At 42.5% G+C, this 142,324-nt stretch overlaps 7 protein-coding genes, 2 long non-coding RNA genes and 1 other non-coding gene across 24 annotated transcripts in view; 6 read left to right on the top strand and 4 right to left on the bottom strand.

Moving 5' to 3' along the window:
* Nucleotides 1–589: 589 nt before the first annotated feature.
* Nucleotides 590–16,057, top strand: LOC133507260 (prolactin receptor-like). 4 transcript variants are annotated; one of them, XM_061832152.1, is made up of 10 exons: nt 590–722; nt 6,976–7,088; nt 10,779–10,917; nt 11,065–11,234; nt 13,059–13,237; nt 13,337–13,490; nt 13,777–13,867; nt 13,957–14,026; nt 14,485–14,574; nt 14,644–16,054. In XM_061832152.1, exons 2-10 carry the CDS (start codon nt 6,995–6,997, stop codon nt 15,067–15,069), a joined length of 1,413 nt encoding a protein of 470 aa, XP_061688136.1. In that variant the 5' UTR covers nt 590–722; nt 6,976–6,994; the 3' UTR covers nt 15,070–16,054. The 4 variants fall into 4 exon arrangements, with proteins under 4 accessions (XP_061688136.1, XP_061688125.1, XP_061688107.1 ...); XM_061832141.1 differs by having other exon boundaries at nt 13,780–13,867; nt 14,485–16,057; XM_061832123.1 differs by having other exon boundaries at nt 14,485–16,055.
* Nucleotides 16,058–17,451: 1,394 nt separating this feature from the next.
* On the top strand, nt 17,452–26,293 carry dusp27 (dual specificity phosphatase 27). The gene is made up of 5 exons (XM_061832176.1): nt 17,452–17,600; nt 17,679–17,797; nt 18,415–18,646; nt 18,915–19,132; nt 21,789–26,293. The coding sequence occupies exons 1-5, from the start codon at nt 17,494–17,496 to the stop codon at nt 24,428–24,430; spliced, it is 3,318 nt and encodes a 1,105-aa protein (XP_061688160.1). The 5' UTR covers nt 17,452–17,493; the 3' UTR covers nt 24,431–26,293.
* LOC133507288 (uncharacterized) lies at nt 17,594–26,476 on the bottom strand. Of its 5 annotated transcripts, XR_009796790.1 has the most exons (5): nt 26,292–26,399; nt 19,036–19,191; nt 18,378–18,606; nt 18,206–18,279; nt 17,594–18,131 (listed from the first exon to the last, which is right to left on the bottom strand). It is a non-coding gene; the product is annotated as an uncharacterized LOC133507288 (long non-coding RNA). The 5 variants fall into 5 exon arrangements; XR_009796789.1 differs by having other exon boundaries at nt 17,594–18,279; nt 19,036–19,146; nt 26,363–26,476; XR_009796786.1 differs by having other exon boundaries at nt 17,594–18,279; nt 19,036–19,143; nt 26,363–26,462.
* Nucleotides 26,477–33,655: 7,179 nt separating this feature from the next.
* plaat1l (phospholipase A and acyltransferase 1-like) lies at nt 33,656–39,565 on the top strand. Its single transcript, XM_061832163.1, has 6 exons — nt 33,656–36,828; nt 37,308–37,527; nt 37,594–37,732; nt 38,892–38,980; nt 39,053–39,217; nt 39,327–39,565. Exons 2-6 carry the CDS (start codon nt 37,519–37,521, stop codon nt 39,390–39,392), a joined length of 468 nt encoding a protein of 155 aa, XP_061688147.1. The 5' UTR covers nt 33,656–36,828; nt 37,308–37,518; the 3' UTR covers nt 39,393–39,565.
* Nucleotides 39,566–39,718: 153 nt separating this feature from the next.
* clcn4 (chloride channel, voltage-sensitive 4) lies at nt 39,719–51,021 on the top strand. The gene is made up of 12 exons (XM_061832096.1): nt 39,719–39,908; nt 42,097–42,251; nt 42,335–42,434; nt 43,798–43,985; nt 44,993–45,115; nt 45,186–45,392; nt 45,457–45,537; nt 46,159–46,704; nt 47,038–47,224; nt 48,106–48,504; nt 49,706–49,922; nt 49,999–51,021. Exons 1-12 carry the CDS (start codon nt 39,893–39,895, stop codon nt 50,087–50,089), a joined length of 2,310 nt encoding a protein of 769 aa, XP_061688080.1. The 5' UTR covers nt 39,719–39,892; the 3' UTR covers nt 50,090–51,021.
* Nucleotides 51,022–52,439: 1,418 nt separating this feature from the next.
* Nucleotides 52,440–62,352, bottom strand: LOC133507254 (high affinity cGMP-specific 3',5'-cyclic phosphodiesterase 9A-like). Its single transcript, XM_061832110.1, has 14 exons — nt 61,086–62,352; nt 60,532–60,681; nt 60,110–60,149; nt 59,919–60,021; nt 59,712–59,854; nt 57,844–57,903; nt 57,599–57,776; nt 56,969–57,091; nt 56,798–56,890; nt 56,657–56,724; nt 56,495–56,597; nt 55,443–55,547; nt 52,945–53,091; nt 52,440–52,863 (listed from the first exon to the last, which is right to left on the bottom strand). Exons 1-14 carry the CDS (start codon nt 61,234–61,236, stop codon nt 52,771–52,773), a joined length of 1,557 nt encoding a protein of 518 aa, XP_061688094.1. The 5' UTR covers nt 61,237–62,352; the 3' UTR covers nt 52,440–52,770.
* A 3,231-nt stretch (nt 62,353–65,583) lies between these two features.
* On the top strand, nt 65,584–94,145 carry LOC133507302 (CLIP-associating protein 1-B-like). Of its 6 annotated transcripts, none has more exons than XM_061832209.1 (38): nt 65,584–65,862; nt 66,521–66,935; nt 69,357–69,625; nt 69,716–69,807; nt 70,065–70,140; nt 70,379–70,476; nt 70,554–70,624; nt 73,164–73,313; nt 73,403–73,479; nt 73,559–73,651; nt 73,774–73,919; nt 74,124–74,259; nt 74,344–74,414; nt 75,590–75,649; nt 77,876–77,953; nt 78,033–78,200; nt 78,288–78,334; nt 79,753–79,947; nt 80,492–80,587; nt 80,654–80,833; nt 81,187–81,291; nt 83,072–83,169; nt 83,268–83,291; nt 84,130–84,362; nt 85,813–85,876; nt 86,100–86,263; nt 86,343–86,565; nt 86,709–86,825; nt 88,134–88,277; nt 88,360–88,466; nt 89,864–90,011; nt 90,085–90,268; nt 90,650–90,703; nt 90,773–90,951; nt 91,522–91,650; nt 91,730–91,936; nt 92,015–92,131; nt 92,610–94,145. In XM_061832209.1, the coding sequence occupies exons 3-38, from the start codon at nt 69,602–69,604 to the stop codon at nt 92,691–92,693; spliced, it is 4,239 nt and encodes a 1,412-aa protein (XP_061688193.1). In that variant the 5' UTR covers nt 65,584–65,862; nt 66,521–66,935; nt 69,357–69,601; the 3' UTR covers nt 92,694–94,145. The 6 variants fall into 6 exon arrangements, with proteins under 6 accessions (XP_061688193.1, XP_061688230.1, XP_061688199.1 ...); XM_061832246.1 differs by lacking the exon at nt 81,187–81,291 and having other exon boundaries at nt 69,357–69,441; nt 69,528–69,625; nt 73,182–73,313; XM_061832215.1 differs by lacking the exon at nt 81,187–81,291 and having other exon boundaries at nt 65,585–65,862.
* On the bottom strand, nt 67,946–68,073 carry LOC133497356 (U4atac minor spliceosomal RNA). Its single transcript, XR_009794038.1, has one exon. It is a non-coding gene; the product is annotated as a U4atac minor spliceosomal RNA (small nuclear RNA).
* Nucleotides 94,146–96,779: 2,634 nt separating the features above from the next.
* On the top strand, nt 96,780–115,227 carry LOC133507337 (uncharacterized). The gene is made up of 4 exons (XR_009796806.1): nt 96,780–96,919; nt 98,966–99,053; nt 113,131–113,181; nt 115,089–115,227. It is a non-coding gene; the product is annotated as an uncharacterized LOC133507337 (long non-coding RNA).
* The window catches only part of LOC133507328 (zinc finger protein GLI2-like), a 38,341-nt gene continuing 3,767 nt past the window's right edge, over nt 107,751–142,324 (bottom strand). The window contains exons 2-13 of one of the 3 annotated variants that reach the window (XM_061832274.1): nt 127,289–127,400; nt 122,449–122,651; nt 121,849–122,037; nt 119,753–119,939; nt 117,069–117,246; nt 115,033–115,128; nt 114,279–114,419; nt 112,807–112,956; nt 112,505–112,669; nt 111,307–111,576; nt 109,716–110,031; nt 107,751–109,629 (exon numbers count right to left, since the gene is read on the bottom strand). In XM_061832274.1, coding sequence (XP_061688258.1) covers nt 109,777–110,031; nt 111,307–111,576; nt 112,505–112,669; nt 112,807–112,956; nt 114,279–114,419; nt 115,033–115,128; nt 117,069–117,246; nt 119,753–119,939; nt 121,849–122,037; nt 122,449–122,651; nt 127,289–127,359 — 1,905 coding nt within the window. In that variant the 5' untranslated portion in view covers nt 127,360–127,400 and the 3' untranslated portion in view covers nt 107,751–109,629; nt 109,716–109,776. Of the gene's footprint in view, nt 109,630–109,715; nt 110,032–111,306; nt 111,577–112,504; nt 112,670–112,806; nt 112,957–114,278; nt 114,426–115,032; nt 115,129–117,068; nt 117,247–119,752; nt 119,940–121,848; nt 122,038–122,448; nt 122,652–127,288; nt 127,401–142,324 lie in introns of all 3 variants that reach the window. The other 2 variants (XM_061832264.1, XM_061832258.1) reach the window with 2 other exon arrangements.

Here is a 142,324-nt window from a genome sequence, read left to right on the forward strand (position 1 = left end):
GTCTAATTAAGGTTGCATTTTCTTGGGACGTGGGAGAAAACCAGAGTGCCTGGAAACCCACGCAGGCACGTGGAGAACATGCAAACTCCACACAACCGGGTCGGGATTGAACCCGGAACCTCAGACCTGTAAGGCCAACGTCTTTATAACTCCAAAACCCAGCACGTGAGCAAGGATGTGTTCAGTTTTTACAATGGATGTATGGACTGTGTCACCTTGGAGTCACCCATGCACACTCCTGGGTGGTAATAGTCCAATCATTCCCCCACGGAAGCAATATTTATATTTTTATATTATTATCAATATTATCATTATTATTTTAGGGAACGTAAGAGCACACACACAAACACACCCCACACTACTCACGCACACGCGCCTATCGTTGACAAACAAGCATTCACACTCTAATTCAAAGACTATAAGCAATTTGGATTATTCCATGAATCTACACGTTTTTTTAAGAACTCTGGGATGGAGCCCGCATGGTGGTAAAAACGCAAACTCAACACAAAACCTGGAGCCATGTCAAGCCTGGCACGCCCAGACGCGGCCGCCGTGCGCAGCTCAGTGGACGTGCACCCGCTCGCGCGCGCGCCCCGCCCCTGTGGGGGCTGAGTTGAGCCGAGCGGCCGCTTTTGCTACTGTGTGCACGGGGGGAGCGACTGGAGGAATTTGTACCTGCACAGAGCCAACAGGCGAGTCCCCAATAGTTCTACGAGAAGGTGGGTCCACACGATTTGCTTCATTCAACTTCATCTCTAGTTGAGAAAGTCAACCTGACTATCAAAACAAAAGGTTGTTGAAAAGACGTAGGATTTGTTTTTCTGTTTCAGCCGCCGCAAATATCCTCATTGACTCAATAACAATAAATCAGTGTGTTTCAGCCCCTAAATGATGTAACTGGAATATTTTGTGGGTGTGTGTGCTTCTATTAGACTGGTGATCATTTGTAACTGTCGCTGCCATCGTCCAATTACTGACTCGTTTTGCCTAAAGTGCGCTTTATCTCAAGGGCTCACATCCGTTCATTTGACCAAATAATAAACAATAATACCTCATGATGTGCTTTTGGTCTTCAAAATGATTTTTTTTTTTTAGCAGTGATGATGTGTTTTCTCTGCAAATTTTCCTCTCACGGGTTCTTGGTGCCCTCTCAATGGCCCCCAGTTTACTGGGATTGGTGCAGAGGGGCTTCTTTCTCCCATTTGTCACATGTTGTTAACGCTTTTTGGCGTCTTCTTGGAGTCTTCTCCTTGATTCCTTGCGTCCCTGCTGTGGAGGTTGCAAAGGCAATGCAATTATTGCATCCAACTTTGCTGTTCAATGTTTTTTGAATATTGAAGGGCATGAGCCACTTGATGCTTTTCCACACACGATTATTGCGAGGTCTCTCATCACAAATTTAATGTGTGTGCCAAAGGGTTTTTTTTTGTTTTTGTTTTTTAACCTTAATGCCCCCTGCGAAGGTTCAATCTCAATCACACAGTGAGACATTGTGTCTCTAAGGACAATTTTAACTCATATTTGGGACACTTGGCTTATGAAAGCTGTTTATTAAAGACAGAAGCTCCGTTGTCAATTCGACGCACCCATTAAATCAACATGTTTCACTTCAGTTTCGGCCTGGAAGAAACAATGACGCGCCTTTGTCATGTTATCGCCATCGTGGTCCGATTCAGATTAAGCTGTTTGCAGGAAGCAAGTGGTGGATTCTGAAAGCTAAACATCATTTAGCAGCACTTTTGGGGATTAATACGAAAACTTCCCAAAATTCCGTCCTTTCTCAGGATCCTTATATAAGTTTGCAACTCCTGATTCCTAATTAAACTAGTCTATGAGAGGCTGCTTTGCATTTCATTCACAGGAAAAACACCCACATGATTATGATTCCAAGTTGAGGCGGGCACAGACACACAGACACACACACACACACACACATGCATACTGTTTGACAGTTTAAATAAAGAAATCTTGTGATGTCCAACTCAAATTTAGTTAGTGAGCCACAGGCCCATTGCTCCGAAGACTTTTTGTCTCCATACCATATTAGTGCTCTTTGACAGGAATCCATTCGCGATAGATTAAAGACCACATTCAAGGATTGATGTGCTAGAATTTCCTGTCCCATACCAAGTCCAGGCAGTCTATTGCTCGTCTCATTTGGAATCTTTTGATGACCATTAGCTTGTTTGGTGTCGGCATTTTCCTGTCTCAGGCAGGATGTTTGACTCTTTAATTTGGGGCTGCCGCTGGGCTTTTTTAAACAGGCACGATGAACTTTTAAGTGTTAGAGAGAGTGGGAGAGTGCGTGACAAATTGTTAGCGGAAAGAACCGCACGTCGCCAACACTCAAAGCATTTCCAAATGCAATGCCGTGGGAGCATCAGTTTTCGAGCAAATTGAGCATGGAAATTCTGATTTGGATGGTTGGGGACACAGAAGAGTAATAATAACGCGCTACACTTCCTTAGCGCTTTTATAGACACTCAAAGACGCTTTACAATTTCATGCATGAGTCCACAGTCACACCCTGGTGGTGGTAAGCTTCTTGTGTAGCTACGGTTGCCCTGGAGAAATCTAACAGAACCACGACTGTCATTCTGCACATATGGCGCTTACAACCACGACCAAACATCCAACTACATTCATTCGCAGGGAAAGTGGGTTTAGGGTCCTGCGCAGAGACACAACGATGACATGCGCTTGAGTGGGGATGTGAGCCTCGGGTTGCAGGGCCTACTCATAGCCTCAGTGTCACATCATCACAAAGGGTGGAATGGGTGTTTACCTCCTTTAAGGAGCAGATTGAATACTGGTAAGATAAAGGTGATCCACAACAAATGTGTGGATACTTTGACCCCAGCAGGTCAGTTTATGGGCTGTGATGCTTTACAGTACCACTACCATCACTTGCATAACTTGTTAATTAGTAACAAGCCAATACTGAATGTGCAGATTGACCCTCTAAACACCTTAAAGACCAAGTGTCATTCCTACAAATATTCTAAAATAGAGATTGTAATGAAAAATGCAGATAACATTATTCACTTCAATGTCTATACCAAAAAATAAATATGAGCGGAGAGCGCGTCATCCATGCGCAAAGTTGCGGAAGTCTCATTCGACTTTCAAGTGGTCACCATAATGGCTGCATCTTCTGTCCATGATGTCACACTGGGACATTGCCACCTACTCTGGGAGACGAACACAACCCTTCTGTCACGGAAGCTCTTTTCGAAGAAGAGAACATCTCACAACTGAGAAGTGACCGGGGCAATGTTACCCTATCGTTTCCAGCCATATTTAGATGAAATGCGGATCACGGTCAAACCGCATGCGGGCAAACCACCTCCCCGCCTGATCCACCTACGCGCGACGGTGATAAAAAAACAACGCCGCCCGCGAGCAAGGGCAACGCCGCGGCCAAACCGCCTTCCTGTCCAATCCACCTCCGCGTCCTAGATGAGCCACTCCACTGCAGAGGCGTGTCAACCAGGAAAGCCCCACAACATTCAGAGCCTTTAAGGAACTCCGGGAGAATCTCATCCACCCCCGGGGCCCTGCCACCAAGGAGCTTTTTAACCACCTCGGTGACCTCAACCCCAGAGCACCCAGACTCAGCTTCCTCGTGGAAAGGCATGTTGGTGGAATTGAGGAGATCTTCGAAGTATTCTCCCCACCGACACAAAACATCCCAAGTTGAGGTCAGCAGCGCCCCGTCCCCACCATACACAGTGTTGACGGTGCACTGCTTCCCCCTCCCGAGATGCTGGACGGTGAACCAGAATTTCCTCGAAGGCGTCCTGAAGTCGTTCTACATGGCCTCACCGAACTACTCTCACGCCCGAGAGAAAAAAAAATGCAGTTTGTCATCCTCCAGCTGAGTAAGTGTGAGTGGAGGGAGAAGAAAAAAGTGAACAAATCAGTTATTCTAATTTTTACCGAGGGTGGTCCTTATACGGGGTAGAAAAAAGTTCAACTCTGCCCCCCTAAACATGTTAGGATATCAATAAAAACGAACATCAACATTGGCACATTGACTGCATGACCCAACAAGTCCGCTTCTGCCATGAGCACACGTTGTTTTATGATATATGTTAATGGTCCAGAATGTATCACATAATATGGATGAAATCTTGACTCATATGCAAAGTGTACATGTACATTCAAAAATCAGGACCACCTGTCAGGGTCGTGCTCATGTCACTGCCTCGAGCACGGCTGTCCCCTGTCAGCAACCTCCTGACCTGTTCCTCGTTGATCCTAATTATGTCGTGCATTTCAGCCTCGTTGCCACGTTCCAGCAATCTTGCGCCCCATAGTCTTGTCTTGTTTTTTTCCCCAGGTTCAATGTTTTTTTTTGCCTTGATGTTTTCTGACATTGATTCATGTTATGGGAACCTTGCCTTTTGCCAAGTGTTTTTGGATGGGACCCACACTTGTAATGACCTCAGCCTGATATTAACCCTCCTCTTAAACCATGTCCTCGCCTTGGAGTCTACATTTGGGCCCTAGCCCCATGTCCCTTGCTCGAGACACCACCCTAATGTTGACCAATGTCAATTTATTGGTGGCATCAATAATGTATGCCAATGTAGGGTTTGGCCAGAAGTTTGGAGCATGACATCGACAAGTTTTTCATCATGTGTTTATGGCATGAGGAAGAAGGCACCTTGATTGATTGAAATTGTTTTCCATGTCTAAATACAACGCTTTGGTCAGTGAGGGAGAACCCGGGAAAGGAAACAAAACAAAGCTTGAGCATGATTTTGAACAGGTTTTCAGGCGGCAATTATGTGTGCTGCATATGTGAGGATAAGTGGCTCAGTCAATGGATGAAGTGGACCATGATTATTTGCAAGTTCTGCAAATGCCCACCCAGCGTGTTCATTAACAGGTTTCTCCTTTTTGCTGTGGTTGTTGTGCTAGCCATGCTTGGCTCTCCCAGTGACAATTTTCTCTGACTGGCTGGATGTACAATCACTCCACAGGGGACAAGCCTCCATTTTGTAGTTATGCAAAACTTTGGTGTATTAGTCATCAAATATTGAAAGTGATTCACCCTGCCTCTTTTTTTTTTTTTTTAAATTATCCTATACTGAAAAAATAATTGCCCACAGGGTGTTGTCTGCCTTTCGCCCTAAATCAGCCGGGATAGGTTCCAGTGCCACTCCTAGAAGACATCAAGAAAGTATTCTGCGTCTTTTAGATGAACCTCCAGCGACATCTGACTGACTATACATGTTTACGATAGGATGACATGATTTGACACCCTGCTAACATACAGGCTGCCATGGCTGTATACAACTTTTTTGTTGCATGAAGATTCTGCTGGCCAATTGACCAGCGGAAGCCTGGTGACTGTCCCAGAGCCATGAAGTGGACCCTGCCAAACCTGATTCAAGTACGAAGCTTTTAAGCAAGGGGAAAAAAGGACTTCAATTCACCATAAGGGATGAACCAGACCCCGAGCCGCTGATATTGAAATGGTGTGTCTCACACTCGATGTCCTTTAAAACTATTCAATGACTGATGGAGTAAGTTTGTTACTGGGGGAGTATTTATTGTTTAATTTAACAAAAGAAAAAGCCATCTTCCTGGGGAAAAGCATAAAGTAGATCACATAAAGCCCAGTCCATGTTTACAAAAGATAACAGAACGTGACTCACAAATGAAGAAGAGCAGTATTGTTTGAACAACCACAGTGTATGATGCTTTTGCTGTCTTCCCCTTCCTACAAGAGTATTATCTTTTAAAGACCCTTGAAAGCAAAAAAAAAAAAACATTAAATATAAATTTGGCACATTATAGAAAAGTATATTTTTAGCAAGGCTGGCAAATGTGATTGCATTAAAAATGGCATATCAAATAAGGCTCCTAAAATTATGAAAAATAGAGCCCACCGCCAAGAAGAGGGATAGTGTGGGCATGTTTGCTGGATGTGCTGCTCGACCGTCACTTATCAGTCAAATATCTTTGTTTGTATAGTATGAGCTCAAGTGTCTGTAGTCAGCTGCAGGCTGAATAATGTGTGACTTGAGAATGGCGCGTATGTGGATGGACTTGGCTGCAAGGAGCGAGGCCGTGCAGTATTGGACAGATGCAACGCTAGCCGCTAGTGGATGAACAATTGGCAGTGTAGCCAACCAGTTCGCCCCCCACGTAGCATAACACTTGATGGGTTTTTTTCTGGTTGTAAACACAGCCTGAAGGCTAAGTGCATGCTATAGTGCTAGAAACGGGTCAAGTTACTAGTACTCATTAACTCGCAATTGTGACAGATACCCGACCCACCGATTAAAAGACGGTCATCAATATTTCTATATCGTGGAGGGTCGACTCATGGCCCACAAAATTGTCTTTACACATTTTCAAATATATTTAATGGACTCTATTCAGAAACAAATCACCAACATGACTTTACCATTTTCAGTTGCACTTTTTTTTTTAACAGCTCGGCACAGTGGATCAGCTGGAAAGCGTTGGCCTCACAGTTCAGAGGATCCAAGTTCAATCCCGGCCCCACCTGTGTTTAGTTTGCATGTTCTCCCCGTGCCTGCGTGGGTTTCCTCCCACATCCCAGAAACATGCCCTCTAAATTGCTCCTAGGCGGTATTGTGAGTGCGGCGATTTGTCTCTGTGCCCTGCGATTGATTGGCAATCAGTTCAGGGTAAACCCTGCCTCCTGGCCGTTGACAGCTGGGATAGGTTCCAGCACTCCCCGCAACTCTGGTGAGGATAAGCTGCAAAGAAGATGGATGGTTGGATGGATTATTTAAATTATCTGGAAGAGTGTTGCTTTCCTTGGGTCTGTTACAGTGAAACGAAAAGGAGAGGGGGAGGAGTGGGGGCCATGGGTTGAACACGGGGATGTTCATTCTTGTGATGTGTCTCATGACTGGAGGACGCTCCCATTGCCATTGGCCAACTTTTTCCAGAGTTCTGAGCAGTCCGTGTGGTTGTTTGTGTTGACAGATTGTAAAAACATAGCAGGATGCAGGAGCTGCTGCTCTGCCTGCTTTTCGCTTCAGTGGGCTGCAACACAATCCGGCAACTGGACAGACAATCCGGGGCCAGACAAGCAGCAGGTGAGTCGCGGAACGGGAGAAAGTGTGTGTTGTGGGGATGCCGGACGATTGCATCTGTCTCTTTGTACAGTAAGTTAGGAGGCTACTTCCTTACTCACAGAGCAAGAAAACAACAGATAGGTGGTGCCCTGATAGTTCTGGAGGGTGGATGCTTCCATTTAGTCGTCCGTTGGATCTACCATGTCCCACGCAAGTTAAAATTACTGTAAAGTGACAAATGTGCCCACAGAGAATTGTGTTAACTATCCAGCCATGTTTGAATGATTAAAAATACATTTCAAATATACGGTGAAGAAAATGAGTATTTGAACACCCTGCTGATTCAGGATAATACATGGAGTGGAGGTGGACTTTTAAAGGTGGACTAACAGGTCTTTGAGGGTCAGAATTCTAGCTGATAGACAGGTGTTCAAATACTTATTCACAGCAGTATCACACAGATAAATCGTTTAAAAAAAAATCATACATTGAGATTTCTGGATTTTTCTTTTTAGATTATGTCTCTCACAGTGGACATACACCTATGATGAAAATTTCAGATCCCTCCATGATTTCTAAGTGGGAGAACTTGCAATATAGCAGGGTGTTCAAATATATGTTTTATTCACTGTATGAAATGAATCTTTAAAATTGTGAAGTATCGAGTAATTTTTCTCTGCTTTCTGGCGCTCTGGCTGGTTTACGTTGAGTGTGGCAAACATCGCTCCACTGAAAAATGTATGATACTTTTGCGTAGGAACTTTCTTATGCTGACACATCCATGAAAAAATCCATCCATAGGGGAAAAAAATTACAAATGTTCAATGTTTTGGCTTCATAATTCAGTATGACAATTCTCAGTTCTATCATGATAGTTTAAAAAAATTATAATGTATTTACAAACAAATCTTTGGTTTGTTTCACTTTTCAGGTTCTTTAAAGTTTGAAAGTAGTTTTGTATTCTCTGCATATGTGTTTAAGTGTATTAAATTCTGCTCACTATAATCATTGAATTTACCCTATGACAAAACTACAACAATAAAGGCTTACCTATAAAAAAATAACACAATTCTCTAAATGTACACAATATGTAATGCTGATTATTTGTTCAAATATTAATTTATGATCAATCATTTGGATAAATGAATAAAGATAAACCAATTTTCATTGAACAACATGAGGGACAAAAAATCTAAATTAATCAATTTTCTTAGCCGCTTATCCTCACAAGGGTTACAGGGAGTGCTGGAGCCTATCCCAGCTGTCAACGGGCAGGAGGCAGGGCACACCCTAAACTGGTTGCCAGCCAATCGCAGGGCACATCGAGACAAACAGCTGCATTCACAATCACGTCTAGGGGCAATTTAGAATGTCCAATAAATGTTCCATCTTTGTGGGATGCGGTAGGAAAACTGAGTGCCTGGAGAAAACCCACGCAGGCACGGGGAGAACATGCAAACTCCATACAGAGAAGGCTGGGATTGAACCCGGGTTCTCAGAACTGTGAGGCCAACACTTTACAGCTGATCCACTGTGCCGCTGGTTTAATTCATTAATTTTTTATTTAATTATATTATAAGCCACTGTGATAACATGCGCAGTCTGAACACTAACACATCACTGCACCTAAATATAGGAAAATATATTTAAAAAAAACGTTAAATAACATCTATTTGCACACAAAATTTAGATAAAAATAACTTAACTTGGATGATACCTATATGTATCCCAAAACAATTTTTACTAAAATATGACAAAGTAATCTCAGAAAATAAAAGAAAGAATTGTTGAGTGTGAGTAAACTTGGAATTTGTTTGGGTAAATTACACCAGTATAGCAAGAGAGGAGGCCTTATCATTACCGAACATAAATTATAACAGTATTTCCTTTGAAATGTTGAAATTGACAGAACACTGAGGCAAAACAGATGTCAGACAAGAATGGGTCGTCATTGAGGAGGTGATCACGTCTCCTTTTGAACACACTGAAGCTCTTACACATACACACCCACACACAAAAAGACGAGAGAAGTAGCGCGACCAACCGGGTTTTAGAAGATTTGAAAGTGATTTTGCAGAAGTGATGTTAAAAAAAAAAAAAAAAATGTAAAACATCTCAGTACACTAAAAAATATGCACCCATAAGGCATCATCCAAAAGTGAAGATAAGAAGAAGGACAAACGGTTGCCTGGATTCAATGGCAAAGAGATTTTATTAGGTTAGGGATTTAGGGATTTCTTTCTTTTTGTCAGAGTGAAAGAAAAATATTCCATCTGGAAGGTCAGAGCCACTTTTTTGAATTATTTACAAATTGGCCACTTTAATAACTACTTTGCCCCATTCAGCCATGACAGAAGTACATTGTACTTGTTATACCTATTGAGGCCATTAAAGTGGTTTGAGATGCATCCCTGGACAAATAAAAAAAAAGGATGTTGTAATCTTGAATTAATCTGGGAGAAGGATTTATTTTGTAGACTGGATGGAAAAAACGAAGACGTGGAAGGAGATTCTCTCTTATACTGAAAACTGCATAGAAGCCAGAGGCAAATTGATTTTCTACAAAGTAATCCATTATCATTTTACCCAATTGTGACTTTTAAGAATGGATGATTTGTGCGGGAAATGTGGAGAATGGTACACTTATCCTTACATCATGGGAGTGTTCTAATCTAAGGACCCCCGCCTTTTGCAGGAGAATGTTCCGGCTCATCTGGGAAATTGGCTGAATTGTGTTCTTCCTTAAATCACCAAGACAGAACCATGGCACCTTATTTAACAAAACAGAAACGACAAAACACTCATTGAACAATTTGATAGTTTCGGTAAACGTGCGGACGCAGCCGGAACACATAAGACGAGAGCATTATTTTAAACATTCCATGTGTGTTGTGTCACACTTTATTCTGGGCTCCACCTGGATCAATGGACTACTTTTTTTATTTTGTAACTGCTGAATCACATTTCTGCCTGTCTTTGTTCTTTAACCATCTGATTGTTGTAGAATCTTTTTTTTTACTTTGTCTTTGATCTAATAATCAAAAAGCAAGAAAAAACTGTGAAAAAAGCCAATGAAATGATGACACTCTTGTCGTGAGGCAGTCATTCTTTCATCTACCAGTACCACACTTTGTGAATCACAAATCTAAATTAATGCAACAAATACTGCAGAACTCTGGATAAGTAGAATTCTCGGAATCCCTGATGATTTATTCCAATACGGCCTTTGTCTTTCTAATGATGACTTCTTACACGCGATGTGCTTCCCTCACCAAGCTATTAAACACAAACTTCTATAGACTTCTTCAGCACAGTTTACTCTTCTCCGCAACATGCAGATGTTTTTATGAGATGGAAAAGAGGCCAGTTGATACTCTTTCCTCGAACGGAAAGTCTCAATTCCGCCTGCTCGACCCTCTGACGGTTATTTGTTTGTATCGGTCGCCGTGTTCCGATGTCCTGCAGATGGCGATCAATTTTCCTTCATGGCCCATCTGTCAACAATGCATGCGTGTTTGATGACATGTGACAGCCGTGTGAGTGTCTGTGGGTTATTCAACAACTGCAACGTCGGATCTAAATATTCGATGGTTAACCTCGGTCAAGTGTACGTTTGAACGGCTGCAAGAATCCAAATGTTAATGAATGTTAACGGGTGCATTCATACGTACACACTCGCACTTATCTAACCTGAGGACTCCCCGCTTGCAGGTGAGGTTGCCGTGACGACCAGGCCGCTCATCTACTACTGTCGCTCGCCCAACATGGAGGTCTTCTCCTGCTGGTGGCATCCGCTCACCAACCTGACGGAGGGGGAGGACGTCACATACGTGCTCACTTATTCCATCGAGTACAAAATTGTTTATTATCTTTGTAAATGGATAAATGCCACACACATTTGATGACTGCCCGCAGGGCTGTGTGCTGGAATTAAAGGGCTGTCATGAAATGAGTGGATTGAAGTGATTGCTCTGATGAATTATTTGTTACATTGCAGAAAGGGACCCAAGCTTGAGTGTCCAGACTACCTCAGTGCTGGCGCCAACAGCTGCCATTTTGACAAGATCCACACAATCGTATGGAACATCTACTGCATGAACGTCACAGCTGTAACGGCTCGCCAAAATTTCACTTCACCGGAACACTGCCTTGATGTGGTCGACAACGGTAAGGACGTGGCAAAAAATAAAAGTTGAAAAAGTTGCCTGTAGAGTGGTGCCTTGAGATACAAGTATAATTAGTTCTGTGACCTTGTTTGTAACTCAGAGCACTCAGATCTTATATCATCTTTCCCCACTGAAATAAATGGAAATGTCGTTAATCCATTACAGTATTTCCGCCCCCACCTCCCCCAAATAAAATACTTGGAATGACAAGAAAATATCACTATAATCTTGTATAGTAATGACATAATCAAACAGGATGTGAAGAACTAAATAGCACATCAGGATGAATTCAGTGCAGCTCTCTTTGGCGTGTGCGACTTGACCACAGTAGCGAGTGAAACGGTCGTGCAGACACAATCGAGAAGTTTCACAAATATTGTAAATGACTCAGAAAGCTGCAGCAGCAAAACTTTAGTCATTAGTCATTTGTGGAAGTTGTGCCACTTGCGTCTCAAGGTAACACTCTATTTCTCTTCACAGCACAATAAACTGTTTACATGTTAAATGAAGGCCCATGATGTAAACAAGCCAGCACAAACTGTAGGCCAGTCCTAAGCACAGATAAAGGGCATTCGGTTTAAAATTTGCCAAACAAATAAGAGCATTCATCCAAAGAATTCCAAATCATGAGGATTAGGAGAAAGGTAGATATATTGTACATCCAGGAGAGCAGGTGGAAATGCAGTACGGCTAGATTTTAGGGGCAGGGTTTGAATTATTGTACAATGCTGTTGCTGGGAAGAGAAATGGAGTAGGGGAAGTAGTTCTGAGCATCCCAGACAGTCATGATTGGTGCAGATTGTAAGGAAAAAGAGAAGGAGACTTGGATACAGGAAATCTTGTAAGGAAAGAGGTTATCTAAGAAGAAGTGGGACGCTGAGAGGACCGAGCAAAAGAGACAGGAATACTTTCAGTTGCGACATATGGTGAAGGTAGAGGATGCAAAGGCCAAACAAAAGGCTTGTGATGACATGTATGCCAGGTTGGACACTAAAGAAGGAGAAAAGGATCTTTACAGGCTGGCCCGAGCGAGTGATAGAGATACGAAGGAGGTGTGGCAGGTAAGGTGATTAAGGATGGAGATGGAAATGTGCGGACTGAGGCCAAGAATCTGCTGGATAGATAAAAAGAACACATTTGAGGAGTTAATGAATGAGGAAAATCAGAGAGAAGGAAGAGTAGAAGAGGGCAAGTGTGAAGGACCAGGAAGTGACAATGATTAGTAAGGGGGAAGTTAGAAAGGCACTAAAGAGGATGACATATGGAAAGACAGTTTTTCCTGTCATTCCTGTGGAGGTGTGGAAGCATCTAGGAGAGGTGGTTGTGGAGTTTTTCACCAGCTTGTTCAACAGAATTTCAGCAGACTCGGGACAGAATTATCTGCGAGCAACAGTACGGTTTCGTGCCTAGAAAGAGTACCACAGATGCATTATTTCTCCCGAGGATGCTGGTGGGAAAAGTACGAAGAAGGTCAGAAGGAGCTACGTTGTGTCATCTTGGATCTTGAGAAAGCCTTTGACAGAGTATTCCGAAAGGAACCGTGAAACTACGCGTGGAAGTCTGATGTGGGGAAAAAAGGTATGTTAGAGTAGTGAAGTACATGTCTGACGGCAGCAGAACAGGAGAGAGGTGTGCGGTAGGTATGATAGAGGAGTTTAAGTTGGAGGCGGGATTCCCCGCCTTACTCTCCCTTGTTTCGGTGTGCTCGCCTGTCATTGATCATGGCTAGCGCTTGACAACAGAGGCATTCATTTACCTCAGGTGCCTCATATGATTAGAGTCCAATGCAAAAGACATCATGTTTGCTTCACTGCCACTCTTACAGTTCAAACCTATGCGCCGGTCAATCTAACGTACAAATTGATGGATACCGGAGGGGATGAGATGGGGCATGACGTTCTGTTCACCTGGTCGTACCCGAGGCCTTCAGACCTCCAGTACGGCTGGATCACACTGGTCTACGAGTTGCAATACAGACGAGTTAGCGAACCTGACAAGTGGAAGGTAAAAGAGAGATGTAATACAAAAGAGGATATAAGCACACAGAAAAGTGCTCCCTGGGATTCCTATTTCTTTTGATTCATTTGGTCCCGCTACCTGCAGGTCAAGCAGTTGCTGCGAGAGCCTCAAGTCAAGCTGCTCGGCCTTCCCATCAACGACTATGTGCTTCGTGTACGCTCCCGTTCGCAGAATCACGGCCGGTGGAGCGAATGGAGTCAGCCATTGCTGATGAGCATTCCCGCCCGGGCTCCAGCAGGTACACTGAGCGAGCTTGTGTATGCGTGCTGGGGCAGTCGAGGATGGACATACACTATTTGCATTTCGTACATCCGACTTAACCCGCCTCTTAGCACCAACACTGTCACTTCACAATTAGAATACCATGTAAAATGGCAATATAACAGCATGCAACTGTGCCACAGTCACCAACGTAACATAACTTCATGAAGCAAATATTACAGTTTACGTTGCAAACGTAGGTCAGTGCTTCTGGCAATGTTTAGCCCTTACAGGCCCTGACCGCTACATCCTTTTCCCTGTAGCAGATAAACTGCTGGTGCTGATTCTGGTGACGAGCATCAGCATCTTGGTGCTGCTGGCCATCGCTGTACGTGTTATTCCACAGTGCGTGAGGTGGGAATTCATGTTCCTTTTACTCATGCAAGAGAAAAACTGCAGGTACCTTTCCCTTGAATCTCGTATCCTGATGTTTTACCATTCAGAATGAAAGACTTCTTCTTGCCACCTATTCCGAAACCGCGCATCATCGGCATTGACCCGCTGCTTTTGAAGGTAATACAGGTTCCATTCTCTCTAAATGTGTCCCGTGTTCTGCTCACCAACGGTGGCAAAAGTGCTCACACTAAAGTACATTTTGTGTATTTTAAAGTGGAACTAATGATTCATTATGGTCACTTAACAGGGAGTCTGGAGTGTTAAAACTGCTACCAAGATTTGAATGTATTCTCACTAAACTAATCCCTAAACCCCTGAAGTTTAATCGAAGCATGTCCCCCTCACGTGCATGAGGGCAATTTTCAAACGTGCCTATTCATAATAATGTGATTATAAAAGCAGACAATGTTGATATTTAAAAGAAATCTGAAGTCATGCAGCCTATTGTAAGGAGTATAAAGTACAGTGTGTTTCAAATGAAGGGAGTAAAAGTAATTTACTAAGGTCTAGTAATGTTTTTGTACTTACATACTCTCCACCATTACTACTTTCTGACCACCACACTCTGTCCTCAGAAGGGGAATTTGGATGAAATCAACCGCCACCTGACTAATTTCCATGGCTACTTGCCTCCCAGCTTAATGGACACCGAGGTTTGGGAGCAGGTGAGTCCTGACAAGATCTATCTCAGCACGCCCAAAGAGTGCACCATTCCCACCGAGTCGCTCAACCAGGTGATGGATGCCGTCACCCCCCCACACGGCATGACGGCCACCAGACCTCACGATCAGCTGTGGAGCCAGCAACCGACAGCATACACACAAAGCCCATACTGCTTGTCTCCTCCTCAAGCCTTCTCACAATCCCCATGGGCTGAGATTGTTAGCGTGCCAGAGAACAGCTACAGCATTATGGAACAGCCAGGTACATCCCCACCCGCCCTCTCCACGACCTGCCCCCCGCAGGATCTCTACAGCTGTGTTAAGCTCATCAATGACAGGGACGGGTTGCAATTGGTGCCATGCCTGCCGCCTGCGTATTGCGAGCTCCCGGAACTCCCCAACTTTGATTTACAACCTAGTGTAAAGGAGGAAGAAGATGTGAAGCTGGCTGAGTACCAAGCCAGAAAAAAAGATGCTGCTAGAGCCAAAGAAAGCTGAGTGGACTGCAAGATGAACCACAACGCAAACACAACTGGATTTGGTGGAGTAAAGGAACATGTTGTCTTTATTATACTCTTGTGCCATCAAAAACTCCACATCAGTGGATTTAAAAAAAAAAAAAAAAGACAATCTTAAATGTTTTTGTAAACCATGCAACTTGTGGAGTTTGCCTGATTCTAAGAAGAATCATATAGCATTCATTTTAAGCTCAAAATGTCAAAATGGTGGGTAAATGGAGTCCAGCACTTGTGTGATGCATGGAGCCTTCTTCGTCATCTATTTTTGGATCAACCTGGATAGTAATATCTAATTGGGAAGCTTCCAAATCTAGTAAAAAAGTGGTTCAGCTACACAAGTCTTTGGTTTCTTTATAAGCTGTCACGGATTATTTAGAATGTCTGAAATGCTGAATGACAAGGTTGTGCTTTATTTTACTCTTATATAATGAATTCTATTTCAAAAACATGTTTGTGAAGAGGGGTAGGAAGCTGTTGATATTATCTTATCTGTAATGGTTGGTGATTTCACCACATCGCATTTCAGAGAATCAAGGTGTGTCAGACCAGTTCCAGGAATAGTGTCACGAACTCAACCTATTAAAGATGATGTCAAGATGGCTGTGAGGACAGACCTACATGGGATCCTCCGACAATCCTTCTAGGAGTCAATGAAGGCAAGGCGGTGAAGGCTGTGAAAGTCCATTCAACTCTAGGAAGATTTCTTCCCAAGAGTAGCCTCAGAGTTTGGATTTGTAAACAGATTTGAAATTTAATTTTCATGACACCAGTCCTGGAATCTCTCTGACACACCTGCTTTCTACTGCCTATACATTCCTCTGACAGTTCCGCCTCTCTCCTTCTATGGTTGTCCAGTTGATGTTGCCATTGTCTGTCTGTGGGCTTACTTCTCAGGAGGTTTTCAGCCATTCTTCAGTATTTAAACATTTCTTCACAAAGTCTCTTCAAGGGCCTTATTGTAAATGGAAAATAAAGATGTGCCAACGTCATTGAGCAGAAGTGATTAACTACAATACTGTTCACCTCAAGCGTTTGCGTTATAAATAGCAGACAATGTTGTCAGCTGACTGACAAAGACCATGTTGTTCTTTTGACAGATTAGAAACTTTGCCTCAAGAAGCCAGATAAGAGCAGACTGAATTAGGAATCTTGGTGAGCTTCTGTGTAACCTTTTTGTGGAAATTAATTTGATGTTCCAAGTATCTTAAAAGGGTCAGTTCTCCAAATGGCACTCTGAAAGCTCGATTGTTTAACAGAGAAAAGGGTAAAAGAGATTCCAAATTTGAAAATCAGAAATGGTGGAAGAAAAAGGGGATTCAAATACTATCAATGGACTTTATGGGAAAATTTGAGCAAACTGTGACCCTTGTGAGGATAAGTGGGTTGGAAAACAGAAAAAAGGAAATGGAAAACAATGGTTATATAACTAAAATGAGCCAAGGACAGAACAAAGAAATAAAAAATAGTGGTAGGAAAGAAAAACAACAGCAAAAGAAGTGAGAAAAGACGGTCTGGAGAAGGTCTCAGGGAGTGGGTGTCAGGTGTCTGGGCCCCCTGCTTGGCTGGGCGGTAGGGGTGTCACAGGGGGTGGAGGGGCACTCTAACTTTAGTGTGACCACTGCCGGCTTCACAAAGTGGACCACCTCAGATGGACACGGTTACTGGCTGCCAAGGTAAGACTAACACTCAGGTTTTTGTTCCACACTAGTACACAACGGATTGTAATGCTTGTTTGTGTTTTACTTTTGCGTTGTGTATTTGGTAGAATGATCCTCACACAACGCCGCTATCAGGCCTGTGACTCAGCTGTCACTTAAAAATAGATCTGCTGTCAGACCTGAAACCACTCAGACCGACTCTTGTACATAGGACATCATCATCAATGGGAAATGTACTCTCACAAGCTCTTACTGTAAAGTAAAGCACATGTTAAAATATGAAGTATGACAAGATGAAGTTAGTCTTGACATCCACATTGGCCTAAGGTCTAGAGCGCTATGGCACATATTTTACATTAGAAAAAAAAATCTCATGTCACGCTATCAAATATACTGTAAATATCCCATAAAGTGGATTACACAGGATAATTGTCATGGGCTGGGAAAACATTTACATGAACAAAGATCTATCATTTATAATAAAACCTTTTGGAGACCGATGAATTGAAATTAGATTACTTCCTTGATACATATTTGCTGGGAATAACTGAATTAGAGTGATTTTGTTGTGTTTTGGGTTGTGTTATATTGCTGTTGAAGCAAGTATCAATTGAACTTTTTATTTTCTGCTTTTATTACTTTATTAGTATTTTCACAAACGAAAAAGCTTTTTCATCTTTTTGGGGCTAGGGGTAGTTCAGCAGGACTCAGGCTTGACTGAACAGCAGGCGATCGGCAGGGTTGATATGGCATCTGCCAGAGATCACGAGGATCAAACCGTGCCGGATGGTGACGACGTGGAGAGTCGCATCCAGGGGATTCAGTCTCGTTACATGCGGTGTTCGTCACCCAGGTAATGTTTTTTTTTTTTTTTAACACTTCAAGCCAAGGTATGCTTGATCCTGGATAACTTGGTCTGTACCATTTCCAGCCTCTCTATGATGTCAGGGTCCAGATTTTCTGCCATCTCGGGCTCAGATGCCACCAGTATTTTCATGGAGCCCATCCATTTGTCATCTGCCATCGCCGCCAAGAAGATCATCAATGAGGGTGAGACATGGTTTGATACTCACATCAGGCAACAAGTGTAAGATTTTTTTTTCTTATTTGATCAGCACAGCGGTCTCCAAGTTGTCCACCAAAGGATACCACCTGAACTATTTAAAGATTTTTTTTTGAACCAGATCCTCTGAAGTTGAAAGAATCAAGAAAGCTTTACAAGTTCTGTCAGTGTTCACATTGATTATTCGCGACTAGAGCTCCCACGGTGACCATTTCAGCTCCCAGCAGGACGTCAACGCACAGCACAAGCAGCAGGAAGATAATTAAAAGGCCATCAGATAAAACATGGATTTCCTATTAAACTGCTGCGATCCCAGTAAATCTGAAGAGGAATATGATTTGTGTCAAATGAGCCAATTAACTCGATGCAGGCGACTGTCTGGATTCCTCCATCACCTAATGAGTTGAGCGGATGACTTGAGTGAGATGATCTGGCAGTCAACCATTGCATACGGATAAGCTTGTCTGTCCTGAATCGAATTGAACATTGGAGGGATGAATATAAAAATGGCTTTGTGACACTTAAGAATCATCTCTAACTGAGCTTTTAAATGTTATTCAGTCAAACCCGTTCAAAAGAAACTCCGCTTTTCTGTCATTCCCAGAATTGCCGCCTCGAGGTGTCCGCGCTGAGTCGATCCCTGAGTCCATGCTTGAAACCGCAGAGCAGCTGATGGTGGAGGACCTCTACAACAGAGTGCGGGACATGATTGATGACCGCAGCCCCTACAACACACCCTGCGTGCTGGACATCCAGAGAGCGATGGTTCAGGACCGCCTGGAGGCCCCCAGCAGACCTGTGGATGAAGTGTGGCCAAACATATTCATCGCTGAAAAGTCAGTGTCACACATCTCTTTTCACTCCATGTCTTTCCCATCACAGGAAATCACGCTCAATGATCCGAAAAGGATGCTGGGCTTTGAAAATGCACAGAATTTTCAATGATAGAAGCTTACCATAGAAATTGGAATTTATTTAATTGACACGTGGCTCTTACTTGACCATTTCATAATTCTAAACAATATGCCGTCAGTGTGGGAGTTGCAAATCGAGTGTGTTTAATGCTCCAGCAATCTGCATGTTGTGCGTGTTTTTTGTCACCAGATCTGTTGCCGTCAACAAGGCCCGGCTGAAGCGAATGGGCATCACACACATCCTGAACACTGCGCACGGCACAGGTGTCTACACCGGGGAGGCTTTCTATAGCGGGATGGGTGTCCATTACATGGGCGTTGAAGTAGATGACTTCCCTGACGTCGACATCTCTCCACACTTTCGGCCCACCGCTGAGTTCTTGGACGAGGCTTTACTGACCCACAAAGGTGAGCGCAAACTCCTCACCGATGAAGCAAAAAAAAAAAAAAGAACGTGATGAGTTTTCCTGGAAAAATATCCATTTCAGTCACAGAGTTGGTTTTGACCACTGCTCACTTAAACATTTACAATCACTTCATCAGCAGAGCCAATGGAACACAGAAAACTCACACAGATCTCTAAGGCTCAAAGAGCTTCACATTGCATAAAATTGCACTGAAATATCAATGTTGTCAAAGCATAGATAATCTAATGAATAATAGATAATGTTGAAATTATCTATGCTACACATTCTTATTAAAGATGTGGTTGGTTGACTTTGGGCGAGAAATGGCACTCGCTCATGAGGCAGTGAGGAACAATCACAATTTTACATATGAAAACAATACAAACGTATATTTCCCTACACACTGACAGTACAGGCAAGTCATTAGTCAACATGTTGTTCACACTCACGGTGCCAACTAAAATCATCTCAACACAGCAAACAAAATAGCATAACTAGCAAATAGTAAAACTAATAAAACAATGACTGAAGAAATGATTGAGACTTCTGGTGACGTATGTAAAATTACAATTGTTTCTCACTGTCCCGTGAGCCCTACCATGTGGTAACATACATACGTGCATGCTAACATACATGTTAGTTTACATGCTATCTATGGAACTATCATGTTTGGTTGTACTTCATTTAAGCAATCACACAAAAAGTATTTACAGATTTTGAAACTCGGTGCACACATAAGGCACGCTGGCCATTTTGGACTAAATTTAAGACTTTTAAGTACGCCTTATGGTTGCAAAAATATGTTACAATTATCTGTGGATTTTCAGGATTCGTGCAGGGAATAATGAGGGAACCCTGCAGTTGTTTTAATGTATATTTGGGGAATGTGGGAGGAAGCTGGAGTACTTTGCAAAAACTCAGATCACAGGGAGACTATGTAATACCTATACATATAGAAAGGTCGGGGATTAGATCGGCATTCCGGCCACATCCCCACAACATGCATGGTTGGTTAACTGAATTGAATTGCCCCGAGGTGTTAATGGTAATGGTTTCTATGTGCCCTGCGATTGGCTGGTGACAAATTCAGCGTGTACACTGCCCTGTACCCAAACTCAGCTAGGATAGGCTACAGCACAACCATGAACCCAGTGAGGATAAGCGATACAAAAAGAAAAAATGAAGGTGGATCTCACTGTTCATTACGGTTTGTGACTGGTTGGACCTCATAGCAGCAATAGAGCATTGGAGGCAGTGGCGTCGTTAGGCGTATTTTAGGGGGGCTTCATAACCCTCAAAAATTTCTAAAGCCTCCCTAAATGTATTGGTAGTTTTTAATTTTATTACATACATGTATATATATATATATACACCACACACACACACACACACACACACACACACACACAACACATTTTATATCATGGAAAAGCTTATTTCCACAATTGCTAAACTTTCATAGGTTAGACAGTATATTCAGGGCCCACAATTTAAACAGTTTCAAGTATTTGTTTATTTTTATATAATTTGGGCTTCCAGGTCATAAAACGCAGAAAATCGAGAATTAAAAAAAATTTAATTCTGTGAAGAAACGTTTTACTGTTGCATGGCTATCATCTACTAACCTCAAAGCACCTGCACAGGTTTCCCAAGGTGTTATTAAATTACTACAGTTTGGTTGAATGGTTTCATTGGGTCCAATACATGGAAGACTCCAGACTTGACAACTGTTCAGAAAACCATCACTGATACCCTCCACAGTATGGGTAAGCCACGAAGGTTCACAGGTGGTTTTACATTGGGCTTTGGTCCAACGGGGTAGGGAGGATTGTGGGAGATTGAAAGTCCTGCCTCATCTTATTTTGTCCCTCCAATTAGAGGAACACTTCACTGACCATTCAGACTTTTCTCAACTTTTACTGGTCATGAATAACCAGGCCTGCTTCAGTTGGGCTATTTAGAGGTTGCTATGGCTTCAGTTGTCCACCAGATGACACCAGCACTGAAACCTTGAAGCTTTGAAGCTTTTTTTGGCTGGGGGGAGAAATTGAAAGGAAAGCCTCAGTGCTTCCACCCCCTTATTTTTAAAACCTAGTGACTACTGAACCTAGTGATTACTTAAGATTTTGATTGCAGAAAAGGTTCCAAGGGTGCCTCTGTAAAACATAAGAATTCTGGTAACAAATAGTACAACTAACTAGAAGGGAAAAGTAAAAAAAACTAAAACAACAAACTAAGATGGGGGAAAAAATGTACTTAAACCACCAAAAGAACAGGCTTACACATAACGTGTTATGACTTCATAGGAAGAAAAGTCACAAATTACAAACAAATGGGTACTAAAGTGGAAGGAACAAAGCAGGGAATATTGTCTGAAAAAAACAGTGGCGCAAAAAAAAAAAAAACACATCCAGCAAAGAAGAATCAAATACAGAAGCAAGACAGAAACACACACACTAACAACTACCAGAAAGGAATGACCCAGCTTGGTGTGGCTTGGGAGTTGATTCCGATTGCTTTATGTTGTGGACCCCCTCCCTCAACTACTCCCTGCACCCCCTATAGGGAAACTAAGTGAAGCACAGGGGGAAATGACAGAAGAAGAAAAAAACCTCAGACAGAACATGACTATGTTGGCCTTTTTTTTTTTTTTGCAGGCAAAGTTGTGGTGGTTTCCATGATGGGCGTCAGTCGCTCAGCTGTCCTGGTGGCATCCTACCTGATGATCTTCCAGCACATGACCATCATGGAAGCACTGACAGCCATGAGGAAAAAGCGGCCGATCAATCCCAATGAAGGTTTCCTTAAACAACTGCGACAGCTCAACGAGGATCTGCTGGAGGAGCGTGATGAGGACGACACACTCAGCCAGTGTTCTGTTATCGATGCACGCACGCGTGCTCGTATCTTTGGCACGGGGAGTGAAGATAATGAGACTGATCCGGAGGAAGCGCAAAGCATGATGGAAGTAAAAGCAAATTCCATCATGATGGAAGAGGAGGAGGATGGCACAAGTGTGATGAGCAGCGTGGCCACTTCTGCAGCTGCTGAGGAGCTCCGGAGTGGATCCATCAGACCGCATGAAACGCAACCTTCATTTGGTGTTGAAGAGAAATCTTTCCTCCCTGAGCAGGTGGGAATCGGGGAAGGTGGCGAGGATGAAGACTGTCTGGATAAAATGATCCACGAGTGGCAGCGCAGGAATGAGCAATACCAAAGTGATGAGTGGTGGGAGGCACAGCTGAACAGTGATGAGGAGGATGGGGCATCCAACAAATGGGCAGATGCTGATGTGGAGAGCGTCACCAGTGAAGATGTGCGTGCCCTAAAGGAACGTTTGAAGCGTCGCAACACACGACCTCCGATGGATGCTGCGTCCACCTCGAGCTGCACAAGTTACGCTGACCTATGGAAGCAGCGACTGCGAGAGATTGAGGAAGAGGCCTCTGCACGGTATCGAAAAAAGGACAATGGGGAAGGCGATGAGAGTGATGAAACACAAGAACAAGAGAGAAAAAATAAGATTGATGACGAGATGGAGAGCATCCTGTCAGACACTACGTCCATGTACAATTTCTGTCAGAAGAACAAGGAGAAGATGACACCCTTGGAGCGCTGGCGGGTCAAGAGAATTCATTTTGGATGGAACAAGAAAGATCGTGAGGATGGAGAGAAAAGTTCTGCTGGTGATGATGAGAAAAGTAATGGCGTCGAAGCAACGACGCCCTCCTTCGAAGATGTCAACCTGACAGCATATCAGGCTTGGAAACGGAGGCAGCAGAGGCGACTCGGGGAGGAAAATATGGAAGAGATTCTAGAGCTGAGTCGGGGAGAGGACTCTACAGCCATCAAACGGAGACAGAAGCGAGAGGAGATTCTGGAGCGTTCCAAAAAAACTTTAGAAGAGAGTCAGTCCATGTGTGGCTGGGAGAACGACAGCTGTGTAAGCGGTGCAACGATACCCCTCTCCGCCTTCTGGGCTGGAGCTGGAATCACCGGACCTCCCACCGTCATTAATGATGACAACACATCTATGATCAGCGGACAATCATCTGTGCGATCATCTGCGTCACAGGCCTGTGGTACAAGATCAACACACTCTAACCTACAACCAGCTCCAATCTCATCTGTTCCGACCGTCCAGGGTGCCTCGGGAGAACCAATGGTAAACCTGGCCAGTATCCAGAATTGGATCGCCAATGTAGTCACTGAAACCATTAAACAGAAGCAGAGCGAAATGAGCCTGCCTCCTCCGTCACTTGCAGGATCGGAGCTGAGCTTTGGTGCACCAACAAGTGTGATTTCAGGCCGTGGTGGCGATGACGATAAAACATCCGTGTTGAGTCGGCAGGCCTACTCCAGTAGCACGTCGCAAGCTCGTGACCGGACATCGTCTGTCCTGTCGGGCAGTGGCTACAGTGGTGTCAGTGCACAAGGCTCTGTCCTGGAAGGCAAGAAAAACAAAATCACCACCACCAGTGTCCCTCTGTTCAGCCTCTTCCAAGACCAGGTCAACCTGGGAAAATTGGATGCCATTGACAAGGAGATCAAGTCTGAAATGAGAGGCAAGATGGCGACCTATGAGAAGAAGAAAATCATGGAGGACAACAAGCGCAGCACTTTGTACAAGAAAAAGAAACCAAAGGAGGATGAAGATGAAGCAGAGGAGAAAAGGAAGGATGAATTCTTTGAAGAAACAAAGAAGAAAAAGCAGAAACCTGTGAAGACATTTGGCCTCTCTGGATGTTTGAACCTAAACCCGGCTCTTGAGAGTGATAAGAACACCAGCGTTGACGAGTGGCTCAAAAGTGTCAGGCCTCCTCCAAGAAAATCAGCCTCCAGTGCAGAAGAGGATCCCTATGATGACATTGATGGCTCTGCCTCCCAGTTTGACTTCTGTAGCCGCAGGGCCTCATGTGCCAGCGAGGACTATGACAAAACATACGGTGGTACCTCCGCATACCTAACCCAGAGGCACATGAATCCATCTGCTGATGAAGTGGAATATTCCAGCATCGACAACGACCACAGTCAAGGCAGGAGGTCATACGGCAAGGATGATGAGAGAAATGACCACAGCTCCAGGAGAAACTTCACAAACCATTCACAATACAAATGCAACAATACAGTAAGAGGAGGACAGGAAACGGATGGTGATGATGAGGAAGAGGACGTTGCGACCTTTATCGCCCAAACTCGGCAGAGGATCAGAGCTCGAGCGGCTGCCGAGGGGCCCGACGACGAGGTGCTCGCCGCCTGGAGGGCACAGCAGGAAGCCAAGTGGCATAGTCAATCATAGACAAATTGCGCAGAAAACAGATGTGTGGTGCCATTGACTGCCGGGGGGTTAAGAGCCAATTACCCTAATGAGGACAAGTGGTATAGAAAATGGATAGATGGACAAGTGGACATCGTTGAGTCAAGACAAATAGACATTTTTTGGTCTCTAAATGTGCAAATTCCAGAAATTAAACAGGTTTGGAGTATTTATTTGTATTAAAAGAAAAATATTGCTGTGCATTAAATAAATGGTTTTAAAAAATTACCTGAATTTATTGTTTTTCAAATGTAATCTTCTACAAAAGTGAGTAGAATAGCCAAATATCGTACTCAAATTAAGAGTGCTGTTACTTGATAACAATGTCACTCACGTTAAAGTAAAAAGCAGTCCTCCCCCAAAAAATTGAATAACCATAAAAAGTACTCAGTGAAAAAAAACATTGAGCAATTATTGAGCAAATGCTGAGTGACAGTGATTGTTATTATTTTTAATTGGAGCATGACAAATGTTAAATTATGTGAATGCAATCTCTGATATTGGTGGCACGGTGGAGCATCTGCCTCACAGTTTTGCGGACCGGTGTTCAAATCCCAGCCCCGCCTGTGTGGAGTTTGCATCTTCTCCCCGTGCGTGCGTGGGTTTTCTCCGGGCAGTCCAGTTTCCTCCCACGTCCCAAAAACATGCACTCTTTGGAGGCTCTAAAATTGCACGTGGGTGTGAAAAGTTGTTTCTATGAGGCCTGTGATTGGCTGGACCAGTTCACCGTGGACTTCGCCTCCTGACCGGAGGTAGCTGGGATAGGCTCCAGCAGTCACGCGACTTTTGTGAGGATAAGCGGCTCAGAAAATCTATCTCTTACATTAGCGTATGTGTGTACTGTGTGAGATTAGCACGTAGCCCAACGGATTCATGTTTTACAGTTACTTGTGACAAATAGGGGTAATGTGGGCTAATAGGCACAGCCAAAACAACAGCAAAACAATTACAATTTACTGCAGGATATTTTCTCAATTTAGAAGTGGGCTTAAGTATCCACATTTGGGCAGACATTGGCAAACAAATACTACAATGCATAAAAGCTGTGTTTTTTTTCTTTATTTCAATGGAAACATGAGTCACGCGCTATTTCCTTTAATGGTGACAATCAATTTCCTAACATGTCGCTACGTATGCATATCGATTAGCCAGGCTGGTTTACCTAGTGGTATTAAAAAAAAAAAAAATAAATAAAATTCGATTTTCTTCTTGCTTGTGGACAAAATGTTGGGTCTCTTGAGTGCAAGAGCACCCATAAAATGTAAACATCAAACAACCAGGTATGAGCTACCTAATTTTTAATATATGTCAATGGGCATGCTGTTTTTGTTCAGATTTGTCAAATTGTGATGCCACAATTTGGCTAATTTGCATAATACCACCACAACACTCAGATTGTCCTCTTATGACTCAGAATCTAGGCTGAATGAAGATCTGCCATTTTCAGGCAACGGCCAGACAGAAACTATCACACATGATTTTATGTGGCCCGCGGAGCCAAATTGAGAGTGTCAATTCTTGCAAAATCTGTACCAAAATTTCAAAATGTCATTATCATAAATGATGAAGTTGAGATATTACAAGCATTTTTGTTACCAATTGAAAAACAAATTGCCCTTGATTTTTGATTCCAAAACTAATTCATAAATTGATGACGTGATTATGATGAGATGATTAAATATTTTTATTGTTTCACAGTCACAACGGCCCTCTGAGGGAACCCGGAACTACAATGCGGCCTGCGAGAAAAATGATTTTGACACCCCTGCTGTATCATGTCAAATGTGCTAGCACAAATCACTGAGCCAGCAATGATAATCTACATTAGCATCAAATACCTGACCTGAAATTTCCCACTCAGCTCCTTGTTAGACAATGAAAGAATATGGTGCCTTTAAGGGTCCCACTCGTCACCTTTAGAAGAGTCTTGCGGCCGATGTGTGTGGCGATTCGTTTGCAGTGACGACGGGGAGACAACAAGAGCCACAATCCGCTAAACCAGTCTTCAGTGACGTCACCGCAAGTCATTCAACTGTGTGGTGGGTGACACTTTTTGTGACAGGGACTGTTTCTCCGTGACAACATTGCGGGGACACATGGCTCTCTGCCACAAAAGTCCATTTATTTAAATGCTTGCATGTTGTATGGAACTTGTGGTGCTTGTTTAGTGAGCAATATGGCTCCGTTCGAGCAGTGTCTAGAGAAGAGCTATTTGAAAGGGTTGTACTCTTTGAAATTTGGCCCTTGGCACCTTGTGCAAAGAGTCAAGAAGATAACATTTGTGAGGCCGGCGCTGTTGTGTTTCGCTCAACAATGACTTGTTAGTCGCTCACTTGGAGGAAAGGGAAGGAGATGACGACGACGATGACGATGTCGATGTTGGCGATGGGACGCAGTTAGCTCGCGGCCAGATAGGAGAAGTGACCGACTGAACCCTTAGCTCGCGGCCAGATAGGAGAAGTGACCGACCGAACCCTTGGCTGTATGTACCCGTGTAACTTTGGAGCTGTCCAACCGAAGCCCGCACAGGAACCAGGCGAGGAGGAGGCGAAAATGCCGCGGAGGAAGCAGTCCAACCCTCAGCCTGTCAAAAGTGAGTTTTTGTCCTGCTTTTTGCCTTCTTTGTGTGTGCGTTTTTCAACTAAGTAAGGCAATTGAAATGATATTTTGGGGTAACTTGTGTTATTCTAGGATTTTTTTTTTCGTTTTGTTTTACCTTTGGTAAATAGAGCGGTAACATGTGTGTTAGACTGGCCCAACTTAATTCTTGACTTTGTTTGCTCTTCCTCCTGTTTGTGTGTCTTATCGCATCCTGACTTCAACGTCCGTCCTTGACACTTCCTGTTTCCACTTCCGTACCTGACCCCCACGTCTCCTCCACCATCGTTTTTCTTCATCTCGTCCTCCTTGCATGTTACCTTTTAATGTTTCGACTTTTTTTTGTACAAGCAGGTTGGAATGTTGGCGTAATGTTTTTCTTTGCCTGAAAAGCAACAGTGAATTGAAGCTGTTTATTATTACACAAAATTGTTTCCAACTTTAACTCTCTCTCAGAAGTGTGTAGAGTGGCCCAGTAGTGTATTAAAGTGGGACTGTCATCCCTATAAACCTTCTAAAATAGATATTGTAATGAAAAATAATGTAACAGTATTCACTTCAATGTCTATAGGAAAAAATAAATGTGAGCGGATTGTGCGTCAGCAAATGAGTGTCGCTCGACATACAAGTGGTTGCCATATTGGTTGCGTCTTCTGTCCTTTACGTCATTGTCACTTCCGCCGTTGAAAACGCGCAGTGCCTACTACTATGGAAGCCGAACAACAGAGATATTCGGATTTTTCCGACGCCCCTTCTGACACCGAAGCTCTTCGAAAAGGATAATACCACACAACCGAGTGAAGTTACCGGGGCAATATAACACTATTGTTTTCGAGCCCTCAGGGCAATATTACACTATTGTTTCGAGCCATATTCAAATGATCACAGCCGAACCGCATCCCCGTCCGATCCACTTCCGCGGCGGAGATGAGGCATCGCAGCTCATCACAGCCGGCCGGTGTGGTTTATGACAGAGCCGAATCGTGCTGCTTTAGGGGGGGTGTTCACAGACGCCGCAGTACGGAGCAACACAGTCGAGCCAGGGCGCTTTGTGCGCACATGCGACTGAGTATAACGCATTCTCAGCTGGGTTCTTCAGAGCCGCCCCCGTCGCAAAGCCCGACTCGCAGCCTTCGCAGAAGCTGTGACCGCCAAACGCGGAGCCTCAGCCGGTGTGGCTGATTTTCGCCGCCGTGGTGGCATATAATGGAGCCGAGGCGTGCTGCTTTTAGAGGGTTGTTCACAACCACCGCAGTACGCGATGAACACTATCGAGACGAGGCTAAGTGAGACATTGTTGGCTGGGTGACGCGCACATCGACACATTTCATACGCGGATCTTTTGTTACGTTATGAGAGAGACCGATTACGTGGTCCGCCCCAAACTATTTTTTTTTTAGTAGCTGTATACACACCTACCTGTTATTTGGAAACCACGAAGCTCTCGTCCTCTGCACCCGTGCAATCCCATTTTTCACAACGAACAGGGTCTCTTTCAAACTTATGAAGGGGAATTCCATTCTCCCGAGTGTTCAAGCAATGTCCAGCAATGCAATGAGCCGGCATTTTGGCTAACATGAAGGAACAACAAGCTACCTTCCCGGAGGTAAAACAAACGAGTCCACTAGGGGGCGCCGCTGTCCTTTACGTCACTTCCTGCTTCTTCTCGAAAACAAATCCCTCGAGCGGATTTTCATGGCGGGAGTTACAAAAAGCTCTATACGTCAAAATCATGTTTTGTGGTGAAAAAACACATGGGACCAAATTGGCTGTGGGTTTTTCATTAATATACCAAAAATCATCCATTTCATGACAGTCGCACTTTAAAGCTCAAGTGTCGTCAAACCCATCGATCTTCAGGCAGGAAGCGAGATACAGTACACCCTGAATTGGTTGCCAGCCAGGCACATAGAAGCAAACAAGCATTTGAACTCGCAATCACACCTACGGCTAACAGGTTTCATGTTGAGCAATGTAAAGCAGTAAAAGTACTTTCTTCTTGACATAAATACTATAATAATAAGTATCTTACATTAAAACTACTCTAAGTACAATTCATCCAAAATGCTACTTGAGTTCATTTAACTGAGAAAATGTAGTGTGTTCCTCCCCAACTCTGCTCTTCCTCTTCTTTATTAAACACACCTTCATTGATTTCCTCTACCTCCTCTCAGACTTCCTGTGTCACGTCATTAAACTATTTATACAGCGGCAATTTGCAGCAAAAGTGCTCTCAAAGCGTTTACACATTGAGCAGGTCGGGCTTGCTTGGCTGTGCGTCTACACAGTGTATAAACCTCACTGCCGACGCCTTTAGAGCTGCCCACAAGGTCGATGTGCTTCTTCCTGAGTCTTGAAATGGGCCCAGTGCTAGGTTGTAACAGGATTTGCATGTTTTGTTGCCAGTGGAGTTAGGGGATGGCAGTGTATCGTACAACCAGGGATGTCTGGTCCTGGATGGTGGCATTCTATTGAGTGGAGAGTTGGAATTTGACAACTCTCCAATCATGTGTCTGGATGGAGATTCTGGTCAGTTACAAGCACACACGCACACATTCCCACTCTTAAGGCCTTTCTTGAAAGTGTTCTTTGTGGCGCGGTCAGGTATGACAGTGTTTTCTCTCCGTGTGCAAGACGAACCTTCAGGGCTAACAGGCACAGCAGTCCCACCATTCCTCTCGTGTAAAGGCTGTGGTCAGCTTCTCTGTGACACAGGCTTGGATCTTGGTAAGATCACTTCATCTCAGGTTGTATTTTATCGCCTTCGAGGGCATTTCACCATGACGTCCCACATATGTCCAGGTGTTAAAAGCCACTAGACACTAATAGACACACATTTCTGTTATGTGACAAATCCATTAAGAAAACGTGAGAATTAGCTTCAATGAAGATTCTAGCCTTAGTTTCAATGTGTGAAATGTTAGTTGAAACAAATATGTTACATGAGGTCAGTTGCCTGGAAGGGAGATGTAACACTGCTACCAACCCCTAATCCAATGATGTTTATGTTGCGCTCTTCCATATTTACGCCATGCTTAAACGATGACATTGCTGCGCTTTTATGCCAAGACGGAGCATCCGCAGACATCTTTTCCGAACTCTTGGAAACATTCCAACCGTGTGACACCAAACCAAATGAAATTCCATTGAGATTTGGCCCGTTTATTCCAATTGAGTCATTTATATGGAGCATTTTCATTCGGTTTAGGCTTCTAAACTGATTATAATCGGAATAGAAGGTTGCATGTAAATCGAATGATAGAGGTCTGGTTCCCACTCTGTCCATTAGCATTGGCTACTGTCTCGATCTTCTCTGTACAACTATTTACAAGATCCATTCCATTTGCCCCCTTTCTCCACAGGTTCGTCAGCAGTGGGTCATGATCCTCGGGAAGGCATTTACTGTCTCAACTGTGAAGGGGGTGTCCCGGGTTCTGTCTCAATCCCGTCCATACCCGTGGCAGATGACCAAATGGCCGACATTTCTCTCTGTGGTGCATCTGACAGGAAGAAAAGGAGCGAAACTAAAATGGGCTCAACTGGCGACCTTCCTCTTAAAATATACTCCTGCTCACTGTGTGCCTTCACTTCACGTTACTCGAATCACCTCAAACGGCACATGCACATCCACGACGGGCAGAAACCATACCGCTGTCCCGTATGCCCCTATGCCTCGACCCAGCTGGTCAACTTGCAGCGCCATGCACGCACACACACGGGGGAAAAGCCATACCGCTGCCATCAGTGCAGCTATGCCTGCAGTTCCCTGGGAAATCTGCGGCGGCACCAGCGCATGCATACATTGAACCACCGGCCAAGGAAGGACAAGGAGAGTAGAAGACCCGTTATGAGAAAATTGAAGAGCAAAAGCGGAAAAGGTATAAAACTGTCAAATAAACTTATTTACACACGTACTTCAAATTTCTGCTGTCAAATTGTTGGTCAGATTTGGAAAGCAGCATGAAGATGACTGTCAACATAATCTAGGCAGGTAAATATATTCAAAGATAAGAGTAAATCTCTTCTCTTGTTATTGGTCGTATTAGTCTGATATTGTTTTTTTCAATTTCAAAAATTGATATATTTTTTTTATTTCTTAGATGTAAAAAAAAATTATTCTTGGAACATACAACGTCTGTTTTTGTTCGTTTGTTTTAACTTAAATCAAGTATGTACCATCTTGAAACACTTGAACTTTTTTGTAACCTCGATCTAGGCTGGGTTTAATTATATCAATTAGAATACGAAGAGGTTTAATTAAAAAAAAAAAAAAAAAAAACATGCACTGGACCGGAGTCGGTTTCCCAGCCAGATCAAGGACTTGCAGCTGTTGGTCTTGGACACCTGGTGTAGAGAAAAAGGCAAAGAACTGTCAAGTGATCGCCACTGAGTGATAGGTTCGCCCTGATGGTGGAAGGATGCCACACACACATATTTCAAGGGCCTGCTGGAAAACTTTACCAGGTCAGAAAGAGTTCATCTCCCATTGCCACACTTTCAAAAGAACATGGTGGGGGACATTGACTCTGAGTAAGCCATATCTCATGACTCCATTGATGACGTGACAGACTGTGTTTATATTACAATAATATATGGTAGCAAACCGGCAGTTGTCTTAAATGGATTGTTGCAAGAGTTTTAAAACATCCGACTGTTACGTATACACTGTAATGTAGATAGAGACTGGATGAGTAAGTGCGATGAGTGAGTTGGGGGTTGGGCCAGTGGAACAGAGAGGAAGAGGAATATTTTTTTTCCTGGAGACATTGTTGGGACAGTATGCAGATTTCAACCAGGTGACAATATTTGAACGTATCCGGTACGTTACGTGTGCGCGTCAACGGCTCACTGGAATTGGCCTGGAGGAAGGGACCGCTGCATCCTGCTCACCTGCAGCCGCCTCTGAGTCCATCTCTGAGTCGACCACGAACAAACAGTGCTTCACGAAATAGCGACTCAGTGAGAATGATGACATGATTTATGGAATGGTTTTGCTCCAAGCTCTTCCATCTGTCTGTAGGACATTCCACTAATGTGTCTTTACCGTTGATTTGAAGTAGAGAGCCAATTCCTTTTGCTTTTCTTCCTGTCCTTGTTCAATAATCAGCCCAAGAAACTATAGTGGTCTATATTTGGGTGCCACTGTATGTGTCCCTTCAAGTCTCCTTGTGTGTGGTGGCTGTTTGCAAATTATTGACAGACTATTCAGTCACTACACACTCAGACTAGCTCATCTGTCCTTCCATAGCACATTTTTGCACGACCCATTACACAGACATTGCTCCTTGGGTTCCTGCATGTAAGTGATGTGCAAAAGTCTAAATGTAATTGAAGAGCGTTGATTGAATCTCCCTTCAGGGGTCAAAAGTTTTTTTTTTTTTTTAAAAAGCTATTGATTTCCCCATTTCTTGTTTCTCCTGCCGTTCTAGCTGTCTCGGATCTGACCCTACGAGTTACCCAGGAATCTGCTTACGTGCAGGCGCAGGGCAAGCTGAGCTCTTCCTCAGGCCCACTGCCCGTCCTGCTCTTTCCGCTGCGCTGCCGGCTTTGTGGCCTCACCCTGGAGGGGGTTAACGTGGAGGACATCGAGGATAGTTGTAGGCAGGTGCGTTAAGATTAGTCTTTGCTTCAGTTGAAAAAAATCTTGAGTAAAAAGCATGTCGTCTCTGCAGCGACTGATGTGGAAATAGTAGAAGTAAATTGAAAATATAAATAATAAAGGCCTACAGGAATTTTTTGGGACATATGCATGGCAAACTACAAAGCGGTGCAGCCTGGGGCAATGTATAAGTAACTCGATGCAATGTGGGCTTTGTCCACCAATTTTCTCATAGCTTTGCTTAGGTAGAGAATAAACATAAAAATGCCCAAAAGTTACCTGAAAAATAATTACTCTATTAAAGTTACTTCAGGGGGAAAAATATCCCAAGTATTGAAGTTTGTTCCTTCACGGAGCTGAATAGCAACGACAATCTTTTCTTAAGCTCGTTTTGTTTTTAGGTTTGCCATCGCTGCTCATTGGATGCGCTGGTCAAAGATGGCGTTGATTGTCCCAGTAGTCCATTTAGGCCGCCGGAGTCACGCCAGAGCGGCAGCCAGCTATACCGCTGCCCTCTGTGCCCCTTTCTGTCCCATTACTCCAAGCTTCTGGCACGCCACATCCATATCCACTCTGAGGAGAAACCTCACCACTGTCCACATTGCCCCTACACCTCCTCCCACCTGGACAACCTCAAACGGCACCTGCGCGTCCACACGGGCGAGAAGCCATACCAGTGCCCGTCGTGCAGCTACGCATGCGGCAACCTCGCCAACCTGCGCCGACACGAGCGCATCCACTCGGGCGCCAAGCCGTTCCACTGTGACATTTGTGGTTACTCGTGCAACCAGAGCATGAACTTGAAGAGACACATGCTGCGACACAGTGGCGAAAAGCCGTATGCCTGCAGTGAGTGTGACTATACCACGGGACACTTGGACAACTACAAACGCCATCAGAGGAAACACGGACATGGCACGGGTAACTGGGATCAGGCTGGGCCCCGACGTGACCTCAGATGGGCCAAACAACCTCCAGAGAACCAGGGACACAGTTAGTCTGCTTGGCCTTTGTTTATGTACTTTGCCTGTTTGGACCTTTTGTGACTTGACAAAATACTAAAAGACTCGAGACTCACTTTGGATTGAGAGTTAGACATGTGACTTGACTCGAGACATGAGATCTTATACATGGTTGTTAAAAAACAATGGCGGTCTAAAATAAATCACTACATAAATCTGTTTTAGGGAGAAATTATTTTACAATGTGACTTTGACAGTAGCTGTCGTAGAATCAGAGAAAACCAACAGAGCCATCATTAATGAAATGAATGTTACTGAGTCCAATTTATTTAGTCATTTAACCTTTATTTATCTGGGGAAAAGTAGTTGAGAACAGATTCTCAATTGCCATGAGTAAAAGAAAAGAAAACAAAAACAAATACCTATACAACAGACTATACAATGTTATGTAGTTACATAATCACATAACAGTTCACATCACATTACATCATAAAGTGTTCTGAACATGCTAAAAACAGGTGCCGCCATCATACATCATCGTAGAGCATCTTCAATTAACCTAAAAAGTGGTATAAGGATGAATGAAGACTTTTATTATTTGTTGCAGTGAAGAAAATCCTCCAAAAGTAATCAAGCACTTTGGGAACAAAGAGTTTAACGATGAGCAAAGAGAGGTTAGGTAGATCTTGCCAATGTGTGTTATACTGTATAATTAAAAATTGGCCCGTGAATTTGTGTCGAGAGGACTAATTAACCAAGCAGTACAGTTTTAATTGAATAATGATATAAAAGGGCTGCGTTCCAACTCATTCTGGGCTCGAATCACTTCTCTGAAACAATATGAAGAGGATAAAACAAAAGATTTAAGCCGCTGAGATGCTGCTTCTGCGTTAATTGATGCATTGTTTGCTTCCGGAACACGAACATTCTTTACGTACATCTGTCGTCGATCATGAAATAATAGGTTTCCAATAACTTGTTTCCTGCATCCCGATGTAACATCCGCCGAGGCAAAGGAAACGTACTTAAAATTTTACTATGATTAATATACTGTGTATTCAGCTCCAACACAGTGTTTTTACAAATGAGTTATTTACAGCAATGCTAAATCCAAAAGTTGTTTATATCTATCCAGTAAATGTGTGAGGTATAGGAAATGCAGACTGCTATTTTTTTTAAACAGCCCACTACATTATTCTTCTTTTCTGTGAAGTAATATAGTGATTCATTTTTCTTTGTTTTTATCTTTAATATCATGTGCAGTCTTCTCAATGCATTGAAAGGAAGTATAAGGATTGTGAGTCTATGGCGCATCTGCTTAGAACGTTGGCCTCACAGTTCTGCCCGCCTGTGTGGAGTTTGCATGTTCTCCCCGTGCCTGCGTGGGTTTTCTCCGGGCACTCCAGTTTCCTCCCACATCCCAAAAACATACATTCATTGGAGACTCTAACCTGCGCCTAAGTGTGATTGTAAGTGCGACTGTTGTCTGTCTCTGTGTGCCCAGCGATTGGCTGGCAACCATTTCAGGGTGTCCCCCCGCCTACTCGAACATACCTGGAATAGGTTCCACCACTCACGCGACCGTTTTGAGGATACACGTCTCAGGAAATGGATCGATTGAGAGTTCATGTTGTTCAACACAGTTATTGTTTAAAACAACTGTACATACAGGTTAGATACATTGGCCAGTAATATTTTGTAACCTTATCATTATCTGGCCCTACTGGTGTTCTGTATTTATGAAAACCAAACACTGCATTACTTGACTTATCACAGTGACAGGCCATTGACTACTTGTGAAGTGAAACTTGATCTAATCTCTTGTACCATCTCACCATTTCGGGTCACAGCTAAATTCAGGCGCTAACTACTTACAGACAGGACTATGCAGCAACCTTATCTAGTGACACTGGGTTGCAGAAAAAAAAAATAAATAAATTGTGACTTGTTTTTTCAACTGATTCAGGAGAATTTTGCACCAGTAAATCTTAAAATGACAGTTTCTCTTTAACATGCTCCTACCTTCTGCCCAGGCCGGAGTGGCCAGCCAATTGACCCCTCCGTGGATACTGCGCAATCCGCGTCACTGACCAATCAGAGGCCAGAGATCTGCATAAACCAAAGCCCGTTTTTGCTCCCGCCATTTTCTCAGACAACATTGCATGGTCCAGTATAGGTTTAGTTAGCGTTTTATCGCGTATTTGGGTTATTTAACAAAAAATATGGTTAAGAGGTGTAGTCACGGACTTTGTAATAGTGACGACAGGTATCCTGAAAGGCTAGTTGGTGGAGTTCAATTCGTACCCTTTCCAAAACCGAAGACCCAGTACGAAAAATGCCTTCGATGGATCAAACTTTGTGGAAGACCGCATCATCAACTAAATCCATCTAATATCAACCGGGACACATATGTTTGCACGAAGGTATGCCCTATATTTGATTTTCAATACATGTCTCGTATAAATGAATTCGAAGTTCTTCGCTAGCATAACACTGCTGCGTGTGAACGATTGCCACACTTATTCTTTGTTGAGTGATATTTAGCGATGATCGGACTGCACAAACGTATGTATTTCTTGCTGGCTCGCGACCGAAGCTTAACCAGACTGTGTTTGCACGAAGATATGCCATAAATTTGATTTTTAATACACGTCTCGTATAAATGAATGAGACGTTCTCCGCTAGCATAACATTGCTACGTGTGAACGATTGACACACTTATTCTTTGTAGAGCGATATTTAGCGATGATCAGACTGCACAAACGTATTGATTTCTTGCTGGCTTGCGCCCAGAAGCTTAACCAGACTGTGTTTGCACGAAGATATGCCCTAAATTTGATTTTTAATCCACGTCTCATATAAATGAATGAGACGTTCTCCGCTAGCATAACATTGCTACGTGTGAATGATTGAATGAAATCAGAAGCATGGCGTCTCTCTCAGTTCAGAATGTATTGTATTGTATTTGCCATTTTTACTGTTTGTCTTACGTCAGCGCACGTGGCGTGACGTCACTTCAGGAGGTGTGGTTAAGTGCCCTGTACAGAGGGGTCAATTAGTCGGCGCACACCTGCACCTTGTCCCAGCTGATTACACTCAGTATATATAGAACCCGGGGGACGACTAGTCCTCCGCCAGATTGTGGCCTTTGATGCCTCGTTCCCGCTTGCCTGACTTCTGGCTTCTGTGTACCGACCTACGCCTGTCCCCTGACCACCCTCGTAAGCCTGCCGTTACTATTACCTCTGCTTGTTTGGCCTGTCTGCCTGATCCCTGACTTTGGACCGAATAAAGGTTTCCTCTGTACTGCCTCCTTGTCTCTGGAGTCGTGCATTTGGGTCCGCCCTCGAGCCCCGTTCGTGACACTCTTGTTCAAGTCAGATTTTTACGCAGTTGTCACTGTAGCAATCAAATGTTACAAACTTAATAAATTTGTTGTTGACCAGTGTTACCAATGCCTACCAATTTTGTCGTGTGTGTTATGTGTCATCTTGATTGTTTTTTTTATTTGAATTTTGTTGCCTTTACGTCTGAATCATTGCTCGCCTATGATACGTGTTAATGTCATTTTCGAAACTAAAAAAGTTTTTTGTGAACAGAATAATACAAACATGCTATGTTGTACTTTGCGTTATGCTTTGATGAACACAAGGTATCTATCTTTTGAATTAAAACGTGACTTCCTCTTTCACGCCATTAGCAGGAAGCATCTGCGTCTCTGCCTGTATGGTGAGACGAGCACTCAGCCCTGGACGTCCCCTTCAAACACCCACAACATCAGCTGAGACGCAGCGAATGTGACCATAAACAAATCCTGTTGGGTGGAGTTACCATGCTCTAACTTACAGTTACACATTGCCACTTAACCCTGGACCAGAACAAATTAGCAGTCGTACTGACAGCTTGAACTCATGGGCCAGGTAAGCAATAAACCTGTTGGTTTTTCTTCTGCAGAGGACAATTTTGAGGGTCTTTTTTGGGTGCAGTCTTTGCAGAAACATTACTCACCCAAGCTGTTCCCTGGAGACATTGTGGAGTATCCGAGGAACAAATACTTCTCCCACTTTGCTGTCTACTATGGGGAGAGGGATGGCGTTCGCTATGTGGCTCACCTGACGTCCCGAGGTACAGTGTGTCGGGATTTTCCGAGTTTGGACCCTACGCGTGTTCACGAGTCGAGGAAGATATGACCAATGATTAGAAAAACTTAACAGCAAATGGTTTTATTACAAAGGAAAGTGCAGTACAGACGTCCGGGTCTTATCTAGGTATCTGGCACACACGAGACGCGTGTCTTCTGGCAGGATAGCCAAAGAAGACAAAAGCTGCCTGGTAACACGAGGTTTTTATATGTATGGGTCCATGGTAAAACTGGTTCCCCCCTGCAGTCTGGTCCTGGGCCGGGATGGTAACTTTCCGCTCCTTATCTGGTGTCGTTTTGGCAACGCCTGGGAGAGGAGGATGGTGCCAGCCGCTTTTCTGCGTACAAAGATCAAGGACAACCACCGGCTCCAGAACACATCCTTGTCTGATTAGCAAATGGACAACACTTTATATGTTGATTAAATGTATAAGGTCATATTTAAGCAAATAATGAAAGTGTAGTAAAAGTCTTCAAGTGGATATGAAAGATCTACACACCTGTCTTCAAATCCCTACAGACACAAACAGTGAAGCATTGCAGTGGCATCATGTTTTGAGGCTGTTTTGCTTCACCTGAGGAAGGCCAGATAAGGTGGCGGGAATTATTAACAGTTCAAAAATAAGAGTCTGTGTTGGCACAAAGCTGCCTACCCGTGTCCCCACACACCTGGCAAATGCAAGCTTATGCTCGGTAGCCACAAATCAATTCCAAGAATTCTTTGTGTGATTATTGACACAGCTGAATTTTTAATAACTTAAAACTCCAAGTCTGCCTGTTACCACCTTTTAAGAACATCTGAAGTCTCGAAGATAATCTGTTTGAACAAGACAAATCAAATATGGTTTGCGCCTTCATTTTGAGTAGGTTGGACTAAAACAGAAATGCACAAGATGAAAGGAACGAGGAACCGTTTGGAAATAGCGCTCATTGTTCACACAAAACCTTTAAGCTTCTGATAAAGTTCCTCAAAATGCCAGGAAAAGCCTTCTAGACCATCTTAACTGTAATTTAACATGAGTTGAATGTCATTTGTTAATTCTGAATACACCCACATTGATAAATTGGTGGGTGCACTTTTATATCCGCTGGAGTTTTTTTATTTTTTATTTTTTTTTATTTTCAAGTAACTCTCCTTCCCAGATTCAGACTCCAAGATCCCACTCTTTGGCCGGGCCCTGAAATCGGAAGTCAAGTTGGATCCGCTTGAGCTGCTGGGAAAAAAGTACAAGGTGATTAAAAAATGATGTTTATGATGTATGCAGGTTAACCACACAAATGAGAAAAATGTTCTTGCTGTGTAGGTGAACAACATGCTGGACGACTGCTTCCCGGCCAGAGATTTCTACAGTGTTGTGAAACAGTCCATTGACGGCATGTTGGGACAGGAAGTGACCTTTGACATTTTGTTTCACAACAGTGAGCACCAGGCGACACTCTTTAGATACGGAGTCAAGAAGTCACAGCAGGTAAACTGTCTCAACACTTTAATTTTTTCCCATCTAATGCCTTTTAGCTCCGCTGTGACAGATACCGCCTGTTTAACATAACATGAAATAACAGTTACTTGTGTTGCAGATTGAGAAAATCTATGGCTACATCATGCCTGCATGGGAGAAGCTCCTCGAGGAGAAGAAGCTGTGAAGGTGCTTCAAATATATTTCTCAACTACATTGACAAAATTAATATTTGCATAAACTCATGACAATATTACACTATGAAGTAATTGTCTTTTTAAGTGAATCATCTTGAATGCTCCCTTTTTTTAAAAAAAATTGTTAAAGATTGTATAAAAACTGTTTTCTGTCAAATAAAAGTTTTTCGTGTGAACATTGAAAGATTTGTACACTGAGTGGTTGACTTTTTTTTTTATGGCAGCGTGATTCAATCTTGTATAGAGGATCTTTTCTTCGTTCTGGTTTTAAATGTCAACGTGATTCATCTATACTTAATGGATCTTTGAATACAGATCTCGCGATAATACAGCAAGTACTTGCTGGCTGCAGGAGACTACTGTAACGCGTAGAGGCTTTGCGATGTTTATCTGTACACACAGACCGAAAATGGCAGCTGTGATTCCTGTTCATTAAAATACAACTGCATTATAATATTATATCTCACCCAACGTACGTACGGACTGTGAAATGGAGGCTGGTGAAGGTAATTTGATTCAACATGCTAAAGAGCTAGCTTGTTACAAATGTACAGATGTAATTGTAGGTGAATTTGATCAATCATAATGTAAGGCATTCATGGTTGGAACATATTTTAAGTCTTGTTTAGCGCTGTTCAAGTAACTAGTTTAGAAATATGCACAAAAGCAAAAACTGTTGTGAAATGCAATCGGTGTTCATCCATATGCTGTGAGTCACGGGACTCTTTAATCTTTTACAGTCCTCCGTCCCACTATACTGACGTAAAATGCAAAATATGTGAAACACACTGTTTTAATTAAATCCAAATTGCATTGTCACAGTAATATGACCCAAACACGTATTCATTGTATTCAACGAACAACATAAAACAGCAGTCAAGGGATTAAAAGGCAATTTACAGTTGAATCCAGACGTTTATATAACTGCAAATACATTTTTTTTGTCTCGCTGTTTGATGTCAAATCATACAAAAACTTTCCTGTTTCAGGTAAGTCAGGATAAGAAAAATATAAAATTTTGTTAAATGCCTCGAGAATTAGAGAGAGAGAATTTTATATTATTTTCTTTGAGGTCAAAAGTTTACATACACAAAAAGTACTCAGGCTTTAGAGAACATGGGCAAGCATGGTTTTGGAAGCTCCTGATAGGTTAACTGAGAACATAGGAGTTAATTGACGGCAAACCTGGGGATGTATTTAAGGCCACATCTCAATCACTCTCCTTCCCTGTTTGTCATCATGGGATAATCAAATGAAATCAGCCAGAAAATCAGAGAAGCACTTGTGGAGCTACACAAGATTGTCTCATCTTTGGGTCCAATTTCCAGATGCTTGCTTCTGTTTAACCAATGTATGCAGGTATAAATAGGCGAGGCGCCACATTGGACATGGCAACTTACAATGTGATGCATCTTATGTGTACACTGAGTTCCAACATTTGCAGATGTTGTTGTGTTACTTGTACAGCAAAGTACACCTAAACAGACTGGTTACATTGTTAGCATGCACGCTAGCAAGTGTTTTGACGTATATGTACACTATCATATGATGCCCCTCACAAGCCAATGAGGAACAGTTGCATTTCATATCAGCAAGCAGAAGAAGCTTTCATTGCCCCACACACAGCCTGTGTCGGCAGGCCATTATTGATGATGTTGTACACACTCACAGTGTCACATCGAGACTAAAATGATCATACCACAGCCAACAGATTAGCTTAACTAACAAGTAGTAAAAAAACAAAATCAAAGAATGACTCGAGAAATAATTGACACAAAACATGCACTTTAAATGCTATTTGCATACTTTGAGCGTATATATACATATATATAAATGCATTTTGTAGCCCCTTATCCTCACAAGGGACGTGGGGAGTGCTGGACCTATCCCAGCTGTCAACGGGCAGGAGGCAGGGTACACCCTGAACTGATTGCCTGCCAATTGCAGGGCACATAGAGACAGAAAACAGTCACACACACACAATCACACTTAGGGCAATTTAGAGTGTCCAATTAATGTCGCATATTTTTGCGATGTGGGAGGAAACCGGAGTGCTCGGAGAAAACCCACACAAGCACGGGGAGAACATGCAAACTCCACACAGGCGGGGCCGGGATTTTAATGTCGGTCCTCAGAACTGTGAGGCCAACGCTTTCCAGCTGAGCCACACATTTTAATATACTTAACATTACACTGTGTGTACATTTTTGGCCATTTGTAAAAAGACCAGTTTCATTATTCTGCAACATTTTCATGATGACTGAGTGATTCTGATAAGGAAACAAAAGGGACTTAATAGTTAAATTGACCCTAACAATTTTCCACTCAAGGGTGATGTCAGGGATGTGGGGCTGTGAGGGGAAAAAAGTCACTTGTTCTCTCCATCAGCTATATTAATAACAATAATAATACATTCAATTTATAGGTGCCTTTCTGACCACTCAGGGTCACCTAACAAAGTAGATAAGTAACAGACCAAATGCAGAAGATAAATCCATAAACGATAAAAATATCATGTGAAAAGCAAGTGTGAAAAGTCTGTAGAATCAAATGATGAACAGGGGATTAGATCATGTAAACCAGTTTTAACAGATTATGCCTGTGGGAGAAGGGGAGGTTTTCTCTCTCTCTCTCATACGGCAACCCTGGTCCTTCTAACCCACCAAAAGTGACATCCTGTGCTTCTGTCTTCAGGTCTGAGTAGTGCCACGCCCACAGATGAGATGAATGGCGCTGGCACCTTGATGGACTTCCTGGAGGAGCCATTCCCTGATGTAGCTACCTATGAAGATTTCCACACCATTGACTGGCTGAGGGAAAAGTCAAGAGATACTGACCGTCACCGCAAGGTTGTTGAAGATATTTTCTTGTTGTGCCACTGCATCTCTCCCACTAAAATGGTCCACGAATACATCGGTGTTTTTCCACTCAGATCACCAGCAAGAGTAAAGAGTCCATATGGGAGCTGATCAAGAGCCTGCTGGACGCCTGGTCAGGATGGGTAGTGATGCTCCTGATTGGACTCCTCTCAGGTTGGCCAGGAGCATGTGAAAGGCCTCCAATCTTGCATTCCCAGTCAATTGGGTTAGTTAAAGGTCAAGTGTCATGAAATGGATGATTTATAGTACGTTAATAATGAAAAAACGGCAGCCGGTATGGACCCATCCATTTTTTCACCACAAAACATGATTTTGACATATAGCTTTTTATAACTCCTGCCATGAAAATCCTCTCAAGGAATTTTTTTCGAGAAGAAGCATGAAGTGAAGTACGGGGTGGTTACTTGTTTGTTTCTATCAGTTTTACCTGCGGGAAGCTAGCTCATTGTTCCTTCGTGTTAGCCAAAATGCCTTCTTGTTCCATTGCTGGATATTGCTCGAACACTTGGGAGGATGGACTTACCCTTGATAAGTTTCCAAGAGACTTGGTTCATCGTGAAAAATGGATTGTATGGGTGTAAAGGACGAGAGCTTCGTGGGTTCCAAATGACAGGTATATACAGCTACTAAAAAAAATAATAGTTTGGGGCGGACCACATAACTTGTCTCTCATAACGTAACAAAAGATTCATGTACGTCTGACAGGCATGTTAAATGTGCCGATGTGCGCGTCAGACTGCTTCCAAGTCGGGCTCGCCGGCGAAGGCTGCTGCGTCAGCTCCCAGCGAAGGCTGGCGCGTTGAGCTCGCGGACGGCAGCAGCTATGAACAACATTGCCTGCAATGGCGCACTTAGCCGCGTGCAACGACAACGCCATAAAGTGGCCCGGCTCGGCGCTGTGATAAGCCATCTCGGCTCCGAAAATGAGCCACCCCGGCCGAGGCGCCGCGTCCGCCGGTCACGACTTCAGCGAAGGCTGCCATGTCGGGCTCGCGGATGGCGGCTATGAACAACGCTGCTGGCAATGGCGCACTCAGCCGCGTGCGACGCCAACGCCGTAAAATGTTGCTGACAAGGCCGGCGGCGTGAATAATGTTATATGTATTTTTCATTACAATATGTATTTTAGAATGATTACAGGGATGACACTTGACCTTTAAGCATGTAACTGGTATACATTAAGGGCCTAAAATATTGGGAAAGCCAGAGAGCTCATAAGAGCTGTGCTTTGTTTGATTTAACTTGTCCTGAGTGTGTATAAATTGGATGCATCTGCATATCCTCAATTACATGACAGTAGTACCTCTACTTATGAAATTAATTCGTTCCGGAAGTCGTTTGGTAATGCGATTTTTTTTTGTAAGTAGAGGTGGTTTGTACATGTAAATATCCTTATCCTTTCCCAGCCCCCCTCTGTTTGCATGAACAGTCAAACCCTAAAGTAAATCAGGACTTTAGTGTCGAATAGAAATGAATAATTTCATGCTTGGAACAATCATTTTGGCATCTCCTCAAGGTACATTGGCTGGAGTCATTGACCTAGCGGTGGACTGGATGACAGACCTGAAAGAGGGTGTGTGTCTGTCCGCCTTCTGGTACAGCCACGAGCAGTGCTGCTGGACGTCCAACGAGACGACCTTTGATGACCGTGACAAGTGTCCGCAGTGGCAGAAGTGGGCCGAGTTGATGACAGGCCATTCCGAGGTTCAAATAACACGACATCTAACTATGGCGTGATAAGTACTTCCAGATGGCGAAAGCACCATGAGGGAGCAAACTTTTACATGCCATTTGACCTAGGCCATGCAATTTAGAAAAAAGGTGAAATAGCTTGAATGCTGATTTTAGCCTTCTTAATTACAGCTGTAGTTTGAATGTGAAAAGCTTTATTCCAAGGTATCAGATACTCATGGTATTGAACATCCCTATTGATATAAGATGATTGAGTCTGGCTACTTAATGGCTTTTCCTGTTGCTTGGATTAATGGCAGTCCTGCGATTGTCTGTAGAATTTAGCACGAAGTAGGTCTAAAAAAATAGCATGTAAATTTGACACACCACAGACAAGATGTTAATAAACCTAGCAAATTTGAATGACTAAAAAAAAAGTCCCAGTTTTGAAAACTTGACAAATAAGGGCCACTGTTCCAAGTCTCACATACTATGGGCATGTCAAGTGGATGCACCAAAAGAAATCTTAACATAATCAGTTGTCAGGGGGGATATCTTTTACAGTAAGATTGAAAATCACGTTAGAAGGCTCTACTTCAAAATTGAATGGTTACTGTGGACTAATCATAAAAATAAGCACACAAGTCAACCTCGTTGTTAGTGACATAATGTCACAGCAGAACACAGGACCTGACAACAGCGGCGGGGTAGGAGGAAGTCCAGGTAGGTAGACAGTTGGTACTGTCCCATTCACTTATCTTGACTTACCTGCTTAAACTGTATCTTAACAATTCAGCAGTATATTTTATTTTAACATGTTTTCAGGACTTGAAGCATTTTTAATTTGGAAAGAAAACACATATCTGCTTAGTTCCCCTTTAAGATATCAACTAAAGTTCAATTCAACAATGACTTGTGTTCTGCCACACTTGAGTACCTTTGTCATCCATAATTTACTAATGAGCTAAAATTATAAGGTTAACACAATGTGGCTTTGTTTTACTATGAAATCATAAAACCATTGTGCATCACCTTTTTAGGGAGCGGGAGCATATGTGCTAAACTACTTGCTGTACATCCTTTGGGCTCTTTCCTTCTCATTCCTGGCTGTGTCACTGGTGCGAGTTTTTGCACCATATGCATGCGGCTCTGGAATCCCGGAGGTGAGCTCGTGATGTGGATTTGGGCTTTCGTGAACACTGAGGGGAAAAACTGACACTGGCTCCTTTTCAGATTAAGACCATCCTTAGTGGCTTCATTATCCGTGGTTACCTGGGAAAATGGACGCTACTCATCAAGACCGTCACCCTGGTTCTGGCCGTGTCATCGGGTCTCAGCCTTGGCAAGGAGGGTCCTCTGGTGCATGTTGCATGTTGCTGTGGGAACCTCTTTTGCAGCCTCTTTTCCAAGTACAGCAAGAATGAGGGCAAACGCCGAGAGGTATCGGTTTGCGCCTTGTCCCCTATTATGTGACATATCATCACATGAACTGTTGCGTTTGCAGGTGCTATCAGCCGCAGCGGCGGCTGGTGTGTCGGTGGCTTTTGGTGCACCCATTGGTGGGGTTCTCTTCAGCCTGGAAGAGGTGGGGTCTTTGTTCACTATGCATGTTTCAATTAATCAAGTCAGAAATGCATGTGCCAGTTGTAGAGGTGAAGACAGGCAACCTGGGCAAAAGTTTGGCAATTTGGAAGTATATAATTTAAGTTAAAAAGTTCCAACTAAGGGATAAATAGGCAATATATTTTTGGAAATGTTCAGTGCCATTGATGCTGTGATTGCATTCCAACCCGCTTCTTTTTATACACAACATTGTGTGTGTGTGTGTGTGTGTGTGTGTGTGTGTGTGTGTGTGTGTGTGTGTGTGTGTGTGAATTAGAAATAATAGTGGCACCATAAAATTCATAAATATAGAACATCCATGTTATTTTCGGAAACAGTAATTCTGAGCTTGGAGAATGGATACATATTGAATTTATTTAAATTGTGGTTGAAAATGGATGGATGGATGGGTGCATTTGATTGTGTTTCTAGTAATCAAGTTGTGAATTCTTAGATTGAAACATGGGGGAAAAAAAGTTATCAAGTTCCACGATTTTTAGACTTCCATAACCGTAGTTGTGTTTAATTGGATGAGGGGATCCCTCAACTTCAAATGTTTGAGAAGCCCTTCTTTAGGCCAATCATCTCCGTCCCTCTCCTGCAGGTCAGCTACTACTTCCCTCTCAAGACTTTATGGCGTTCCTTCTTTGCTGCCTTGGTTGCTGCTTTTACGCTGCGCTCCATCAACCCATTTGGCAACAGCCGGCTGGTCCTGTTTTACGTGGAGTACCACACGCCGTGGTACATGGCCGAGCTGGTGCCCTTCATCCTGTTAGGCGTCTTTGGTGGGCTCTGGGGGACCCTCTTCATCCGAGCCAACATCGCCTGGTGTCGACGGAGGAAGATGACCCAGCTGGGGAAGTATCCGGTCCTGGAAGTCATCGCGGTGACAGCAATCACTGCCGTGTTGGCGTATCCCAACCCGTACACCCGGCGTAGCACCAGCGAGCTCATCTCTGAGCTCTTCAACGACTGTGGAGCATTAGAGTCATCGCAGCTCTGCGACTACATCAACAACCCCAACATGAGCCGACCTGTGGACGATATCCCCGACCGCCCAGCTGGCCCCGGCGTTTACAACGCTCTGTGGCAGCTGGCACTCGCTCTCATCTTCAAAATTGTCATCACGATCTTCACCTTCGGCATGAAGGTCAGTCCAAATCAGTTTGTGTTAATCTTTTGCTGCTGTCAGGGGACGTTTACAGATGTTGATACGGCTGTTGTTGTGCACGTTGTTCTCTTGTCCGTATCCTGTTTTCTCTCTCAAGCACCCTCTGTCCCTCCTTACTTCTCAACCCAGCTGGTCTTACCAACAATTGGAGTTTTTGCTTGCTAATGTGTGGTTCAGTTGGTTTGAGAAGTGTTCTTCTTCACCTGCTCAATGTCTAAATGGTCTCCTGACAACCTATGTGGTGAATTGGTGCTGCAGAAATAATAGACTTGACAAATCAAAACTCTGGTGTGACTACTGTGATGTCATTAGATCCCCTCAGGCCTCTTCATTCCCAGCATGGCAGTGGGCGCCATAGCAGGGCGGATTGTGGGCATTGCGGTGGAACAGATGGCATATCACCATCATGACTGGATCATCTTCAAAAACTGGTGCCGGCCCGGCGCTGACTGCGTCACACCTGGACTCTATGCCATGGTGGGCGCTGCTGCCTGTCTGGGTAAGAGAAGATCTTGTTACCGAATTCGTGCTGCGGCCTCCCTGTGTAGAATTTGCATGTTTACAATGGAAGACTGCTTGAGTTGGTTTTCGTCAGGTACTGCAGCTGCTTCCTCTGAAATGATATAAGCATATACTTGTTGTCTTCATCTAAGAATCTAAATTATGAGCGCCATCAGGGATGTAACATACATGTGAAAGCATTTCAGTAGCGTGTACGTGTATTTCAGTATTCTTCATTGCGAAAGAATTTCACTGTGTTTTAGTTGTGTGTGAAAGCGTCTCAGGAGTGAATGTGAGCGACAAAACTGTGTGTGTGTGCGTGTGTGTGTGTGTGTGTGTGTGTGTGTGTGTGTGTGTGTGTGTGTGTGTGTGTGTGTGTGTGTGTGAGAGAGAGAGAGAGACTTTGTCTCGTGTAATTGGGATTGTTTCAGTAGTGTATATGAGCAAAAAAATGGAGAGTCAAGAGTTCTAGTATGCCTGAAAAGTGTCATTACTGTGAGTGAGTCTGTGAATGCTTTTGAGGGTACATAAGCAAAATAAATATCAGTTGTATGTGCAGAAGCTGTTTAGTAGTGTAGTGAGAGTGTTCAGGACTTGAGACTATGATCATAAATGGAACCTCTTTTTCTTTCAGCTAGTGGAATTATCAATTTCATCCCGTCAGGTTTGTGCAAGTGGAGGTTTTAATGGTTGAAAGTCTCTTTTTTTCTCACTGTAATCTGTGAGTGAGAGAGCTGCGACACAGTCATGAATGAGAGAGCATTTTAGTAGTTTGTGTGTTTCAGTGGTGTACATGAGTGGAAAAAAATCAGTCAGTGTGTTTGTGTGTTTTTCAGTAGTGTGAGGAGCTTTGTTGTTCATTGTGTTATCTTGTTTAAGGTGGCGTGACCAGGATGACTGTGTCATTGGTGGTCATCATGTTCGAGCTGACCGGTGGTCTCGAATACATCGTCCCGCTAATGGCAGCTGCCGTCACCAGCAAGTGGGTGGCCGACGCCTTCGGGAAAGAGGGGATCTACGAGTCGCACATCCAGCTCAATGGGTACCCGTACCTAGATGTCAGGGATGAGTTCACGCATCGCACCCTGGCCGCCGACGTTATGAGACCCCGTAGGAACGACCCACCGCTGGCTGTCCTCACGCAGGATGCAACCACTGTGGAGGACGTGGAGATGTTGATCAAAGACACGGATTATAACGGCTTCCCGGTGGTTGTGTCCCAAGATTCAGAGAGGCTCATCGGGTTTGTGCAGCGCAGGGACCTCACACTTGCCATCAGTGAGTGAATTTGGTTCTCCTTTGATACGCCATATACAGAAATGTTAGACATTGCTCCACTGTTAATAACACTCGGGCCTTGTCCATTTGACAACCCTTTGTATCTCATTCGTAAAATGTGATTTTTGCATTTTGTACTTACTGGATAAAGTAAGACCAATTTGTGGACTCGCTGATACCAACTACCCTGCGTACCAATACTTGATTATGCTATTATATCTTGCAATTATGCCGTTGTTTCCTGGAGTCATGTCAGTAAAGTATTACTCAGATTTCTTTCTTGAAAATGGCTCAGTTTCATTCAAATACAATACTATAACACTTTTTAGAGTACCAACTTGTCATTAACTATACTTTTAACATCCATCTGCATATTTTCCCCATGTTTTACAGATATTTCACTTGAATGTAGCTTGTTGTAACAGAAGGGGTTTCAGGTATGGGGTGTCTCAGTCTGAACACTGGGGTGGGCATTGAGGTTAGAGAAACTTGGTGTTTGGTATAGGGCGCGGTGGCCTCAGACGAGTTCATCGTGCATTTTGCTATGCATAATTTTTAGTCATCTTACAACGTGTTATCTATTTTCACCTTAGAAAATATGTCTGACTTGGCTTCCAGTCCATCCTACCAGAAGTCATGTCTGCTTGGTAAAGTGATCTTAGTATCGTAGTATTGGAGCATTATTTATTTATTTATTTCATTTTAGTCTTGAGTCCAAGTACAAATGTATAATATCCATATTTTTTTATTTGACCCTTCAAATTACAATTTGATTTTACAATGTGCAGGTTGTAAATAATCTGTCCTTGGTACCCCCCCCCCATATATTTTTAATAGTGGGCTCTTTCTAAAATCAGCACATGCAGCTTCAACTTCTTAAATTCAAATGTAATTGTTCTCTATCATCAAGAGAGTAACTCCACCACTTTACATAAAATATCTTGACAATATTTTGTTCATTAAGCCATTAACACCACTTTGAGAGCAAAAAAAAAACAGGATGTTGTGTCTAGAATGAAATCCATTTTGAACAAATTGTATAATTAAAGCTGGTAAATAGCAAGGGATTAAAAAAAAACCCAAAAAACAAAAGATTGGAAATGACAAAATTCGACAGAAATCACGACCATTTGGAAGTTTCATTACACTCTCAATTACACAGCTAAATTTGTTAAAAATGACCCTTTGTGTCTGTACACAGAAAATGCTCGTCAGAAACAAGATGGCGTGGTGAGCAGCTCAGTTGTGTACTTCACCGAAGACGCACCGCAGCTGCCAATGAGCACGCCACAGCCTTTGAAGCTTCGCCGCATCCTCAACTTGAGCCCCTTCACCGTCACTGACCACACGCCCATGGAGACGGTCGTCGACATATTCCGCAAGTTGGGGCTCCGCCAGTGTTTGGTGACACGGAGCGGGTAAGAAATGAGGACTCGTTTTCACAAAGTTATTGTTATCCGTTGCTTGTTTATTTGATTGTCATCGTCTTGCCAGGCGTCTGCTCGGGATCATCACCAAGAAAGACGTTCTGCGTCACATGGCGCAAATGATGAACCAGGATCCTGAGTCCATCATGTTCAATTAGCCTTGTGACCTTCTGTGAAAACCCCCTCACACATGTGGACAGGCCAACCTCAACTCTTGTGCTAATCCATGTGTGTGCTGTGACTGTCCACCCGCATCGTTCAAGATGCTCCACATGACGTGAGTCTCGGAGTTATTGGTGGTGTCGTACCTTGACTTACGAGTGCGCCAACTTCGGAGTTCAAGTTAGGAGCTGTCCCTCTGTTGTTGGTTTTTTTTTTTTTGTTCGTTTGTTTGTTTTTGGGGTTGGGGCGCTTTGTGTTGTAAGCTAAAACTTGAGGTACTAATGGGGTCACTGAATGCCACAACATCCACCCAGCATCCCATTCATGGTGGTGCCTTGAGATACGTGTGACCCAATTTAAGATTTTTTTTTCAAGCTGTCCAGCAGTTAATTTTTTGGTTAGGGTTTTTTTTCCCTTTGCTTTGAGTTACGAGCATTTTTTTAGAAACGACCACTGAGCAGTTAACTCAGCTCACTTTGCAACAAGCAGCAGAGCTGGTTTCATAAAATGCTTAATGCTGTTTAATGCCAATCTGTTGACATTTGCTGTCAATTTAAACAAAGGGAATTACACATTTTGCATTTAAAACTATTAGTTTGTCTTCAAGTCTGCTAGCTTAAAGCGAGCGCGTAATGGGGGAAACTCCATGGACAGTCTAACAAATAGCATTTTTGTCACATTGCAATTGATATTTGAAAACACACGCTGCAGCTACAAATGTATATGAGACAATATAATATTCACAGACATAAAACAACTATATTCCTGCAGCTTACCTAGTCACTTCGAATATTTCTTAAACTATTGCCGCTCACTGGCCAAGTCACACCATCAGTCCACTAACGACCCAGAAACTTTTTGATTCTTACACTCTATTTATGTTATTACTCTTTTTATAAAATGCAACACGATAACAGTTTTGGTTTTTTTCTTTATTAAAACACATTACATTTATTTTGTTACATTTTGTGGGGAGGCTGGAGTGGATTGATGGCATTTCCATTTATGTCATTGGGGGGAAGATAATTTGAGGTATGTTTTGAGTTGTGAGCATGGTTAAGGAATGGAAAAAAAAAAACTGAGTAATGTAACAAAGTATCTCAAGGCCCCACTGTATGAGTATGTTGCATAGTGGTCACAATTCAAATTAAACTCATAAGTCAAGGTCCCACTTTTTCGGTTCATGTTTTTTTAAGGGTTTCAAGGAATTGTTAGTTACACTATTACAATTTTAATCAATATTTTCAGTGTATTTAATCACTGCAGTGCAACTGAGGATGTTGGACACTCAAGAACTGCACGCTTACCACTTTCCAAACCTGTCGACTGTAGATGCCGGGTTTCATTTGTGCTGTGAATAAAAACAAAGGTGACTGAATTGTGTTCCAGAAGTAAACAAAAGGCATTTTCATGTCCAATGTCATGCTTCTGCTGTCGTAAAAAAGAATCTAACTCAAGTCCGCTGCTCCCATCTGTCACACTGGATTCCTCATTTCTAAATGTTGATCTAAACATCCCATTTTGAAATGCCAAGAGAATGTATGTAATGTAAGTGTATTTATGATTTATTTGTATTTAGTTGGGACCACATGAATTGATTTCAACTATTTATATTAAGACATTTGCACTTTAGTTGTTATGTAAATGCAGTCATTGAAAATAAAATGATTAGCTGACCTTTAATATGGTTTTATGACACCTTTTTGTAAAATGTGAAATGCGACCTACTCTCACACATTTGCTAAATATGTTTGCTGTGAAGTTAAAATCAATATAACAATTTGTGAAAGACATTTTTAAAAAAACAAGTTGAAACATTTACATTTGAGAAAACAAATTAACAAAAGCCAAAACAAATTACAAGTGACAAAAACTGGAAAGCGAATGTACGATTGACGTGTTATTAGGAATTCCACCCCCTTTCTTGACAAGACCTGCCCCACTTTAATATGATTGGCTCCTGTATTGCGGGAAAAGTATGCTATGCAGTTGACATGAGAGATCCATTCCAAGTATGTAATACATTTGGAAGAAAATGTTTTTTATAGACTAGTTCTGGGGTTAAAGGGAGTCTAGGATGGGTTAGAGTTATGGTTATGGTGGGTTAATTTGGATGTTAAAGGTTGGAGGACAAGTATTTAACCCCACCACAACCACACACACACACGCACAATTTTGAGTGCATTCATTCAGTGAACTGGAGGGTCTCATACAGTCTCTCTAACAGTTGTCGAGAAGAGCCTCTAGCAGTGGTTCTCAAAGTGTGGTATCAGGATTCATCCTGAAAGCATCAGAGCGTCTTATACTGAGATACAGAAGCCAGTCAGTGCAGTGGTGTGTGTCTTGGAGCAGGTATGTAGTATTGGAGAAGAGCATGTCCTGACGGTTTTTGTCACTTGTAATGTGTTTTTGGATTTTGTCTTTTTTTTTTGGGGGGGTTGTTCTTTTTGTTAATTTGTTCCCGGAAATGTAAAGTTGCGTTGTTAATTTTCCATTCACTCATTCATTGTCCATATCACTTATCCTCCTGAGGGTTGTGGGCATTTTGTAAGTTTGTCAAATGTAAAAGTGGTTCAGTTTTTGCTTGCGTATTTTCTGAAATGTGTTTCACAATTCCTTATATTGTTTTGTACTTCCCATCTAACGCAGCTCAAACATTTTTGTTTTTGACGTCTCATCAGGGTTTGCTGGCGGTCTCCCCCTGCTGCGTGGCTCTCTCCAGGTCCGAGTAGTACTCTAGGGCTCGCTTCACTGGCTCCAGAATATGTTGCTGTAGGGCAATGTAGAAAAACGCTTCACATAGCCACAGGTTGTCATTGGAACATGTGACGTCACAAAAGAAATAGATTACCTCCAGACAAGGAAAGAGCTTTGTTAGTTCTGTGAAGAGTGGCACCAGGACAAAGCGAATGAAACTGGTCTGGGAGGACGGCTTGGATACTTTGTCGCGGTCCATGAATGGTGTCACTGGAAGCCCTTTGAGTTTTTCTGTGTCACTCTGCAGTGCAGACATGACCATTGAGGTCCTCATACCATTTACTTTCACTACCAACTTATTCTCAACACATAATCAAATGCTGAGGTAATGTGTTCCCTTGCAGCATCGCAGATTCAGATTTTGTGGATTTTTTTGGGGCTGGGGTATTCATCAAGGAACTATTGTGAAGTGAGTTGATGAGCTTCATTTCGGTGTTTTGCCACAATCAATCGGCAGTGATAAACCTGTTTAAAGGGGTGTTATTACATTGGCTTCTGCTCTCGTACAAGGAAGCTACGTTTGTTGCTGGCTCTGCTTGCTTTGCCTTTGTTTACATTTGTCTCTCTGATGAACTTTTTTTTCTTCCAAAGAAATTAGAAGCAGGGACTCCTGGATATTTTTAAACCTTCCAGACTTTCATTTTTGTTTATACAGTCAGTTGTTGCCATATTGCAATGTTTTTTGATACCCCTCACCATTATGTGAGCGTGGCTTGGTAATTTGCACAATACTGCTATTAGCAACAAGATCAACAACACGCATCCCTTTTCCCCTGAACACTATCACAAACTGCTCTAGAAGATGGCAGTCCTGGAAAACGAAATTCACCTCCTTGAAGTGGATGTAAATGGGTAGTCAGGGAATGACACCAATCTACCGATGTCTCAAAATGGTGAGCTGGGATATGCCAACAGACAGTGAGTGACACTAAAAGGACTGATGTGGATTGTGGAAACTCTAATGAATCATCCAGCAAGTTCTCCCAGGAATTTACTGGAAGCAAAGCCTAAAGCAATGAAAATGGGAGGACTGAACACCAGTAGAATACTGAGTATTCCCGCTGACCTCTGTTGTGTGCTTCTTCAACCCCAAGAGAGCGACGAGAGACAGTTGCTACAGTAAAGAGGGAGAAACACGAGTATGCAAGTCAATGCTAAGCATTGGCATCGCACTAAAAAACAGGTTAGAGACACTTTTACAGGGACACTGGCAAAGATTCCTCATTTCCCATCTACACCGTAAGGTCTGAAACTGAAGTAAAGAATGTCACCCCAAACGTTAATAGCGGGTGATGGAGCCGTCAAGGATGCAAAACGTTTTTGCAGCGAGAACACCAAGCTACAGTGTTTTACCAAAAATGGTTTGCTATCTCTAAAAAGATAAAACTCACTAATGAGCACACAACTGTCAAGTCATAATACCCACAGGAGCCCTTTCCTGGGTGTTGTTTAGCAGCAATTAGAGGTACTGAGACAAGATTTCATTGATCTGGAAACAAAAGTGCAATGTTTGGAAGCTGAGGTTTTCAAAATTTGACCTCTCACAGTTGTATGATCTGGAGATGAATGTTTCGGAAGGTTCAGGCCTTTAAATAAATGGCACACTATCTCTAAGAGTCACTCATTCATTCAATTTCAGCATTTTTTGGGGAGTGCAGACATCTTTGTGAGGCAGACGGTTTCTGTCTCAATAAACAAGAGGTGAAGTTATTTGCTGACATTTTTTACTGTGTAAGTCATTCAGCGGCACAAAATGAAAACATTTGCCTTGTTGATGCGGCTGAAGAACATGAGGCGCAGAAGGAGTCTCCAGTTGTTCTTAAACAATCGAGGGAACAAGAGATAAGAGGATATAGGCTGAGATAGAGAAACGAGCATCAGCCAAATGCTCGGAGGAACGAATGATGACGCAACACTTGGAATCACCCACACCCTTCCCGACTTCACTGAAGCAGAGCCCATTGCAACATTCAATACCATCTATCTTAAATGTGACGGGATGAAAGCCCATGTCAATGTTGGAATCCAACACACACCACGGCAAGATCTTCCTCACAACGGGGGCACTGGAGCCTATCCAAGCCAACCAGGCGAAAAGCGGACTACACCCTGAACTGATCGCCAGTCAGTCGCAGGGCACATACAGACCAGGACAACCATTCACTCTCACATTCACACAGTCACTGAGTGAGAACTGAACCACAGTCAGGCAAATGTACCACTACACCATCAGTGACGAATGTTTTTAAGCCCAGGTTCAAAATTGTTCTTGGTTTTTAGAGTATTTTGAGTGTTAAACATTTCTTCTTTCTTGTATGCTGTCTTAAATGCATTTTGATTAGATTTTCTTTCCCTTTGTTTGAAATATTTATAAGCTGTTTTTTTTTCTTTTTAAATGCTTTTAATCGTGTAAAGCACCTTGTGTATGAAATGCGCGACATAAATACATTGTATTTGCTTTGCTTTATCCCTGGCAGGTCTCAGCCCCTCCCTACCGCCAATAGCAGGGAGAAACTATCAATACACCCCTGATTTCCTTAATTTTAAAACTATCATCACGTCATAGTGCCACTTCTTGTATGCACGTCAAACCTGGTTAAAGAATTCCTGCAGGAGACAGTCAAGCCAGGGCTCGGCCACCGCCATCGGCCTGGCCTCGTTGGAGATGTCGCTCACCTTCACCATTATTTTCATAAGCTGCACAAGTGGTAAAAGTAAAATCACAAGTTTAGTGTGTAAGTGAGAATGTGATTGAAAATTTTTATCAGACACGGTTTAATCTTACTTATTTCACTGCGTTACTGTATGATAGCAGTAGAAATATATGGGGAGAGATTCATTCATTCATCTTTTGTTCTGATTGTCCTCACTAGGGTTGTGAGCAAGCTGGAGACTATCCTACATAACTAGGCGAGAGGTGGGTACACCATGAACTGGTTGCCAGCCAATAGCAGAGCGCATGTAAACAACAATTCACATATTTACACCTTTGGACAATTTAGAGTTTTCACTCAACCTACGATACGTGTTTTGCGGATCTGGTAGGGAAACAGTACACATAGAAAACCCACACTGGCACAGAAAGAGCATTGCAAGTTTCATACAGGTGTGGCAGGGATTTGAACCCAAGTCCACAGATCTGTGATGCATACGTGTTAACCATTCTAACGTTCCATCTGTTACCATAATACCAAGTATAAACAATCATTGGGCCAGCTGGCTCAACTTTATCTTTCCGTCTTGGGGCAATTGGGCTGTCTTAACCTCAATGGATTATTGGGGATTTCAGCAGGGTTGGACCATAGCCGGTTGAATTCCCGTGAAAATGATTTGCAGGCGTCATCAACAGAAACACCAACACTGCCACCTTCCGGGTGGAGGTACATGTCTTTTCACAGTGGAAGCATTCTCAAGTTGTGTGTGTCTGAATATCTTTACAAGATGCATTACATTTGTATCAAACACAATATTAAATAACAGTGTTCATTGTGAATTTATCTGTGAATCTCAATCTGAAAAACTTGTAAATCACATTTGTGGCTCTGAAAAAATATCTATATTTATAATTATATATATACACACACACACACAACTTGAGAATGTTTCCACACACATGATGATTGTGTCAAGGCTCAGTGCTTTACCACTTCCTTGTGATCCTTGTTACTGAAGTCAAAGACAGGCTGGATGGTCTTGAACTTGTTGAGGATTTCATTGTGTCTCGCCATGTCAGTGGCCAGAATGCACCTTGAAACACAATACGGCGTCAATGACAGAATGAAACAGGTGGAATTAAAACGTATTACTTGATCATTCCTGCTCGCATGTGTTTGTACTGCTCTGTGGACAGATGTTTGAGGATGTTGGACTCGTCCTGCACAGATTTGGCAAACGAGCGTTGAGGAACTTGTCAAAAGTTGTACTGATTGAGAAGGGGCTGCAAACACCTTGGCCAGGATGCCAAACGCTACTGCACAGTGGTGGTTCTCCAATGGAGAGATGTCGTTGTAACGTAGAGCCAAGTCAGTTTGCGCGTTGATCTGTCACATTGAGACACAAATGTCAGTGAACAATCATCTCACTGATAGAGGAAAGCAAGCTGATAGCGGCAAGGCAACCTGGTAGACATTGTTGTAGCCGGGGTGGTCGAGGTCATGACATAGAGCGGAGGTCAGCATGATCAGAAGATCCATCATACCCAATTTGCTCCTGAGGTCTGTCAGCCATATAAGCCCGTACATCTGAACAACAACACAGAATGCTTTCTTTTATATTAAAGTGTAATTTTTTTTTTCATCGCCCTCAATATTTATTGTCAGGGATAATTTAGGCAAATCTCATTTATGCTGCCATTGGCTTGATTGCTGGGGAGGGCTTTCTGTTCTTTTGTATTCTCTCTCTTCTATCAATCTTCCTCTCTCCTCCATACCCCGTGGCAGTTTCTGATGTGGGCGATATAGGCAGCCACCTCTGCTCTTACCTGCCTCAACTTGCTGATAATGGATACAGCTATATATTGTTAGATGTGCTGTTGTCTCGTAAGCATTGCTGTGGCATTTTAGAAACCTGCTTGCCTTTTCCTCTCTTGCCCTGACTGTGCCCATTGTTCTCTCTCCCCTCCCCTTAAAGTGCCACAAAATATATATCATAAATGAGAAGGGTCTCTTTACCCGGTCAATGCGCACAGTGCCTTGAGATAACTTCGACTGTGAATTAGTAGTGTAATTAACTTGATTTTGTGGTCGTACCATTTGGGTGACACAGAAGCAGTGCTGGAAGTTATGGAAGGGGATGTTGTTGTAGTGGCAGTAGACCTCAAACAGGAAGTTCTGGAGGACTTCCACCTCGACATGGAGCACTGTCAGGAAGTCCAGGTCGGTGAACATCACCTGGAGGAGAACCAGCATCTCCGGCTCCTCCCACTGCCTGGCAACAGAGCATCACAAGAGCATGGGCGAAGGTCGTGTGCGCTCTGGGTGTGTGTTGGACTCACCAGTTGTCAAAAATGGGAGTTTTCAGATACTCTCTCACTTCTTCTGTTACCTGCAGCGAGCTACAGAAATGTGTTGCATCAAGTCATATGCGCATGGACAAAATTGTTGGTCCAAGAAAGTAAAGCCAGCACTTATCGCTGAAATAATTTGAAACTGTACTTTTAAGTAAATCATGAAAATCGGGCATTTTTTTTTTTTTTTTTGCTTTTGTGCTCCAACAGGATTATTTAAAAAGAAAAATTCCAAATAAAACTTGCCAGAAAAAAATTGTGTTATCCCTGACTTAATATTTTGATGCACCACCTGAAGAGGCAATCACCATAATCAAACGATTTCTGGAGCTCTCAAATATTTTGTGGTTTTAGCTGCGTGTTTTGGGTCATTATTCTACACGCACGCACATGCACACACAAATGGTAGAAAAGGCGGTGAGACTGGTGAGAGTGTCAGCCTCACAGTTCTGAGGACCTGGGTTCACATACTGGCCCATATCAATGGTTTTCAAGGAAGGTTAGAGTTTCAAAGTAGGTGTAGTTAAGAACCCTAACCCTGCTTTATTAAAACCCTCCTTTGAAAACCAAACCCTGGTTGAAAACCCTATTTTAAAAACTTAACCCTGTTTATAAACCCTACTTTGAAACCCAAACTGTTTAAAAACCCTACTTCAAAGCCAAAATGGTGTGTTTAAAACCCTAATTTGAAACCCTAACCCTGTTTTCAAAACTCTTTTTTTAATAACTTTAGCTGTGTTTGAAAACCTTACTTTGAAACACTAACCCTGTTTTAAACCTCTACTTTGAAAACCCATGTGTTTTAAAACCCTAGCCCTGGTTTAAAACCATATTTTGAAACCCCAAATGTGTTTTAAACTCCTATTTTGAAAGTCTAAACCAACTTTGAAACCCTGCTTTAAACCCCTACATTGAAACCTGAACTCTGTTTTAAAACTCTATTAATTGGAGACTCTAAATTGCCCCGAGGTGTGATTGTGAGTGCAACTGCTGTTTGTCTCTATGTGCCCTGCGATTGGATGCCAACCAGTTTAGGGTGTACCCTGCCTCCTGGCCAATTTTTTTTTGTCTGTTGACACAACTGATGTGATTAGCCAAATACTTCCAATTTTGTCTCATCTGTCCAAGTTCCCAGAAGCTTTGTGACTGGCTCCTTAATATACATTTTGACTAATTCCTGTCTATTCAGTCAATTCAACGACAATTGTGCTGCTCATTTGTTTTCTGTTATGTTCTGGGGTTGCTTTGCTACAACCGGCACAGTCAAATGTGCCTCCCAGTTTCAGAAAGATTGTTCTAGATGCGGGTCATGAATCCTTCAAGAGGATAACGGTCCAAAATACAGCTAAAAACATCATAGAATAGCTGAGCTCAAAATATGGAACTATTGTATTTTGAAATTTCAATATCATTGGAATGAGCTGACTCCGATTGACTGGCAACCAGTTCAGGGTGTTCCGCGCCTCCTGCCCGTTGACAGCTCGGATAGGCTCCAGCACTCCCTGCGACCCTCGTGAGGATAAACAGCAAAGAAAATGGATGGATGGGTGGATGGATGGAAAGAGCTGAAACACAAAGTCTGGGGAAGGCACTTTTCAAACCCGAGACAACTGGAGTAGTTATTGAAATTGTTTGACTTCCAGTGATTGCCTCAAAACATGAAGTCATGGGAAGCATCCTTTATGTTTAGGCCACTTTGTTCTGTTGGCCACAAAAATGAACAGATTCTCATTATTCTTTTTCTGAGTTTGAAGTTGTTTTAGTGTTTGTTTGTTTTTTTCCATGGCAGAAGCAACAATGATGCAACAACAACTTTGTCCACATGAAACTGCAAGAGAAGTGATCCGCTCGGTCACCTCATGTTGAGGAACTTTGTGCGGACCTGCTGGTGCTCATCTTCCAAGATCGAGTGAGATCCTTTGGCTTTTGTTGGGAACTTGGGAAGCTGGTGGGTGCTCTCATCCTTGAACAGGCCCATCCAGCTCAGATGCTTGGCGCTCTGACAAGTAACGAACATTTCAACTCTTTTTGCGCCGTTGCTGATGTCGAGCAGGATTACAAACCTCAAGTTTGCGCTTGAAAGACTCCACTTGACTCTTTAGGTCTCTGATGATTTCTGGAGTGTTTCCTGCCTCTTCTAGGAATTTGGTCTCCAGGTGACATAGCCTGAGGCCACATATACAAAAGAAATCGACACTCTCTTCCTGTCTTTCACGCGTATGTGTATCAGTTATAACCCAAGAAACACACTTACCTGTCCTCCATGTTGTCCACATCAGTTGGCATGGTAACACCTGCATTTGGATACAAAGTTTTCTGGATAGTTAGAAAACACATACAAATACACTGTAACATACACTACTCACAGAAAAATTTGAGCTATTTGGCTTTCGGGTGAAATTTTAAGATGAACCCGTAATGCACAATAACCTTTTCAGGTAAACGTCATTTGATGTTCTATAAACATGTACAACTGTTCAAATTTTCAGTTCCTCTTGCACAACCCGCTGTTTCATAACAGCATAACGTAGAGTAACGTAACTTTTTGTGAGTAGTGTATATGAAGGATGTATAGCCATATTCTCGAGATGATTAAAACCGCATGGAACGATGGTTTCAAGCGAAGGTTCCGGAAGATAGAATAATGTCTGGCCCATTGCAGATGAGGCCACTCACTCCTTAAGTCAGATGCCACCACCTCCAGTCGGTAATAGGAGTCCTGGGTGTTGGGCTCCAGCATAGGCGAGATTTTCACCATGGTGCCGTTCGCTTTGTACAGCTTTAGGATGTGATGAGGAGACGCCTCTGCTGCTGCTCGAAACAGGTCTGGCATAGCCCAGAGAGGCGGTAAGTATGAACAGTTTCATATCTGTCACGATGCTGAGTCCTTAGTTAATTGCTTGCAAAGTTCAGTATAAAACACATTTTCTCGTTGTTTTATTAACAAATGTGCCAATTCTCAGGTTTACTAAAGTTAGTTACTTGAAACAGGGTTTATGTTTCTCCGTCACTGGGGGTGAAGTTCTTTATTCTAAGGACCTGCCACCAACACATGGTGGTGAAGTCCTTACAGACGACATAATTAATTTCACCACACCCCTGATACATGCGTTAAATGACATTTTAGTCTTTCGCGACACTTTCATGTTGAACAAATGCATTTGTTAAAAAAAAAAAAGGAGACATTGCGGTATGAAATTTGGAGAATAGAATGCATTCCTCCCTCTCACCTTTGACATCTTCAGCCGTGCAATCTGCTCCAAATTCTGCCCGTTCCACTCTCCCATTAACCATGAAATGAATTATTTTGGTGGCCATTTTTAGGCTAGCTGGTCTATAACCGGCTCCAGGAATGAAAATGAGACCTATTAACACTGTCATGTAAAAGCCCAGCTTTTGTAAGAGCACCTGCAGCTGACAGAAAACCCACCCACCATCCAAGTCAGACTTCTAGCCGGCTACCCATCCCACCACTGATTTGTCCAGCCAACAATTCATCAATCGATCTCCTCCCTTCATCTTCAGTACCCCCCCACGATGTTGTCAATGCATCCAGCCGACCAGATCTTTCTGTAGTTCAGTGGCTCATCCAGTTCACTTGGTGTGGAATCACTTGCCACTCAATGGCCCATTCACAAATGCCCCGGAACGGACTGGCAACCACTCCGGGAACTAGTCCACTTTTCCCGACTAAATCAGATGGGATTAGCACATGGCTGTGCCATGACATTGAGCACGATAAAACCATCCGGGTCATGGTGAGCTGGATCCTTTCATAGCTGTCTTTGGGAGAGAGGCCGGGTACATTCAGGGTGGATTGCAAGTCCCTCACAGGATTCATTTCGACATACAACCACTCACGTTCACATCTTTGTACAGTTTAGTTTTCAGCGAACCTAACCCATATGTTTTGGAATGAGTGAGGCAGCCAGAGTACCTGGATAAAACCCATGTGAGCATGGGGAGAACAGGCAAGCTTCACACAGGAATGTCAGACCCCTATTGCTACTACAGGAGAAATATAATCTATTCTCGTGGTTAGTTCTCATGCTGCAGTGTCACAGCTGGGGGGTCTTGACAGACTTGCTTCGCCAACCCTTGAGGAAGAGTTCCAGTCATCCAGCCTCATGGTCACAAAAGCATGAACACATTTTTCTCCTTTCAAAGCACGATCCATTTCAGCCTAAAGGCCACATCTATCATAACCAAAGGTGTTCCATTTCTTGCTTATCTCCTGATTTAAGACACTTCCTCAATGATCGTGTTCAATACGTCCTAATTTCCACTTCATCTGTTTTTGAATCAACAAACCTGTTGAAAAGTAAATTAGAGAAATCATTTGTCCCATGTACAATGCAGCCCTATGGGGGCACAAACCAGTGCAATCTGTAGGCCGGTCCCAAGCCCGGATAAATGCGGAGGGTTGCGTCAGGAAGGGCATCCGGCGTAAAAACTGTGCCAAACAAATATGAGCGTTCATCTAAAGAATCCCATACCGGATCGGTCGTGGCCCGGGTTAACAACGCCCGCCCCCGGCATTGCTAACCTGCAGGGCGTCGGTGGAAATTCAGCTACTGTGGGTCGAAGACAAAGAAGAGGAGGAAACCGGATCCAGCGTCAGAAGAAAAAGAGGAATGCACAGAGCCTACAACTGAGTGTAGGGACTTTGAATGTTGGGACTATGACAGGAAAAGCACAGGAGTTGGTTGACATGATGATTAAGAGAAAGGTTGATATTCTGTGCATCCAAGAGAACAGGTGGAAAGGTAGTAAGGTAGAAGTTTGGGAGCAGGGTTTAAATTATTCTACCACGGAGTAGATGGGAAGAGAAATGGAGTAGGGGTTATTTTAAAGGAAGAGCTGGCTAAGAATGTCTTGGAGGTGAAAAGAGTATCAGATCGAGTGATGAGACTAAAATTTGAAATTGAGGGTGTTATGTATAATGTGGTTAGCGGCTATGCACCACAGGCAGGATGTGACCTAGAGTTGAAAGAGAAATTCTGGAAGGAACTAGATGAAGTAGTTCTGAGCATCCCAGACAGCGAGAGAGTTGTGATTGGTGCCGATTGTAATGGACATATTGGTAAAGGAAACAGGGGCGATGAAGAAGTGATGGGTAAGTACGGCATCCAGGAAAGGAACTTTGAAGGGCAGATGGTGGTGGACTTTGCAAAAAGGATGGAGATGGCTGTAGTGAATACTTATTTCCAGAAGAGGGAGGAACACATAGTGACCTACAAGAGCGGAGGTAGAACCACGCAGGTAGATTATATTTTGTGCAGACGATGTAATCTGAAGGAGGTTACTGACTGTAAAGTCGTGGTAGGGGAGAGTGTAGCTCGACAGCATAGGATGGTAGTATGTAGGATGATTCTGGTGGTGGGTAGGAAGATTAAGAAGACAAAGGTAGAGGAGAGAACCATGTGGTGGAAGCTGAGAAAGGAAGAATGTTGTGCGGCCTTCCGGAAAGAGGTGAGACAGGCTCTCGATGGACAACCGAAGCTCCCGGAAGACTGGACGACGACAGCCAAGGTGATCAGAGAGACAGGCAGGAGAGTACTTGGTGTGTCATCTGGTAGGAAAGGGGAGAAGGAGACTTGGTGGTGGAACCCCAAAATAGAGGGAGTCATACAAGGAAAGAGATTAGCGAAGAAGAAGTGGGATACTGAGAGGACTGAGGAGAGGCGAAAGGAGTACATCGAGATGCGACGTAGGGCAAAGGTAGAGGTGGCAAAGGCTAAACAAGAGGCATATGAAGACATGTACACCAGGTTGGACATGAAAGAAGGAGAAAAGGATCTCTACAGGTTGGCCAGACAGAGGGATAGAGATGGGAAGGATGTGCAGCAGGTCAGGGTGATTAAGGATAGAGATGGAAATGTGTTGACTGGTGCCGGTAGTGTGCTAAATAGATGGAAAGAATACTTTGAGAAGTTGATGAATGAAGAAAATGAGAGAGAAGGAAGAGTTGAAGAGGCAAGAGTGAAGGACCAGGAAGTGGAAATGATTACAAAGGGGGAAGTCAGAAAGGCACTACAAAGGATGAAAAATGGAAAGGCAGTTGGTCCTGATGACATACCGGTGGGGGTATGGAAGAAACTTGGAGAGGTGGCTGTGTAGTTTTTGACCAACTTATTCAACAGAATACTAGCGGGTGAAAAGATGCCTGAAGAATGGAGGAAAAGTGTTCTAATTCCCATTTTTAAGAACAAAGTGGATGTTCACAGCTGTGGGAACTATAAAGGAATAAAGTTGATGAGACACACAATGAAGTTATGGGAAAGAGTAGTGGAGGCTAGACTCAGGACAGAAGTAAGTATCTGCGAGCAACAGTATGGTTTCATGCCTAGAAAGAGTACCACAGATGCATTATTTGCCTCGAGGATGCTCGTGGAAAAGTACAGAGAAGGTCAGAAGGAGCTACATTGTGTCTTTGTGGCTCAAGAGAAAGCCTATGACAGAGTACCAAGAGAGGAACTGTGGTACTGCATGCGTAAGTCTGGTGTGGCAGAGAAGTATGTTAAAATAGTACAGGACATGTATGATGGCAGCAGAACAATGGTGAGGTGTGCCTTAGGTGTGACAGAGGAATTTAAGGTGGAGGTGGGACTGCATCAGGGATCAGCTCTGAGCCCCTTCCTGTTTGCAGTGGTAATGGATAGGCTGACAGATGAGGTTGGACTGGAATCCCCTTGGACCATGATGTTCGCAGATGATATTGTGATATGCAGTGAAAGCAGGGAGCATGCAGAGGAACAATTAGAAAGATGGAGACATGCACCGGAAAGGAGAGGAATGAAGATTAGCCGAAGTAAAACAGAATATATGTGCGTGAATGAGAAAAGTGGAGGGGGAAGAGTGAGGCTACAGGGAGAAGAGATAGCGAGGGTGGACGACTTAAAATATTTAGGGTCAACAATCCAGAGCAATGGTCAGTGTGGTAAGGAAGTGAAGAAACGGGTCCAAGCAGGTTGGAACAGCTGGCGAAAGGTGTCTGGTGTGTTATGTGACAGAAGAGTCTCTGCTAGGATGAAGGGCAAAGTTTACAAAACAGTGATGAGGCCGGCCATGATGTACGGATTAGAGACGGTGGCACTGAAGAAACAACAGGAAGCAGAAATGGAGGTGGGAGAAATGAAGATGTTGAGGTTTTCGCTCGGAGTGACCAGGTTGGATAGGATTAGAAATGAGCTCATTAGAGGGACAGCCAAAGTTGGATGTTTTGGAGACAAGATTCGAGAGAGAAGACTTCGATGGTTTGGACATGTTCAGAGGCGAGAGAGTGAGTATATTGGTGGAAGGGTGCTGAGGATGGAGCTCCCAGGCAAAAGAGCGAGAGGAAGACCAGAGAGAAGGTTTATGGATGTGGTGAGGGAAGACATGAGGGCAGTTGGGGTTAGAGAGGAAGATGCAGGAGATAGGCTAAGATGGCAAAAGATGACACGCTGTGGCGACCCCTAACGGGACAAGCCGAAAGGAAAAGAAGAAGAAGATTTGTCCCATGTACAAGCTTCCTTTCGGCTGATATGTCACACATTCCAACAATGGCAGTAGAGAAGGCTAAAATCATAATTCAAGGCTTTTTTTCAGTGCCAAGCACGGGTTTGTATACTTGTGGTGCCAACTTCGACCGCTTGGGCCTGTGCCACCCGGATTTATTAGCGACGTCGCCCGAATACCCCCCAATTCCAAAAAAGGTGACACGGATGGAACTACAGAACAAAGCCTGCCAGCAGGTGTCGCCCTCCTGCAGCATTCCCGGCTGTGTTCCCTATGGCACACGATGCGGGGAAACTTTGATTTTGGCCTGGTAAATGGGCATTTTCATGTATGTTAGACTTTAATTACAAAAAAAAAAATGACGGACTAGAATACATACAAAAAGTCCGATTCTTTTGAAAACGTATATATCATGAGTGAAATATGTGTCGGGCCGCGGTGTGAATGAACGGAAGGGGTGTCCTGAATCCTGAAGCAGCTTCGCCCCTTCTGACTTTGCTCCATCCGGTGAGTGAGCGAGTTGACAATGCGTCGCGATATTAATTTATAATGTACACGCCACGCTTCATATACGCGACGTGACGGTTCAAGGCACGGACTCGCCAAAAAGGTAACTCGACTAACGCTAGCTCGCGCCACTTGAGCTTTGCAGTGTCTCGCTGTTGTGCTAGCGGGGAAGCTAGCGGCTAAACGAAACTGACGACGGCATAAATTGCTTCATGGCTATTAAGTCCGAAAGTTGAGCGAGAAGCAGCAATAATGTCGGCAAATCACGTTTGTAATGCGGAACTCATGCAAAAGACACATCAATGTTGCTTTAGTCAGGCAAAGAAACTGAAATAAGACTAAAATTAAAAACAAAACAAAAAAAAAAAAAGATAAACCACAAAATAAAAGCAGGGGAAACGGAAAAAGGAGCACTGAAATGAAATGTATTTAAAATAAAATAAAATATCATCAAGGTGGTGAAAATGTGTGTTTTATTTATGAGCAATCGACATCGTAGAACCAAGTTTTCAGGACAGATTTAACGTCAGTTTTGAGTTGGAGACAGTTTGAGCACCTCGTGTGTTTTTCTTTTCAACTATGTGCTTTAAAAGCAACATTACTTCAGTTGTCAATCTCTATGCAGAGTTGATGCGTTTTCCTTTTTATGCTTAAGCAGAACCATACAGAACGAATTGGACCGTCAAGCGGGGGATTATGGCGCTCACGGGGACTCTGCCAGTAATGCCAGCTGCTTCCTTAAAACCATAACTGGCTTACAAACAGGACCAAGAGACGTTTCAACTATCAAGACTTTGTTTGCCTGAACTTGGGAAGAGGCGCTTGTTGGAGGTTGCCGTGTTCTCATCGGTTCCCCTCCAATGGCGGAGGAGGAGGAGGAGGTGATGGCTACGGAGTATTTGCTGGAGCAAGTGATGCTCAAGGATTTGAGCAAGAGGCTGCAGGTGGGCCAGGAGATGGTGGAGTTTATCCTGCAAGAGGACAAATGTCCAGAGCTGGAGCGGGACCAGGGAACGCTGGACAGGGTGGTGGAGGTGCTGGCAAGCTCCTGGGTCAACTCCACTCACTTCAAGGTCAGTTTTTCTGCACTTAGTGTCATTTCAATCTTACCATCATCATAATAGACACCTTAAAATGTTATGTTATGTGACGTGTCATATCACGAAGCGTTGCCCAACCTTTATGGCACATATTTTACACCCCCCCAAAAATATCTTCTTCCTTCGAGTAGAAGAGGCTTTCATTGTTTTGCCTGTCACTGTATGCTGCCGGCATGGGTAGATGAACAATGATACATTTGTCGGAAATAATCTTTTCAGGCCAGTTGGATAATCTGCTACAGCACACCTGATGATCTCTCGTGACGGAGTGGTTAGGAATCGCTGATGTCATATCCATGTGAAGAACGATAAACCACAAGTCACAACACAGCAAGGCTTTGAATTTGGGCTAATGGCGCTGATAAATAAAGATCACAGCCACCGGGGCCTTGTCCCCTTTTCAGCTCTTTCCTCACACAATTGGGAACACGGAGTGCGTGCGTGTGTAATCTAGTTCTGATAAATGTTCCAATGTCGTTGCCCTGAAGTAGACCCACACCACGCGCAAGGGTGCTTGTAGCAACAGGATGTACCAGCATCGAGAAATAATGCAGCTAATAACGCAAACTTCGCAGAGGCAAAGAAATGATTACACACTAGATTAAATGAATAAATATATATACACACACACACACACACACACACACATATATATCAGGATTAATGAAATGTTTTAAGACATTTCAATTTGGAGTAAAAAAAAAAAAAAAGTCAACAGTGAATGAACACTTGGGAATATTTTGGATTTATGAGACGGCAGCAATCTGAAGTGTTTGGAGGGCGGATGCACATGTTCGAGCTCAGCTGTTTGTTCCACATTCTTCTCTGCGGTTGGCCGTTCGGATTTGGTTCTGGAGTGCCTGCTCCAGATGGTCTGTGGAGTCTGCATGAGCTACGGTCTCCATGATGGGCCCATCAGCTGTCAGTGGAATGAACGTAATCTTGAGTTTCTCTCATATCGTGCATTTCCCCCTCGAGAGGAAGTTTCCAAAAATTGCACCGTTATCCGGGTCAGTGATCCGGGCGGTGCGAGTGTGTTGATATGGTGTCAGCAGGGATACTCTCGCTACACGCTCATTGAGTGTCCCAATCACCCCATGACGAGGACGGATAACAGGAAGCGTCCATTGCGGCACACGAATGCAATGTGGGCACTCAACTCACTCACGGTTGTAGCTGACTTAGCTCCACTTTTTTTTTTTTACTTGACTTGTTTTCGTCACAGACAGAGAGAGAGAACAACTACTTAGTGTTTTAAAGAAACAAATGTATTTAGATTCTACTTTGGTAAAAAGGCAGATTTTTAAATTTTACCCACAATCCTCTGCAGGTTTCAAATCATTTCCTTTGCTCTTCTGCCCCCTAGCGGTGGTAAACTGGGTTCATGTTAGAGAGTTGGTTTGCTCCGAGTCCGTAGCTCGCTCCTAAACAACAAAAAAAAAAACCCAACACATTCTAAATTAGACTGAGATTCAAATATTCGAAATGGGTATATAAACACATACATAACATTGAATTTCCCTGAAAGATGAATGGAGTATGTCTGTCTCCATTCAAATATAACCAAACTGGGGCAGAAGTGCAAAATATTAGTTATAACCAACCCCCCCTCCCCCCCGCCCCCGCCCCGCTTATGACGGAGCATTTTCCATTTTTAATGATCTTTCATGGACCATTTTTTCTTTGTATTTTTAAATGCTTTTTGTAATGTGAAGTACCTTGTGTATGTAATGCACTATATTGATACATTTGCTTTGTTTTGTTTATGGTAAAGTGCTCCACTTATATCACTGCGAGTACTATTACTACAACTACTACTAATAAAAAATAGTAATTAATGAATAGATAATCTCGACCATCATCATCATGATGGATAGTTGTTAAGATCCATATTTGAAACATTCTTGTTTGATTAATTGAGGACTGAAATTTGACTATATGTTTCAATGTGCATACAAATAAAAAAAAAAATAATAGTTGTTTTTGTACATTATATGTGCACTGCAATTGACTGGCGACCAGTGTAGGATGTATTCTAGTTACAAACTGTAAAGAAAACTGATAGATAAATGGATAACTGTCATTGTCTTAGAATGTGAATCAAATATATCAGCCCCGTAGTTAACAGTAGTATTTTCTAACCCTTCTTACTGGGAATTTATTCCTTGAGGGTCACATTTAATAAATCAAATTATCTCAGTTCACTAACAGCAATTGTGCAGTTGTACTTGTGTACAGCCAGTCAGAGGACTCTGAGGACCTGCGATTGGAATCATTCACCTGGGTGATTTAGAAACCGACAAACCCTAGTGCCGATGGCCTGTGTTAGTACGAGACTTCTTATTTGAGTTTCGGTATTTTATGGGTATTTTTCTTCTGACTTGTGGGTTTCAGGTTGTGTTGCTGGGCATGGAACTTCTCTCTGCACTTGTCAGCAGGCTGCAGGAAAAATTCAGGACGCAAGTTGGGACAGGTGAACTCTTTGACATTCAAACTTATGGCCTCTTAAAATTTCCTGATCAAAAATACAAATCATGTGAGAATATTTCTCTCTCGTCAGTTCTTCCAGCTTAACTGATCGTCTGGGAGATGCCAAGGATCAAGTGCGTGACCAGGACCAAGCACTTCTCCTGAAGATCATGGACCAGGCCGCCAACCCACAAGTAAAGAAAAAAAATCAGCATTGCACATAAAAAAGGACAACAAACTACGTTTTACTTGCAAAATTAATTTACTTAAATGTGCTTTATCAGTATGTTTGGGAGCGCCTGATTGGAGGCTTCAAACATAAGAACAACCGGACGCGAGAAGGACTCTGCCTTTGTCTCATCGCGACCTTAAATATGTAAGCTTACACCGTGGTGAACAACATGAAAGCAGATATTAGAAAACCAAGATTTGTATCCATTAATTTCAAACAAGTACACAGTTTGTTTGAATTATTAGCACCAAATTTAATGGAGTCACAAAATAGTGTAATTCTTACAAATGTTTTTGTTTCTCTTTTTATATTGTATTGGTTTACTGCATGATCCCGCAAGAATTTAGCATTATTCTTCTGTTTTTCATGTAATGTGTAAAATGTCTACAATGTTTTTTCAGGTTTGGATCTCAGAGCCTGACGCTAAGCAAAATAGTTCCTCACATTTGTAACCTTCTCGGAGACCCCACAAGTCAGGTATAAGTGCCTTACCCCTGTAAAGATCGCCTCTGGAGTTGTTCCCTTCTGCCGACAACATTATCTTATTGCAGATTGTTATCATCATCATCCTTTTTTTTTTTTTTTAAACCTCTTCTTTTGCCCTATAACAGTGAAAGTTTTATTGAAGATTAGTAGAAGCTTCTTTTTGTACCCTTAAACTAAGTGACACAGTATTCTGAATAATAATTTGCTAACGTGTGATGAAAATTGTTAGGTGCGTGACGGAGCCATGAGTTGTTTGGTGGAGATCTACCGTCATGTCGGTGAACGAGTGAGGATTGACCTTGGAAAGAAGGGCCTACCTCAGTCTCGGTGCGTTTAAATACACCAATGATTAACTCTGTGGATTCACACAGTGGCCCTTTAACATGCAGATTGCATCTTTCCAGGTTGAATGTCATTTTTAGTAAATTTGACGAAGTCCAAAGGTCGGGAAGCATGGTCCTGTCACCACTGTCAGGTAAGCTTAAGTAACAAAGTCCAATACTTGCTGGTTTTATTGTAAACAGAGCACAACTAAAAGTTGAATACTATCATTTCTCGTGTGTAATACACTCGAATATAGTGTATACTGGTAGAAAGAGAGAAAAGTCTTCTATTTAGGTATAATGCGTGGTATGTCTTGGTTCATTACACTTAGACATCACAAACCTGCAAAACATTTTCCATTAAGTTTTTAGGATTTTACAATGTACTGCTACTTTTATTTGTTAAAAAATACAAAAATATGGTGTGACTGGAACAGGGTAATTGAAGTTCCATTCATAGGGAAATTTGTTTTGGGATACATGTGTTTTGAGATAAGAGCATGTTAATGGCCCAAATTAAACTCATCTCTCAAGGTACAACTGTACATATTTTGCTGAGTCTTTGTTTTAGTTTAAGCAGTATTGAATACATACATACATTGGGTCGTAGTTATTAAGTATTGAAAGAAGAAAAAAAAAAGCTTTGACATTGTCACATTTTTTGTAATAAATGATCAGCATGCAGTAGCACCAATGTACAATATGTTCGAATGTGAGCATGAATGGTTGTCTCTATATATGCCCAATGACTGACTGGCCTCCAATTCAGGGTGTTGTCTGCCGGTCATCCGAACAAAGCTGAGAAAGGCTAAAGTATCTCGCTACCCTGAACAGGATATGCGATATTGAGGATGGTTCACCAAGGAAGAGTGACTTATTACTACTGTACTTGCTGGTCTGGTACTAGCTGAGTAGGAAATGAGCTGGTGGATAATGATAGCTAAGTAACCAAGTTTTTGGTTGAAGGGAATTCTGTCTGTTTATGATGGGAATCAAACATGGAAGATTCAGGGTTGGGTCTCACAATGTGGGAGTAGAGAGTATAAAGGAGAAGAACTGCAGGAAGTGACTGCTTCCCACTGTTACACCTGTATTTTGGGTCGATAGCTATTACAGTACAGTGAAAGAAGAGGAAGGTCTAGGGTTGAAAAGGAACATTTAGAAGATATTTCAGGAAGGAGACAAGAAATACTTCAATCATAATTTTCGTCAAGAATGAAATGCAGTAACATTCAATGATGAAATAAAACATGCATAATATCAGCTGTGACTGAGGCCGTTGCTAAAGAAAGCCCAGGGCTGGAGAGGAGATTCAGTATTCTGGTGGTATAATAAAGAAGCGGTGAGGAACAGAAACGAACATTCCAGGTGGTGGGGAAAAATGCATTGTGTTGAAGAAACGATACTGTTTAAGCAGACTCAGGAGGTACTATGATGAGTAATGTAGGTGAATGGTTTGCCAGAGTGTGGATGTACCAGTTAGGTTTGTGACAGCGACCCCTGCTGTCTAAGTCGAATTTAATTTTGCAACATGTATCCTCTTTCAGGAGAATTTGTATAACTTGTTTTCTTTGTCACCACAAGAGCATTTTTGAATGTATCATTATAGCTACTTGATGGATTGCTCTGCTGACACACCCTCCATCCATCCTCCTTCCCTGAGGCACACACAATGGCTGTCTGCCTGTCCCCCAGTCTTGGCTCCACCCACAAGTGATTCTCGCTTTTATGCATCTCTCATTGTCCCCACCCTCACTTCCTGCTCTCTCCATCGTGATGCAGGCTGTGTGTGTTTGCTGAAGTCACCAAGAGGATAGTGTGTCATTTGTAAGCATTTGTCAGGAACAACAGGAATACAGTATTGTACTTAAATATAGGAGGGGGGAGGCTAGCAGATTGACTCCGCTCCTTCCCCCCAATTCCTCCCTCCCAGAGATGTGAGGACCACAGAGGACTGCCGGAACACCTGACTGGCGGCATGCTGAGGAAACTGGTCTGCAGGCGGATCTGTTCCTGTGAGCTCTTTATCTTGATTCAGGGAAGGGACGATCAGAGGCACATTATAAATGATGAAGGGTGGAGCAGGTGAACTGATAGGTGCTAAAGGGTAAAGACAGAGGACACAATGAAGCCTCGCAGCCTGCGTTTGATAGCCTGAAGTGCCGTGGCTGATTGTTTTTTTTTTTTTTAACATTATACTCTGTCGTGTGGTTTCATGCACTAGAGTAGCAGCCTTCCCATCATTGTGGTCTCACTGACACACGTTGCCCTCTGTTTTCATCCTACAGGAAGGAATGAAGTCATTGTACAGTAGTTGTGTGTGTCTGTGTATATGAACTTTGAATTAATCTAATGATGCTGATAGCATGCTGAGCAGACCTCTATTCTGAGAATCACATGGGGGCAACTAAAAGCAACAAAACTGCATTTCTTAGCTAACCTTTGTTAGCCATTCTTCTTATGGTCTGCCCTCCAAACGCATTCATGTCATCAGCAGTGACACTAGGCTGATTGTTGTGAGGCTGGCATGTTGTGTAGAGACTGCAATAGCGTGTGTCCATTTCAATTTGAAATGCAGTCATTTCAGTGCGTCTTCCCACGGCACATTGTTGAGATGCATGCTTCCGGCCCCCAGCTCACGGATCCCCACGTGACTTGGGCCCCATTTTGCTTCCCTGTATGATTTTTCAGCCCTCTCCCCTGCCACAGATAAAAATTCCGAGGATGATGATTCACTGGATGGTGGCTGCTCTTCGTCCTCATCCAAAGCAGAAATGCTGGCCGGGAGGAAGACTTTAGTGGGTTCATTTCGACGCTCAGTCACCAGCAACAAGTCACCGGGTCAGATTCCTCTTTTTTTCCCATCAAGTCAGTCATTGAGACAAAAATCTGTGCGGCCATCATGTCAACTGTCACTTTATTGTCCGCAGGGAGAGATGGGTCTGCTGCTGGCGCGGTGGATGAGGGTGACTTCATTCAGGCTTTTGAGGATGTTCCCGCTATGCAGGTTTATTCATTTGAGAGAAGCTTCGCTGTGTTTGTGTTTCACATGAACAGTTGACTACATGCCTTTATTCCTCCATCAGATTTACTCCAACAGGGAGGTGGAGGAGGCCATGGCCAAGATTCGAGATGTGTTGTCGGATGACAAGCGTGACTGGGAGCTCCGAGTTGCGGCGGTAAGATTTAATTTTTGGAGTTGCTAAAATTTACTCGTAAGATTTAATTCCTGGAGTTCCTAACACTGACTCTCCTTTGGCTGTGATTCATTTCCATGTCCTTACATGTCATGCCCTTCCAGCTGAAGAAAGTGCGCTCTCTCCTGTTGGCTGGAGCAGTAGACTTTGACGGGTTCCCGCAGCAGCTGCGTCTCCTGGAGTCTGCATTCAGACTGTCCGCCAAAGACCTGCGTTCCCAGGTGGTTCGGGAAACCTGTATCACTCTGGGGTAAGACCGTCCTCCTATCAAGTTTTTCATTCATTCATCTTCAATTCCGCTTATCCTCACAAGGGCTGTGGGCATGCCGAAGGCTATCCCAGCCTCTCGGGTTTTTCTGGTGTTCAATTGACTAAAATGTTATCAATTTCACATGTTCTCGACAGTCAAGTCAAAGTTGTTGTTGAATTGAGTGTTTAAATGTGTCATCTGCAGACACCTGTCCTCCGTGCTCGGCACTCGCTTTGATCATGCTGCGGAGGCCATCCTGCCTACCCTCTTGCACCTGGTTCCCAATAGTGCCAAAGTTATGGCCACCTCTGGAGTGGCTGCCATCCGCCTCATCCTAAGAGTATGTTTCTGTTTCTTGCCAATTTGATAGCTTTGCGAGTATGAACGTGCCAAGGCACTAAAGTGCAATATCTTTATTTTGTAGCACACACACTACCCTCGTTTGATCCCTATCATCACCAGCAACTGCATCTCTAAGTCTGTGGCCGTCAGAAGGTTTGACATAAAAGTTTAAAGAAAGTTTGACTCAATTATTTAGCGCCTATTCAAGTGATTCAAAGTGTCTCTGTCAGTTTAAAATGTATATTTTTCCTCAAATTATAGAATACAATCAATAATGCAGTGGTGCCTTGAGATCATTCCGATAATTTATTTTTGCTTTGACTTACAATTTCAAACTTGAAATATGACCACTTCATGGTGGCAGTGAATTCCTCTGAATTCACAATTGCAGCATTTTGGTAAATAGTGAACGATTCTTCTAAAAAAGAGGCTTCAAGCTATCTAATGCCACTCCTTGTTAAAATTTTATGTTAAACTTAACAATAATTAGTCCTGGATTTAAAACTATTATACCTTTAGATTTTCAGTCTGCTAAATCCAATGCTAATGCTAGTTGGGATTAATGGTGCGCTGCTTTAACCCCTAAAATTAAGAAACAGATTGAAGACTTTTGGTGTCGCTACATGTACATCGACAGTATGTCATATATCTTTATACTTTTCATAGATCAGCTAATATTAATTCCAGAATAATGATTTCACAGAGCAGTTGATGCATTTTGAATCCCATTTAAATTGTGGGCAGGATTGCATGCGGCAGCGACTCATTGTGACTGGAGGTATTCTGTTTAGAACTCAAGTGGGATTTATAAGAACATCTAAAGTAACAAGATATTCATCTATTGTAATACTTACCGTACTTTCCTGCCAAAGCGGGCACACCAAAAGTCGCAGAATTTGATTGATGTAATGTGATAACATCTATCCATCCATTTTCTGAGCCGTATATCCTCAAGAAGGTTGCGGGAGTGCTGCAGCCAATCCCAGCTGTCATCAGGCTGGAGGTAGGTTACACCCTGAACTGGTTGGCAGCCAATCGTAGGGAACATGGAGACAGACAGCAGTTGCGCTCACAATCACATCTACGGGTAATTTAGAGTTTCCAATGAATGCATGTTTTTGGAACGTGGGAGGAAGTCCGAGTGCCCGGAGAAAACCCACACAGTGGGAAGGCGAGAACTGATTCATGATATTTCAGTTCAACAGTAAAAGATGATTTGAGATAAGAGTGTTTTGTTGTTACAAGCTTCGTCACAGAACAAATAAAGTATCTCAAGGCGCCAGTGTACATAGAAATGGTTGAAACATTTGTTGTTGTGTGTCCTACAGGCGATGTTATGAGTTTTTGGACCTGCAGCTGAAGGAGTGGCATACAAACTCTCTGGAGAGGTCAGGAAACATGACAAATGTATGATGAACATGAAAACTCAACAAAAGGAAGGCTGAAGCTCGGATTTAATTATTAGTTGTATCGTGACTTACTTCTGATAGCCTTTTTTTTAAGTTTACATAGAATGAGTAGCTACATATATGGATCGCACCGCACTGCCCCTAAGAGGCCAAGGTGCAGGAATGGCAGCTATGATATAAAAAGAAATGCTTTTCCTGACTTAGACATAATACCAGACCGAACCATTCCTTGTCAAGGTCACGTAGGACTAACCAAATTGTTCGTATATGCTAAGTTCCAGAAAAATGAGTTTTTTTTTTCAGATAAATTTTAATAGACACTACAATCATGGCTCAAATAATTGGCACAATTTTAGTTATTGATGTATTTATTTGTCTTTATTGCATTTTTCAATTTCTATTATTATTTTAATACACCTGTTCCTAATTTATTTTCTGGTATTGAAATATTTTCCTTAACATTGAGTTTTATAGTTGAATAAATAAAAAAACTAATAACCGTGTTTAATAATTTTGATTTTTAAATCAGTGAAAATTGTAAAATCTTTCTATAATCGCACATCCCTAGTGAAGCGTCACCTCCCCCCTTCACATTGCACCGACAGACAAGCTGGGAAGCAAAACCCAAACAAACATGTCATATCATATACCCAATAGCGATCGCCATAAATAAATGGAAAAAATTACAGCTAATCCATATCATCAGCATTGACAGTGATATGATCAGAAGATCTCACTGATACATTATCGATACGGGAATCAGCAGAAGCGAACCTTAATCGGGCCACTGCTATAGGCATCAAGTCACAAAATCAAGACACAAGAAAGCATTGTTGGTGTCAACAGTATCAATGCTGTTGTGGGTTTAGAGCTGGTCCACTGTTCCATGGCCAGGACGAAAACCACACTGCTCCTCCTGAATCTGAGATTTGACTTCCAGACCGTCCCACTTCTCTCAAAACTCCTGAATAGACCTTGCCAGGGACGCTGAGGACTGTCATTGCCCCTTGAGTTGGAACACACTCTCTGCTCCCCCTTCTTAAAAAAAGGGGAACACCAGCAATAACAGATTCCAAATGCACATTGTAGTCTTGATATTATCTGGTGCCCTTTTATTAGTTCCTTGTTAATGGGATAAAGAGGAAATAACACACACCTGTCTATGAACAGCTGAGCAACTATGTTTCTCATTACTTATGGTCTCTTGATGAGCCTGAGGCATATACACAAACTGTTGTAGATCCTTCACTGTTCACCTGTTTTGAATGTACTATGAATAGCCTCAAATCAACCCATTCACGGGCAGGATGGCAATTTTTTGCCTTATTGGGATAAAAGTCTCCTAACAGGCCACAATCAAGGAAATAACACTTCTTTTTCATTTAACGCATAAAACAAAGGGCAAAAAGGATGTACCTTCTCGCGGGCAGTGTCCCAAAACTTGGAAGCGTATGTTATCAGATCCGTGAAGTGGTACATACTAGAGATATATTTATTAATTAATTCTTATTCTAGAACGACACATACACATTAATAATACTGATTGATTAGCATTTTGAAGACAAACCTTGTTGCATACTCACCTTTCTCCCTTTCTTCTCTTGGAAAACACTCTGTGTACTTGAGGCAGCCATGTTGGGTCAGGAAGGAAAGGAAAATAACTCCGTGCTAACTTTGACCGATGAGTTATCCTCTCCTGATACCAAATTATGGATTGAGATTAAAACACTTAAATATTTTGATATACTGAAGGATATAATGCGTGAAAATCATGATGTCCCAAAAATGTGACTCTGCCCACGAATGGGTTTTAAAGATAAAAGTCCTTAGTTAAAGTCACTTTATTCATTTCAAATCTATTGTTGTGGGTGTTTTGAGCCAAAAAGATAGGAGTTGTGTTGATATACCACATTTATGGACCTGACTGTCAAAAAATTCTACTGCGTGAAATTGGTGACATTGGGTGGGGTTTATTCTATCAAGGCAACTGGACAGTAACTTGGCAGACTTCATGGCAATCTGGGGGAGGGGTAGCAGTCTGTGTAAAAGACATATTGTGTTTCTGCATGGCTGCTGCCATCCCTGCCTCTTGGGAGAAACATGAGTAAATCTGGATACCAGACGAGCTCTAGGTTTGTTCACAAGTCTTTGTGTGTGAGTGTGTGTGTTGATGTTCACATATTTGTTTTAATGTGTGCTCGTTAGGCATATGGCTGTTTTAATGGAAACTATAAAGAAAGGCATCCACGATGCAGATGCTGAGGTGCGGTCTGTGACAAGGAAGTAAGTATCAATAACTGCTTGTTGTTTTCAACAATGTTAATTGCGAGTCCCAATATGATGATTGGTGATGTCCCTGCAGGTGCTACTGGAACTTCCATGTCCACTTCAGTCGGGAGGCGGAGCAGCTGTTCCAGTGCTTGGAGTCGTCCTATCAAAAAGCTCTACAGGCTCACCTGCGGAGTGGTGATACATTGATGTCATTACCACCATCTGATCATTCCTCATCCTCCTCGCAGGAGAGCCTGAAGTGAGACTCTTGAAACAAACTCATTGCAACTCTTTGCTTTTGTTCCTTTTCACAATGGCTATTTTCCTTTGCCATTGCTGTTTATAGTCGAACTTTGTCTCCAAGAAACAACACTGGAAGAAGCGTGACCAGATGTAAGAACACATACAATTGTACTAACAATGTCTGTTTGGTTCACATTGCTGGCTCTAGTGTTAAAGGTCCCAATGCTTTGGCTATTTAGGCCACCATAGAGTGATTCTCTAACATGGACTTGGTAGAAAACTGTCAGTTGAAAAAAAAAAATCATATGGACAGTGAACAGTGCCTCTGGATTTAAGACTGGGATAGTGGTACCCCTTTTTATGAAGTGGGACCGGAGGTTGTGTTCCAACTACAGGAAGATCACACTCCTCAGCCTCTCTGTTAAGGTCTATTCAGAGGTGCTGGAGAGGAGGGTCCGTTGGGAATCAATTCTTAGATTCAGGAGGAGCAATGCGCTTTTCGTCCTGGCTGTGGAACAGTGGAGCAGCTCAAAACCCTCAGGAGGGTCCTGAGGGTGCATGGGAGTTTCCCCAAGCAGTCTACATGTGTTTGGTGCACTTGAATAAGGTGTTGGACCATGTCCCTCGGGGAGTCCTGTGGATGGTCCTTCTGGAGTATTGGGTGCCGAATCTCCTGATATGGGCTGTTCGGTCCCTGTACGACCAGTGTTAGAATTTTGTTCATGAGTGAGGAAAAATTGTAGCAGGAAATTAACAGGCGGATTGGTGCACCGTCTGCAGTGATGCGGACATTGTATCGGTCTGTAAAGAAGGAGCTAAGTCAAAAAGTGAAGCACTCAATTTACCAGTACCTCCCAGACACCTCCCTGGTGAGGTGCTCCAGGCACATCCTACCAGAAAGAGACCTTGTGGACAACCCAGCACATGTTGGAGAGATAACGTATCTCTTCTAGGCAGGGAATGCCTCGGGATCCCCCTGGAAACGCTGGATGAAGTGGCTGTGGAAAGGGAAGTCCTGTCATTCCTGCTTAAGCTACTGCCACCGTGACCTGGATAACTGGTGGAAGATGGCTGGATGGATTTAGTTTGGTAGCTAAAACATTTGCTTTGGAATCAATGTATATGGATCCTGTGATTTTTGGGGAGTATTAAATGCATTTTTTTTCCACAAGAAACTATCGTTAGTCAACAATCAAGAAAGTTGATGACAGTTATAGCTTCTGAACTTAAATTATGGGACTTTTGCTTTTTGTGTGTGGCTGTAGTTTCCAAACGTTGCTTTTTTTTTTCCATAGTGCTGACAAAGATTGAATTTACGATCTCATTGCAAGGATTTTTTTTTTAAATGTGAGGGAATTAATACTAAATGATGATCTCTTCTCAGTTTCCTCAATAAATCGACTTAGTGTAAAATCTAGGCCTGTTTAATTGAGCAGAAAGCTGATATATTTGCAAGAAACAATTCTGCTATGTAATTTAAAGCATATATTAACTATTAGCGTTTTCCAGCTTTTACAGCACGTGTAAAACCGTTCACCATTTTGCGTTTCCCGATTACCTTTTCTTAGGTAAAGCGACTCAAGCTTCCAGACGCCCCCCCGCCACCTCACCAGGCTCCTTACAGCGTTCTTGCAGCGACGTGGATGTCAACGCAGCAGCCACTGCCCGCACCCGAATGCCCACCGTGGCTTCGGCAGTGCAAGTTTCGACTTCATCCTTTAGCTCTGCCTCTGCTCTCCCACCTGGATCTTATGCTTCGCTTGGTGAGTTGCACCATGTTTTTATGATTTACTCGGGTAATACAGTTAAATCCCGACTGCCCTTCCAGTCCACCTGTGAAACCAGACCCTAAACCCCTTGTATCTGTCCTGGCCTCATTTGATGGTCAGACTTCTCTTGGTGTATTGAGCCACACAGTAGCTATGTGCATCTGGAGGGTGATGCCTGTCCCTCTCCCCTGTAGTCTCTTTTCCTCCCATGAATACAATGGAAGTGTCAGTGGTCACCGGTGCGCGGTGCATACACACACACTCCCAAATGGAACTTTTAGTATTTTTGCACAAGTCAAATGTTGATATTCGCCCTTCTATTCTGGGTCCAACATGTTCTGTAGATTGATTGCGTCGTGTACCTTCAATCTGTACAGTTTCTTTCCACGAGGGAAATGTTAAGATTTTTATTTCCTAAAGTTCAAGCATTTGAACCTGAGCATGGTATTGATATGTGAAGAAAAATGAATCGTGTGGCAAATAGCAAACAAAGTATTATTCTTTTACAGGTTTAACTATTCTTCTCATTGTTTTCTAGGTCGAGTCCGAACCCAGAGGACGAACACAGGAAAGCGTCCATCAGTGCCTGACAGTCGGGTTCACAGCAAAGGAAAGGTCGTCTCACAGTCTCAACGTGAGGAAGCTTGAATTAGACATTTGTGCTCGTCATTTGTCCTTTATCTGAAGCTCTGTGTTTTAGCCAGCAGCAGGTCTGGTTCCCCTGGCCGAATGCTCACCTCCACCCATGGCAGGATGGTCCGGATGCCTGTGGGCAATGCTACAACTGCTGCTAACAGCAGTTTGAGCAACAGTAGACGTCCACGAGGCCACCGCAGCCAAGGCTGTAGCAGAGAGACCAGCCCCACCAGATCAGGCTCCGGTAAGGATTACTGAATACGAGCAGGAGATGCCGAAAGGACAAGAAGATCCTAGAAACATTTTCTGTTCTTTCATTCCAAAATCCAGAATTTGGACGCATATTACCCAAACACACATGAAGAAAATTCCTGATTGGCTCATCAGATGCTTGTCTAAATAACATATTTATTCTTGAGGGCGAAAGACATTCAGAGTTGAAAAAAAATAGTTTTATTCCCTTTTATCCAATTAACCCTCTCTTGTCTTGCATGACTAATGCTTCTGCATAGCTGAAGATGCTAAGAGCTGAAGCTAACAGCTAAACTCTTGCCCTGCACTGCTGTCTGTCTGTCCGTCTGTGTCTCACCACACTAGCACGCAGCCGAATCCCTCGACTCAGCATGAGTCAGGGGTGCAGCCGTGAAACCAGTCGCGAGAGCAGCCGTGACACCAGCCCTACCAGGGGTTTCCCCCCCCTGGGTGAGTATGGAAGCAAAGGTGACAGAGATATGAGGATCTCAGTAAACCTAATTACTGAAGTCCTCAATAAATTAGGCTTTATAGGATAAGGATTTTTGGTGTCGATCAGTGAGTTTTAGAAACCGATCACTGATGAAGTCACACATTGGAGAAATATTTCTATTCAAATGAATTCTTCGTTTACTATATACACTTGTGTACTTCATTGCTTAAAAAAATATATTCACAATATATAATGTAGGCAGCACATTGGACGACTGTTTAAGTGTCTGCCTCGTAATTCTAAGCCTGGGTTCAAATCCCAGTCCTGCCTATGTGGAGTTTGCATGTTCTCCCCGTGCCTCTGTGGGTTTTCTTTGGGTACTGTGGTTTCCTCCCACATCCCAAAAACATGGATGGTAGGTTAATTGAAGACACTGAACTGCCCATAGGTGTGAATGTGAGTGTGACTGGCTGGCAAGCAGTTCTTGGTGTATCCCACCTCCTGCCCGAAGATAGCTGGGATGTGCTCGAGCACTCCCACAAGATTTGTGAGTATAAGCGGCTCAGAAAATGGGTGGCTGGATAAATGTGACATAGTGACAGAACAAATAATGATCTTCTTTTAGATGTCCGGAAGTAGATACTGTAATGACTGTATCGACTTTTTGTGACAAATTTGTTTGTGTGCTGTGAGATTTTTCAATTGTAAAACATATGCCTTGGCTCCATTAAGGTTGGAAATTAATGCTCAGGTCATGCATTCTAAACAGTAAAGTCAAATCAACACAACAAGCCTCTTAAAAAAGGTGTTTGAGTTGACAAGATAAAGCCCAGTAATCATAGAAAACGGGATCTGGGGCTAATGGAGATTTTACTGCATGTTTTCTGCCCCACACCGCTGATGTTTTTTAAAATAACTATTGGTTGTCAGATATATATATATATATATATATATATATATATATATATATACACAGTACTGCGTCAAATGACATGTAACAAGGTTAAAAACAAAGTAGGCTTTTGTTTCAAAAATACTGTACACAATGGTAACGTGGCGTAAATTACTTTTGCGGCAAAATATGACATTAAAGCCAATCACCATAAAATGGTAGTTGTTCACCGATACCGCTCAAACCGATCAGATTACTGTAAAGTCTAGAATAAATCAGAAATTCCTCACATCCTTCCTGCAGATTCTCTGGTTTGTCAGTTGATATATTCTCTGCATGCTCTGACACTGATCTCATATCTCATCTCACGCCTCAGTTTCTACAAAACTAAAATAATTTGGTCAGAGTCAAAATAAAAGTTTGAGATCATTGTTTTAGATCAGTGGTGATAATCTCCCGATTGCCCTCCAGCATCTTGCCAGCACCGTCATTTGACCAGCAGCTAGTTTTCTCCCCACTGCTCATCAGGTGACCGTAGAATGCATGCCGACTGTGCCAGCCCGAGGCACGCTGTCCATGACAATTTGTGGCTGACAGACTACCTAAAACACTTGTCAATGAATTGCAAATTAAAGTAACATTTGATCTGCTGCTTAAATTACATCATTTGATGGTTTATTGAGTTTCACTTTTTCCTATTTTAAAAAAAAAAAAAAAAGAGAGAGAGAGATCGTTGTCAAACCTTTGCATTCACAATGAGAAGCAGTCTGTTGAATTGCTCAAGATGAGCCTCAAAAAGATATTGAATGTTTTGATGTTCTGAAAGGCTAATTTATTTTTCTGAACTGCGTGACAGCATGTCCTGCTAGCACTTGTTAACATGCTATTTTTTCTCTCTGTTTCAGACCGGTTGTCTCACCAGGCTCAGATCTCGGCCTCCGTCAATGCCATGAGAATCCTCAATACAGGCACTGAGGTGGAGGCGGCTGTTGCTGATGCTCTGGTGAGAAGCATTTGCGATAATCTGCTATATCTCTGAATTAATCAATCTCTTACACATCATAAATATTTATTTCCTCCCTCTTGGAATTGACATTTCAGCTCTTAGGAGACTTGAGGAGTAAGGTACTGGTGCTGATGTGTGTCAGCATGAGCATGAAATACTTTCATGGATCATATATTTATTATATATCTGTGATTCACTGACTTTGTGTTTTTTTACACAGTTGTCATATGATGATGTGTATGTCTCACTTGCTAACACCCCGGTCTGGTCCTAATAGCTGCTAATACGTCTCGATTCACTGCATGTTGACAGAGGAGTAAGACTACCGTAATTTCTCGTGTATAACGCTCATTCCCCACAAAGTGTTAAAGGTCAGTAGTGCACATTGTACATGGCTATAGGAGAGCACGAAAAAGACTCTTATTTTATAAATGTGTGCCGCTATCTAGAGGTTAAGAAGAAGCTGTACAATTTAATTCCAACATGTCACAGTCACCTAGATGTGCAAAAGATGCACATTTTCATCCTAGTATGCCACCGCCACCTAGAGGCTATGAAAAAAGTGTGGCTACACTTTCAATCGTTTATGACTGCATATGTCGTTTTGCTTGTATCTGTCCATACCTAGGCAGAATTTTTGAAATATTCTTTTGAAATACAACTGATGACTGAACAACCATAATTGATTAAGTTTCAAATAAGAGCAACTAACTACAAAGAGTATTGTGTCCATATAACCTTACATTTCTTGCAGAATTATTTAGAAAAAAATGGAAAACAAAAAACGTTTTGATAATATGGGTAAGAGCAAATGCATCATTGGGTCGCAGGGTTTTTAAGAATTTTGAAGTCATTTTGGGGATTGAGTATTAAACATGGGTGCGCATTATACACGAGAAATTACTGTAAACCCATAGTGGACATCAGCACCAAACTCTGTGATTCTTCTTCCTCCAGCAGCGTTCAGTGCGACGGCACTTTGAGTCATCGGGTATGTTCTCTGATGATGACGCAAACAGTGATGCCTCTAGCGCCTGCTCGGAACGCTCATATAGCTCGCGCAATGGTGGTGTGCGTCACACTGAGGATGTGGCTGAGATTCTCAACCACTGCGCCAGCGCCAACTGGTCAGAGAGAAAGGAGGGCTTGCTTGGATTGCAGCATGTTTTGAAGAGCCACAGAATACTCAGGTTAATAACTTCAAACCCAATCTTTGTCTTGAGCACATCTTACAAACACCTAGAACTGCTTTATGCCAATGTTTTCCAAACTATTGAGTAAGGCACATATTTTACAATAGAAAAATCTCATGGCATACCACCAAACAAAAATATCACAAACAGGCCATATACCTAAATAATGATGAGCTTGTCACAATTTACTCACCATTAGTTACCCAGTTTGAAATCTAATCCTCTTAAATTGAATTTAAAGCCATTTTTCTGTTGTATGAATGGCAACAGGTAGAGGTGATTAATTCACAGGTGTTAAATTCAAGGCCCGAGGACCACATCCGTCGCACCAGATCATTTTATGTGACCTGTGAATGCAAATTATGTGCATGAACTTTTTTTTTTTTTTTTGGTAAAATAACAAAATATCTCATTTGTCTTCACTTAAAAAAAACCCTTGAAAATAGTAGTAGTTGAACTTTTTTTTTTTACTGATTTAAAAGGTAGTTATGAATCAATTTGTTGTTTATAATAAGCAGAGGTCATACATTTACATGGGTTCACAGTCATAACAGCCCTGTGAGGGAAACTATTACTACAATAAGTAAGATTCTTTCGGCTTGTCCCTTTCGGGGTCGCCACAGTGTGTCATCCCAGATGAACGCACATATGTTTGGCACAATTTTTATGCCGGATGCCCTTCCTGACACAACCCTTCTCAGGTGTGGGATGAAAATGAGTTGATTGTACCTCACGCTATCTAGTGAAAGATCATTAGTTATGCTTGTTCATATACATTCCTGGAAAAGTTAGATTAACATCCATCTGTCCATTATCTGAGCCATGATCTTACTCAAGCATTGATTTCCAACTTTTATGGAGCCAGGGCACATGCTTTACAATTGAAAAATCTTACAGCCCACCAACAAATATGTCACAAAAAGTAAATGCATTCATTACATATGAACTTCCTGACATCTAATAGAAAACCATTCTTTTATTTTGTCTGTCACTATGCCTGACTGTCATAAATAGATGACGAAAGATACATTTAACAATCCACGCATTTTCTGAGCCACTTATCCTCACAAATGTCACGGGGGTTCTGGAGCACATCCCAGCCATCTTCGGGCACGAGGCAGGGTACACCCTGAACTGGTTGCGAGCCGATCGCAGGACACACATAAACATCCTTTTGCACTCGCATTTACACTTTCAGGCAATTTTGAGTCTTCAATTAATGCATGTTTTGGGGATTTGGGAGGAAACCAGAGTGCCCAGAGAAAACCTGCACAGGAGAACATGCAAACTCCATACAGGGGGCACCAGCAAATAATCATTCTTGGACCATTTGAGTGAAATGGGATAATTTACCGTAGCACCTCTGATTATGTCTTACAGCAAACGTGTTTGGGAGTCACTGCTTTACACTATACAATCCCAACCTTTGTGTTTGTTTATTTCTCAGTCGTGTGGAGCTGAAGAGACTCTGTGAGATCTTCACTAGGATGTTTGCTGATCCTCACAGCAAGGTAACGCACATTAAATATAGCCTCCATGCCCATAGCAGAAGAGTCATCTGATCATATTTAACAACTAACTGAATGACAACTAACTGCTTTTATGTTGCATGGTTCCCCACTTGTATGGACTCTAAAACACACCAGAGAGTAAGTGTTTGCCCTCCTTGACAACTCAGTCACTGTCAGTCAGTGCATCCCAGATGTGAAACTTGTCTTGTAATGTTTCACTCAGGTCTTCAGCATGTTCCTGGAGACGCTGGTGGACTTCATTGTTTTGCACCGGGAAGACTTGCACGACTGGCTTTTCATTCTACTTACCCAGCTGCTGAAGAAAATGGGTGCTGACCTCCTGGGCTCTGTCCAGGCCAAAGTTCAAAAGGCACTAGACGTCACTTGGTGTGGATATACACTTTGGTTGAAACATTAGAATATAATAAGTTGGTGCAGTTTGATGAAATGCAAATCCTGTCTCCAGTGAATCCTTCCCATATGAGCAGCAGTTCAACATTCTGATGCGCTTCATCGTGGATCAGACGCAGACACCCAACCTGAAGGTGAAGGTGGCCATCCTACGCTATATTGAAGCACTAGCCCACCGAATGGACCCGGCTGACTTTGTCAACACCAGCGAGACACGCCTAGCTGTTTCACGGATAATCACGTGGACAACTGAACCCAAAAGCTCTGACGTCCGGAAGGTAACCCATTTTCACTGTAATTGCTTTTTTTTTGCCACGTTTCTGTTGTCACCTCTACAGTCTCATAAGTTTTACATTTAGTTCTGCTCTAGTTCCATGCCTTCCTTTTTATTTTTCACATCTTGATTTGTTTCCACAATCAGCATTTTTTTCACTCACCAAACTCCCAGACCCTTCATAACTGGGAGGATTTGTCGGGTCGAGCCAGCACCGTGTCCTCTCTGCCAGGAGAGGGCAACCTGGAGGAGAGGTGCAAGCAGGTAGAACAAAACAGCTTGATAGATTATGACTCTAGCTCTGCTTATATAATGGATTGCAAACATCTATGGGACATTTCCATGAGAAATTAAGATGGGGAATTTTAAAAGCTGTCATATTCAAGTATAAATATAAACGTTTTGTCAAGTGAAATTTATGTACAGTATATATATCCCTTAATCACAAAAAAAAAGTCTCTGATGGCTTCACAGGTCCAAATTGCACCAAAATCATTGCCATCCCTTAGTTTAGACCCCCTCCCCCATCCGGGCAAGGATAAATTCTGAGAAAACAGATGTAGGGGAAAAAGAAGCAACCTTGAAATGGAATCATAAATTGAGGGATCTGCCATTCAGAATGAAGAGGCTGCAATGGATGCCGAGTGGGCAAAAGCACTCACATGATATGATACTTTACAATGTTGAAACAACATGAAAGTCAATTTAATGAAAAGGAGTTTAGCATGTTATGGCATGGTACACGGCTGGTTAGCACATCTCCCTCAGAGTTCTGAGGATCTAGGTTCAAATCTGGGCTTGCCTGTGTGCAGTTCTCCCTGTGCCTGTGGATTTTCTCTGGGTACTCCAATATCCTCCCACATCCCAATAACATGCCTGGTAGGATGATCTGAGACTCTTAATTACCTGTAGGTGGGAATTTGAGTGTGAATGGTTATGTGTGGCCTATATTTTTGGCTGGCGAACACTTTAGGCTGTACCCCGCCTCTCGCCTGAAATAGCTGGCAGAGGTTCCAGCACCCCAGCATCCCTCGTGAGGATCAGCGGTACGAAAATTAACAAAAAAAACACACAGACCATTTGAATATGGTAAAAAAAAGTCACATTCAAAATATGAAAGGAAAGGAGCCCTGTATTACATTATGGAAACTATCTGTACATGTGATGGAGGAATTGACAGTGCTGATAGGGGGGCATAGGCTCAATAGCACTGTACTGCAGTCTCCTATGCTCTGTGTATTTGATTCAGAAATAGGATAGATATTCAACTATCTTTGCATGAAATATTGTTTAGTCAGGATTACTCTAAAATGTTTTCAAATATATGTGTTTAAGTTCCTTATTCGGAGTCAAATTGTTGGTTTATTGGAGTTAATTCCTGTTGATTCTCAACTTTGAAAATTCCCAGAATTTTTGCAACTTGACGTCTAGCTCATTTTCATCAGATATTTTCCGCTCCAACTTTGAATTTTGTGTAGTTATGCCTCGCAGAGACCCGAGAATGTGGCACAAAACTGCAGCCCGTCATCTCAGTGTGTGCGCGTGTGTGTGTGCATCCATGCTCGCATGCAGGCAGCCCAGGTGGTGCTCATTGCCCTGTTTGAGCTCAACACCCCAGAGTTCACCATGCTACTTGGGGCTCTGCCCAAAACCTTCCAAGATGGGACAACCAAGCTGTTGCACAACCACCTGAAGAGCAGGAGTGGCATCAGCATGGTAACGCCTGCCTGTGCGCACAGACCCACTAACAGGGATTTCAAATTTCAGCTTTCATGGAGACTTGTGTTGTCATTTGCAGACATCTCCCATGAGCTCGACAGGTCAAACAGCTCCGCGCCAGCCCAGCAGCCGCAGCAGCCCGCTGACATCTCCCACCACCTGCTCCCATGGGGGGCTTTCTCCCAGGTACATGTGTCAAATAAATATCAATTCAGATTTTACTGCTTCTCCCATAGAGCCTGTCGGGAATTTGGATCTTAATTACTTGCTTTTAGCTACAAATGGCTAATGTAGCACAGTGTTGCTTCTTATTTGACACTTATCTCAAGTCTGCCCTGGCTTGCAGCCACAGCTTCTTTTTACACTTTGTCATCAGTCATCTGATATGTGGAGTCCTATAGATTGTAAATTGAGTTTCAAAGTTCTTTCTTTCATCATTATCGCTAAAATGGAAATGAAGTATTCCTACGTAAGGTGGAAGTTCACACGAGTGTGCGGCTATTCATTGTACAAGATTAAATTGTAGCTTTCTATTTATAAAAAAAAAAAAAAAAGAGAAAATTGGCATTTTCTGAAACTATTGACAGGTAGGACTAAGGGTCAAAAGTTATTTTGACAAGGAAGAGGATTAATTGATTGGCTTTCCTGAACATGTCTGGGTTTCGATAATATGTATGCTGGAGAATCTGACAAACGACTGTATTTATGATTTAAACTACTTGAGGTTATTTGATATTTTCCACCAAATTATTGAGCATTTTGGGGGTTCATCCACAGTGATTTGTTTCTTCAAAACCAAACGACTCGTGGACAATTTAGTCTTCAATCAGCCTAGCATGCATGATTTTGGACCTGGAGATAACATGCAAAATCCACACAGAAAGATCCGAGCTGAGATTCAAAACCAAAAAAGTTCAATTGTAAAGCAGTTCTGTTAGCCGCCACTCCAGACAGGCTGAACAACTACTTTGGTATGTATTTTAGTACACTGTACACCCACTAGGTTTACGTACACTGAGCAAAACCCTAACCCTGACACACTTTTATTTTTTGTCTTAATGTCTGAAGTCAAATCAGACTATACCTCTCCTGTTTCCGGTCAGTCAGGAATACCAAAATTATTGAGTTTTGTTAAATGCCACAATAATCGGAGAGAATTTTATTTTATTTTACTCGAGGTCAAAAGTTTACGTGCGCAAAAATTACTACGTCTTTAAAGAAAATGGGGAAGCCCAGATGATGAGGTCATGGCTTTAGAAGCTCCTGATAGGTGAACTGACAACGTGAGTTAGTTGACTGTACACCTAGGGACGTATTTACAGCCACAGCTCAAACACTGCTTCTTATTTTAAATCAGGGGACAATCAAAAGGTGCCACGTTCATCTGTTCAAACTGTGTTTTTGCTTCTGGCTTCAAGTCTACTTTGTCGTGCCTCTTCACGTACAAGCATTGGGGAAAGGGTTTTGTGTAATTGTTTTCATGCTGTCTTTTAGGGTAAACGCTTTGTTGTGGTACTCACTTTTTTGTCCAGATGTACTTGCACATTTTTATGAATGAACACAATTTGTTCTCATTTATGCAGCATGCTGGAGTATGACGGTGAGAACCTGAACTCTGAGGAGATCGACAGTTCTCTGCGTAGTGTCACTGAAGCAATCCGGAACTTCAGTTACCGTAGCCAAGAAGAGGCGATAGAGCCACAAAAGCGAGATGGAACACGGGACGCTATGGTGAATGGAACGGACAATTTATGTTGTTCTTTGTGTTATGCTGCCACGCCAAGTACTAATCAGTTTCTCTCAGTTTGGAGTTGGGGCTCCCACCCACGCTGACCTTAGGCTTTATGGCGATGTGGTGGATGCCGGTCGAACAGCCCTGGACAATAAGACTTCTTTACTGAACACACCTTTTCCACGCTCATTCACTCTGCAGCGTTTCAGAGAATACAACCCGCACAACTACGATGTTATGGAGCTGCGGCAACATGGTGCGTCACAGCTTAGTCTCACTGCATGCCATCAATCAACATTCTGTATACTATATGCTGAAATAACGATGATCTCCTCTCAGTTTACTTAAATATATTTCAGGTGAAATGTGGGCTTTATTTGTAGAATATAGTTATTTTATTTGCATTGAAAGATGTGCATACACAGGTGGATTGGGCCTTTTACCATCTTAGTAGAAGCGCATTTCATGATTCTGTGTTGTTGGCATGGATAAATACAATACATATGATAGTTACAATACATTATTTGGAGTGAAGAAATACAAACTTTTGTATCACCTGATGATCTCCAACAATACACACTGGTTCGGAATCACTCCTCTAAGTAAGTACGATTGATTCTTTTCCTATTGTCTTCAGCACGCCAGCAAGAATGCGTTGAAAATGAGATCCAGAACCCTAGAAACGTCCCAGGTAAATGCATATTGTAATATGATTGCTAGGTCACATGCAGAATTGCTCTGAATTACGCTTCCCTTTCAGGAGTGACCGAGCAACTGGTTGGGCAGCTGCTGAAGGAGCTGTCCCAGGGGGGCGGTGAGGAGCGCCGCGCCACCCTTTTGGAGCTGCTCAAGTTGGCGCGGGAGGACAGTCAAGTGGTTTGGGATGAACACTTCAAGGCCATTCTGTTGCTTCTCCTGGAGATGCTGAGTGATAAAGATGTAAAGAGCTGGGAATTTTAAAGTTGGAAACTTTACATGTGATTAGACCAGGAATTTACAAAATTGAAGGTTGAGTCTTAAAAAGGAACTTGAATATAGTGTATATTGTAGCATAATCCTGACCTAAAGTTTAGTAGTACTTTAAAGTACTAGTTCCCCAATTTATCACTTTTTACAGTTATGAGCTATTGTAAGAACATATATATATATATTTCAATTTGTTGCTAGCCAAAATTGAGTCACCAGTGAGCTTTAGAAAAGTGATTTAAAAAGAAAAAGATCAATTAAGGTTCTGTAATGTCATAGTATGTGGGTAAGGAGAGCTATCTATTTTTGGAACGGATTACGCTCTTTACATGTAAAATGCGCTTGTACTTACAAAAAAAAAAAATTACATTCTGAAATGACTTCCGGAACGACTTAACTTTGTAAGTAGAGGTACCACTGTATTTGAATGATACCTTTCCATTAAAGTACAATCAATTTCCAGTTTAATCTAAAATTTGATTTGTGAATCTAATTTGGAGTATTTTCACTTTCCCACGTAAATTCTATTTTGGGGCTCCTCAGTACATGATCCGAGCGCTGGCCTTGAGAGTCTTGAAGGAGATCTTGAGAAATCAACCATCCCGCTTCAAGAACTATGCCGAGCTCACCATCATGAAGACACTGGAAGCTCATAAAGACTCGCAGAAGGAAGTGAGCGACATCTTTTGGCAGATACTCAAAAATGGTAACTTGCTTGATTTGGTCTAACATTCGCATCTATCCGTTAAAGGTGGTGCGTGCTGCAGAGGAGGCTGCATCCACACTGGCGGTCTCAATCCACCCGGAGCAGTGCATCAAGGTGCTTTGTCCCATTGTGCAGACGGCAGACTACCCAATCAATTTGGCCGCAATCAAGATGCAGACAAGGGCCATCGAACGCATCACAAAGGAGCCGCTGCATCAGCTGCTGCATGACATCATTCCAGGCTTACTGCAGGTGAAGCCGAAATTCACAGTGAGCCCGAATGGTGCCGGTGCTTCGTTTCCATGAGTTTGGCATGTTGTCATGTCGCAGGGCTACGACGACACTGAAAGCAGCGTGAGAAAGGCCAGCGTCTTCTGCCTCGTAGCCATCTATACTGTGATTGGCGAAGAACTCAAACCCTACCTGTCTCAGCTTACCGGCAGCAAGGTACCACCACCTCCATTTTGTTAGGCTTTCACCATACCGTGCAAGTGTACATTTTAGCTGGCCCAAGGCAGAAGTGAATTGAGCTCATGCTTGGTCTCCTAAGAACAATTACGTCAAAAGAACTTGGAGAATTAAGTAAGAACAGAAAAATGGGAAGGAGAACTCTGACTGTTCGGAGAAACAAAACGTTGGAATGTGCAGACCACTCAGAGTAGAATTAGGGTGTCAGATTGGATTTCCAAATGCACCGTTGTGAGCAGTGAAAATTTACAAATTACATATATTGGAATGAAAGTGGAGTTGGACCCCTGCATACTTGCAGTGTGGCACCTGCAGATTCACTTTACAGATTTTTTTTTTCTTTCTGCAACACCCGAAAATGCTTATTGGCAATTTATCCCAGGTAATTTGAGGTTTTGGGGAGTTTTAAACAAAACAAGAAAATTTCTACAGTAAAGAAAAATGTTTCCTTTTCCAGATGAAGCTGCTCAACCTCTACATTAAGAGGGCCCAGGCATCCACCAGCAATAGCAGCAGCTCTTCCGACATCTCTTCCTACTAACTTGCTTCTAACTTTTAACACATTCACCCTGTTAGCACCATTTTGGCATTTTTTTCTGCCATTTTCCACGTAATGCTATCTCATAGCAAAAATCAGCATCATGAAAGCGATATCATGAGTTTTTTTTCCATGATGTACGATGAAAACGGAAGATGTGCCTAAACAAGTCCCCCTTTCGTCGACCCTTCAAGTGGATCTTTTTGAAAATGTTCACCCTCCTGCATCAATTCATGAAAGAAAGCTGTTCATCTATGCACTTATTTTCCTGAAGTGCTGAATCACCAACTGCTGTCCCCTACTGAAAGCATCGACTGACTTCCTGGAAGATCAGAGAAAGGCGTGTCTTCAAAAAGATGGTTTGTCTTTGCAACAGAGGATCACTTGGCTGGCCAGTGACTTCAAGCTTAATAGACTTTTGGAGCCAAACAGTACATTTTTGTTCAAATGAAGTGAAACACACAATTTGAAGACACTACATTCCATTGTTTTCCATAGGACATTTAAGTGTCTTCCAGAATATTTAGAAAGAAATCTATATGCAGATTTAAGTCCTTTAATTTAATTAATAGGAGATTTGGTGACACACTTACGAATGTGTTAGTGTAGTTCATAAATGAAGTTCTTGAATTTCACTACTTACAAGTAGATGATCTTCTGATCCGCAATCCTGAGCTTGGTCCACAAATCAAACAATCATGTTACTGTTGAACCAATAGGTTAAGACCACTATCAATGTTTTCTATAGAACACTAAATATAAGGTCAATGTTGCAAACATAAGTTAGATGCTTTTAAAAGATGTTCTGAAAAGACACTTGTTAGATTTGAGTTTTAAAAAATACAAAACAGACAATCAGCATCTGAATTGGAAAAGCTTCCTGATGGTGACAATGACCTTGAGCCAGCCTGTGATCGTCAATGTTGTCCTCATGACCTTACTGCATTTCCTCTCAAAGATTGTAGTCCTGTCTTCCGCTGAAAAGGGAGTGGCGTTCTAAAATCAAACTTTGGACTTAATCACTAAGTCCAAGCGTTACAAGTAAATGTTTGGAAAGAAATAAAAACACAGCAATCATTTTGTACAAATGCACCTCATGTATGGCTCTGATCTGCATATCCTGGCATCACAATCTTTGAAGAGACAGCCTCCATTTTCCATGGCCTTGTCGCAGTGGGACTGTTAACGTTGAATGTTCCACTTTCGGTGTCATCTTGTACCCGTGCCTTTAGTTAGACACCTCTTTTCCTATAGTAGACCAAAGCTCGTCTTGGACCAAGCAGACTTGTGAGCGAAGAGAGGTTGTTAGTATCTTGCCAATAAAACCCATTGAAAGCACCTACACGCATGCACCCCTACCGTTCCCCACCACACAATGCTATATTTATATTCAGCAGACTGACTGCAAGTATTTATGTCACAATTGAGACTTAAATAAACTGAATTGCCATTGTCTGTTGACTTGTACTTTCCCTATCACTCTACCATGCTTAAGGGCTAATTACTGACTACTTTCCATCAGCAGATGGCGCTATGAGACGTTTATTCTAGACACCAAAATCTTGGAACAATACAAATATCACTGGATTCTTAGATAAGCTTTCTTTTTGGTCAAACAAAAAGTAGCTGTGACATAGTTAACGCTTCAAATTTTATTTATCACTACAGCCGCTTTTATCGCGTTCTTGGACTCCTAATGTTGCATAAATTTGCTCAGCGACCTGTCTGCAACATCAGTCATGTGACTTCGGGGTCAAAAGGAGCTGATTCGGCGAGTGTACACGAGATCCTAAATTTCACCTCAATAACCTAAAAATACCTAGCACATATTGTATTTTTTTTCCAACAAGAAACGAGGTATGTGCATTGCATTTTTTTTTTTTTTTTTTGCTGGAAAATATTTGGATAAATGTTTTAACAACCAACCCAGTTACAAAATAAGTCAAGGCCACAAGTGCTGAAACTAAAAGTTCCCGAATGTTCTGTAATAGCCTGAGGTAGGAAGTAAGGTAAGTAAGTCACATTTGTGCAAAGCAAGTCAAGTCACACTACTACTCGAGTCGCAACATATATTGACGTAGTGTTTTTCCACACCCCCCTCCCCCATAAATCATAACAAAAACATTCACACCCTGAAAAAGTTAAATGAACAACAGCACTATTATGAGTTATTGTATTTATTGCTGTGAGTAGTTATAAAGTTGCACCTTAAACTCAATTTAACTGAGCTTTATTTGTGAACAAACTATCCTGCGTACATGGTGATGACAGCCTTGTACGCTTCTTATGATAACACAAGCAACGGTCAAAGGTTTTATGTTGGCAAAAAATAATATGTACCTAAATGGCTAATGGGAGAAGTTCAACACTGTTGTTCTTGTGTCTGCTGCCTGAATTTTCAAGCCATGCTGGTTGACATCTACTTCTTGCAGACTTTGTCGACAACATGAAATATTTAAATCCAAATTGTGCCGTTTGGAGCTCCTTCCATGGTTGTTCATGCAGGTGGTGACTTAATACTGACAAAATGTACAACAGCGCAGACTGTGCTGCCAGGTTGGCGTGACTAACCCCTCCCCCCCAGAAAAATGTCCATCTCTCACGAGGGTCGCAGAAGTACTGGGGGCAATCAACTAGTCGTCAGCCATTTGCAGGGCACATGTAAACAACTACTCACATTCACACCTCAGGGCCATTTAGAATCTTCAATCAACCTATATAGATCACCGATGGTGTAGTGGTGCATACACCTGACTTTGGTGCAGGCAGTGTAAAAAGAAAGAGAACCATAAGTCCCATTTGCAGTTTGCCACAAGACATATAGGGGACACCACAAACGTGGAAGAAAGTGCTTATTTGGTCAAATGAGACCACAGCAGAAGTTTTTGGCCTGAACGCAAAGCGCTGTGTGGTGGAAATCCAACACTGCTTTGTGTGCTACTTTGTCTTGGTAACACACAAAGTCTCAATAAAACCCATAAAGTTAATGATTGTAAGGTGGAACAATGTGACCAAGTTGAGGAAGTGTGAATTCTTTTTCAGCAGAGTATAGACAAGGGTGGGAAAAGTATTGCATACTGTAGCCATAAAGCCACGTAGGAGGCCTGGTTACCTGAGCATTTATTTACATTTTCAAGAGTATTATTTGATGCATTCAGGCGGCAGGGTGTTTGTCTGTCTCTATGTCCCTTGCGATTTGCTGGCAACCACTTCAGGGTGTGCCCTGCTTCCTGCCCGATGACAGCTGGGATATGCTCCAGCACTCCAGTGACCCCCGTGAGGATAAGTGGCTAAGAAAATGGATGGATGGATGGATGGATGGGTGGGTGGATGGATGGATGGATGGACGGAAGGAAGGTTCTAGCACTCCCGTGACCCTGGTGGGGCTCAGCGACACAGGAAATGGATGGATATTTGTAGCATTATTTTAGCGGTTTTTCACGAAATGACAAATTGAAATGTGTTTCTACAATTTCAATTTTACACCTACCTCACCATCCTGAAGACCTGAGTTTGAGTCTGGCCTCCCTGTGTGGAGCTTGCATGTTCTCCTTGGGGCTGCATGGGTTTTGGCCAGGTGCTCCAGTCCTACCACCACCCAGATTCCAAAAACATGCTAAGTAATAATAATAATGATGCATTACACTTATGCAGCACTTTTCTAGACACTTAAAAGTCGCTTTACAATTTTACACATTATTAATGTATTTACTTTACAGTCAGACCTGGTGGTAATTAGATATATTTAACCAAAGCTGTCCATCGACCCTTGTTAGGATAAGAGGCTAAGGAAAAAAAAATGGGTCAGTGGTTAGAGCACTGGTTTGATAAACCAGGGGTTGTGGGTTCGTATCCCACTGGGGCCTCCACTCCCTGAAAAGGGTTGCGTCAGGAAGGGCATCCGGCGTAAAAATTGTGCCAAACAAATTTGTGCGTTCATCTGAGATGACACGCTGTGGCGACCCCGAAAGGAAACTATATATATATATCTGTACTTACTCCTCCATGTGTCATAACAGTATTGTGATTAGGGCTGGGAAAAAAACAAAAACAAAAAACCGGATGACGATGCTAAGACAACTTCAAATACAGAAAAAGGTTGACGTAGAATTTCTGCCAAGAAAGACGTTTGGACCAACAGGACAAATGTTTAACACGGACATTTATTGGAGACGGACGCAGTGTTGGAGCCACTGATAAACTTTCCCAAATATGTCCTGGGAGCGTATGTAAGTGATCTTTACGAGACTATTAAAAATTCCACATAACATGAATTGGGAATAAGATGAACAAGCAGTTACCGTTTTGTAAACCCAAAACCTTTATTGCTAGCGCGCTAATGCTAACTTTGATTGGAAGCTGATTCTGTTGACCCAACTTAGTTTATACCAAGCACTCCACTCCCTGAGAAGGGTTGCGTCAGGAAGGGCATCCAGCGTAAAAATTGTGCCAAACATATATGTGCGTTCATCTGAGATGACACGCTGTGGCGACCCCGAAAGGGACAAGCCGAAAGTAACCTCCTCCTCCTCAGTACCACATATTAGCATTATATAGATAAATATATATACACAGTTTAAGGATAGAAATCCAGTCCTAAAATGCATTTTAGTAATGGATAAAAAAGTATTTTTCTATTTTGTGCAGGGGGGAATTATTTGAGTGCTTAATAAAATAGCTATAGGATTATTGATTTTAAAAACAATTTATTGATCGTAAATTGTCATGTTGTGCCAATGAAGGAAACACTGTGACCTTGTGGTTGGCACAGCTGCCTCAAGTTCCTGAAGTTTGGGGTTTAAGTCTTTGTTTGGCTTTGTTTTGGTTGTTGTTCTTGTGCTTGTGTGGGTTCTCTCCAGATACACCAGCTTCCATACACATTGCAAAACGTGCATGTTGTGTTCCTTGACAACTCAAAGTTGTGTGTATTGGTGTGAGTTGGATTATGGATATTGGTCTGTCTTCCAATTATCTGGTAACCAGTCCAGGGTGTACACTGGCTCTCGCTCACAGTCAACTGGGATAGGCTCCAGTTTATCTGCAACCCGAGTAAGGACAGGTAATCTAGGAAATGGATGTGATGATGAGCATCAGTTACTTTGAAACCCAAATATTCTCTGGATGTTTTGTATATGGATAGATTGAAATAGGCCAAGATTTCTTTTCAGGGATTTTTAGCTCTCTAGCTGATGATCGTTTCTGTTCGTGTTTATTAGAAGCTACCTGAGGGAGCACGTGGTCATTTGGTCATAAAGGACAGTGCGGTTGTTGTGATTTAGGCCCTTTTGGCACCCGCGCTGAGGCATCTTTAAGCACGCCTGCGTGTCACTGGTACCTAATGAGCGTTTTCTTGGTGGCTTGAGGCCAGTTTGTGTGTCAGATACATCCTCTGCCTGGCTTTCATTAGCACGTGCATGCTGTTGAAAATTAATTTCATTAGGGGGCCTATTTGCAAACCCTCCCTCCCCAGCTTGTTTAAAAACCCTCATAGTGCATGATTAGCGTGGCTCTCCCCAACCTGGCAGCGAGTGGCGGCTAGGTCGGCAGGTCACGCAAATGAAAGAGAACAACTTCATTGTGAGATGACTGGCCCATAAATCATCGGCCCTTTTCTATAAATCACGGCAGATGGCAGGGAGCGAGGCGAGGCTCATGGGAGCTGCGTGCGGCCGGGGTGCATGATGGGAGAAGTGTTGGCGAGGGTGGCAGAGGCGCAGGGTCACTTCCAGTCTCTGAACGGGAAAACGTGAAGTGGAGACGCCCAAACAGTTCCTCCCCCATCTCCGCTGCTCGACTTAGGTCCAGCTGATGAGATGCAGGCCCCGCAGGTTTTCGCACCATGCCCATTCAAGGGGCCTCAGCTGTCTGCTTAATATGGAGACAACTTCGTTGACTGTCAGCCCTGAGTCGCACTGACACCTGTCCGCTTGACACTCTGTGTCCACCTGGGACGACGTCTGCTTTCATTATTAATCACCATGACTGTAATACTGTTTCACATGGAGCTAAGTTCTGTTCTAGTGTCCTCGCTCATCTTCATATTGTCTGATCCATCTTGTATGTCTTGATTCCATTGCTCTACTTGTTTACCTTTGAGTGTTTTTGTTTGCCACACTGAAAGTTCCAGTCCAGTACTCTATCTTAATATACTGTATATGTAAGTGACTATAAGTGAAAATAAATCTCCTAAATTTGGGGCACCACAGAGAAGAGTGTCGTTAACAACTCAAATGTCAAATGTGAGTGGTTTAAAAAAATTGTTACTGTGCCTGCAGAATGTTTGAAACCATATCGTGCTGACAAATGGATGCTTCTTTCTGAAGCAAAGCAACATTGTGACATGTTTGAGCCACAAAATTACAGGTATGTACATCTCAATTCATTATTGTTAGTTAGGTAGTTCAGTTAAAAAAGTGAAATTCAAATTATAGAGATGCGCTACAAATACTCAAGAGTGAACAATTAAGGTTTTTTTTTTTATGTACTGTATATGGTGGGTGTAGTCATTACTAGCTAACTAACCAAATACACAATACAGAATAGAGTATACAGTACAGAAAATGTTAGTATTTTTATTTATTTTTTTAGTTATTTAACAACAGAAACAAAACTTTACATATAATATAAAAGAGCAACCAGAAATTGTAAAATGTAAATTATCCATCCATCCATTTTCTTTGCCACTTATCCTCACGAGGGTCACGGGGAGTGCTGGAGCCTATCCCAGCTTTCATCGGGCAGGAGGCAAGGTACACCCTGAACTGGTTGCCAGGGCACATGGAGACAAACAAAAGTCGCACTCACAATCACACCTACAGGAAATTTAGAGTGTCCAATTAATTTGGCATGTTTTTGGGATGTGGGAAGAAACAGGAGTGCCAGGAAAAAACCCACGCAGGCACGGGGAGAACATGCAAACTCCCCACAGGCGGGGCCGGGATTGAACCAGGGTCTTCAGAACTGTGAGGCCAACGCTTTACCAACTGATCCACCGTGCCGCCTCATATAAATTAACGATATATTAAAATAATGGAAAGTAAAAAAAAAAATAGTCATGGCTAAAAATGTGACCTTCACCTCTGCACAACGGTACTCGCAGTTCCTTCCACTACAATGGTTTGTGTCGGGATGATTGTGGGGGGCCAAGAACTGTAGGAGATGTCTAGGGTGGACTGGCCTCTGTCACCAACCTCCCCCCAACAAGCCACGCCTTGGCTGCCATCAATGCAAATGGTTTGATAATTTAATAGCCCAGTCGGAGTGATCTGTCCTTTTTCTTCCAATTTTCATCAGGCGAGGGTTGCGTTCCATCATCAGAAAATAAACACCATCCATCATGCTTGTCATGATTAGCTACTGACAGGCCAAGCTGTGCTGAGCATAAATATTCTGTAATGTGGCAGCCACGGCACCTCGAATGGTTCTGCTCACTTTGTTGGACCAGCCAAGAGAAAGGTTGGTTGAAGTCCTACATCAGAGGAGGACCGCAGCTTTGACTGACTGTTAACTCTAAACACGAGAAGGCTGGAAGGGGTCTCAAGCACGCCCACCACTCCTAATTACAAGGAAAAACTGTGTTCCGCACAGAGAACAGCATGTCTGTGAGTGCAAAGGAAGAGGTAAAATAATCCAACTTGGAGAAACATCAGCCTTGCATCAGGTGCTGAATCTTTGATGCTCCTGTGATCTCGATGTTCTTGTCACAAGGCTAAACAAGAATATAATAGTGTTTCAACAAGACTCTTAACATGATTTTATAACTCCCCGGTGTTGACTAAGTTCATTGTGTGAAACAGGTTTGTCTCGTTTTAGTGTTAGGACCCAGAATGGGACCCAGGTCAGATTTTATTGAGTTGCCAATAGAGTAAAATGCTCTAAGCGATTTTATTGATCATCACGCAGGTACGCAGTTCCTTGGTAAAGGGTATGTTGTAAATCAATTCATGCCCATTATGTTCTTCATTAATAATGTATACACTGATGCCTTGAGACACAAGTAACTCTATGTAAGTTTTCGAGATACAAGGCGTCATATTTTTTACATATTTTTTGCCTTGACTTGTAAGTGCAAACCTGCGCCATATTTCTCTTGAAATGCATTTCCCAAAGTGCTATTGACCAGAAACTTTTACCAGATGTTGGAAACAACCCAAGTCACCCATAAATATGAAGAAAGTTGAACAAATGAGCTCAGAAATTAAACATGTGAAATGACACAAGGAAAAAGTCCTAAACACGAACAAATGGATGTACAAAAAGTCACAGAGAGCCAGGACAACACCCAAAATCTATCAATCATCAAACAGCAATCCATCCCCTTGTCAGTGCAAATGGATATCAATTGGATCAGTCTTAATCTACGGCATGCAAAAAGGTTTCATTGCCAACGTGTAGTCAAGACACATTTCATGATGGGTAAGCACAAAGAGCTGTCTCAACACCATCGCAAACTAACCATCCATTTTCTTAGCCACTTACACTTTTTCCCTCTTTCATTTCACATTATTACACAGAAGTTGATTTCTGAGCTTTTTTGTTCTACTTTTTTACATATATGGATTACTTTGGGGCGGCACAGTGGAGAAGCTGTAGAGTGTTGGCCTCACAGTTCTGAAGACCGGGGTTCAAATCCCAGTGCCCAGAGATAACCCACGCAGACACGGGGAGAACATGCAACCTTGACGGAGGCAAGGCTGGGATTGAACCCGGGTTCTCAGAACTGTAAGGCCAACACTTTCCAGCTGGGGTAATACTGTATGTCCAATCTGAGTAGGCACTTATGACAATTAAACATAGAAGGCATTTGATGTATGGATATGGCGACATTTCCTGCATTGCATCGCATGTACAGATGTGGAGTACTATATATACCGGTACCCTTGTCGATCAATCCCAAGGAAGGCAGACAGGAAAGAGCAGCACAACTTAGACCAAAGATTTTTTTTATTCTTTTTTATAGTCATTATTATGTTTTTATAAAGTACAATATTATGGTGTGCTCTTTTTCCTCAATAAAATATATATCAAGTCATGTTAATGCGAGAGGGTGATTTAAGACGTGAGTGTTTGGAGTTAAGACCGTGGCCACGGAAGAAATTAAACTCGTCTTTTTAAAATTGTGTCCTGAGCTAAAAGCCCTGGTATGCACATTCCAACCGTCCTCAAACATTTTGAATTGTACCAAGGTGTAGATTGGCTGTCGCTCTCATCAGAATACAGCACCTGTCATACACAGGACACCTTTGCAGCACCTGCCATTCTCAGGAAACCTTTGCAGGTTTGAAACCTCCAGAAGGTGGACTGGCTGATAAGGATGAGAGGCCACAGCCGTGGGAGGTTTTAATGAGGACCTCCATCTTCTGAGCCCCGTGAGAAGAGACCTGAGGGTGGTAAGCGAAGAGGTGGCGGCACTCACCTCCCTCAGCTGCTGCTGAGAACATGCGGCTCCAAGTCTGAGGGGCACTCAAACTCCTACACTTTGTGGAGGGACACAGATTTGGTCTCCAGCTCTGCTGAAAAAAATTGGATGCTGACACAGTCTGATGTCAAACTATCCAACACCAATGCCACCATACCTGACCTCAGTCTCACATCGACCCAGGTGATTCGTTGTGTCATTTTTATCAACTTGTTAGTGTGCTAATTCGTTCTAATGTTAAACAGCAGAGGTCTAATAGATTTTAAAGTCACAGGTTTGATTCCTGTTTCAGTATGCAGTTGTTTGCATTTGTTCATCTTCAGGAGTTGAAACATTGCTGTTTGCCTGTTTTCTCTGTGATGAGCCACTAATACGACAAAGTTGGCCAAACATATGGCATGGAGTTGTAAAGCAGATGTTATTTTGCATAGCGACACCTCATGAATATGTATGTGGTCTTAGCTCATGACACTAAGGTCCCAGCACTCCACACCCATAGCTTCTTTCCTCCACATCTGAGTTCAGAAGTGCTGCTGTTTGTTAAACTCTCTTAGTTGTCATGTGGTGATGCTGAAAGTATACAGGTCCTTAAAGAGCCATAGGGGTGTTTTTATCCTTTCAGACTTATCCGCACTGACCCCTGTTTCATAGAATGAACATTATTCCGAGGTCCTTCGTTAATATTGAGTGGGTGCTGACATGGGGAGGTGGCCCTCTTGCAATGAGAGCGGCTTCAATAATGCATGTGTCCCTTAGGGCCACCATGCAAAAAGTGCAAGGTGATTTGGATAATCACTGACAGACGTCATTTAAACACTCTTATTTTATCAGACTCTGACCTGGTTACAATCATCTGCCTCACATTTTAGTGTCTGATTCACACGTCACTGATAGAACTTCCATCCAGAACTGTTATCTGATGCACTCATCAACTGAGCAAGTGAAATGGATCAGTAACTGAACCCGTGAGGTCATTTCCATATTCCCCTAATAGAAATGAATGAGACATCTGGGTGTGCCGAACACTATCCATCATCTGGACTGACACGGGTGGCTGGAGCGCAGTGCCGCCATCCAGCCTTGTTAGCCTAACAAATTCATAATTTGGTCATGATTGCGAGCTGGGTGACACGTACTGGTGTTATCCTGAGGTAATCAGAATCTCCTTCATGTTGGAATGCCTCTACTGGATTTCCTGGGACTGCCTCATTCTAGTCAACATGGAACAATTGGAAGTAAAAAAAAAAAAAAAAAAGCCTGTTAATGTTCTAAACTATACAGGCACTGCGTAGAGCACTGAACCTCCCCCAACGATGAACATACCGATGGGATCAGCATCAATCTCCACACCTTAATACCCACCACCTGCATATACAGTAGTATCTGAGGAATTAGGATGATTTATCACTGTATCACTATTGATTTCTGTCGATCTCTCCATTCTTCCGTCACTCGTGAACAAGAAGACTCTGAGATACTTGAAGTTTTTTTCATGGGGCTGGTTCTCTTCCTTGACCCGGAGCAGGCATAACACCCTTTTTCCAAGTAAGGGACGTTGGCTCAGATTTGGAGATGATTATTTTCATCCCTGCCGCTTCACACTGCCGTGAACTGGTTCAGTGAGACTTGAAGATTACAGCTTGATAGAGCCAATTGATCCACACGATCAGTGTCTGTATTGGTCTGTTGTGGCAAGAATGAGCTGAGATGAATGCCAAGGCTCTCGATTTACCGGTTGAGCAACATTCCCATTTTCACCTATGGTCGAGGTATGGGTCATGACAGAAAGAACAGGATCGCAGATACAAGCGCCCAAAATTAGTTTCCTCCGCAGGATGTCCGGGAAATGCTTGGTCATTTGGGAGAGGCTCAGACTCGAGGCGCCGCTCTCCCACATCAAGAGGAGTCAGATCAGGTGGCGCGGGCATCTGTTTAGGATGCTAACTATTGAGGTTTTCTGGGCATCTCTCACTAGGTGGTGGTCCCAGGAATGACCAAGTACACACTTGAGAACACCCTATCCCTCCCAAACCGCCACTAAAGCTGCAGCCCCTGTGACTGGACTCAGGATATGTGGAACAAAATGGATGCTCAATTGAGTCTTCTCTAGTCACACAGAAAATTCAAACGCGGATCTTGTAATATCAAAAAAAGTCTCGCCCGCCTTCTGTGCACTGCTCCTTGCCCATACCCCTGTCTGATGCCTCACGTCAGTTAAGCTGCTGCTCCTGGAAGAACATAAGTCAAAGGGCTGATCCATGTCCTAGATTTTTTTTTAATCTTCAGATATTGTCTGTTACTGACCCTGCACATGAAGATCAAAAATCCGCAACTCATTGTTTTGATGGTATTGTGTGCTCTGATAATGTCAGCACAACAATCAGATGCAAATTATTTTCATCCGCTGATCTAGACTCTAGTCCTCTAATATAGAAATACTGTATGATCAAACAAAAATGAAGAATAAATAGAAAGAAGAGAAACACACACCCTTAATTGAGAGGAGGGAGTGGTTGTGGTCCTGGGGAAAAAAAAAATTCAAACAGAAAAATTCCATCTCCCCCCCCCCCAATAACATTGTATGGGGGGGACTTAGACTACTGAGCAAGCCAGCAATAACTTCTCAAATTAATCTAAAGGCTAGTGATAATATATTTGTCAGACAAGCATAACCTCTATGATTTTTATTTACTATCACTACTTTGTTCCTCATTCAGGCCACTTCTTGATTTGCTATTTTCTGTTTTGGGACAAATTCACTCTTAACACAACTCGGACTACAGGTTAATTTTGGGATAATTTTATAAAATTTAAATACTGTTGCGTTTGTCGTCCTTAGTTGAGGAGGGGCAAAAACGGCACAAAAACAGCCTGATAGCATCCTAAGCGGAAGCTTATATGGCTTCGAACTTTCTCTATTACTGATGCCAAACTACGGGACAACCTCTCAGTGCACATTAGATAACACCTTCACGATCCATTTTTCAAACTAGCCTTAAAACCCATTTTTCTCCTTTGAACGTAAACTCCGCATGAGATGCAAAACTTGTTTTAGTGTCCTCTTTGTTTTTGTTTAAAATTTATAGTTTTAGTCTTTCTGATTTGTCCAATGTTAGCTGGGATAGGGTCCGGCAATCCTGTGACCCTTGTTTTGTGAGGTTAAGCGGCTTGGACGATGGAGATGGACTAAATCATGTTCATTTGTCTTATGTTCAATTTGCATTTATTTACAGCACTTTAAGCTGTGGTTGTTTTTAAAAAGCTCTGTAAATAAATGTCAATGAATTGAGATTTAAGTTAACTGGATCTACATTTTTCTTGATTCGTGCCTCCCTCCTCAACATATATCCAATGGAAATCATTTTATGTGTGGTGTTCATTAAGAGTCCCATTAGTATCCTGAGAAACAGTAAGCAGGCTGGCTCTGTGCCCATCTTGAGTTTCCACTTGCCGAAGATTCTGATTGAAATTCCTTTAATGCGGCCCATGAAGCAAAGCACACTTTTGTCAGCTGTTAAATTATTCGGGTCTGAATCGTGCCATGGACCTTCAGGAGCAGGTTGAATTTTTTGAATATTTATTTTAGCATAATTAGCATTTCCTGAATGTTCTGAGGAATAGGAAAGTGTTGCGCTTTAGACCAGGCAGCGACGAGTTGTTCTTCACAAGTAAGTTCTGTCATCAATTAACGAGCCCGCCATTAGTGAGATCTTAGTGCGTCGCCACCTCTGCTTGGACATGAGCCCGCGGCTATTTTCCCTCCTACTTCCCATTTCTGAGAGAAGAAGGAAGTTGAGATCAAACGTGTCCATGGCTGAGTTCCCTGACAGACTCCGATCATTTGTTCTTGCTGCGGGCACTGAGCGCCGCCTCCCCAGAAGTACTCAGCCGCTTTGTTGTACGTGTTTGAGCAGGGTGTCCTCTGGGCTGCGCTGTCATAGCTCATATTCAAGTACAGCCCAGCTAACCGTTTCCCCCTGTTATTGTGCTTTTTCATCACTTTCCCAGCCACAATTGACATGATGTCTGTCTCGTGTTAGGGAGGTAAGAGGAGATTAAAAAAAACTGTTTCAAAACTGCTTTGAAAGAGGTCGTGGGGACCAGCAACAAGGACGTTGTGAGTTAGAATAGGGCAAATGTTATTTCTGGACACTCAGCAGAATCTCCTCATTCCATTTCAAATCCTGGCAGGGATCCAGTTTTTTAGCTTCTTTTTAGAGTGCACGATGCCTACTCCATTTACCACACAGCAGCCCATATTGACAGGGTCAAAATGGAATTGTTGAATTTTTTGCTGATTTATTACAAAGGAAAAACTGAAAGATCACACAACCACAAGTATTCAGACCCTTTGCTGTGATGTATATTTGACTCAGGTGCTGTCCATTTCTTCTGATCATTCTTGAGATGGTTCTACACCTTCATTGGAGTACCCCTTTGTTTGATTATACTGATTGGACTTGATTAGAAAAACCGCACACCTGCCTATATAGGACCTGACAACTCTTCGTGCATGTCAAAGCAAATGAGAATCATGAGGTCAAGGGAACTGCCCGAAGGGCTCAGAGACAGAATTGTGGCAAGGCACAGATCTGGACAAGGTTAAAAAAAACTGCAGCTTTTAAGGTTCCCAAGAGCACAGTGACCTCCTTAATCATTAAATGGAAGACATTTGGGACAACCACAACCCTTCCTAGGGCTGGCCATCTGGACAAACTGAGCAATTGGGGGAGAAGACCCTTGGTGAAAGAGGTAAAGAACCCAAAGATCACTTTGGACAAGTTACAGAGATGCAGACAGGAAATGGGCAAAAGTTTGAAATAGTGAACCATCACTGCAGTTCTCTACCAATCGGGCCTTTGTGGCAGAGTGTTCTGACGGAAGCTTCTCCTCAGTGCGAGACACACAAAAGCCCATATGGAGAGTACACCTAAAATGTCTCCACTAAATGAGGAACCAAAGACAAAGCGGCGAGACCCAAAACAAATCAACAACCAACCTGAACAGCGATGGCAGTTGTTCCTTTCTACCTCTCCAAGGCTGCAGAATATTACAGATTATTTTAAAGACCTTATTTGATGGGAGAAAACGAAGGGTTCAGGCGCATCGAGGATGAGATGGAGCCTCACAATCCCATTTCAGTTTGCGAAAATCTCACCAAGGTTTGTCTTCCCAGGCTGGACGCTCAGACAATGGCAAATGTCAAAGCCTACCTGGCCAGCGTGGAGAAAGTTGCCCTGATTCTCATGAACTGAAGCTTACGTCACATCACACCCCATTTCATCCCCATTGAATGGGATCTTATGAATTACAAACCAGGGACATGCCAAAAAGCCACAGTGAACACAACCTGGCAGAAATACTGTAATGCGCCCTCGAGCGGGCAATAACCGCAAAAGATCCAGTATTTATCACTGAAAATGTGTCAACAAAACCTGAGGTGGCACCAAACACACTTAATGTAAAATGTTACAGGCTACTACAACTTCCAGAGCACAATCTAATGATGGATGTGGTTACCAGGTTTGTGCGTGTTTACTTTTATACTCTATATGTTTTTTTTTCCCAAGGGTTCCATATAGTATGATATTTTTCATCAAAAAGAATGACATGAATTAGATAAATGACATTTACTAGTACAAGTGATTATGAACATTTTTGAAATAAAAATGAAGGTTCCTCTATTTGCACAAGAAAATACATAAAGCAATACAATCAACATGTAAACAAAGCAAATTTATAACAAAAACAACACAAATAATAGTGTGCACTGTTTAAATTGAAGGAAGCCAATTTTCTCACCACAACCTTGGATTCATTATTTCCAGTGTTTTTAAGCTGTATACTCTGTCTAGTCAGTCATATAGTGTGGCATCGACGCTTTCAGTTTTCAGTTCAATTAAATCAATACACATCAACGGAAGAGTCACATAATCTCACAAAATCAGGCTGTTTGCTTTGAAATCTTTCAGAAAATGATGTGTATCAAATCACATCATTGCCCAAATATCATGATATATACATATCGTGAACGGAATATTGCGTTTCATATCATGAAATTAGTGTATTGCTGCAGCCTTAGTATTTGGTTGTCAGAACATCTCCATCAAAGATGACATCAGCAGTGTTTCTTACTATTGTATTTCTTAGAAATTGAACAATTTTTGCATACGGTCAGGCCAGATCAATTTTGGTTTTCATGTGGTTGAAGAAACAGAAAATAAACAGAGGATGATGAGGGTTGGCGTATTGGTAGCTCAGGTGCATTTCAGAGTAGAAGAAAAGTTATGTTCGCATGATCACCTGTGTATGAGCCAGGCACTTGCAAAACCATTGAAAAAGTTCTATTTACATGCTACTTACATATATGGCTTGTCAAAAAATAAATTATAGTATACAAGAACACAGCAGATTGCAGAACCAGCAATAGTACAATATTTACATGACTGAAAAACTATAATGGCCACCAAGACACAAGGTTAACACATCAGCTTGAGGAATTTCTCGACAAAGGATACCAGGTAGTACAGAGGGTGACGTAAGCGAGTTCTAGAGTAGACTTAGACAGACCGGAGTGGTCCTCATTGTTCAGTATGTGGTCAATCGTGTCCATCTTTTCCTCACTCCAGTACTCCTTATCTATGATAAGTATGGAAAGGAGCCTTCCTTTGATTGCAGGGGTGAGCTGTTTTTCCATTATTTGGATCTGGCAACTGTAGGACAAAGCATTTCACTGGGGATGTTGTAACTTCATTGTTTACAAAACCGGGAAGAATCTAAAGGTGGCTGTCTTAATACTTTAGGTTGTACTGTTGGTACGGGCAGATCTGGTTTTTGCAAAGTATTACGTGAGAAGATTGTACAATTCCATCCTTCAAGTTTAACTCACAGTTACTGAGGTGGTGGATGAACACTGTGTCTGAGTCTTGGCAAGCAGCCTCTTATGTTTCCTGTCCTCTTACACCTGTGGATATGTGTTGCCCTCATTGTCATAGTGACAGAGGAGTTGTTTGTATGTCGGTGTTTGGTGGAGCCTAGCATCTGATGACATGCACCCTTGGGGAGAATGGGGAACACTTTCCTAGTCTGCTTCAGGAAGAGTGTTCTCTCCACTGAGAATATTAATGTTATTGTTTTGCGCCGGTTGTGGCTGAGCAAGAGAATCCCCAACGCCTCTCTGGAGTAGAATTTGCAGGAATCCTTAAATGAGGCTGAGGGAGCTTCAAGTTGATTTTCCAGATGTATAGCAAAAGTGTAGTTGTAGTTCCAGTGGTTGTAGCATAATTTGCACAGTTAGTCATGTGGGCTGGTGGTCAAGCTACATGGATTGGCCTGCCTGGACCACAGTGAGATCAGCTGAAATGGGCTTGCAGGAGACACGGTATGAAGTTTGATTGGTGCAGCATGGAGGAGAGTTGGTTGAGGAGCAGAGGCTGAGGGTGTCAAGTGATGTCAACCTGCTGGAAGTGCTTTAATAGCACTTTAAGAGACTTTCCAGTAGACCCAGGACCACTTCCCACACTACAAATGAGAGAAAAAAAAGTGCAGTTTAATAAGTCAGTTTCTGAAGGAGTGGTGTCATCAACTCAAAACATCGATCCACTCACCACCTGCTGGGATCTGTGGCAGCTGGAGGTTTTGGGTTGGCATTCCACTGACAGAAGTCCCTCAGATTCTTCTTCTTGAGATACTCGAGATTTGGCTAAGAGGTGACCTGCTTCTGGATGATGAAACCAGCTTCTGCTGCTGCATCTCTGCCACTGAAATCGTTATTACCCAAAGACTCCACAGTGTGCTAAGGTCCCCCAGGCTTCCACCACTCAACCCTGCCATTTCTACTCGGCTGTCATTGTTGGTGGCCCCACCAAGTGGTGATAGTTCCCCGTAGCATGATGGCCCACTGCTAGTGCTGGGCTGCTGCATCTACAATTGAACAAATACAGATAGATTGTCAACATTTATCCAGGTTGCAAACAGAGGAAGGCACAGTGATCCAGGGTGGTGATGAGTCATTGTCGAGCTCAATGATGACAGGCCTATAAGCTACTCTAACGCTATGCTTCCATCAGCAGCTATAACATGGCCCTGAGCGCAGCCAGTCTTTTATCCTCGCCCAGCGTAATTGTAAATAATGAGTGTTTTCTTAGGACCGGGCAGAAGAGGTGGGGGTTCTTCACAGATTATAGCCTGTCTTAGTCTGTCTGTGAATAGGAAATGGGCAGGATGAAAGCAGGCTTGAGCCTGAGCCAGAGCAGTGGGCCAATCATCACAAGAAGCGACCGTGTTTTCTTCTGCTCAATCTTAGCACTGCTTCTCTTCAATGTTAAGAAACATTAAAGCCCCGAGCTCTCTTTTTCTTTTTTTATGCCATATGTGTTTTATGGACTTTAAAAGGGCCTCTAATACTTCACCTTAATTGAAGTGTTTGTTCTTTCAAATTAAACACCGTCTGTGTCGTTGCCTTTTCTAGAGGCCAGTACCAGCATCTTTGTGAACCCTCAGTTGCCTCTGTGGCTCTAATGTATTCAGTGCTAAAAAGCTGTCTTGATCACAGCTTGATGGTTGACTCTGTTTGTAGAGAGCAGCAAAACCAATTCCCACTGTGTGAATATTAATCCTGCAGTGGCTTTTATCATGTTCAGACTGTGTGACGGCTCTCCACTGTAGGTTTCAACTGTAGCCTGACATTCCGGCTGCTGTGGATGTGTAGTATTCTAATACAGCTAATGATTACATGTTCCTTCAATATTAATTAGAGGCAAGCCACAAAGAGGCTCTTCTCCCTTCAGCACAGATTTAAAGCAGGCCAGCAAACTCTGCTAGTGTACATTAAAATCTCACTTGATGGTAAAATATGGGAGCAGTGTAGTCAGCAAGATGGTGTAAAATGGGAAATGATGGGTTGAAATGGTAAACGCCAAAACCAAGCTCACCTTAAAGTCTGCCCGTAAGGAAAGAGAGATGCATGGAGAAGATTAGAATAAAGTAGCACGCTGTGGCAGAACCAAGCAAAGATTGCATAAATTGTCATGCACAGCTCTTACAAAAGATTGCGTGTGCCTGAGACCACAACCAATTGTACAGTTTAGTACATTTTAGTCAAGCTACTCCTAGAGCACTATCGCATTTCCTTGCAAAAAAAAAAATTTCTAGGGCTATAATGTTCAATCATGCTTCGGGCAAAAATGAGCGCCTTACCACAGAATTTTCTGTCTTGATGGATTTGACACTCGTGTAGCCCTCTACTCCTGTGTGGGAGGTTCTGTCCGCAATCTTCTCGTGAAGTATCTCTCTGTTAAGGGTCTGATTGTCACTGTTGTCCTGAGGTGGCAGCCTGGGCATCCGTTCGCAGCGCTGCCTCTTGGTGACATGGGCCTCTGGCCCGTGGACTGTTTTCACATGTTTTCTCAGTGAGCTGGGATCCGTGTAACGCTTGGTACAGCCAGGGATCTTGCATATGTATGGTTTCTGTCAAAACATGTAGTGTAACAGTTACGTCTGCTTTATTCAAATATGATTCCTGATAATTAGTAAAAATCAGCCAGTAACAGTAACAGACAACATTCAGCCCAGACATACTGTTGTGATAACACCACTCAGGGCTCAGGAGCCCCCAGAGAGCTTTTGCTGAGCAAGAAGGGCAGGGAGTGTGAGCTTTCCTAATTCAGGTTTTCCAAACTTTTTCCTCTCACGGCCACATGCGTGTTTGAATGATTTTGATATCATCCAATACAGCCGACTTTTCAGTCACAAGTCCAAAATACATGTTTGGTGCAAAAACAACACTGCCCATCATAAAAAAACATCTACAGTGTAGCATGGTGCTGGCACCATCATGCATTGGGGCATGAAAAAATATGAAAAGCCTAACTCGAAATCCCGACATTTATTTGGGATGAATGAGAGCCATTTTAACTGGTGGAAGGTGTCATGCTCATTCCCTTTTAACATCAGTATGAATGTGTGTTCATTTTAAACAAAAACCACATCCCAGTTACAACAGGGTCAACCACATTTTTAATTCATTTTTAATTCCTCTCTCAAAAAAGATTACTCATAAAATTCAGTTGCTTTGGACATTATATTTCACAACAAAGGTGGGAAAAGTTTAAATGATATAGCGTTGTCTCGTTTTTATGTCACAAAAGCCTGGCATTTGAACAGATTTTACAACTACTGCATTAAAAAAATCATTGCGAAATAATAAATCAGAAAGCCAAAACAACTTTTGCTTCTGAAATGGAGTCAAATTTGTTTAATTTTTATAAAAAGAACTTTTGTATTTTAGCTCCATATCTGAGCTCTGTATAAAACCAATAAATTTGTATTTAGTAGTCATCCGAATGCATTGTGGGGGAAGAAATGTCATGAGCGTGAAGGTAAAGGTTCTTTTTACCTCATTGGAATGAGTCCGGTTCTGGTGTTTGGCTCGGTCTGAGGCATTGGAAAAAGCCTTGTTGCATCCCTCATGTTCGCACACGTAGGGTTTCTCGCCGGTGTGAGAGCGCAGATGCGTTTTGAGGTTTTCTAGACGGGAATAGGCCTTAGAGCAGCCCTCAAACTATATCCGACAGACGAGACAAAAACAAGACGTCAGGACTGTTCTTTTGGAAAACTCCACACTAGTAACCAGTGTTTAAAGAGTGTCCATCCTCCCGTGGGGTCGCGGGCCAAATTTTTGGGCCATCTGTTACCCACCGTGCACTTGTGGGGTTTCTCTCCTGTGTGTCGGCGCATGTGAACCACCAGCATGTACTGAGCTTTGAAAGGCTTCTGGTCCCGAGAACACTCGTCCCAGCGACACACAAACTCTTTCTTTTCCCCGTGGATGTGGTCATTATTGATGTGCTGTGGCACACGTACACACGCACACACACACAACTGACTGTTACCCACAGAGACAAAGAGCATCATCATCATCTCAGTAGAAATTCATCTTGTTGCAGTTTATCATGAAAATAGAACAATGAAGATTGAAATCATCAATCCATTCATTATCTATATCACATATTCCTTTTCTAGTAACAGAGAGCTGCGGCATATCCCAGATGACTTGGAGTATTTTCTGGACTGGTAAGAAAGAGCTATTAAAGTCTTGTTTTTGTTTCTATTTGATGAAGTATCCTTGCTTTTGCTTTTATTTCCTAAAAATTTTGGTCTTTCTTCTTCCCCTACAGTATGTTTCTGAAAAAAAAAATAATGTGAAACTCGAGCTTATCTTTTACAATCAACATGGTGTGGTGAAAAGAAACACCGTAACGATGAGGCACCGTCAGGAACATATTCATGACTGAAATGCTGTCATACGCAGGACTTACCCCATCATATGAATAGGACAGAATTATGTCCCTGGAGTGTACTAAATGAAAGTCAGAGGGCCCCTCACTTAAAAAATACATTCTAAGCATGAATTTAATGAATTATTGTAGTCAAACATTTTGGCAGTGGGGGGGAAGTAACCAAGTATTGGATTATTGAACGAAAGTAGTTTTTTTTAAGTATCTGTAATTTACTTGATTTTGTTTTTCTGACAGCAGGACAATGGATAGCGGGTTAGGGCATCTGCCACACAGTTCTGAGGTCTGTTGTTCAAATCCCAGCACTGCCTGTGTGGAGTTTGCATGTTCTCCCCATTTCTGTGTGGGTTTTCTTTGGGCACGCCGGTTTCCTCCTACATCCCAAAAACATGCATTAATTGAAGACCCCAAATTACCCCGAGATCTGAATGTGAGTAAAAATGGTTGTTTCTATGTGCCGTGCGATTGGCTGGCAACCAGTTCAGCGTGTACCCTGCCTCCTGCCGAAAGAGAGCTGGGTTTGGCTTCAGCACTCCTGTGACCCTTGTGAACCTCAGAAAATGGACAGATGTTTAAATCTGTTGTATATATTTGAAATTTTAGTAAAAAAGGGGCGGATGGATGGATTAAGGGATGGATACTTTTCTCTCAAACTTTGAAAATGTAAAATATATTTGAGTCTTTAGTTGTATATTAAAACTGACTCTAGTACAGGAGTTGAATGAGTGCTTCCACTTTTATCAGAATCTATACTTCTACGTAAATACGGATTGCGATAACTGCTGCAATCAGGACTTCTTATAAAGGTGTCCTGAGCTTGTCTTCGTTGATGTTAGAAGCTTTGAGCCCTGGATGCCATGTCTTGAGCGTTACCTGCACAAGCTGGTCTTGTGTTTCGTGCTCAGTGCTGCACCCCTCCCAGTGGCAGTTGGACTCATATATGGCCTCCTGCTGCGCTTTGCGCTCGTCACTGTCCACGTTCACCTTCGGCTCCAGTGAGGCCCCTTGTTGATTCTGTGGCTAGCAACACATCCCTTTTGGTCATTTGTGGCCAAACAACAAAATATGTTTACTACCTTTAGTTCTTTTCGTCAGCAACTAAAACAATTTCAGATATTTTATTTTTTTAAATATACATTGAAATAAATATCCCTCTTTGTGCAGAAAACAGGTTTGGAAAACTTTGGTCAGTCTGGATCTTCATTGAAATGTTGACTCGACGAGCTTGCACGTGCAATCGTGCATGTGAACATGCTGACTGCAGCGTGTTTGTGTCTGGCCCAAGACCGCCATCTTCATCAATTGTGCTAACCCCAAGACGCCTGCGCACGGTGCCGCGCTCATGCATCACACACAAACTTGCCATGCCGTCCACGAGGAGGCAGGAATTTGTCACTGAACCAGGGGAAGAAAAAAAAAAAACCTCATATGACGGCTAAACCACTGGCCAATATTTCATGAAAATTAAGTACACTGGCACAGTTTACATTATCCCAGGAGAGGGGGGTTGTTGGGGGGGGGGGGTGTAATGAGGGTGCAGGGAGACATAAAGCTCTTATGGTTAGACTATCTAAATCTGAAATGTTTCACAAGGAGGTCATAGGTGTTGTGCTGTATATGGACTCACAATTAAACTTGGTGCCTTGGATTCAGGTTTAACCTTTGACTTCTTGGTTTTGACAGGTTCTACTGTGCTGCTGATGACTGATTCGGCGCAGGCATTCTGAAGAGAACAACACATTTGAGGCTAGTCAATATTAAAATGTCTGAAATAAGTTAGTTGTCACTGTTTAAATAAAAAAAATTTTTACACTTTAAATCATCTCAATATTAAGAATCGTTTATACTAACCATATGTTGTCTGTAACAAACATGCCACCCAATTAATTCTGTCTCTCATTGATTATTGTAATGTCATTTGTTCATCTTATACAGTCCCACTTAATACTCCTTAAAATTAAATCCTCCAAATTTGTCCTTTTCTCTCACATTACTATTCAATGTATAATACACTTGAATGAAAATCCTTGAATGTTAGTGATGATAATGATAATCCATACATGAATGCATTTAATTTACCAAGTGGTATCTTATTCAGTTCACATCAAACTATGAAACTAGGCACTCTGTCCAATATTAAAGTGAAAGCTAGGTTTTCCTGAAGAACACATCACAAAAAGCCAGACTAAATCTGAATCATTTAAAAATTGAAGCTATATATTTCCCGGTGAAGCTAATGAAAATCCAAATAATCTCTTTCAGATACCTAAAAATATAATCAAAACTAAGTTTAGTATAGAATAACAATATTTTAATGTAAAGTAAATGAGAAGCTTGGTCATCCAGGAGGGGCTCAGAGCCGTCCACATTGAAGAGACCCAGATGAGTTAATTTGTTGTTGTGAGGTGCCACCAGGTAGGACCCAGGAAATACTAAGCAGACTATGCCTCATTGGTGGTCCTGGCTGGCATGGAACACCTCAGGAACCTCCTGGGATAGCTGGACAAATTAGCTGGGGAGAGGGAAGTCTGGGCCTCCCTGCTTAAGGTATCACCCCCCCCCCCTGATCTGGCTCTGATTAAATCAAAGAAAAAGATGGATGGATTAACATACAGAAAAATATTACATGCATGTAAATAGGTAATAAAATGGATAAATGAACATAAAACATTGTTTTACCATTATTGATGACTTGCTGGCATTAAAAGGTGACAAAGAGGGGACCGACTATTTTTGAAACATCCCCCATTTATGTACCATGGTACAACTACGTTCTTGAATTATGTGATGTTTTCTTGTCTTCTTGGTACTTTCTTTGGCCCCATGGTGACTGAACAGTCACACACAATAAAAAGAAAAAATTTGGGAAATGTACAGACTATTTTTAACTGTATAAAAACTAGGACAAATTTTCAGACAAAAGTCATCAACAGCCAAATTAGGATGAAAATAAGGGCATGCAAAAACTGAGCTTCCACTGTATTTTTCTGGACCATGTGTGCAAAAACCATTGGGTAAACAAGCATTCAAATTAAAAACTCCATCAGATTGGAATCCCTTATCACAAAAGTAACATCATCACAACACTACCCAAGTCTAAATACTCTATTTTTATTTTTCTTTGAAAGACGATTCATGTTTTCAATGAATCTGTCACTGACCTCAGCTTTGTTTTTAAAGTACCTGACCATTCATCCATCCATTTTTCTGAGCCGCTAACCCTCACGAGGGTCGCGGGAGTCCTGGAGCCTATCCCAGCTATCTCCAAGCAGGAGGCGGGGTACACTCTGAACCGGTTGCAAGCCAATCGCAGGGCGCACAGAAGCAAACAACCATTCACACACAGAATCAAACCTAAGGGCAATTTAGAGTCTCCAATGAATGCATGTTTTTGGGATGTGAGAGGAAACCAGACTGCCCGAAGAAAACCCACGCAGGAACAGAGAGAATGTGCAAACTCCATGCAGGCGAACCGGGATTTGAAACCCAGTCCCCAGAACTTTGAGGCAGAATGTCTAACCAGTTTTTCACCGTGCCGTCAAGTACCTCTACAGTAAATTACTAAATGACAAACATCTAGTAGTTTATTGGCGCTGTGCTAAAATGTTTTATTTCATCCATTTCAATTGGTTTATCCTCATGAAAAGTAACAAAGGAATTTACTTGGGACGTCAGTTCAGTGCCGTGGGCCGGACCAGACAGCAAGGAGAGGCCAAGGCTGAGGCCTGGCTGGCAGCTGGGGTAGGTGGCTGGTGGCTGGATGAGTGGCGGAGTGTGGCCCAAAGCTAGCAGTTGCTGGTAAGCTACAGGGTTGATGGGATGAGGAAAGGCCAAGGTTGGGCTGCAGGTGGAAAAGTACCAAGGTCACATGTTCATCGAACAAAAACAAAACGGTATACATTTGTAGCATATATGGGGGTTAAATAAACATATAGTTAATATGAAAAAAGATACAAAACAAGGTTAACGCCGCTATCGCTTCTGGATTTGATGGATGCTTTAAAGAGAAGATCAAAATAATGTGTCTCGTAAAGGGGCACCTCGTCACTTTTTAGATGTATAAAACTTTAGGACAAAGCGACAAGACTTTTTTTCTCTTAATTTGAAGGGTTCTACATGAATGAGCTAAGTACTCGATAACCAGACGTATTTGTCGAACCCAAGCACACACAAATGATACAGGTAGTGATTTTTTTGTAGAAAAATTAATGAGCTCTAACTTGGGAATCTAGAGGGAAACAATGCATTAAAAAAACAAAACAAAACAAAGGAAACTGATTTGTGAGGTCGTGAATGAGTGTGGTAAGACAAAGTTTATAGCTGAGGGTTCCTGTTCTCATTTGTTTCAACTCAAATATGCACTAATCTGTACTTTTATCAGTCCACAAGTTGGACTTGTGTTGCATGTAGCACTATCGACCTTTCCGACTGCCGATCTTCAGCTGCGCCCCCCTCAGCTACAGTTGCCATGCCCCACAGTCTTCCAAATTGGTGACTGAACATGACAGGTTTGAACTGGATTCTCTATAGCGTATTCCAGATAATATTGGGGTATGTTTTTTGCCAAATACGTCAGACTTGTCCAAGAGAGATCTACAGAGAGGTCTCAACTATTTCATGCAAGGATATGTAAACGGAATTAAGATTTTGGATGGAGCAGGACGCAATGTCAGAGTTGCAGCGAAATGTTGCGATCGTTGCAAAAAAGTTTGATGCCTCACAAACTTCATATTGAAATCCAACAACAGGATAAAATAATGGAATCGTACTGCGCATGTAAAGCAGGGTGAGTACTTTTTACTTGGAAAGATCACGAGTAATATCATAGTCGTCTTTATAAGGGAGTGGGTGTATTCATTTGACTTGGCTCGTAATGGAACCCAGTGCCCTGTCTTAAAAGTCCGGTGCGATACAAATAAGCAAATAGACATTTCTCTTGCACGACATCGCGCATTTACGTATCACTAATCCGACTCTTGGGCATAAAATATTACACACTTCATTCAGCAGGTCAGTGATACGCTAACAAAGTGAAAGTTGTTCTGCAATGTATAAAGCGCTGATAATAATGAAATCAAACTCAGCGAAGATACTTCTCCCTCATTTACCTTTGAACACACACCCTTGTGTTTGTTGATATTGTCCACACTTAGTCGTACGCGCGCTCTTCCGCGAGCCTTAATCTATTGGAGACACTTCGTCAACTGTGTTGCACCTCTTGAGGTGTGGGGGTGCCCAAGGGGTCTTCATCAAGGGCATCTTGACAGTAGCCAGGAAGCAGACTAGCATCTCACCAACAACAAGTTATTTTTAAAATGTATTCACTTTTGGTCTTCAGCCATTACCTTTCGGCTTCAAAGTCCAAGTCCTAAATACCGAGCTACTGCCACCCATCACGTAACATGTATTCTAATTTCTGTTAAACCATCTATGGCCCTACTTTGCCTCTTATTTGGAAAACTGTGTGACCCAGTCTTTTTATTTCCTCAAAGTGATGTTTTACAAGTCATTGATGGTGTAGTGGCACACTTGCCCGACTTTGGTGCGGGCAGTGCGGGTTTAGTTACCACTCAGTGACTATGTGAGTATGAGTGCGAATGGTTGTCTGTCTCTATATTTGTCCTGCAATTGGTAACCATTTTTTTGTGTAGTCAGCCTTTCCTCCAAAGTCAGCTGGGATAGGCTCCAGCACACCCTGACCCAAACCAGGATAAGCTGCATTGAAAATTGATGGACTAGTGCATGGAAGCACAGGTGACGTCAATGAGGGATGCGTGCCGGGATCCAATTGAGGCTTTGCAAGAGAGGATACAGACTGGCGTTCCTGTCAATTCACCTCATGAATTTCACGAAATGAAATTGACCTCCCTTCCCAACAAAATGGACGCGCTTCCTCTTCTGAGAAAGACCAGCAAAGACGTCTGTGCTTTTACGGAGACTTGGCTTGGAGTGGCTGTACTCGACTGTTATTGCAATGTCTTTATGTCACAATTGACTGTCTGTCTGTTGTCGTCATGTATGTTGTACTAAAGTGTCTCTAACTACCTTCCTTGTATGTTTCTGACATACTTGTCAAATAAAGATGGTTCTGATTCTGATGTTTTACAATAGTCGCCCATTTCTTGACAGCAAGACGAAAAACGGACAATCAGGAATACTTTATAAAATATACATTGTTTGTTTTAAAAAGTTCAAATGTCTTTAATGCATGTGGGAGTAGCGAAACAAATTAAAAATGTCTTAATATTTCACATTATAACCGGTTGTAGGTTATAGTATCCTCAACAATAAATAGTAGTTTGCTGCACTCATCAAGACAGGTTTTATTTTCAGTAGACCCCCAGTACCTAAGTCCTCCGACTGACAGATGTCCGTACGAGCTGCTGGCCACCGACCCGGACCGGGAGTTGTTGATGTATGCCACAAGTGAGCTCGGTGACGTCCGGATCATCGTCTGAAGGTCCACGCTAGCGTCGGACATCGATGAGATGCACAGCGCTCTCTTCCTGTTCAACCTGGAGGTCAGTCGCGATACTGTGGATGCAGAGATGTGAAGGCTTGAAATCCCATCTATATTTTCTAAATGCTCTTCTCCAGACTTTTTATCATGCATATTTTCTGCCCGTTTTCATTAACCCCAAAAATATTGTGGCCACAATATACTGTACATATAACATACACAAAAAGACTTATTTGTGGCCTAGAAATAGGTATAAAACAATGTTTAGACCTATTTTGTGGGATGTTATTAACACGCACAGAAAATACTAAATATGTGACCATGAATCAGCTGTGACTGGATTGTACAGTTGGGAAACCAAATGGAAGTAAAATAGTATATTGTAGCAACATTTAGTATTATGTGACAACAAATTTGCATTTTGTGCTCATGTTATATCTTTATTGTGCCCACAGTAAAAACGCACAAAAAAAGTCATTGATAGAGATGTGATTTTTTTTTAATCTCGTTGTGTGGGAAGCTACGTCATCCAGTATTTCTGTGCAAATTCTGAGTCATCCAGGTCATGTTAAACCGCTAAGGTTGAATTTAAGGTAACTGGACTGTTCTTGTTTGTTGAAGTCTTCAATAAAGAGTAACAGTTGCCTTGCTATATAGTGTTGAAGACTACGTCATCCAGCCCGAATGAGGTGTCCTCATTACGATTCAGAAGTAGCTAATTGACTAATTGATAATTCCGCATAATTACCTCAGATAAGATATACCATGGACAGGCTCGCGGCGCCATGTTTAATGGGGGTAATTTACTAAGAATTGATTCCAATTCGGAGGAGATGAGAGCAAGGGGATTGATTTCAAGTCTGAAATGGACCTGAGCTACTCGTGCACAGGTGTCAAACGCAAAGCTCGCGGGCCAAATCCAAGCCTCCACATTTTATATGACCCATGAAACCAAATAAACTTGCATCAAATAGGTACTAACATTTCAAATATATACAGCAGATTTAAATATGCATCCATTTTCTGAGGTGCTTATCCTCACATGGGTCGCGGGAGTGCCAGAGCCTATCCCAGCTGTCAACATGCAAGAGGCGGGATACACCCTGAACAGGTTGCCAGCCAATCCCAGTCCACCTAAAAATAAACAACCAGTCACACTCGCAATCACACCTACGGGCAATTTAGAGTCACCAATTAATGTATGTTGTTTTGGGTTTTTTTTGGTGGTCATGGTGGTGGTGGGGGACCCGGAGTGCTCGGAGAAAACCCACGCAGGCACGGGGAGAACATGCAAACTCCACACAGGTGGGGCTGGGATTTGAACCATGGTCCTCACAGCGGTGAGGCCAACAGTCTAACCGCGCAACCCCAGATTTAAATATGTAAAGAATAAATATGTTGATATCTTGAGTGCTTATTTTAACCAAACACTATTTTTCCAGTAATTTAAACAATGGTTGAACAAACTATTATCCTTGAATTGTCATTTTCAAAATGATTTAACCCTCAATTTGTTGGATTCATGTAATAAATAATATGATGAGTTTTTTTACAGTCATAATGGCCTTTTGATGGAAACAGTTACTGTATGTAGCCTGCGACAAAATGGAGTTTGAAACAAAGGTTTAGTACGTTTGTGCTGTGCACTTTGATAAAAATACTCCATAATCATATACACCGAGAAGTGTAATTTCACATTGTCATTTTTACCAAAATACTAGTTAACATCCCTTTTCAGGATGGTTCGCCCTGCAAGGGGACTTACACTACAATGCATATGAACGAGAATGTTTTACCCCCGATGTCACCCCACCACCAGTTTTCCGTGGTCATTTATAAGAATGCTTCACTTTCAGAACGATGGTGACTATTTTTTAAACGGGAAGTGTTAAGATGTTATCAGGTGCACCTGATTTTCAAAATTAACCTTTTAGACTCTGATGATCAATGATATTTTTGCTGTAGAGAATATGTATGACTCACCATCAATGGGGGCCATGTAGTCTGACAGATGGGACCCTGCAGCTAACCCCGCCCTCTGCATGAGCAGCTCCCCATAGGAGCCGTGGTGGCTTGACATCAACTGGTAACACTCCCTGGTCAGACTCACCCCGGTCGGAGAAGGCGGAGGGTGCCCAAACAGGCCGCCATCCTTGAAATGGTCAAGACCCACTGAGGAGGACAGAAATTCACCTTCCATCAATTAGCCGCATATCATTGCGCGGAGCCTCTGAAGGTTTTGCCGCCGCCAGCCATTGCGGGCCAAGCTGACCTTCATAGCTCGCACATGGCACGTCTTCATATTTGTATTCCCCTAACTACCATGCTTTCATCTGGTCTGGGGAGCTTTATTTCACTTTGAATCTTTCCATTATTAACAGTGACAGAATTCAGAAGAAGATTTATGTCCACTGCTGCCTTCCAATCTTGTATTGTAATTCCAGGCTGCCTGCAAATCACCTTTCTTTGATCAAATTGCATCATCATCATTGTGCTTGCCATTTCAGCTGTGGACCTTTCTTACCTTCTACAGGACACATGGAGCTAAAACACAGGTGAAAGGTCAACTTCGGTCAAACTTACAGCGCGTGGGGCTCAAGCCTCTAGCTCCTGAGATCCTTGAAAGCGGAGGGCCGCCGTGCACAGGGCGCAGGTAGTGTTCCATGTGAGGGTTGACGTACACGTGAGAAGGGCTGAAGGGGGAGTATCCGGTTGCCATGGAGGTAGGCGAGAGGTGGATCAGAGAGATGTCAGAGATGACAGGGCTGCCTGGCAAACCTACAGGCCTGGGATGGAGATGGTTTGATCAGCATTTTAGGATGTGATTATTGACTATTGGGTATTGGAGTAAACGTATCATGAGTGTGCTTAGCACAGCTTGAGGAGCATCCTCAGTTCGGCTCCTATGTTAAGAACCACATTGTCTGCTTGTTTTCGGCCAACTATTTGCAGGCTTTGTTGGGTTTCATCTTTAGAAGAGGCTTCTTTCTTACACGACAAACATCCAGACCGATTTGATGCATTCAGTTATGCCTGCGGGAGTGTGTCAGTAGTTCCTGAGAGCATTTAGTGTGAGAGCATCTTAATAGTACACATGAGAGCCCTTCAGTAGTGCATTTAAAAGGGGAAATCTACTGGTCTGCATGAACAATGTATCCAATAGGTCATGTAATATGTACTCTGTTTTGAAAATGTGATGTTAAACCCTCTCTCATTAAATAGTGTTTTGAGAAGATTTTTATCGAGAATTACAAATTTTTAGGGGTGCTGCCATTTTCGCAAGTCACATGACCTACGTGCGCAAATGTGACATGTTACGTGCCGCAACAACGGCTCGATTACATGGGACACCATTTATGCCCAGCGGTGATTTCTCAGATTTATCCTCATCTGATGAAGAAATAGTATCGGTTGATCGGGAAGACGGAGGAATACTTCCATACGCAACCTTGAGTGGCAAAGCTCCCTCCCCGAGCCCTGGAGCGAGCTCACAGCTCCCCCGAGCCCCGGAGCAGTGCCGCTCATGGCTGTGTATGGACGTATTCCTCCGTCTTCCCGATGAACCGAGCAGACGAGCTGTGAGCTCCCTCCCCGAGCCCTGGACCTCGGTCACCAGGGAGCGCGCTTACGGCTCCCCAGTGCCCTGGAGCTGTGCCGCTCACGGCTGTGTATGGAAGTATTCCTCCGTCTTCCCGATCAACCAACACTGCTATTTCTTCATCAGATGAGGATAAATCCGAGAAATCTGCGCTGGGCGGAAATGGTGTCCCGTGTAATCGAGCCTTTGTTGCAGCACGGTACACATCACATCCGCGCACGTAGGTCATGTGACTCACAAAAATGGCCGCGCTCCTGAAAATTCACAATTGTTGATAAAAATCTTCTCAAAACACTATTAAATGAGAGAGGATTTAACATCGCATTGTCAAAATAGAGTACATTTTACATGACCTATTGGATACATTGTTAATGCAAACCACTGGCTTTCTCCTTTAAAAGTATATTAATTGTGTGAAAGGGAGTGTTTAAATTGTGTGTGTGTGAACATTTCATCGTGCCTTTCAATATTCCATGTTAGCATTTCAATCATTCTATCATTATTCTATAATTTTCAAATAGTGTGTGTGAGAGAGTTTTAGTAGCGGATGCAGAAATGTTTCACTACTGTGTAAGTTGTGAATGTCAGAGGTAATGGTGAAATACCGTACGTCCCTGTTGTCGAATTACAAGTGCTAGCCAAAAGCGGCAACGCTTGATTCCTTTAGCAGAACAGGAGATGAGCAATGCTTCCTCCCTTCTGCGTATACGTACCTGTAGCTTACTGGACGCTACTGTACTGTATGACAGCAGATTACTTCCCGTGCCTACTTGCAGTGATGAAGGGTCTGCTGCTGAGGTGTCATGTTGGACAATCAAGGAGCAGGAAACCCTTGAGGGTGCCACGGGCATGGTAACAAAGTGCCACGCCGGGCCACAAATGACACGACAATTTATTTACTGCTCAATGTTGCTGTAATTAGGTGAATTTGGCACCAGCAATGTGAGGGACAGCTAGATCAAGGTCTTGATGAATGAGGGGCCACTGTCAAGATCAAATTACATTAATCAAGGTGGCTGAGATTGAGGACAGGCGTAAAAACGTTCTACCACCCCGCCGACACAAGCACCTTCACAAGCATCTCCCCCGCCCCACACTAACCCCAACTGTGTGATAAATGGCTCTACTGTTCGCAGGCGCAAACGGAGGAGCACTCCATCCATCCATTTTCCACACTGCTTATCCTCAATAGGGTCACAGGTGAGCTCCAGTACACATACGCCCCGGACCTGAGATAGCGAGGAACACATTACATTTACTCAAGTAATATTTTGGGATACATTGTACTTGTCCGATTAGTTTTCATGAAGCATTTTTTACTTTTGAGTATTTTCTATATGCTAAGAAGAAGTGGTCAATTTACTCTGGGAAAAGATATTAAAGCCACTTACTGCTTTCATTTATCAATAATTATATGTGCATTCTATATTTAAACTATTGTTGTTGACTTTGCGCCATTGCTTCACTCCAACATGATTATCACAACGATGGATGCTTGACGAAGTTCATGAATCAAACAACACAAGAAAGTCACATGTCCACACACGACGTCTTCTATTGGGTATGCGGGCCAATCAAAGTGAGTCGTGACAGCTGCACGCGACTCAGGTTTACAAACTTGAACCGCCAACTCGAGAAAATGCCTTGCAGTTAGTTGCAGATGTTTTTGCTGTGCCTATGGCAACATTCGCCCATTTTATGGTCACAAATAACTGTTAAATATGCATTCTAGCTCTCTCACAAATACACACACACACACACACACACACACACACACACACACACAACTATCAGCATTTTAATGAGTTAAGCAAATAATGTTTCCGTGCATGCATTGTTTTTGTTTTTTTTCTACTTGAAAATTGAAATGGAGGCAAGTGTTTGTGGACTTCCATTTAACATGAGTTTGAATGTGATCTGGTACTTTAGAACCCGGCCATTTCAGTTATAAGGTCATAAATTTATATATTTTTATAAAAGCTAGAACATTCATTTTTAAAAACTGTGCCAAACAAATATGAGCGTTCATCTGGGCTGACACGCTGTGGCGAGCCCTACGGGACAAGCTGAAAGAAATACATACATTTAACCAAGTACAAGACCAGTTTAAACAGAACATTTCTTTTCCAATGTTGACTTGGCCAAGAAGGCAGCAACTTAAAAATCAAGTTCAAGTCAGTCACATTAAAGTTTTTTTCATTTTTTTTTCACCTCCCCTCTCAAAAAGATAAAAAAAATAAATAAATGAGTTAAGCTGTACAAATTCTAGGTCCAATTCATGGCAGAAGAAGTTTCAAAATGATTTCACTTGGTCAAAACTATTTTACAACGCAAAAATTGTGTACACTTTTTATATTCACTGCAAGCTTGTTCCTGTTTTTGTAATCTCACTGGTGAGGCTACAGTATTGTGCTGTTTAATAACTCAACTTGCCTTAATTTGTTATCCAGCCATTCGCTTATCCTCACAAGGACCGCGAGATGCTGTACCTTATCGGAGTTTTGCATGGGCAGGACAGGGTGGGTACACTCTGAGCTGGCTGCCAGCTACCAAATTTGTTATTTTACCTATATTCCGTTTTATAAATATTTTTGTTTATTATGCTTTAGATTAATATTGTTCAGAAATATCTGAACTTGCATCTTCCTATTTTATTTTGTCAGTTTTATTTTATTTGACCTTCAGACTCTGATTTAAAAGTAAATCCGAGGTTGGTCACCTGTTACTCAGTACTTGAGTATTTTTTTTGTTTCTTTTTTTTGCTGAGTACTTTCTTACTCTTAAATCAGAATTTAGAGGACTACTTTTCATTTTACTTGTGTCATATTATACTAAAATAGCAGTATTCTTACTTGAGTACAACATTTGGTTCTACTCACCTCACCGTGGACAGCCAATCACAGGAGCATTCACACCTATGAAGAGTTTACTGTACCGCACAAGAGATGTCAAACTTTTCATTGCCAATCACATCGCAGTTTTGGTTTCCCTCAGAAGGTAGATATGAAATTAACTCATCCGATTACAGTGGTGCCTTTTAGATGCGAGTTTAATTTGTGACCACACTCATAATAATGATCAAAATCAATCTTCAAATCAACTTTCCCTATTGAAATGACTGAAAATGGCATTAATCTGTTCCAGTGTCCCTCAGGAAATCAAGTAATCTTTTGATTTTTTTTTTTTTTTTTTTTACAAGGAAAAATACCATTTTATTAATTTTGTACTTCATTGAAAAAATTAAAGTTTATGTAACGCATTGCACCATTTGTGCATCATTATGTAATTCAGTGTACTGCTCCTTCTGGTGTGTCTGCATTGACCACTGGGTGGCAGTAATGTATAATACTGTCGAACACAAAGGAAGAAGAATGACTTCTTCATTCTTTCATTCTCATTCTTCTTCATTCTAACTTCTTGTAGCCTTAAAGCCTCTTTTGATTTTGATTAATTGTTCACTATTTGTGAAAGAGCTGTTGTGAACCTATACGAATTTAGCTTAGTGCCACCGTACTCTGTTTGTGATCGCAAATCAAAGCAAAAAAAAAAAAAAGGAAGAATCTGGCAAATTTCATCTCATATCTGCAATATGACACCCTGTGGCGACCCCTAAAGGGACAAGCCGAAAGAAATTTACTATCTGCAAACAACCGCACGTCCCATCACTCATATCTCACGGCACCAGTCTGTCTGTCTTCTGTAGAATTCATTGACTTTCTCCATCCCGACACCATTTCTTCTCACAAAGTCCATACTCCAAACATCTCTGCTCCCCGACGGCGTACCGAACTCTAAGAGCAGAAGTGGAGGACAGTGTTGGCTCACCTGTGTACGGCATGGACAGCGTGTGGCTCGTAGTGGTACGAGTGGCATTCTTCATGATGCGTCATGTCCATGGCGGTGGGCTTGTGGAAGAGAGAGGAGATGTGAGGGTCGACTGCAAAATAGCAGAGAGGGTAAATGTAAAGAGATGGTTGAAAAAGTTGGCAGTGTAATTAATGAATAATCAAAGTGGGCCCAAGATTTAACAGAAGCAGCCTTTTGGCTTGGAACCTCATGAGCTGATTGGGCCCGTGTGTGGAGTTTTTAACTCTTCTCCACCAAGCAGGCACCCAGCATAGGCTTGTTTTTACTGACTGATGATGATGATGGATTGGGAGCACCATCATACTTGTCTTTATAGATTTACTGTCCTCTTCTATTTGTCAGAGCTAAACTTGTTTGTGTCTAAACATGCACTGTGTTGTGCTTCTTGCTTTGAGGCTTCATCCACTGCCTTTAAACAGGCATTTTGTTGTCATAGATGTCAGAAACACAAACAACAAATCACGTAGTTGGCCATTAAAGACACGACAGTTACAACACAACCTTTTGGATCTTTACAGCCTCACTGAAGAAATGACACTTCGCTCCACCGTAAAGCATAGCTTGTATATATATGTACGTGTTAAACTGCTGGCAGCAAAAGCGACTTAAGTGTTACAAGATCTTTGCTTTTATCTCTATTTGGTGCCATCAATATCAAAACTCATGGCAAAGAACTCTATGATCTCTCAGAATGGTCGATGTACTGTATATGCCTTTCGTGCCGGAACAGTTTTGCTGTGGAACATGGGAGTTTGACATACTCCCTCTGTTTAATTTATTTCATCCATCCATTTTCTTAGCCGCTTATCCTCACAAGGGTCGCAGGGAATGCCGGAGCCTAATCAAATTCTGATATAGGGATGCGAGCCTAGTAGGACAGGATGTGGGAGATGAGCAAGGCAGTTGTCCCAGCAAAAGGAACTACAATCTGGTGTGTGTCTATGGAAAATATGAGTAAATAAACACAATAGTACATGCGTCTTAGTCAACTGGTGTATGGAGTTGCTGTGCCGGCACACTGAGGTAGGGTGGGCCCCGTCCCCTCTATATGTATAAATTGGAGCCGAGCAAGTGCGTCCATCCCATGGGGGAATTAGTCAGGGGAGACGCTGTCCAATCCCAAAGACCGAGGGCGGTACTCCAACCCAATTGAAGAGCCCTGACCATCCTCCAAGTGAAGGGGCAAGGGGACTGGACCACCAACCCCCATGCCCGTTCACGCTTATCTTCACCTAGACGGTGCCACGCTGGTGCAACATTCAGAACAAAGAACAAACAAACTAACAAGAACACAGAACAAGAGACATGTATTCATTGTCAGTAAACAGAGAATTCTTTTTCCCATTTTGCGATTAGTTAGTGTGACGTATTAGTGTGTATATTTTTGAAAGGAGGTTGTGTGGGTGGGAGTATCGCCACTATTTTCTAAACTAAAACCGTGTTTGTGGAGTCTCGTGACTCTTGTTTTGTTGTTACTCTTTAGAATTGAAGGAAGTTACCACCTTTAATTTGAAATTTTTGGAATAAGATTTCACGTGACATGAATGCATTATTTCAGTGAGAAGTGACGTAGGCGGTCAATTTCACTTTGTTCCTGTGTGCTGAAGGAAAGGGGCAATTTGTTAGTCTCAAAATGGAGATTGTGCCAGATTGGGAAGAAATTAGATTGCCTACATACTGAAACTGAGCGCCAGCACAGTGGCCAAGACCATACATCGGTGTAACAGGGCAGGTTGTACTCAGAACAGGCCTCGCCATGGTCACCCGAAGAAACCCAAGTACATGTGCTCAGCACAGAGCTTGTCGTTAGGAATTAGACATATTGAAGGAGTGAGAGGTCAGATTGCCAGTGCCCAAACCATAACAAACTGCATCACTGCAGTCTCACCCCATGTCTTAAGATATAAAATATTCACAAAAATGTGAAGGGTGTACTCCTTTTTGTGAGATACTCAAAAGGCAGCACAGTCTATACTAGCAGGGTGACCTGGGATTTTGCAGCGTTGAGGTCATGGTCATGGATGATTATCTGCTCTCGTCCAAGTGTCAAGGGGGTTCCGGGCCTCGCAGGGGCTCCAGACGTACAGGACTCAGCATTTGTGGTCCATTCCTCTCACTCTGCACCAGTGACAAGTTGACAGGCTGACCGCTCCCTAAACGGCCCCACAAATAGCCTCTTTACTTCGACTGGTTCACTCGTTTCTCTGCACTTTTGGGTGCATGTAGTAGACGTGAATGTTCTTCTCAGACTATCATTAATCCCTGTGTTTTTCCAAATTTATTATATTTAGTTGAAGGGAATATAGAAGCTAAGCAACTTTTCCTCGGAGGACCACCCACCCAAGAGGCACCATTGCAGCCAGCGTGGTCTCCTTGTCCCATCACTGCGACATTTCCATTGTTGTTCTGCTTCAAGAAGAGACATGAGCTGGAGAGGCTGGCTTACCTGATGCACCCCCACTAGAGCCCCACGCCAGCCCCTGTCCACCTCACGCCCGATCCGCTTAGGCTCCATCTATTAATCCTAGCTTGATAGTGTTTTTATTTCATCACATGCCCACACGCTACCTCCACCTCCGCTTCAGTCCTCAAGAGTCCAGGGGAAAAAAAATGGTAACCCTCACATGACTGAGCTGAAAGTAGCGAGGCCACACAGCTGATAGGTTTCCTCTGAGATGTTTGCACGGTGTTTGTTTGATTTAGGTATTTAGAAGAGTGGATATGTTGAAAGAGTGATTGTGGCGTCGCATAATCACCTCCAGCATGGCTGATTGATGACCGGCGGTCTTAATAGCGCTGCTTAACACACAGGTTTGTCTAGATTAAGTAATTACCTCATCATCCCATACTCGGCGTGATAAAGAGACGCCTGCGTTCTGGGGAACGAGAGCGATAATTAAAATAGCATCAATTAAATTGCGCTTGTGGGGCTGTCATGGTGCTCCCCAGCTAACATCCATATTAGCCCACTGGTACCCTCACCAGGGGGGCGCTTGGGATTATGGAAAATGACTCCAATGTGCCATCTCTAAATTAAACAAAGACCCAGTTCTTCTCATGCTCAGGGAGGCATGCAGAGCTAAGAATAACACCTGAAGGTTCTTTCTGTGAGGATCTTTGTGAGTGTCATCTGCAGAATGCCACAACAACTAAATGGGGTCTCTTGTGAACAGTGTTGATGCTTGTAGGAGGGATATGAACATGTTCATAGATTCCCTCTGACCTGGAATAATAAATATTCAGAAAAATAATAGTAAATCGCTTTGTAAAAAGCCATCTTGATCCAAGTACAAAAATTAAGTCTTTATCTTAATCTTGTTTTCACAAAGAGATTACGGGAACTGGACTTGTTTTGACGTTCTTGGTCACAGCCTTGTGACTGAAATGGGAGCATCACAAAAACAGCCGTATTTATTTCACTCAATACTTGGCCTGGTTTGGTGGCTAATTAGCTCCCGCTAACACCACCAACCACCACATGACAAAGCACATCAGCACTACAATTAGAGTGTAAAGTGCTAATGGCTTCCCATGCAGGTGTGAGCATACACAACAGCTTTCACAATTGGCCACTCTCTATTGTATTATTTATGTCACCATCTTCCCTTTTATCAAGGTTGTTTATAGGGATCCTATGTGAAAACCTTCCAGTGTATCATTGTGTATTTGTGTTGTCCTTCAAGAAAGCAAAACCACGGTAAGGGAAGTTTGTCAAACTTACGGCTGTCAGTCACTAGGACCCTCAAAATCTTCACAAGTACTTCACTTCATGATGCATATTTTAGGCATTCACTACATTTCCTAAATAAAATGTATACTTTTTGCCGTGGTACAGTTCTCCTTTACCAAAGAAATTGTGTGTGGACACACACACACACACACACACTCACACCTCTATTACGATTGTAAAGTTCAGTGTGTAAGAAATACGTGTCGGCCTCTGTAAGGATGTACTGTATAATCTCCTCACGTGTGCAACTGTTTCATGTTATTGCTCATCTCCATCTATTTACAACCCAATGAATGAACATGTGCTTGTACAGTCGGAGCTCTTTGAGTAAGTGGATGGCTTGTGCCTTAGCCATTCCGACAATTATGGAGATGTCTCTGAAAAGTGTTGTACAACAAACATTGTGATCGTGCAATTTATCACAGTAGGGCGTTTCCAAACGAGAAAATGAATTGAGTTAAAAACATTCTCATATCTGCACGTCTTTTAGTTAGCACACAACTTTCTGTTGCATCGAGAATGACCCAAGACATCATTCTTTGATGCTGTCGATGGTGGTGAAATCCCAAAATGAACGACAGCACTTATCCTCATTGGAGTCACAGGTGTGCTGGAGCCTATCCCAGCTAACTTTAGGCAAGTGGCAGAGTACACCCTGGACTTGTCGTCAGCCCACTGCATATGTAGTTTTTACCAAATGGTAGAACCAAACACTGTGGATTAAACTACTGTATATCATTATTTGAGTATTGTGTTTATGATGGTCCTGCAGATGATCATTAACTTTAGTTAGTTTTTGAGTCTGTTTTTAAGAATGAGCCAAAGTGAAACATCCTGCTGACCCTTGGAGAGAGGGACTATTTTTCTCCAGAAGATAAGTGCTCCTTTCTTTAGACCATGCACATTTTTCTCTGCCAGAGGCCTGATCACCCCTTCTCACCCCGAGTGCTTCCGGGAGCTCCGGTCTCCAGTTACGGCATGCTGTCATCAATAACTCGCCGTATCTTATCGTCCTGATCACGAACACGCCTCTCTTAAAGCCACCTGGCCCCATCCCCACTCACCTTGCAGCTGATGCTGAACAGCTACAGATCAATTCCAAGGAAACTTGGTGTGATTATCGACACAAACTTGAATTTTAGAAGCCAACTAAAAGCTGTGACTAAGTCTACCTTTTACCACCTGAAGAACACTCATTAATGTCTTGATCCTCTTCCAAGAAACATTTGTCACCATCTGTTTCAACGACGTGTTGATCTTTCATGCGGACCATACAGGAATATAGGCCCTATAGAGTTCGTGCACCTACGTCATCAAATCACGTGACTCGCCATATTGCCGGTCAAACAAAGCATTGTTGCAAGTTAATTCCGTTGAGATGAAACGAAAAAACGTCTTATAGCATGACATCCAGAGTTTGCTTGATAGCATCAAACATTTAGAAGGTGATAATAAATGTAGGTACAGTACGTGGAAAAATTAGAGACACTCGGAATAGAGGACCCATATTTAATGCCGAAGTTGATGTTTTAACCGAAAAGAAAGTGGACTGTTGATTCCCTTCCGCTTGCTTGGACAACTGGAGCTACACAAGTATCTGGTGAGTAAGTCTTCGAGATTTACACAGAAGCGTTTGAAAGCGTAGAAAAGTCTGGACGCATACAAATACTTTGTTGCTGTTGTCAATCAGGAATAAATCCCACAGAGTGATGGACCCACTCAGATTTTTTTCAATACAAATACCAATATTTAAATAAATGACCCCTGGTTTTACACAAACTTGCATTCATTAACTGATTGGAGGAAAAAAAAAAGAGGACAGGGTGTCGGCTCCTCCATAGACGGAAGCGTGTCACTGCCACACGTAAATCTACATAAAACTTTCCTTGCGACAGAGGTTTTTTTTTTTTTTTTTTTTTAAATATGCATTGTTCTCAAATGAGTCAATTTGGAATAATAAATACTTATTGGTAGTTTGAGATTGAGAAGAACAATTCCTAGTTGAAATGAAATGATCGGTACACAGTTGTGTGTATTTGGTTGGGCACCATCCATCCTGTTTAATAGCCGAAATCCATTGATCTTTTCTGGTATTTTCATCTGGTATGCTACAGAATGATCTCTTTGAATATCTGTGTCGTCTGTTCTGACAACCAACAGCACAACAGGTCTCGGGTATTGTAAATATTCTCCTCAGGTTCAATGTCTCCCACAATGTCGAACAACGCTGTTTGTCCGGCAATATGGCGCCATGCAAATGGTGACGTCACGTGCATGAGCTCTATAAAGGTCCGCCACTCTACCTCTCTGCCAACGATCCCGGAAGGGGCTAAGCAATAACAGCCCTCCCTGAAGACCAGCGTGACTCGGTCATGAGCTTGAGTCCTCAACAGGATGGATGTCAGCAGCCGCTTCCACTTCCCCCATCTGAGCACGTGGTCACCGCATTTTATGGGAAGTCAGTTCAAACTTCAGAAGAATACGTGACCACTTTGACATGAGATTGCTGGAAAGCCTCCAAATTTTTACAACTGAACTCTGACAAAATGAGATCCTCATCGGTTCTAGTCCATCCATTATTTGAGCCATTTATCCTCAAAAGAGTTGCAGGAAGGTTGGAGCCTATCCCAGCTTTCTTAGGGCAGGAGGCGGGGTGCACCCTGAACTGGTCGTCAGCCAATCGCAGGGCACATTAACAACCATTCACACTCACATACACACCTAAAGGCAATATAGAGACTCCAGTTAATGCCTGTTTTGGGGTGTGGGAGGAAACCGGAGTGACGGGAGAAAACCCACACAGGCACGGGGATAAGCCGATCTCACTCCACAGGATGAGCGATTGGCTGCCCTAATGGGAACCTCACTCCTAACGTTAAAAGTGATAACATTCAGCTAAAGGAAAAAAATGGAATTCTTAATATTTTGCAATGAACTCATGAAGACTTTTATATCCTCTCCATGCTTGTATTTTAGATTGTACATGAAGTTATAAATTGGAAGATTCAAGATCGTGTTTGAACAACAGATGTTTCCGTTTCATTGTTGTTTTGGATAAAAGTATTAACTTTTTTTCTTTTTTTTTTTTTTTTTTTTTTACACTGGCAAGTTCACATAGGTTTCACCTGGCAGGCATGAGCGGGCCGATGCATAATTATCTCTCCAAAAGCGTGAGAACGTTCGTGTGTGACAGGAAACACGTTTGATCACTGCGAATTGTAAGTAAATACGCAAACAAACTTTCCCGCACCCCTTTTCTTTCACGTCACTTCAGGTTTCCTGCGTGGTGAAATTCGATTGAATGAGGTGGGTCGCCGTGCGGCCCGTGTGGAGGGAGCAGACAGGAGCACCTGGGTCCATTCTAATTGACTCGGAGTGCCGCATCTTCACTTTTTAAACAAAGTGACTCTCGCTTGAGCTTCATTACATGCACCCCATTTCCATAGGCCTCTGGGACCGAGACCTGGGCCGCTCCCGTGGAATAAATGAGCACGCCATGATAAATGGTTCTATTAGCGATCCAGATTGTTAAACTGTGATATAACAGATCGGAGCGGCAGGCGGGGGTCCATTCATTTTCCTCTCCTCTGCACACGTTTCCATGTGTAAATAAGGTATTAAAACTGGGCATTAGCCGCGTTCTGTGATAGAGAGGAAATTGTTCCAAATAAATAACCCGGCCCGCGAATATAAAACGGCCGACACACAGGCTTCGAGGTGGGCAAGAGTTAGGTAGCATTGCTCCTCAATAAAAGCGGCAGCCGTAAATTAGTTTGGGCCTCAAGGACCTCGCCCTGTCTGGCTACATGTTCACTTATCAGGCGCCGCCTGGCAAGAATTACAATAATGCTGAGAAATTTCATGAGTAATTGCACTGTCAGCTGCTATCTGATTGGCCGGAGCCAGTTTGTGTTGCTGATGTTCACTTCAAATGAAAGCACAAAAGGAGGAAGTTCAGCAGCCGACTTTTATTTTGAACTTCCTTTTGTGACATTCTCAAGCTTGACTCTCACAAATATTAAGTTGCTGAAAGTAAGAATTGGCAAAGAACTTGTTCTTCAAGTAGTGGCAGTGATGTCTGGAGTTTTGCTTGATGATTGAAAGAGAAAAGAAATACAGAACTCTAAGCTGACATTGAGGCGGAGTCTGGGGCGAACTGGCCATCAGGCCCGCCCACTGGGCCAGCACTCCTCTGGTGCCAATCACAATATTGTTGCAGCTCCAACCCCCCCCCTCCCCCGCCTCCCTTTTCTATTATTTAGAGCGGGCGCCCCGTTGGTCTATATGTAAGAGGGGTGTCAGACAAAAGTGTTTTGTCGTGTTTTCTGTGGGGTCCAGTTGTCACGCTGCTCGTTTCACATCCGTGTAGTGAGAAGACCATATTGTAACGTGAAATTTAAGAATGTCATCATCTTAGATGCTGCACAACACGCAAACGGTTTACTAGATTTGTTCATTTGAGGAACTCTCGTCGTCTCCTCGTCTGTGACGGCAATACACCAGCAGCAGCAGAAGCCGGTGGGGAGACGAGCAGCCACAAATGCAGACTTTGAAACCAATTTAGTAGTATTATACGCAATAATAATCAATTTAACAAATGACAATAATACAGTATCATAATCAATCCTAATCAGTTGTCGTTGCACATGACAGGGTGATAATGCCTACTTCCCACAAAATTGGCACCTCTGCCACCATTTTGTGGTAAAATAGCCAATGGTTAATGCTGTGACATGGTAGATGAGGAGCAATTTTTCAGTTTTAGGCACTGTGGTAGGATTTTAGATACTTGGGTTAAAGGTGTTTTGAAAGGCTCTGTAATAGTTTGACTTGGTAGCAACTCTATGCTGCAGTAAAACCTGTTTTAAAAAGTACTCGTATGTAAATGACAGAAAATTAAAAAAATCAAAGCTATGAAATTTAAGAATTATCAAAATTATAAAAAAAAATTAATAAATGTAAGAAAGGCAATGTCAAGACCTTTGTTTTGCACGAGTTCATAAAGAAGCTCTGTTTTTGCTTGATACAGATGCATGTTCTACGTTTTTAAGGCAGGGAGCACCTTCTAACCTGAAGTCATAGCCACCATATCAAGCTAGTCCAGAAAATACATCGTAGAAATTGTTTCAAGAAAAGAGATAAAAAAAATCAATTGAACTAAACAGAAACTGAAAGTGGCGATGTTAATAGCAAAAGTCACCAAACGTCGGATAGCTAGCTCCTGATGAAGTTGTTTTTTTTTTTTTTACATAGCATCTGGCTACGTAGGTAGAACTTTACATGTTTATTTACTCATGCGGTTTTCACAAAGTTTATTTGAAAGACTTCTGAAGTCACAACTCAAGTTGACGATGAAATTTTAAATAGCTATAAGGCAAAAAGTTTACTTTTTTCTTTTTCAAAATGATACTGCTATTATTTGGTAATAAGCATTCCTGAAGCAGACTCAAACCCTTTTTCTTAAAAAAAAAAAAAAAAAAATCTTGGTTGCTGTCATGTATGACTATAACCCTTTTCAGATTTAGCCCATTATCAAAAAAAAGTAACTTTTTGAAGACACTGAATAGAGCTAAATAGCCATAACCCAATTAAATAAAATGGAATAGTAATTATTAATTGAATAATCCCATATTGAATGGTTTAGATGGTCTAGAGTGAGGCACATTTTTGCCAGGATCTACAAATGTTTTTATTTTGTATGTTTTCAATTTACTACTCCCTCTCTTTGTTGAGTCAAGGCAGGCTGTCGAGGTAGCAGAAAGAGAAGAGATTACTGTACATATACAAACTGCATATAATATACTGCATATACATCTCACCACAATAATTAGAGTTGGCTTTGGAAACGTTGTAAAATACATTCCTTCGGGGAACACATGCATAAATTACTAGTCGCCTGTGCTCCACTAATTATGAAGGGGCCGGTCTTAGCAAAAAATTCCAGGGCCCAACTATTTATTTATTTTTGCCCCACTCCACCTCTGGACATAACCATTGGCTCATCTGATTGTATTAGAACACATTTTGAAGGACCTCTACTGTACAAGGAGAAGCCGAGCAGTACTCGTGTAAAAGTGCATGATGTCACACACAGTTCATCTTCTGCGGGATATTCTTTACCAAAAATGTGAAAGAGGGCCAACAAATTTTGATGTTAAAAGACTCCTATCGTAACGATAAGGTTGCAACCAATTTATAATTTAGCTGATTACTGTTGACAGTTTCTGTTGCTTTGGAAATTAGAAATGCTGAAAAATCAGAAGAGTATATGAACTCATTCACATTCAATTTGTGAGTCCATTTCTGGTATAAATAAATCATTGAGCAGTATAAATGTTGGTAAACAAAAGAAATGGACAACGGGCTCTTGGAAAATTGTGGCACATAATACCACAGTATTTGCTATCGAGCTGAGACAAGGTATACAGTATGCTGGACCAGAATCCCAAATATGATTTTATATGTACCTATACCAATACTGATCCTTTTTGATAAGTAAAGTGAGACTACTCCATCACATAGAGCAGTAAGTTTTCTTGACCTTGAAACATGTTTGTGCCTTTTTTCCTTGGGAATATTAATTAAAACAGCAGGAAACGCTTTGACCACAATTTATACATGAAGCAAATAGAAACACTTTATTACAATAATGGGAATGAATGAACAAAAAATGAATTGCTCAATAAGTTCTTAAGCATAATGTTTACTCTTTGAGTTGTCTTAAGACACAACTTTAAAAATTAAGATGAACTAGTTCTGAAGAGACTGAAATATTACTTTTTGTTGCTAATTTACTAAAGCCTAAAAAGAAATCCACATTGCACTCCTTTTTCTCTCTGCCATCCTTCAGTTCCGTCTTTCTGTGCTCTCTTAAACACTCAATGTGTGCTGCTGGTTGAGCTTACTCATATACAGACCTCACACGTGAAGATTTAAAAAAAAAAAAAAAAAAAAAAGGAGGTTAACAGTTTGTGTGCATGTGTGTGTGTGCGTGCGAGTGGTGTGTCACGCTAATCTCGAAACAAAGAACCAAGATTCTGTTGCGCTGCAGATCTCAGAATATTTCTCTCTCTCTCTCTCTCTCTCTCTCTGTCTCTGTCTTGCTGTGTGTATACCGTATACTCACGCTAGTACCCAATAGGACAAAATGAGAAAGGACAGAAAAGGGCTCGGCAGGATCAGATGTGGGAAATGACCAAGGTAGTGCGACTGTCGAGTGGTGCGGTGGGATTCTTTTCAGTGTCAAATCACCTCTAAGAACGTGTTAGTTATCAGAATACAACCTACGTAACTATTTGTGGTCCCAGCGCAAACAACTAAAGCCTGTAGCGTGTCCATGTTTTCTCCAATCGTTCTCCATTCTATCTGCTTGATCTCAAACTTTTCATTTTTCCAGGAAACGGTATGTTCATGGGTATCAAATGATCTTCAGAAGACCACAACCAACCTGGCTTCCTTCAGCAATGGTCTTGTTTAAATATTTAACAAGATAGTGTCCTTATTTACTTGTAAAAGTTCCACCTCTCCATTAAGGAATGTCACAGGACCACCCATTTCCACTTCAAAAGCGACATGCCAGTCTGCATCTGACGTAGGGGTGTTAACGTAGTGGGCGAATGGGAGCGGTGCCATCACGGTGCTGTCCAGAAAGTGAAAAGCACTTTTTGAACGTGGACTCATTTTGTGAGGCACAAGCCAACGTACACTTAAGTGAGTCAAAGTGACAGAACAACCAACCACCCAACAGAACAAATGACCACCATGCTCCTCGAACACGACCTATCATCATGAGTAAGGCGCCTGTCACACCTTCTTCCAGACACCCTGACACATTGTGTGACTTCCAACTGCAGTATGTGATTGATACTTGCACAGTCTTTCTGGAGTTTTAAACATCTTTGGCGCCACACAGTCACCATCTAGTTGATGGCATGCTTTGGTTTTGCTCACCTTTCATCCCACACGCATGCCTATCTTTAAATCATGACTGGAGCACTCATCAGTCCTTGACTTCAACAACCCAAACTCTCACCTGTCTTTTCTCGCCACGTCGTCGATTGATCAGCGCTTAAACTCTCTTAAGCCCGGCATTAGTCATGCACTTTCACATGGCGGCTTCTTTACGATTCCTGACTGCGAGGCTACGAGCGCTTTATCTTTGATATGCATAATTGATTATTTCATCACCCCACCCACCGAGGCAGCTCACAGACAACATGAAAGTTGAACGTTACCTCTGGCCTCTTGTGGCGTTTTTTTTTTTTTTTTTTTTTTGGGTCAGATCTAGTTGCGTACATGGCCGAGCATCTGAAAGACACGAACTCAAGACGCCAATTTAGCAGTCATCAAGTGGCCTAACTTCAGAGGGCTCATCAACAGTCCATGTTTCTGTGTCTGATGCTGCTTGCTGTACTTGAGTCACCACCGCATTATTAGGATTCCCGCATTGTTTCTAGGCACCACACATCCTGCTCCAATAATATTGCACCGCTGCGCTACAATTGGTTGCTTTCACGTGACTTCACTCGAACGGCTGCCATTTTCGAACCCTGAGCTCCGTTACTCATACATACGCAAGGTGGACGACATTATGTTTCTAACTGCATTTATTGAAGATGCGCCTGACAGCACATCAAGCCCAGACTGACTACTAGGCTACCTGGCATACTCACATCATGGGACTCAGTACTGCGTCACAAAAGCCCAGTATTGTGCCCTTGATCTTTTACTCTATGTGACAGAAATCACGAAGGAGGAGCACTCACCTGTATGCTAACACGGAAAACGAAAGGGGGTAAAATATGCTTTTATATCAACAAGGAATGGTGCACGGACATTACAGAGCTCAGCACACGCCGCAACAATTTTCGTTAGTTACAGCAACCTAACTATAAAAATATATTTAAAAAAAAATATATATATGGGCACTTACTTGTATGCTAACACGGAAAACGAAAGTCAGTGGAATATTACTTTTTTTTTCAATATCGAGGTAAATTCCATTTATTCCATTCTTTTTCAAAAAGTAAAACCTCTATATTAGTTCACCACAAGCAAAGCGAAATGTTTATAATTTGTTGAAAATTTGATGACAATGGCAGAAAGACAAAGAAACAAAACAAATCCAGTATTTCACAAAATTCTTGAATCTTTCAAATCTTAACTGTAATGTTGGCCTTCTGAAAAGAGCATCGATTAAAGGAAGACTCTCCTCAAAATTCATATGTACAATAAACCTTCCAATGTGAAGTAATATTATTATTACATATATTTTGGACATTCATTGAAAATAAAGAACATATTTAAAATTCAAGCAAAATTTGGATATGTGCCAGCTTTCAGAGCTAATCTGAAAGAAACATCCTTGACCCTGCCCCTGACGTCGCCGGTGCTTAGCATTACAGACCATTCGTTCTAGCTAAGCCAAGATGCCGACTTGTTCTCCACCAAAACTAAGAAAACGCACCCAAATTTGTCCTTCTTTAACCTCCCGTGGGGTCAACCTGACAGGATAAAGCTGTGGCTGTCACAATTGAGGCTCATTCATCAGAAGGGAAATTTGCACACATTTAATCATTACTGGTTATTAGCCGCCTAGCTTATAGCCTCTCGTGCTGGTACGGTAAAGCAACGACATACGTTATGAGGGTGGCGCAGCTGTTCAATCCCGGACCTCCATGTGTGGAGTTTACATGTTGCATGTTCTCCCCGTGTCTGTGTGTGTGTGTAACCTGCCTCCTGCCTGTTGACAGCTGGGATAGGCTTCAGCACACCTTCGACCATCGTCCGGGCTAAGAAAATGGATGGATGGATATATACGTGTAAAACTTCCTGGTTACTATTTACGGCGATCCGCGCGTGCAACAGTCGACCCCCCACTCCCGCCACCGGTGCATTGCAAGAAGCTTTGCTGCTTGAAAAGTACAACTTGGTGTTTAAAAAAAATAAAAATCTGGTCACCTGCTATATATTATCTACATCTAAACCAACTCCTCGGAAAAACATCACATCTCAGTGATCCATTTCATGGGGCTGTTATTGTTTGTTGTCAGTGCCACGTCCCTCCCAACACGTCGAATTCCGCCTGTGTGTGTTCTGGCTCAAACGCTTGAACATTATACATTGTTATTTTTATTTTATTTTGTTTGCTCAATGGTCGGTATAGTAATAACACTGAGCATCAACTCGTTTTGCTGGCTCTCATAACACAACACTTCCTGGTTACTATTTACGGCGAAAGAAATACTGAACCCTCATCTACTAACTAATGTGTGATCCCATTCCTATTAGTTTCGACAAAGTCTTCCTTTAAGCTTGTTAGCCCTGCGACACATCGGGACAATGGAGGTTGAGACCAGGCAGCATGATAGCAGCATCGGGCAATCGTCCACAAAGCCAAATCCCCATGAAGCACAGAGCCGCAGAACGTCCAAAGTCTTTCATCGGAAGCGTTAGACGATGTCCCCGCTTACGCAGCTGGACTTGTGTACCGGGTCGCGAGGCTTTGAAGAGCGCGCCAAGAGCAACTCTGGAAAAAGCTTCAGCGAATTGACGAGAGTTGTCGAAGAAAAGTCAGAAGGCCCTCTGGTAGTTAGCAAGTCCTCTCTTGCGCACTTCAGTCCCGGAGTATGTGACTTAAGTGTGGTGATGGTAATATTTCCCTGTAACCCTAACCCACCCTAATCTTTACATTAAAAACCGCAACCGTATCCCTAAAGCTAACCACAAACCTATTTGTTTCGTAGAAATGTGATGTGTTTCGGATGGTAATCCGTGACACTGGAGCCAATCAGGTTGTTGTGGGGCTTGTCCTGCCTAGATACAGTCATTATACATTCACTGTGGGTCCCAACATGCGTTGTGCCATTCAACGCTTAACGGTTGTTGTTATAAGGATGATTATCATTTTAGTTCAAGCGTGTTTTTATAGTCTCCTCAGTTGCTTGAATGTGTATCTTAATTGTCGTCTTACATGTATGTTATGCTTTGTTTGCATGAAACCCTAAATGTGAGTTGAGTGTGTGATATTGTGACACTTCGGTCAGTTCTGTTGTATTGGAATTCACCGATAATCCAGCAGTGGTCTTATCATGTTTTCACAAGCTGTACGTGGTGTGTCAGAAATGTTCCAGGACTGGTGTCAGTAAGTACCGTCCGAAGTTAAAATCCAAATGACAGGCTTTCCCCTTGGAACTGGTTCACATGGAGTCTAATGCACTTTGCTAGCCTTCTCTGCCACACGTTTCCACTCTCCTGCGAGGAAT

The sequence above is a fragment of the Syngnathoides biaculeatus genome, chromosome 2 (assembly GCF_019802595.1).
Source record: "Syngnathoides biaculeatus isolate LvHL_M chromosome 2, ASM1980259v1, whole genome shotgun sequence".
NCBI lineage: Eukaryota > Metazoa > Chordata > Actinopteri > Syngnathiformes > Syngnathidae > Syngnathoides > Syngnathoides biaculeatus.

What these genes read in the sequence shown, in the direction of transcription:
- LOC133507260 (XM_061832123.1), top strand. Translation starts at nt 6,995, where the DNA reads ATGCAGGAGCTGCTGCTCTGCCTGCTTTTCGCTTCAGTGGGCTGCAAC. An exon ending in GCGAACCTGACAAGTGGAAG is followed by an intron (nt 13,238 to 13,336) that starts GTAAAAGAGAGA and finishes CGCTACCTGCAG; the next exon opens with GTCAAGCAGTTGCTGCGAGA. An exon ending in GTTATTCCACAGTGCGTGAG is followed by an intron (nt 13,868 to 13,956) that starts GTGGGAATTCAT and finishes TTTACCATTCAG; the next exon opens with AATGAAAGACTTCTTCTTGC.
- clcn4 (XM_061832096.1), top strand. An exon ending in GCGGCTCTGGAATCCCGGAG is followed by an intron (nt 45,116 to 45,185) that starts GTGAGCTCGTGA and finishes GCTCCTTTTCAG; the next exon opens with ATTAAGACCATCCTTAGTGG. An exon ending in TCTTCACCTTCGGCATGAAG is followed by an intron (nt 46,705 to 47,037) that starts GTCAGTCCAAAT and finishes TGATGTCATTAG; the next exon opens with ATCCCCTCAGGCCTCTTCAT.
- LOC133507302 (XM_061832246.1), top strand. Translation starts at nt 66,723, where the DNA reads ATGGCGGAGGAGGAGGAGGAGGTGATGGCTACGGAGTATTTGCTGGAG. An exon ending in TCAACTCCACTCACTTCAAG is followed by an intron (nt 66,936 to 69,356) that starts GTCAGTTTTTCT and finishes TGTGGGTTTCAG; the next exon opens with GTTGTGTTGCTGGGCATGGA. An exon ending in TGGAAGAAGCGTGACCAGAT is followed by an intron (nt 78,335 to 79,752) that starts GTAAGAACACAT and finishes ACCTTTTCTTAG; the next exon opens with GTAAAGCGACTCAAGCTTCC.
- plaat1l (XM_061832163.1), top strand. An exon ending in GGCTCACCTGACGTCCCGAG is followed by an intron (nt 37,733 to 38,891) that starts GTACAGTGTGTC and finishes TCTCCTTCCCAG; the next exon opens with ATTCAGACTCCAAGATCCCA. An exon ending in GAGTCAAGAAGTCACAGCAG is followed by an intron (nt 39,218 to 39,326) that starts GTAAACTGTCTC and finishes CTTGTGTTGCAG; the next exon opens with ATTGAGAAAATCTATGGCTA.
- dusp27 (XM_061832176.1), top strand. Translation starts at nt 17,494, where the DNA reads ATGGCATCTGCCAGAGATCACGAGGATCAAACCGTGCCGGATGGTGAC. An exon ending in ATGCGGTGTTCGTCACCCAG is followed by an intron (nt 17,601 to 17,678) that starts GTAATGTTTTTT and finishes TACCATTTCCAG; the next exon opens with CCTCTCTATGATGTCAGGGT. An exon ending in CAAGAAGATCATCAATGAGG is followed by an intron (nt 17,798 to 18,414) that starts GTGAGACATGGT and finishes TGTCATTCCCAG; the next exon opens with AATTGCCGCCTCGAGGTGTC.
- LOC133507254 (XM_061832110.1), bottom strand. Translation starts at nt 61,236, where the DNA reads ATGACAGTGTTAATAGGTCTCATTTTCATTCCTGGAGCCGGTTATAGA. An exon ending in CACGGCTGAAGATGTCAAAG is followed by an intron (nt 60,682 to 61,085) that starts GTGAGAGGGAGG and finishes GGGCTATGCCAG; the next exon opens with ACCTGTTTCGAGCAGCAGCA. An exon ending in AGCTCTTTCCTTGTCTGGAG is followed by an intron (nt 52,864 to 52,944) that starts GTAATCTATTTC and finishes ATTGCCCTACAG; the next exon opens with CAACATATTCTGGAGCCAGT.